Source organism: Onychostruthus taczanowskii, unplaced genomic scaffold (genome assembly GCF_017590055.1).
Source record: "Onychostruthus taczanowskii isolate IOZ18803 unplaced genomic scaffold, ASM1759005v1 scaffold58, whole genome shotgun sequence".
Lineage (NCBI taxonomy): Eukaryota > Metazoa > Chordata > Aves > Passeriformes > Passeridae > Onychostruthus > Onychostruthus taczanowskii.
Window position 1 is genome coordinate 3,899,081 of NW_024503457.1, and position 121,896 is coordinate 4,020,976.

At 41.2% G+C, this 121,896-nt stretch overlaps 3 protein-coding genes across 11 annotated transcripts in view; 2 read left to right on the plus strand and 1 right to left on the minus strand.

The window, feature by feature from the left end:
* Positions 1–9,584, plus strand: part of TFDP1 (transcription factor Dp-1) — a 38,153-nt gene extending 28,569 nt beyond the window's left edge. For 6 of the 7 annotated variants that reach the window (XM_041418162.1, XM_041418160.1, XM_041418157.1 and 3 more), the window contains exons 6-12: positions 632–797; positions 990–1,136; positions 3,167–3,235; positions 4,537–4,688; positions 5,248–5,414; positions 5,979–6,060; positions 8,247–9,584. In XM_041418162.1, coding sequence (XP_041274096.1) covers positions 632–797; positions 990–1,136; positions 3,167–3,235; positions 4,537–4,688; positions 5,248–5,414; positions 5,979–6,060; positions 8,247–8,394 — 931 coding nt within the window. In that variant the 3' untranslated portion in view covers positions 8,395–9,584. The remainder of the gene's footprint in view (positions 1–631; positions 798–989; positions 1,137–3,166; positions 3,236–4,536; positions 4,689–5,247; positions 5,415–5,978; positions 6,061–8,246) is intronic. The other variant, XM_041418163.1, reaches the window with a different exon arrangement.
* A 9,515-nt stretch (positions 9,585–19,099) lies between these two features.
* Positions 19,100–25,312, minus strand: ATP4B (ATPase H+/K+ transporting subunit beta). The gene is made up of 7 exons (XM_041418193.1): positions 25,201–25,312; positions 23,637–23,765; positions 22,361–22,474; positions 21,370–21,569; positions 20,012–20,068; positions 19,415–19,507; positions 19,100–19,258 (listed from the first exon to the last, which is right to left on the minus strand). Exons 1-7 carry the CDS (start codon positions 25,310–25,312, stop codon positions 19,100–19,102), a joined length of 864 nt encoding a protein of 287 aa, XP_041274127.1.
* Positions 25,313–53,136: 27,824 nt separating this feature from the next.
* On the plus strand, positions 53,137–120,131 carry TMEM255B (transmembrane protein 255B). Of its 3 annotated transcripts, XM_041418121.1 has the most exons (10): positions 53,137–53,244; positions 60,135–60,277; positions 64,792–64,832; positions 68,873–68,928; positions 81,994–82,083; positions 103,577–103,657; positions 107,590–107,675; positions 110,411–110,570; positions 116,490–116,633; positions 119,453–120,131. In XM_041418121.1, the coding sequence occupies exons 2-10, from the start codon at positions 60,243–60,245 to the stop codon at positions 119,618–119,620; spliced, it is 861 nt and encodes a 286-aa protein (XP_041274055.1). In that variant the 5' UTR covers positions 53,137–53,244; positions 60,135–60,242; the 3' UTR covers positions 119,621–120,131. The 3 variants fall into 3 exon arrangements, with proteins under 3 accessions (XP_041274055.1, XP_041274053.1, XP_041274054.1); XM_041418119.1 differs by lacking the exon at positions 68,873–68,928 and having other exon boundaries at positions 53,143–53,244; positions 64,770–64,832; XM_041418120.1 differs by lacking the exons at positions 64,792–64,832; positions 68,873–68,928 and having other exon boundaries at positions 53,143–53,244.
* The last annotated feature ends 1,765 nt before the right edge of the window (positions 120,132–121,896 follow it).

Genomic DNA, 121,896 nt, shown 5'->3' on the forward strand with positions numbered 1-121,896 from the left:
TAATGTTCAGTGAGTTCAACCAATACCAGACTTTGTCTGTTCAGTCAGTATCAGTATGACATTGCATAGAAAATGCTCAATCTATGTGCTACTTAAAAATAAAAATTTTAAAAAAGGACAAAAAAGTTCTCTCCTCTGACTCAGTTTTCATGTTTTAGTGTTTATGCCCTTATCTCTTCTTGTCTTGAAGTTTGGAACGTTTTCTTTATTGACTTCTTCAAGTAATATCCCTATTGTTAATTTTGTTGTCTGCTAGTAGAAAAATTTCAGGCCAGGTTGGATAGAGCTTTGGGCAACCTCGCTGAGTTGAAGATACCCTGGCTCAGTGCAGGGGGGTTGGACTGGAAGACCTTTAAAGTTTGCTTCCAACCCAAACTATTCTATGATTTTGTGATTCTACTGAAGCTAGAAAAGTTGGCCAAAGAATAAATTTATGTTGTGTTTCAGCATCAAGATACTAGAATTGTTTATAAATATTGTAAAATGTAAGAGAGAAGGTTGGTAAGGGATAAGAAGCAGAAGAAAAGGGAAGGCTTGGGTTTTTGACAGCAGTGTGCCTGTATTTGAAAAAAAGACATCAAATATTCCAAAGTTTAAATCTTCTTAAAATATATATTATACATATATTTAGGAAGCGGAACAAAAAAGGCGAGAAGAATGGCAAGGGTTTACGTCATTTCTCTATGAAGGTTTGTGAGAAGGTACAAAGAAAAGGAACCACCTCATACAATGAGGTGGCAGACGAGTTGGTTGCAGAATTCACTACCACTGATAATCACATTTCACCAAATGAATCAGTAAGTATATGGGAAGTGAATTACATGTGAACTGAATGGGGGAAGAGAAATTTCTCTTGAGATTTTTCTGTTTTTTCTACTGCTAAATGAAACAGTTCAGATATTAACTGAGTTTACCCATTTGCTGTAATATGTTTATTTTCAAATATTTTTGACACAGGTATATTTTTGATTAATGCACTATGTCTACAGCAGGCTTATGACCAGAAGAATATTAGACGACGTGTCTATGATGCCTTAAATGTCCTTATGGCCATGAACATTATCTCTAAGGAGAAAAAGGAAATCAAATGGATTGGTCTACCTACTAACTCGGCTCAGGAATGTCAGAATTTGGAGGTATATGCATTTGCAACTTCACAATGGCTTTGTGTTTGAGCAAATGTTTACAGCTTTAGTATGTTCTGATACAATATGTGCCTATAATCTTCTGAGATACCAACAGAGAATAGTATGATCCTCTTTGCATCTTTATTTTACTTTTGTGTACTGAACACACACTCTTCAACTTCCAGATTGTTCAAATGTGTCTTTGTTTAATTCTTTTACGTCAAAAATACAGCTTTTAAAAGTACATGTGAAGTGGTTCTGAGTGGAAGGTAGTAAAAAATTTATGTGTATTTGCAACATTGCAGTCGTGGTAGTCAGGAGTTGGGAAGATTTGTTTCCTCCGTAAACAGACAGTAGATCTGTGATGATAGATGTTGCATGTAGGTCAGTACATATAGGCATCTCCATTGCTGCAGATCTTACCTTTTTGTGACAATTCTCTTAAGTGAGTATGTCAGACTTTCTTACTGCATGTCACGGGGAGGAAGTGAAATGCTTTATACTGAAAGAGATTCGTAAGTTCTGACAGGATTTTTGTACTGTCCTGAGATTTGCAGAATGATGAAGTTACTGAGGTTTACTGAAGTAATTTCACTTCATCTGGATGGAATGAGATGTTGTATTTATTCTTAATAAGTGTAAATTCCTTCAGCAGGACAAAAAAAAACCAGTGAGAGGGTGCCCAAGTTAGGGGGAAAGTGGAACAAAAGTGTTTGGCAGCCTTATCTACAAAGGGATAATTCTAATTTTTGTTTGATACTGATAATAGATTTTTCATTTATTTTTTTAAATTAATTGTGTGTCAGTGAGTTTCAGGTGCATGAGAAGTTTCTTATGAAATACCTTTTTTTTGGTTTTGAACATCTTGATATGTTCATATCTGCTGAATATTTTTTTTAAATTGGGAGTGATGATGACCTAGTCATTCCTTATTCACTTTCTCCATCCTGTTCATTGTTGTATAGGAATCTCTGATGTTCTCTCCCATTATTTCCTTCTTCTTTCAGTACAGTTCTAATTTATTCATTTTTCTCTTGTGTAAAGTCTATTCTGTGTCGCTGATGATCCTGATTGCTCTTTCGTATGCTTGTCTTGAAATAGAACCATCAGACCTACAGAAAACAAGATGTAAACATTCTGCTTCATAGAGTAATGTAGTGATAATTCCTGGTTGGTACTCTGTTTCTTGCCTAATAATTTGGAGTTTTGGCTGTCACAGTATAGTGAGCTGATGGATTTTGCAGATACTGCAATTTTCGATCTCTACTGAATGTCATTTTATTTCTAAAGTATGCATGGATTAGATTGTTTCTCACACATACCGCACTATATTTACCAGAAATAATTTAGGTGATGTAATCACAAAATGCTGTAAGACACTTTGAGTTTGCTTTATGATAAACTCTCCTTTTACTACGCAAGGTAACCCAGCATTGCCAGCAGTTTCTGTCACCTTGTCACCAATCAGATTGTCTGTTGTTAGAGTAGCAGTCTGTCAGTTTAATCCCCGTGGGAATCTGCTGGGGAGCTTCTTCCACTAGGAAAGCTGTGCATTTCCTACCTTTTTGTCTCTTGCCTGTTTTGTTATTATTTAGTGCATATTAAATACTGTGAGGTCTTAACCTTGGGCTCCATAGCAGCTTCATGTCTTTAACTGTCTTTGATCGATCTTCTCCAATACCTCCAATATCAATAAACCCTATGTCAAATAGATTATTCTTGTCTATCTTTGCCTCTTTGAGAGAATTCCAGTAACCCTTTAAGGCATAACTTCTGTTTGCAAAGATGTTTTTATTTTCTTCACAGGTTGTTGTATTTTATTCACCAGGGCTCTAATTCTGCTTTTTGTTAGTTTCCAAGGTAGTACTGATGTGTCTTGATAGTTAAGTCTCTAAATTATATGTAGAATCTTAATGATTGATTGCTGTATTTCCTACCTCCAGTTCTCTGCTATTGAAATGATTTTAAAGGGAGAAAATGTTGGCATAAAATGCTGCTTAAAACCAACAAACTGACCAGTCCTTTTTGTCTGTCTTAAGGTGGAGAAACAGAGAAGAATTGAAAGAATAAAGCAAAAACAGTCTCAGCTACAAGAACTCATTCTACAGGTACAGTCAAGGTACTCTTGTCTATAGGGCAAGGTAACTTATATCTGTATTCTTCTTGTTTTATCCCAGTCTGAGGGATGGGGACTTCTAGGAAGACTAGAGGTGAATTTCAGAAGAAGGTGTATGCAGCTTTATTTAACACTGTAGTTTAGCTGGGACCATGCTGTTTGTCATTGCTATTGGGGATGCCATCAACTTTCCATCAGTTATGATGAATTTATTTGGAGTTCCAAGTATGTTTAAACAGGGTTTATGTTGATAGGAGAAGTATTTCATACCATACCCTTTGAATTTTCCAGTTCAGGAACTGAACTAGATACAGATATCTAGAATTTTCTTCTCTGTTAGCATCCATAGATAAAATTATGTGACTGTACAAGTTGTCTGTCATAATGCTCTGCATTGTGCTTCCCTGGAGACTGTCTGCCACTGGTGTGTAAGTGGCTGGACCACTGTGAAACAGTGGCTGAACTCCTTTCCAGGTTTCCCTTACTACACTTGGGGAAGCAAGTCTATTTCCCAAGTCACTGTGCTGCTGGTCCAAGAAATGTATTCTTGGGTAGCTGTGTTGCCTACACAGTAGGAATGAGAATCTCAGGGATGCAGAATGAAAGTACAGACAGCTGTGGGACAGCTGCCTGATTTCTATCAGTCTCTGTGTTGGCTTTGGGTTTTGGTCTTCATTCTTGTTTATTTAATTTGATTTTGTGACCAGAAAAATATTTTTCTTTGTTCAGTAGCTTACTGTATGATTTATAACCTGAGTTTCTATGGTTTTAATTATTCAAATTGCTAGTTTTTAAAATAGGAACATTCCATTGTAAAAAGCAATTTTGGTAAGATGTTAAAGTCACTAATCTTAAATGGGTAATTCAGAAACCTAATACCAGATATTCAAATCCCAAACATTAACTTTTTTTGCATATAATAAATTTCTGTTTTAACATTTTTTTGGAATGCAGCAGCTAGTAGGGAAGAAGAAATGGAGAGGAGATAGGACGCTATGGGAAAATTAATTTTTCCAGTCATTGTTCCATTCTGCCAGGGATCTGTCCAAGGAGCTGTGCTGGTGTAGTTAGTGGAATGTGCTTTTTTGTTTTTCTCAGTAAAGTTTTACTGCATTGCCTTTTTTAATACTGTGATCGGTGACTCTTCTTGCATCTTAACATGCAGGAGTATGGTAAACACTCTGTCCTTTTCTGCATTTACTTGCTGCAGCCATTGCTGGAATCCTTAGGAATTTTGTTAACTTGATTCTAAAAGCTTCATTCATGCTTTGATATTGCTGTTGCTTTTTCTAGCAAATTGCCTTTAAGAACCTCGTCCAGCGAAACCGTCACGCAGAACAGCAGGCAAACAGACCTCCCCCTTCCAATTCTGTCATCCATTTGCCTTTTATCATTGTGAACACCAGCAAAAAGACAGTGATAGACTGCAGTATCTCAAATGACAAGTAAGCTAACAAAGTTTTACATTTGGCCTTTGGTAGAGCTTTGAGTTCATATAAATGGTCATGTAGATTTTTTTTTAAATACAAACTTAATTTACTTGTGCCTTTTGTAAATTGAGAACATGCACTTCAGACAGCTGTTTTATATACTCTTTTAATAAATAGACTAGTTGATTCACATTTCATAACTTATTTAAGACTTGCTATGTAGAGACACTAGGCATCTCTCTTGACATTCTATGTCATACTTAACCAAGCAGTGTTTTCCTTTGTCTTTAACACCATGAAATGCAGCCAGCGGAACTGAAAATGAATTTTGCTTTCAGGACTGCTGTTCTCCACTTCTGGTTCAAAAAGCTGTATTTTTCATCAGCTAAATAAAAACTGAATGTAAGCAGTCATGAGCAAATATATAAATCTTGAAAAATTCGATTGCTTAATGTGATGTGTCGATAACACACTTAACACTGTGTGTAAAGCTTTTGAAATGCTGCAAATTCCTGAAAATTGAAAGGTAGTTAAGGTTACTAAAGTTAATTGAGACATTTTTTTCCCTCTCCAGGTTTGAATATCTATTTAATTTTGACAATACTTTTGAAATTCATGATGATATAGAAGTACTAAAACGAATGGGAATGGCTTGTGGGCTAGAATCTGGAAGCTGTTCAGCAGAGGACCTAAAAATTGCAAGGAGTTTGGTTCCTAAAGCTCTGGAACCATATGTGACAGGTTAGTTACTCCAAAAAGAGTTGATTTTTTTCCTCCTTAATATAGGACTCTAAGAAAAAAACATGAAAATACCTTAAATAGTTGATTTCCACTGGTTTATGGTAAAGATTTCTGTCAAGTTCTCAAATTTGTGTGCTTCTTAGTGTGTCTTAGGGAGCAAATAACATAGTGATTCATAAAGAGTGGAGTGTTGCTCTGCAAAAAATTTTGCATCAAGCCACACAAGTAGATCTTTGCAGTGTGTAATTCTTTTAAGAGAACAGTATTTAATGCTTGATTCACTTGCAAGGGCAAAAGGTAGTAAGTGCAACCATGTGATAAATACTGAAGTCGTCTGTCTTGCTCACTTCAAAACAAATGGGTTTTTAAAATGTATTTTGAAATTTTATTGTTGCTTGCACTAACCTTTTTTTAAATTATGCTGTTTTGGATATAGTACGTAAATGTGTTTTGTTGTTTGGGCTGCAAGACTCCTTTTCTGGACTTTAAAGGATTAAGCATTTCCACTGAATTAGATGGGTGTGTTTGGAGGGATTCCTGAAAAGCATGTTGTTTGCTTTGCAGAAATGGCTCAGGGATCAATCAGCAGTGTATATGTCACATCTTCATCGGGTTCTGCGTCAAACGGCACAAGGTTTTCAGCCAGGTGAGATGAAATTGTCAGTTAGTTTTTAAAATCTGTGGTCATCAAAGAAATTTGGATATTAAATGCTTCATGAAACAAATTCTGTTTTGATTAAATGTGCTATGGATATGTGTTTTAAGTTTATTCTCAGACATCACTTCTATGGTGATTCTTGGCGGTGTCATTAAGGAAATCCTTTCCTGTATAGTGGAAAGGTGTTAGAGAGATGTTATTCTTGAATGTGTTGTTTGTTTGTTTGGGGTTTTTTCTAGTTTAGAGTTTGTGACAAGAAAACAGATACTTCTCTAATGATAGAGTATTGGAAAGATTACTCCTTGTTCATTAGTGTCTAACTTAAAAAAAGATTTTGATCTTTGGGTTTTAAACAGCAATCACAGAAGCTGGTAGCATGATACTGTAACTAGTATTCAACTCTGTTACTCACTACTTTCTTATTACTGTATTAATCAAAAATATGTCCTTCTATGAGCTCCACAAGGTTGTAAAATGTTCAGTGGTTGGATTCTGTGATCTCTGAGGTTTTTTCTAACCTAATTGATTCTATGATCATTGAAACGCTTGACATTCGTAACAAATGCTTGAATTAATTGTGCAAGGGAACTGAAGCTTGAGTGAGAATTCTGCCAAAATATCTTTAGAGGTGCTGAACAGTACCTAAAATCTCTGTTTTCAATAAGTTTCCTTCTGTGGTAATGAGCATGGGGTAGTGAAAAAAACCACCATGTGTTTTTAAGACTGAAATTTGAATAGATCACTGTTAGCCAGAGGCCAGTAGAGAACCAGAGGCTGACTGGGGTTCATTATCTCGGTGAGAGTACAAGAACTTCAACCATTACCATTTCTTAGGAGTTTGGAAAAAGACTGCGACAACTTATATTTAATTATAGGATATATGAATATTCATGACAATAGCAACGAACATTCATGGCAATACAAGTTGTGCTGCCAAGGCAAATGAAGGCTGTACATTTATTTAACAAGGTTGCTAAAGAAAGTTTGCAGAAGTCTGAAGGTGCTGCTACCAATACCTTCATTCCAGTTTCTTTGCCTTACTTGCTAGGATACTTGGGTTATGAAATCCAGTTGTTTTTATCAAAAAGAGAGGGGAACAGATTTTGGGTTTGTACTTTCAAAGTTTACAAAAGCAGAAGAATAATCTCTGTTTTGTTTTGTTTTCTTTGCTTTTGAAACTGCCTTTGCAGATAATTATGGCAGACCTGTTGTAGGTCATCTGACTACAGCTAGACAGATATCTTAGTATCTTGCTGCTGAGTAAGTTTGCAGAGCAGCAGAAATACTTGAAAGTGTCTCACTGGATATGTTTTTCCTGTGAGCTTATAGGGTGTACCCTGGCAGTTTGATTCTGTGTGATAATAGACCATTGAATTGGCTCCATACAGCAACAAGCGCATATGATTGTGTGTGTGCATTAGCTGGATCAGCATCTTAAAAATTACTAGCAAACATATTTTTGAAAGCAATTTTTAAATGATGAATGTCTTTCAAGGGGAGATACTTTTCTACCTTTGATACATACAAGGAAGATATTTTTGTGAATTTAAAAAAAAACCATTTTGTCGTAAATTTGTGGCTAAGTTTAATAGTTTACTAAACTATTTATGAAGTCAAAAATTAAATAGATTGGCAAAGTAACAATTAATAATGGAGGCGGGAATTTTCTGGCTCTGTTAAAACAAAATAGTGCACAGTGAGAAGAAAAAGTTTCAAATTAAAAATACAGTAGATGACAGTTTGCTATGTAGTGTCAAGGAGTTAAGGAAAAGCTATTAATTCCTCAGTTTTCCAGGTCTTTGAATCAAGATTAGTGACTCTGAAAGATATGATTCACTTGCAAGTGTTCAGTACTGCACAAAAGTACTAAAGAGCTTAGCTTTGTAGCCTTAACACTAAATGTACTTTAGAAGAAACTTGAAAGACATATTTATAAAGTGCCTGTGAGAAAGTTTAATCTTTATATTAAAAACTAAAGGAAGAAACCTAATAAGAACCACTTCAAAATTACTTGAGACTGTTTCATCTTTTTGGAGACAGCTTGGACATACACTAAAGACAGTTTATAAAGTGGCTGTGGCAGATTCATTAAAGGAATGGACTAGGTATGGGAGAAATCATGAAGCAATGCCAACTGGCTTTTTTTTGTTTTGTTTTTTTTTTTTTTTTTGCAGTGACTTTTCCAATGGTGGAGATGGGATGTTGGCTACAAGTTCCAATGGATCTCAGTATAGTGGCTCCAGAGTTGAAACACCAGTTTCTTATGTTGGGGATGACGATGATGATGACGATGATTTTAATGAAAATGATGATGACGACTGATGCCCTTTGCTTGTAGACTATTTTTTTGTTAAAATTCAGCAGGCTTCAGGAATAAATTGTTCTAGGGAGAAGTGTCTCAAATTACTTTGCCCCATCCCCCAAGGAGAATATTGGTAAGCAGTTCTGAGTTTAGAAATTGCACCTCTGATAAGCAAACAAGGATTGTTTTATGTAGGATATTTTTAAATGTGGTGTGGATGTGTGTTTTTGATACCAGTGTGTTAATGCAGAGCCTTTATTTACTCTTGTTTTAGGGGTTTTTGGTTTGTTGGTTGTTTTTTGTTTGGGATTTCTTTTTTACTTGAAGGAAAAAGAATTTTGCCCCAAATGTTCTTTCAAAGTTTGCTAAAGAAAATGTAGACACATCATTGAGAAATAAAATACTATCCTTCTGTGGAAAATGAATACACTGAATGGCAATTTATTTGGAGTGTATTTTGATTATGCCACTTTTTGAGGGATAGTGAGCTAATGTAGTAGTGTTTTTTGTTAATCATGCAGTGTCCAAAGAACCAAACAAGAAAGATACGTCCTACTTTTTTACATGTTAAATTCCAGGAATGTTGTTGTGAATTTATTTTCCCTTAAATTATATCTAACATTATGATTCCATCAAGTTTATATACTTTTCACTGTATGTTGGGACATACGAATTACAAAGTTTTTGGCAAATGTTTACTGCCAGTTGGTGCAGCTATATAAAATGTCTTGAAGGTTTGGAATGATTTATTGCTTATGGTAAAATTTGCCTGATTTCTTACAGGCAGTCTTTGGAAACTTTTTATTATATAGTTGTTTACATACTTATAAGTCTATCATATAAAGACATGTACTGAAACAAATGTTTGTATTTGTTTCATAAGCATCTTCCTGTAATCTATTATAAAGTTGAAATTAAATATAGAGAATGTTTTAAGTTTTTTAACTCAAAATTTGTCAATCATTTTTAATAGTTCATTTTTATAAAAGGAATTTCAGGGCAGGTGGTAGTCTTTTTAAATTTATTCACAAACAATTAACTGCACAAATACTGTCAGCTGCCTATTCTAAGACAGTAGTCTTTTTATTGAAACACAAATAAACTTTTCTGTAATATTTTATGAAATATAAAGAGACTATAATTGTTTGACTTGTTTAACCTTGGCACTGTTAGTTTTTATTAATAAAACGCGCATGGGCATTTTTAACAAGCTCTGTGGTTTTTCTAATTCTAGGATTATTTTAGAACATTCCACTTCTCGCCACAAGACCTAGAATTAGCTGTCTTGGGATGCTGCATCTGTGCTACAGAGGGCCCAGAGTTTTTGCTTTGATTTAGTACTTTGCCCTTAGAGCTCTTGATAACTTATGGTGCAAAAGGCAATAACTTACTCGGTATATTCTCTTCTTTCACACCTCCTTGTTTCATCCATGTTGCTCCTCAGCATGACAGGTCCATCTTAGTACTCCCATCTAGCTTCTGTCTAAAATCCCATGCCTAATGTCCTAACTTCTCATTCCATATTCCTCAGTCCTAACTTTGTCATCTAGTCCTATGTCCTCAAAAAAGGTTTTAATCTGCTTTTCATATACTTCCTTTTTAAACCATTTTGTCAGATCACATCCTCTGCTGTCACCTTCAAGAGTGTGCTGAGCTGGCTCAGTCACTGTAGGCTACTCTCACAGTCAGGATTTGATACTTCCACAAAGTCCAGGGAGTCCCTGCAAAGTATTAATAACTGTGCTCACTGTGGTAGGGGCTCCTGGATGCACTGGGAGCCTGGGGTAAATGTGAAGTGTGTTACATTGGTTTTTTTCTTGAAGGGATTATGCATAGACAGATCTGTGTGGGGATATGTGTTATTAACGTAGAACAGCTGATATACACTGAAGGATTTCAAATTGTATCAGACTTTGTAACGTGAGTGAACCAAGCAAATTACTTTGTGGGACTGGGGAAAAATCTGGGGGAGAGGAGGCTAATTGAAGTTTTGCTTCTTAGTGAAGAGGCCATTCTCTGCAGTGCTAATGCTAAACACAAAGTTCTTCTTGTGGGTGACACAGTTGATTCAAATTGTCTTTGATGTTGAATGACCATTCAGTTTGCAGAGGAACTTCGATTATTCCACTTTTCCCTGGCATTCTCTAGTGTATGATCCAAGATTTACCTGCAAAGAGTGAGTAGAGGGATGTTAGGGAAAGAATCTGACAGTTTTCTTTTGGTTCTTATTGGTAGAATAGTCCTCAGATAAGAAAAGGTCACGATGGGAGTGAAAATGTGACAAAACATACATTTTTAAGATGTCACTTTTTTTCTTTCTTTTGCTGTGTGATGAATCTGAAATTAAATTTGATAGTTAAAACATTGGAGTGCTTTTGGGGAAATATTTTTTATTATATTTCTGTTTGAACTCGATGATCTTAAATATTTTCTTCTAAACATTTCTGTGATTCTGTATAACCTTTGTTTTGAGAGAGATTTCTAGTAAAGGCAGCAATCAATGAGAGAAAGTCTATAAACTCTTTATATAGCTGCTTGATTTCGAGCAGTCACTTGGTTACAGTGTTCAGGTGAAAGAGGAGAAAAAAAGAAAGGCAAAAGAGACCAGTGGTGAGGGGCCAGGTTGAGATGAGGAAAGGAAATGTGAAGAAGTAGGTGGAGGGAAGCAGTAAAGAAAGAACAGATAGTAGCAGGGTTATTGCAGAGGAACATAGTAAGAGAAAAAGGTGTAAGTTGGAAAGAATGAGAAAACAAGAGAAGACTAGTCAAAGACTACAAAAAAGAGTAGTAGTAGAAACTTATTTTAGACAAAGAAAGGTAGAGAGTATAAGTATTTAATAATGTCAGGTGTAGCATGAAAAGAACTGGAAAGTGGAAGATAACTTTAAACTGTATGGCTCTAATCTCTGAAAAAAGGGCTTGCACATGTACAGATGGAAAATGAAGATTAAGAGCAGGAACAGAACATAACAGGAAATTGTGACAGGAAGTTGTTGAGGAAATATGTGGGAGAAAACACTATAAGGAGATAAAAACTGAAATTCAGTTTAAGAAAGATTAAATGATGGTAAAGGGAATGAGAATTGTTATAAGGGCTCTGGGATAAAATATGGCAGGAAAGGAAGGTACTTTTAATTCCTTTACTTAGCCAGCACTTTCTTGTGATGTGAAGAAGAGAAAAAGAAGAAGAGTTGCAAAGTGTGTATTTATGCCTCTGAAATGGTCCTGCAGTTAAGTCCTGGGAGCAGTGTGTATCTTTTGCGCTTTCTGAAGTGTTCCTGAGCTGTGAAAGACTGTCTATTTTGGTATGTGTAACAAGTTAAGGATTTTTTTAACTGTTTCACAAATAATCTGCTTTGCTTTTCCCATAAGAATTTGTCTTAACCATAGAGAAGCAGTTACGACTTCAGAAACTGATGGGTTTTGGTTTTTCACTTGAACCTTCCTTCAATGAAAGGTGGCAACTGTTGCAGGGAAAAACATAAATGTAGCAGATGGGGTAGACAGATGCCCATTTATTTATTTGAATTAAAGGATGAATATTTAATGAAAGGATGTACTGTCACAAATCTCCTCATTCCTTAATCAGTGAATACATAGGTTGTAAAATCTTCATATGAATGAGAAATCTGAAAATTGAATGCTGCTTTAATATAGAAAGGGCAAAAGTTAAAAACCTGAAAAACCAAAACCAACCAACATGGTGTAACACCACTGGAATGATCACCAGTACAAAGGACAGTATACTCAGTTTTTCCCAGACAGGTAATTGTTTACTGTAGGGATTTTCTTTCTCTTGTCTGCTTGTGAGAAGTGTGTTGGCCATTTGTCTTTACAACTACATTGAGTTAACAACTTCACCACTTCTCAGCCCTGTCTGCTTCCAGAAACATGAGTCTACTATCACACACACTTTATTGTTGAAGCCTTAATTGTCATCCATTTACCAGGAAAAGCAAAGATGAGCCAGCACATTGAGAGCAGCCTTTTCCTGTAGTTATTTTCTAAATCTAGGATTTAAGGTTATTCCAGGGTTTTTCCTGACCTTTGCTTTTTCCTTGAGCTCCCATGGATTCTGGTGGGTTACTGAAATGTTCAGTGGGCTGGGCCAGCTGCTGTATGAGGAGAGACTGATGGGAGGAGAGCAGCTTGTTCAGCCTGGAGAAGAGGCAGCCTCGGGAGACCTAATGGCAGCCTTGCAGTGCTGCAGGAAAGTTTTTGCAAAGCTGGAGCCAGTGCACAGGGGTGTGTGAGGACAGGATGGACAGACAACACACACGAGCAGAAATGGGAGAGTTTCCAGCTGAATATGAGGAGCAACTTGGGATGGCCAAGCTGTGGAACAGGCTGCCCAGAGAGGTTGTGCTGACTCAATCCTTAGGGTTTTCAAGACCAGGCAGGAGAGAAGCCCTAAGCAATGTAGAGTCTGACCTCATGGCTGAGCATGCTTTGAGCAGAGATTGGACAGGAGACAACCTGAGATGCCTTCCAGCTTGAATTACCTTATGGATCCCATAACAGAGAGGGAAAGAAAAGAAGATGCATGTTAGAAAATATCAGTGTTTGGAACAGACTAGCAAGTGGGTCATCTGGCTTGCCAGACTGGTCAGAAAATGACAGGAAGCTCAGCTCATCTTCAGAAGCTGTCAAAAGGTACCAAACTGATGAAAAAGGTGGTCAAATGTGCAGGTAGAAGTGAAGACTGTCTTCAAGATGAAGCTTCTAAGACTGATGCTGAGAGCAGAATGAGGAAGGGCAACAAGCAGCAATGCATGGGTGTTTGACTTCAAGCATTTGGTTACACTGGAAATTCCTGTCTGGTGTGGTGATGGTTCTCACCTGGCACCATCTGCCTCTCACTCACTTGGGACCTGCTGTCCTCACATTCAGTGAATGTCAGCACTTTGTGAAACAACAGTTGGAGAAAATTGTGATGATTATTGACGCACAGCTTAGCTGTGGTAAAGAATGTTCTGATGTGGAAGAAAATAAAGAAGAGAGGCTGGTGTTAATTGAAAGTCACCCCTGTAATACCATTACAAGTGCTTTTCTTTGTTCTGCCATGACCTTTGGTTAAATTGTTGGATGTTTTCAACATGTTGAAATTCAAACTTAGGCTGAAAATCTTGATTTCCTTTTATCAGGTTGCTGTGTGCACATGGCCCATTGCTATAAATAGTGCAGTTTCATCAGCCCTACCTGGTCAGAGCATCTGCATTGTAGCATGTTAAAAAGACAGCAAGCTTGCGGACTTCAGGCAGATTCCTGTTCTTTATTCATGTAAACTTGAGAGAATTTATTAAAAATAAAGCAGAACATTAAGCACATACTCTTAAAACAGGCAGCTCCAGTAATTCAAGTTGGGCAACTTCTGATGCTGATTTTTAATGAACCTTAGAATAGTTCTTAAAGACTAAAATTGTGCTAGAGTGCCTGTTTTTGAAGTGTGAAAAAGTAGAAAGTGTTAAAGATGTGAGGAAGTCCTGTCCAAATGTGTGTGGTCTAGACAGCTTGAGATCATCCCTGATCATGTATTAGAAAAACTGTTGAAGGAAGCAGCTAGAAGAAAATAAGAAGCATGGAAGATTAATTGTTAATGACAAAGTACAGAATAGGTCATATCAAATGAATATGGGAGGAGATTGCAAATGTTTAGCTGATTAAGGAAATAATGGCTATTCTTCAGCATATTTAAGCCTTTTTAATTTCATTGCATTCTGATTTTAAATATATTTTGCAATATCTCCAGATTGTATGTTAAGGGGTTATTTATTGCAGTATCATTTTTTGTGGCATTATCACTGACTGAACATCTGCAGCAAGTAAGATTGTACTCCTGTTTAACAATTTCTTCAATAACCTGGAAGAAAATGTAAAAATACTCTAAAGTAGTAGTGGTTAGAAAATAAGTAAACAGTGAAGAGGAGAGATTAATGTGAATTGTTTGGCAAGGAGGTTATGTCCAAAAATGTTGTGGTTAAACTCCACATCTCGTGAAGAAAGAATTCAAGTTACACTTACAAGTGTAACTCAAGTTACACAGGAGGAAAGACTATGCTGGAAATGTATGATCCTAAAAATGATCTAGGGCATCAAGGTAGATTATAACTCCACATGTGTCCTACACTGTTTTGTTAGGAACTAGCTAATCTGAATTTGGATGTGTAGGTAAAACTAATAATGGATTGGAAAATGGTGTTAAATCCAGATGCATTCAGTGAGACCAGCAGTGAGCAGCAGCATATTTGTTAGCATCATCATTTCAAAAGGATGTTGGAAAATCAGGAGATACTCAGGAAAAAAGCCCTTCCCTCAATTATATGATTCATAAGGTCAAGATCTATTACTATGAGATTTAAGGAAGTGTTATTTTGTCTTGTTTAATAAAAAGGGGGGAAATGCAGAAATTAGTGGATTTGTGTCAGGTCACACAAAAGATACCATTTCAACAGCCTCATGGCTGAAACAGGTGAAAAAGTGACAAAAGATTTAAGAATTGGAACTTGAAATCAGAGTAATTAAAATGAGTTACCTAGTTGATGATAGTAATAAACTGCTGGAACATATTTTTATTGGAATGATCACATTCCCACACTGCTAGTAGTAGGATTACGTGCAAATATACACAATAATGAATAGTGTTATACCAGCTGTTTCTCCAGAATCCAGTTCTTTCTCAGAGGTGTAGCAGGATCCCAAAAAGGGAATTTTCAGCCCAATTTCTGCTCTTAAAATAATGAGAAGTTCGGTGCATCCATTGTTATCACTCTGGTAAAAAACATTGGAAGAAAAGTGATAAGTCTTCATCGCCATTGAGAAGAGTCTTTCCAATCAAATTGAAGAAAAGGGCACCTTTTCTTTCATGCACATATTTATTTTACTTTAAACAAAATAATCTTGTTGGAGCTTGAGCTTTTGTGCCTGAAAGAAATGAAGCTTGTGAAGGGAGTTCAGGTGCACAGCAGAAAATACTTTCTGCAAGCATTATTGATGTAGCTGTTACTTTACATCCAATTACTGAAAGTAGCACATGGTTAGACAGCTTTATTTGTTGCAGAATCAATTTCTGCTTGACTTTTATTACAGGTAAGAGATTAAAAACAGCTCTGTGAAATGGTGGGAGGAATTCCCAAGTGCAATAGCAATGACATCATATGAGACCATTAAGCAAAGACTCAATTATTAATATCTAGTTCTGAAAGGTAGAGAAGGCTTTGAACTTGCTGTAGTCTCACAGCCGTAGCACAAAGTCCTTTAAGCATCACGGTGCTTGTATTCAGTGTTTTTCTCCACTAATTATTTTAATAACAGACACTAGGATTTTACACTTCAATAATTTACTACTGCCATGAATATTGATAAGAAGGAGGTGTGGAAAGTGCATCTCCAAGCAACTGCTGTGTTTCTGTTCACACTGATCTTTGAGAGTTTTATTTAACACCTTTAGCAGATAGGTCTGGAAACTAAAATTTATTTGATATAAAAATTCATAGTGCTAATGTATTAGTTTCATGGCCTATTTTGCCTTCTCCATGTCTTTTCGCCTGGCTAACCTTGCTGTTCCAGAGGTGGTAGGAAAAAAAATTACTCTGGAAGCCACTGTGTGGTTTCTGTACTGCCTTCCTGGCCCCTGCACTGCTCCAGAGGCATGGACTAAGCACCCATCCCCATCCTAGTTGATCTGCATCTAACTAAACTCAGGAATTTGCATTTGCTTGCAATTCATTCTTAAATCTGCTGCTTCAGTTTCCCATGTAGCCTGATGATGTTTTTTACCCTGTTTATATTGTTTGGTCTAATAAAATACTGCTACTATTGCAGCTGAATTTATGTATAACCTGTGTATATGATTGTATCTACATATACCTAGATACACATATGTATATATTTATATATGTTTTTGAATGCACGTGTATCTCAGGGAATTGGACTCTTGCAGTGAAAGTGCTCAAAAGACTGATAAATGTGTCTGGTTTCAAATTTGAAAACAAAGCTTTTAAATTAATTCCTTAACACACTTTGTGCTAATGTTAGGTCCTGCACAGCAATAATTATTGCTGTGAGTATACAGCTGTTAGTCTGTAACACTTCTCAGTCTCTAACACTAAATTCACTGTGACTGCACAGTAACTGGCAGCTGCTGCTGTACAGCTGGCACTGGTGGCTGAGGTCCTCAGCCTCTGGGTGAAGGTGATGAGGCTGGAGGGCTCTTAGAGAGAGGAAATGTCTCTCTTAATTTCTTCCCTCTCATTGCTGGTGTTTCCTGCTTTTTGGCCTCCTTCTCCTGGATTCAGCTGCTTTTTAGCTTGTTTGGCTTTTGCCAGTCATGCTTGTGCCTTGGGCAGGATGCCCTGCCTATTTTCCTTCCCATGTGCTTATTTTGGTCTGTATCTTGTAACTTCTGTCATTTGTATGCCTCCAAAGTGCAGCTGTGCTCACTAGATGACGTGCTTGTACGTAGTGCTGGGCTGTGCCTGCAGTCATTAGTATTACAAAGTATTTGCATGATGGGCATTCTGCTACTATAGTGTGCTTGCATTTGGGGTTTGGGCAGGCTAATTCTAACTACACTTTTCTACTTCAGCTGCACTAGCCACAAGCCTTGCTCTTTGTTATTATTTCCAGTTTCAGTAGAGAAAGGGAATAATCTCAGATTGCTAGAAGTTCAAGAAACATTTAACTTCAGGATGGCAGTCTTTGTACTTAGAGAACCAGATTTGGTGGATCTTTTTTTGATTTCAGAACAAATCATCGTTTGGTCAACACAGGGACACTTCCCTTTCTCCATTTATCCCGTCACAGGACTTTGTGTGAAGCTGGCCTAGGCTGTTGTTCTGAAGCTGTAGCTTTGCAGGCACACAATCCATAGGGAATTTGTTCAGCATATTCCTGTGCTGTGGCTGTAGGGCTGACTGGAGTGTGACCTTGTGCCACTGCATTGCCCAGCTGAGTGCAGGCTGTAGATGCTAAAAACAGTCAAGCAGAGTCTGCCCTTGTTAGAGCATCAAGGGAAGGGTTCTTGGTTTTCTTGGAAATACTTAAATGTTCTGTTTGTAGACAACATTTAACCCATCTTGAACATGAGTTACTATTGTGTTGTCAAAAGTATTTTATTGTTTTCCATGTCATTTTGGAAAGATGCTCAGGGGGAGACCTGTGTTCCAAAAAGGGCATAAAATTGATTTCCATTGTCTCTCAGAAGAAAGGCAAAGCCACACTGTAAAAATTGAAACAGAAAAGGCCAGGGGGAAAAAAAGTTTTTGCATGAGGAAGCATTATCTTACTGTTTTTGAAATGCAGAATTTTTCTAAGAAAGGCTCAAATACCATTTGTGGCTTTGAAGATGAAATATTCCCCTCCAACTGGATTCTGTCTACAAGCTGGCTGGCTGAATGTTCCTGTGGTACAGGAGGTGATCTGTTACATCTTCCTACTTTCTGAAATGTCCAGGCAGTGAAGGTGTAAAATGATTTCTGCTCTTGAAGGTTTTGGTGGGGTTTTTTTGGGGTGGTTTTTTTTTTTGGTTTGGTTTGGTTTTTTTTGTTTTTGGTTTTTTTTTTTTGTTTTGGGTTTTTTTTTTTTGTTTTGGGTTTTTTTTTTTTGTTTTGGGTTTTTTTTTTTTGTTTTGGGTTTTTTTTTTTTGTTTTGGGTTTTTTTTTTTTGTTTTGGGTTTTTTTTTTTTGTTTTGGGTTTTTTTTTTTTGTTTTGGGTTTTTTTTTTTTTTTGTGTGCAGTGTTTATTTTCTGGCTGGGGCATCCTGGGCTTCAGGTAACATAAACCTACTGTACAGACACAGTAATCCTGTCTCTTTGTATTATATGAGATAAAGTTGGGCTTCTCAAAGTTTAGATTCACTTAAAGATTTAGTGTTATTTCAGCATCTTCCTGATTACTTCAAGTAACCCAAAGTTGATAATTACAATAAGGGGCTATTCTACTGGATAAAACAAATAAAACCATCACAAAACCAACAAACACTAAACAACAACAAAACACCAACCAAACAAAAACCCCACAAATGACAGCCTCTAGTTAAATGAACAGTTTCCTGGATGTAACTGGATATAACAGTCTTACCAGTAATTTTTATTAGGTTATATACATAGAGGTAAGTGATACAGTGAAATCTGTGAGCTAAAGGACAGATTTCAAGTTCACTTCTTTTGCAGTCATTGATTTGTCAGCTAAAAAAATCTGGCTCAGCTGACTATTGAAACAAGCCAATGCATTGGGATACAGATAATTTTAATACATTTTTATGTATCCTATACAAGAGAGATTGAAAATTTAATTACTTGCTAGTATTTTCGAGTATTGATTTCCTTTCAAGCTATCTAATTTCTCAATAACCAAGATTTACTATCTTACATCAATTACTTATTATGGTTTGAAAAGTGACCGAAAATGATTGTTTGAGTCTGTACTTATGTTCTTTGAAGGCACAGCTGAACCCTATGGGGGAAACTTATTTTGTACAATTATTTGCATGAAGGCAGCAGCATCCTGTAGCCTTGAAATATTAAGCTATGTACATTGAGATAATCTTCATCTTTACACACTGAGAGCAGGATCTTGATTTTTAGCTCTATAGGCCATCTTGCAGTATAAAATGTCTCTTTGCACTGTAATTTATACGGGAACCATAGTGAGAAAATAAATATCGATGAGTGTGATAATAGTTAAGTTTACTGTTCATACATTTTCCAGAAGTGTCTCTGTTGCTGCTCAGTCTTCTATTTTCAGTTTAAATTCCACTTTGCCTTCATACGGATCATGAACATTGAAGGTAATTCCAGCTCCAATGATTTTGCAGACTATTCTGAGCTCTACATTCCTTGTAATGTTGAGAAATTTCACAGCTACCAAGGGATTGCTGTAGCTGGGCTAGGATGAGAAATTTAAAAAAATTTAAAAAAAATTAAAATGAAAATACTTAAATTTTACTCTACCAGTTTGAAAATAGCCTCTCCGGTTCTCATAGGATTGCAAAGGCGCTCCATGTGTTTCACCTGACAGAAAGAGAAGTACAGAAGCACCCACCTGGGCCTTTTTCCCGTAGTAGGGGAAGTAGTGCAGGTTGAAGGTGCCATTCACAGGGTAGTAGTCCACGTCCAGCAGGCGAGACTCCTCACCCTGTGTGTACAACCAGAGGAAGAAGCTCTGTGCTGAGGAAATCACTGGCCAGCCCCAGGCAAGAGTTTCGGGGCTGCTAAGTGTGTGTTAAAGCTCAAATTCAGCAGGCTGTTTAGCACCAGTCTTAGTCTTCATATAAAAGTGGGAATCTCCCGCTGTTACTATTGCCAAGAACAGCAGGCAAGTGTCCTCGATAGCAGCTGGGAATTCAGTGAGTTGGAGCTGCTGAGGTGTGACCGGCACTACAGGGAGCTGAAAGCAAACGGCAAATGTTCTCTGCAGCCCGAAAATGCGAATTTTCAGGTGATTTAAAATAAAGCAGACTTGGAGGTTTTTTCCTTAGCATGTCAGCTGTGCAAGAACTGGCACAGAACTGAGAATATTCCAAGTATTTGGGATCTGATTTATAGAGCTGCAAGGGTTTTTTTCTGCTCACTAGTGCACTTGCTTGCTCTCAAAGCTGCAGTGCTTGCCATGTGTGAGACCCAGCCCTCATACCCTTACCACATATGTGCAGTTCACCCTTGGTGCGGTGCCATTGCCAGGGTAAAACTTGATGATCTGAAAAAGAAAACACCTTTGGTCATCTTGGAAATTGTTTTGAGATAAAACTGGGCAATCAATTATTTGAGAGCTGGGCTTCAAAGGATGTTTAATATGTCCCTGTGTAAGACTAGCTCCAACAAATAATCTAATATATGTAGGTGAGAAGCTGTTGTGGCTGGATATTTAGGAAGAAGGACTCAGCTTTACCTGGAATGAGCACTTCTGACAGGCTCGGCCTGGCCAGAGCAAGTAGCACTGCACCTCCTCTGAGTCCAGCTCATTTACCCACCCTGTATACCACCTGCCCTTGCAGCCAGGGTCTCTTAAAGCAGTTAATTGTGTGTCAGCAAAGGAAAAGCTGAATATCCATGCTTTTGATCTTAACTTCTTAGAAAACCTTGGTTTTGGCAGAAATATCCTTGGGTTGGTTCGATGCTACAAAACTAGTGGGGTTGCATCCTGGAGAGTCAAAAGTAAAGGAGGTGAAGCCCCCTGGTCGCTATCCACGTCTTTTCCCTGCTGGGCATGGCACCCAGTCTTGCTAAAGAAGGCATTTCTGGAAAATGCTTGTTTCACCAGCCAGAGTCAGGGTGCAGCTCCCCTCTCGGTTAGGGCTTGCACAGATTTTTGGAAATGCCTAAGGTGCAAGCCATACAAAAAAATACAGTGGTTTTGTGTATCAGAAACTGGAAGGAAACTTGAGCTTTTAAGTTTTTACTGAAATGGAATCAGAAGGCTCAAAATTTCACCCAAAAAGAAATATAAAGTGCTTATGCCTTTGTCTATATCCTGAAAAAAATTAAAGCATTGAAAATTCCCTTTATTCCTCTCCAAAAAATGTGTTGGTAGTTTTCCCTGGGAAAAATATCCACCAGATTTGAATTTTGGTTTTATAGGTTCTTCTAAAGCTTTTCTTTGCCACCTGGAGAAATAAGATATTGTCTCTCTGAAACCACATCAGCTACTGTCACATCCTGGTGTCTCAGCTGAAGGCACAGGGCTGTGTGGTGCTGCAGGAGGAAACTTTTCTGTGCTAGTTTGTGGGATGAGAGCCCTACAGAGGCACAAACTGAACTAAACTAATCTAAGATGTAGAGAGTCAGTTCAGAGATCCCTGCCCTATGTTACTTTTGTAGGAATGGTGAAAAAGCCTGAGGATTTCCCTGGTAACTCGAGTGGTCTGTCAGGGAACAGCGTGGGATTTTTGGTTCCCAGTAGAAAGCAAAGTTTAGAACCCATGGTAGCAGAGACACAGCAGCTCCCCAGCTCAAACTACTCTTAAATTTTTCTGCTCAGCACCTTGAATTTGTACTTACCCTGTTCATTTTTATGATAAAACAGGGTTTTCCTTCTGGATACCCAAAAGTTGGATCTGTGATGCCGGAGCAGTTTTGAAGCATGTCTGAGGTGAATTTGCAGGAAAGTTTCGTTTTATTTGGGCCATCAAAGGTGTCCTGGATGAAGTAGGTATTATTGGTGCAGTTGATGTTCAGATGCTGAGCAGCTGGTGTATATGCTAGATGTGTGAAGGAAGAAAGAAAAAAAAATCCCCTCTGAAGCTTTTCATATGCAAATTGTACATCACAACATCAGGCTGGAGATTCTGTCATGGGAGACTGTACTTCAAGTGAAGTTGAGATTAGACGGAGCAAGGAAAGTTTAAACTGCTTAGGGATTTGGTTCAGTTTTGTTTGGTTTTTTTTTTAATATCCAAGCAAAGCAAAATAAAAGAGATCAAATTAAGAATGGCAGTTTGTCTTGACAGCATCATATGAAGTCAATCTCAAATATAATTTTTTTCTCAATATGTGTGTGAGAAACATGAAGAATTATTATATTAAGGCTCAATAGGAATATAAACATGCTAAGACATGAACAGGCCAATGGAGAACATAACCTACTTTGACTGTATTCTCTGAAGACACCATGCTTTATGGGATATATTATGGCACTTTGATGTTTGTAGCCATAGACAAATTAATTAGATTAATTTAGATGAGACTAATTTTGAAGACCTTTTGTCCTCCCTCTTCCTTCAGATTTTCTATTGGTCTATTTTATTAAGGCTGTTTAGGATTAAACAAAATAAAAGCCCTAAAGCAGAGCCTGGGTTTTAATAGATGTGTTTGATTTATAGATTCATGAGGTGATTTGCTCATTCCTTTCAGAAGATGCGCTTTGCACTCAAAATCTGTGATTTGAGAAGGACAAATGTAAAATGGAAGCACTGACTTAAGGTCCTCAGATGTAATATTGGAAATAAGGTAGCACCTTTGTTCAGTATTATGCAAGAAACTTCATTTTTACCTGTCAGAAAAGTGTGAAGAGTTGTCACTAAACCTTCCCAGGTTTTGTTGTCCGATACGTTGTAATAAATTTGTAGTCCTCTATCCCCATAAACATCCGGCCGTAAGGTTACACCTTCAGGAGGAAGAAAGGGGAAGACAGAGCAGAGGAGAGGTGCCAGGCACAATTTGTTTATTTAAATTGACAGTACCAATTATGCTGCATCAAGACTTATTCTAAGTGTGCAAGATCCTCCAGCCTTTTTGGGGAGGATTTAACCATGTTCAGAAACCACCTCAGCAGTGAGTTGTTCAACCAAAACCCTAAAGCCTGTGCTGCTGCTGAATTATTTTCTTTTCACGTGCTGTTACAAGAACAGCTTTTAAAATCATTCTAGCAATTGCACTGGATTTCCCCAGGACTTCTTAGCAATAGCAGTCACGTTGGGTTAAAGAAACAGATCATACAGCAGCATGAGAAGCAGCTTTTTAAAAATCCACACATAATATCTCACAGGAATTATTTTCCCAGCAAACACCAAACTTGCTAAATACTGGGAGTGGAAACTTCAAAATACAAAAGCATCTGACAGAATAATTTTTAGGGCAATTTTTTCCCCTCCCATTGTGGAAACAAGGCATTGGGGTGTGAAGTTTTAGCAGTATGCATTTATGGTCTCTGATCATCTCCCCTATCTCTTTTCATGTCCCACAAATCTGAATTCCTAATGCCACATCTTCATTTTATTTTTGCTTTCTTGACTACTGGCACAGCACATCCTGCTGGCAAGGTATTCCTTTTCTCCCAGGGACTTCCCATGGTGCTGGCAAGCATGGAAATACCCACCCCAGGCTGCTCACCCCATCGCCTCTACATATTGCTGGGCACTCCAAAGCCCTCTGTGGTGCCTGGGGGTTTGGAGTAGAACCAAAGACTTCCCCAGGGACTGACCCCTGCCCATGGGGAGAGAAGGTGACCTGCTACAGGCAGGCACTGATCATCCCAATAGCAAGATGAAATGAATGTGTATGTGTGTATATATATATTCATTTTTCATATTATATATTCATAAATATATGGATATATAAGTATATCCGTGTATCAATACGTAAATAAATGTGCCAGATTTTTTTTTTTAAGCCTGAAAGTGTTTTCAGGCAGAGGTTAAACTTTGCAAGGATCATCTGGGCAGAATTGAGCTGATGTATTCCACGTTGATCTCCCCTCAGCCCTGGGCTCTGCCAGTGCCTCTCAGCCCAGCCCAGCCCTGAGCAGCTGCCGAGGGACCTGGCAGTACCTGGGGATTTCAGCTGGTCTTGGTAATCCGGCTCGTAGGGATTAATGGTCCTCATTAAAGAATAAATGGAGAGGGCGAACAGCCCGGACATCACCACGTAGAAAGCCAGGTAGTAGAGGCTGATCCACACTGTGGAAAAGAATAAGGGCAGAATTTCAAATCTTGAGCAAGGCTGTGCAGTGCTCTCTGGGCAGCCAGGATGATCCTGGCAGCAGCTGCTGTCTCCTTTCCACCCTTGTCCCCAGGGAAGTTCTCCCTGTAAAGGGACAGGTGCTTTGGAGTATTTTCTCTACACTCAAAAAATATTAATCTAGAAAACAATTGTATAGCTCTACAAGGATTTTTGGAGGAGTTGGTGCTGAGCTCAGATTATTTAAAGCTTAAAGGTTATGTGGAGTCTTGAAGTGATTTCACATATTAAGACCATTTATCTACTTATTACACATGGACTAAGCAACAGAGATGATGAGGTGTTCCTTTGACAAACCCAAGTTGCTCCTTGTGTTACTTGGATGACAGATGACAATACTTCAGGCATGTTGGTTTTAGACCTGTATAATTTCACTGCCTTATACAGCTGAAATCACCAACAGCAAAAAGTGCCATCTTGCTACTTTGTTCTGCTGTGAGATAATACAAGATTAATGTTGTGTTTCTGTCTGTATGTGCATAAAGTGTCTTACGCATGGCTGGTGGTGTATCAGTGTTTGTTTCAGAGGGGTGCTATTAGAAACCTCTGCTTGTAATCATAGGTGCCTTGTAGCACCTTCTTCTCTACCAACTGGAAAGGCTCACATTCCAGCTGCATCATCTGTAAAATTCTGTTTTTAGGAGTAGCCAATAAATTACATGCACAGGCAGGAAAAAATCACCTGGAAACTTGCAGCTACTCCTACAGTCTGTGGGAAGAGTATGGATCTTCCTTACAATGGTCCTGGCTGCCCTTCCCAGAATGTAGATCATAATACAGATCATCATTGTAGACCCAAGTTTGGCTGTGGGAAGGGAGGCTCAGCTGAAACACTCGCTAGTATAAAAAACATGCTGGTATGAAATATCTGCTAGCATGAAATACATGTTGGCATGAAATACATGCTGGTATGAAATACATGCTAGCATGCAGTGTTAAGAAACAAGATCTACTGAGCAGACAATAATTCAGAAAGGAATTTCAGAAAAACAAAACTTGTTTCCAAAGAATTGGACAAACTCACAGATTAAGCAAATTTCTCCATGTACCTGAACCCCCTTTTCATTAACAGTGTCAAAAACACCCTGTAACCATCACCCCTAGCTACTAATAAGTTTCCTGTTAATGTGTTAATTTTTCTCCTTTTGAAATATTTGGTTCAAAACCACTTTGAAGTCATACTTTTGCAGGAACTACATGTTCTAACGCAGAATCAATGTTTCAGTCTACTTGATCCAGCTTATAGAGCTGCCCAAAAAGTGGCTTAGAAGCACATAGAGAACTGCTGGCTTCAACATATCTACATTGTGTCCCCCCACCACAGTTTTTAAGTACACCTGAAGGAGGAGAAGAATCTTGCACGTGAAAACCTACCCCAGTTAATTAAAGACCTTCCCATGAAGAGCTTTGTTTCTGGATTCCAGACAAAACGACGGAAATCTGCCATACGTTCACTGCAGGTCTTCTTCTCATTTAAAGTTGCCATTTTCTCAGAAAAGTTCCCAAAAATGTGTCTTCCCTGGAAACTAAGAAATTCAACCAGCGCCCAGACAGCCAACCAAGAAAAACACTTTGGGTTTTATACCTTCTTTTCCACTGAAGGTCACCGAGATTGCTTCCTGTGCCAATGAAAGCCCCTGCTCACCACTATCAACCTTTATAAAGGGTGTTGATAGCGCTGGCAAGGGAAAGTTTGTTCCTATCAAATGCCCTTCTCCTTTCTCTTGACTGCCTTAGCAGGTCAGCAGAATTACGCATTTTGCCAGGTGCCCGTGGGGTTTGCGATATGCGCTGTGTGATAGCTGTTATCAGGGCAGATAAAGCAATGGAGAACTTGTTTCTCTCTGGGTTTTCTTTTTTTTTCCCTTTTTTTCTGCGTAACCTGCAAGTAGTAGATACAGTTCTCCTACTACAATGTGTAGCCATTTGTTGAGACATAGGGTATTAGAGGGTGGATGGTTACAAAATAAGTAATTACTTGTTAAATATGCAACTTCTTTCGGGAGCTCTTTGCGAGCAGGTGGAAGACAGGAAGGTGGTTGGGATTTACTAAGGGTGAGCCACATCCACCAGTCTGTAAGACAAGTGGACTGGTCAGCAAACATGGAGGCTTTCCAATTCCACATCACCCCGTTTGACCTCAGCAGAGCTGGTGACACAGCAGCCAGGTGGGGAGCTGTGCTTTGGCTTGGAGAGGGCCAGGGGATAGATGGCAACTGGACTACAGCTGGAACCACAGTGCAGTACTCAGCACATGGACATCCAGCTGCAACCAGTATGGAGTGGCATCCCTGAGGGGCCAGTACTGACACTGGGACACAGCCCAGCTCAGAATCACAGAATGGTTTGGGCGGGAAGGGACCATAAAGATTATTTAGTTCCACCCACCTTGCCATGGACAGGGACACTTTCCACTAGTCTTGCTCAGAGATCCATCTGACCTGGCCTCAAACACTCCCACAGCTTCTCTGGGCAATCAGTTTCATTGTCTCACCACCTTCACAGCAAATAATTTCTTCCTAGCATCTGATCTGCATCTGCTCTCCTTCAGCTTAAGGCCATTACCCCTTGTCCCTGAGCATGCAATAGATCTCCCCTGTTTCATATCACAAAAGTCCCTGATGGGTTGTCCTCCCCTCTTCCAAGACACAGACCTGGGAATGCATGCAAAAATATTAATTATGTCTTCAGTGAGATCCAAGTGGCAGCATGAGGGGCTCAGAGGGGACACTGGGCTGTGTGCTGCATGCTGTATATGTGTACAGCCTGCTCCCAAGCCATGTCTCTTTCATGGACTGGTCTCCTCTCCCACCTCCTGTTTTGCAGCAACAAAGACCACGAAGAGAAAAGGGCCATCAAGAGCAGAACCTTCATAAGTACAGGAGTTCTGAGTGTAGAAGTTTCCCATTGGGAACCTGTGTATTTTCCACCACCTTACAAACAAGCTGACTTGGAACTTGGTGAATTGCCAGATGCTTGGCATGGCTGAGCCATGGGCAGCATCCATGTGCAGCTGTGACAAATCTGGGATCCTCCTGGGAAGTTTGTGCATGAGTGAAAATGAATGCTGCCTGCCTGAAGTGGTCTGTCAAGGTAGGATGGAGCTATTGGTATTCCATGGGCTCTGTTGAAGGGCTCCTGCACACTGCAGTAATTTGTCAGGACACTGGTTACTGGCCAGTGGGCAACTCTTCATGGCCGCACAGGAGGGCTGGTCTAAGCTCATTCTTGCTTTATAGTCCATTAGGATTCATCCAGTGCCTCCTTTCCTCCCCTGTCCCTGCAGGGCTGTCCATCAGTGTCCATCCCTGCCACAATGCCCCTGGTCCCATTGCAGTGCCAATCCCTTGACCCAGAGCCTTTTGTTGTGCTTAATGTACCCCGAACTGCTCGGAGAGGGACTAATGTTTGCTTTCCTTGGCTGTTTTTAATGCCTGCACCACTGACCTTGGGCTGGCCACCAAAGGGAAGGACAGCGGAGAGGGAAGGTCACACAGGAGAGGGGGAAGGCTGCTCAGGAGCCTGGAGTGGCACAGGGCTGGAGGTGAGACTTGGCCTGGCTTCCCCCCAGGCATGGTGGTGGGCAGGGCTAGGCAGGATCCATTGCACTTTTTCTCTCTTGCTGACCAAGGCACCAGCAAGACAAAGCCTGGGCCCAAGGAGACCAAGAGGCTCCAAAACAAACCATGGAGGATGTGTTTGCAAGGGTCACACTGCTGTGACCAGAGGTAGCTGAATGATATGTTCAAACAGAGAGGTGAAGCCCCTTCCTCTTTCTGTGGTTTACACAATTAGCAACAAGAGTAATAAGCCTGAAGGCCACTTTTGCAGCACTGTGCCTAAAAGGCTGAGATGTTATCCCTCGGAGATGTTGGCCTGAGCAGACCTGTGTGCTAGCACTCCTTGGCACTCCAGGCCTGGCTTTATCCCAGGCTCCTTATATGCCACACCAGCCTGAGCTGCTCTAAGTTCACCCAGCGCTGACTGGGAACTCGGGGTCAATGTTAATAAAACATTAACTTTGTTTACTCACGATAAGGCACTTACAGATTCCTCCCTCTTGCGGTGGCTGGGCAGGAGGTGCTGGTGGTGGGGAATACCGGGAGAGACAGGTCACTGCCTGCAGCCTCCCTGCCAGCACTGCGGTGGGCTCAGCCTGCAGGGGGATCCGTGGCACTGCCTCCCCAAGCACCATGATTTCAGCCTGTCTCCTGAAGGAGGTGAGCATCCCCTGATGCCTGGGTGATGCTCCTGGGTGTGCATCAGCTGGGAGCAGAGTCCATCCTGGTACAGCAAGATGTGGGGGAGGATCCATGGGCTCCCTCCCTCGTGTACCTGGGGGTTGTACAGTAGGCTAGCACTGGAAGTTCATCTTCCTTCCATGGTAGAAATGAGGTTTATGCCTTTGCCTTTGTCCCAGGTCTGTCTTCCATATTAAAAATTCAGAAGGTGAATGAACATGTCAGGCTTTCTCTGCCTTTCTCATGGAGAGGGCAAAAATTTCTCCTGAAATATTTTTAGTATGTAAGAGAATCCCAGTCCCTCACACAGCATGGCACAGTGAAGGACCATTCTTTGCATACAGCTTTCGATCTAGCTTCAGAGTTTGAGGCGTGATTTTTTTTTTTTTTTGGTGTGCGTGTTGTTTTTTCCTTTGCTGCATTGTGCTTCACTAATAATCCCTCTCATTTGCCTCTCTCCTGTATTTTGCAGTTTGACAGAAGAAAACACACCGGCATTTTTTCAAGCTAGAGAGCACAGTTATTCTGTGTTTGAAATAAAAATGTCTGATCTGCAGCCTGAGCAATTCAGGGAAGCAAAACAGGGAAAACATCTTGGAGATGAACTGAACTGATGCTCCCACTGTTTTCAGCCTCAGAGAAAGCAATAATAGCAAGGAGGGCTATTGGCAATAGTGCTGTGCTGGGTTTATGATAGCACAGCATGGTCAGGCAGTGGAAAAGGCAAAGCAGCCTCTCTTCAGGGCTTGGTTGCTCTCTGCTTTTCTGTCCTGCTCTTGTTTGTCAAGACCCCACCATGAGCCCAGCCATATCCCTCTGCTCACCCTCTGCTTCCTGGCAATCCTAAGGAAATTACTGCTGTGAAAAACTGCTAAACTGACTGCAAAAATAAACCTAGCAAAGCCCAGTGGTGTTTCCTTCAGACATGGTTTAATGCCAAAGCCTGCTGTTTTGGGGCAACTTACCACTCCTTGTGGTGTATTTCAGATGATGGCAAATAACAGGGTCCTTGGGAACATTAAACATCCCATGAAACATTTCCAGCAGTTTGACCTCATCACCTCCCACTGAAGGGGCATCTCTGTCTGCACAGGCTATCACAGGCCATAGAGTTTCAGGTGGTGTTGCAAGAAAATAAGCCTGAATGCCCATCTGCAAAGCTGCACCCTAGCTCTTATTACACTCAAAATTGTGTTTGTGGACAAAAGGGATGCTCATCAAGTAAAGCCAAGAATTTATTGATAACATAAATGAAATTTTAATACTCTAATCATTATTACTCAAAATCTAGCTGCTACAGGAAAGAATAACACATAAAAACCATACACACATTTTCAGCCTCTGAACTTTTTTCTTGATTTTTCTTCCCCTGTCCACTGCTTCTCGGGGTGTTAAGGTGGTGGGGCGTTGTGGGCAGCAGGGACAGTCAGAGGCAGGGACATCCAGAGACATCCCTCAAGTGGCTCAGCCTTCAAGCCTGGACTTCTCCCAGCCTGACCTCACCGTGGCTGCTGTGGCACTGTCACCTTGTGAGATATGGCTCCCCTCCCCTCTTTTGCTCCTTTCTATATGCCTCCCTACTTCAAAGACTGTTGAGATACTGCTTAGCCAAGCTATTAATAATTTAATAACTCTTCAGTCTTACTCCCTAAGCCACTTGCCTTAAACTCTGTTACTGACATTGTCTTTTGAACTCCTCCCAGCTTGTTTGTGGCTTGAGGGTAAAAAGTTGTCCAAAATTGAATGGTGTTCAAGATGTGGCCTCACCAACCTCAAATCCTCTAAAACCCATGGCAATGTGCCTGCTGGCTTAAGTTTACTTTGGGATCTGGCCTAAAGAGAAGAATACTGCTTTGTCATCTGGGTAGCATCATGTCTCAGCATGAGCCACTCAAAATTACATATGGATTTTTAATTTTTTTTTGTGACACAACCCTATTAAGTAGTATTTAGGGGATGTAACCTAGTGTCAGCCAAAGCGGACACTCCCTGACCATGGTGGAGCCTTGCCAGATCCTGGTGAGAAGACAATTGGTTTTTTGGTCATATATTCAGAACCTGGTCCCCAGCAGGCATGAAAAGCTCCTGCCCCGCCCAACACCACAAGGAATCCAACTAAGGTAAGGAAGCCTGGAGCTGTCAGGGTTTCCCTGCACACAGCAGGTTTGCAAAGCCTTTGGCTGTGTTGGTTTGCACCTCCACTCCGCATCAGGCTGTGCAGGGAAAGGTCAGCTCCAAGCAGGTGAGAAATCAATACCAGTGGAAAGCATTGTCTCAAGCTGTGGGTGTTAAAATGCCACTGGGAAAATCTGCTTTTACAGATGCCCCTCTTCATTGAAAATATCCCTCAAATATGCATGGCTGATTCCTCCATTGATGTCAGTCTGATTAATACCATATTTGTTAAGAGATAAATCCCCATAGGCCTTATTTCCACTACAGATAACAATCAAGTTATCAGGTATTTAAATATTTAACAGATTTTTTAAAATACATATTATATACATATATAATTTTGTTTTTTCCAGGCTGATATCAGGAAGCAAGGGCTAGAAAGTGTAGAATTATCTTCCAGTACAATCACAGTGGCCGTTCAGCTGTTAATGAGCTCACTTTAGCACACATCCTTTTACAGTCCTTGTCCCTCTGGAGCTGCTCAGCTGTCCTCCTGGGTTTGTTACAACAAATCAATGCACTTTTTATTGATGGGGCTCCTGTTGCTGCATAAAAAGATATTTGGTTGAACAAAGTATTCTGAGCTATCAAAAAGCATATGGAATGGTGCTATGCCATAAAGGACCCCAAACTCTTTTTTTTTCCCCGAAGACTCAACTCTCACTGCTTCTGACTACAGCAGGGGTGACAGTGGGGCTGTGTGGTGCTGTCCTGCACCCCTACAAGCAGCAGCAGTGGGGTGCTGTCATGGGCAGCCACCACAGCATCCTTGGGGGCTGCCCATGAGGATGGAGAGCAGGGGGATCAGCCCCCAGGGTCGTCCGTGGTGACCTGCATGTCACTGCACAGCTCTAGAGACCGTGGCCAGCCTGACTCTGCACTTCTCCAGAACAGGGGCATTTCTAATGCTAAGGGCCGTTTTTAAATGGTGTCTAAATTATTCAGGAAACAGCAAAAATAATGCATTCAGTCCTCATCCAGGCGCAGAAATATTTCTCTGGTTTCAGTAAATGTTGGTAAGTGGGAAAAGATGATGGAGACTTTTCCTGATAGAGTGACTGTAAGTGCTAAGATCCCCAAGAGTAAAGGAAGTGAGAGAAATTTGAGGACAAGGGCTGAGAACAAGCAGATTTTGGTATCAATTTATCTCTGTGTTGTACCTGCTTGTACAGCCATTAAACCACCAGCCTAAGCTACCCTGTCTTCTGAGAAAATCTTATCTATAGCAACCTGGCATTAAAAAGTACATGGTTAAAGATGAAATAGTTCTACTTTTGGCTACTTAGGTACAGGACTTTAAAAAATGGGTCTTCAGAGAAACAAGGTGTACAGTTTTAATGGAGATACTATTAATTCAAATGTTGTCTGAATTAACATCTCAAAGGAAGGCCAGAAATTAGAAAAATCATATAGAAATTATAGAAAAATTACTATAAAACTGAGTGTTTCACTAAAACAGGTTATGAGCATTTACAATACTTTTATGATTGTTTAGCTGCCATCCTGCTGGGATTGGAACATTTCAGGATATGGCTATGCATTAGAATTTCAGTATCAGTGCATCTTTATATTGATCTGAATGCCTGGGATCAGCATCCATAATGGATGAGGAGGCTTATGAACCCAAGTCACCCTTATGAAACACCACTATTTAGCATTTACTACTGCTATAAGCAGAAATTGTGGAGATACTTGTGAATGCCAGGCCTGGGTCTCAAAATATATACCAGTTGTTATAAAGGACTTGTTCTGTTCCTCAGCTCTAATACTGGCTCAAAGATGTATTCATTGCATTTATAAGTTGCTGTGAATGTGTAGGTAGATTAATTACTTCCTAGAAATAAGTATTAAGATTGGTGGATTTGGCAGGGTACATGGCTTGACAGTGAACCTGCTTCTGATCTGACACCTACAGCATTGCCAGAAAGCCAAACTTGAACCTGAAACCCTCAGCAAAAGAGAGAAAACAACCGATTCTGCCTTTAATCTACCCCAATGGCTTCAAAGACCCTGTTTACACTCATGCCACAGAGTTCAGTAAAAATCCCACTCTCCCCAGCACTCATCCTCCACTCCTGCTGGGTAGGACTCTTCTTGCTGAAGGCGTTCAGTGAAGTGAGAGACACCTGCATAATGGCAGCTCTCAGAAAGAGAGATCACGGAATTGTTCATGGGCATCTTTTAAACAAAGGAGCCTAATTTATCTTTTTAAGTAGTTTATACATACTACAATCAACCAGAGGCACACAGAGATGTGACAGGTTTACATGGGATGGGGAGGATGACACAGACACAGGGAGCATTCATGAGACTCATCAAAAACTTATTTCGGACAGGGTTGTGTTTGATAATTCTAGAAATGGTTTTTCCAGCCCTAAAACACACATGCCCAGAAACAGATTTTATCTAGTATTTTTACTTTCCTCCCTGGCCAGATTTTCATAATGTTCTAAAGTTCAATTCCAATCTCCCTTCTTCAGCTGCGACAACAATAGCATCATTCAGTGCACCAGGCCAACAGAGCTGAGCAGGCTATTCCTTCCCATGGCCCCAGGACAGCAGCACCCTCTTAAGTGGAGGGGACAGGGCAGAAGGGCTCACTGATGATCTTTGATTTCTGTGCCCCTGTAAACAGCTGCTTTTTCTTGACTCAGCAAAGTCACTGTAAATGCCAGTATTGCAAAACGCAGATATCAATACACGAATCATTAGCAGGTGGCTTTGAGGATGGGTAACATGATATGAGACTTTTAGGAAGAGGTCACAGGACCTGACCTGAGGCCGTGGCACTCTTGGGGACACACAGCACTGTGGTTGCCTGCTGGGCTCCAAGGCTGTGTGTGGGATGCAGCTGGGTGCGTGCAAAGGCTGTCAGCTACTCCTGCAAAGGATGGCTGGGGTCTGAAGCTCCACAGTATTTTGCTGCTCCCCTCCAGTCTCCCAGAACTACTGCACCTGAGGCTGTTTCCAAGCCTGCTTATGTCCCAGTGACCCCATTTACCTCAATGCACATAATCAGCACTTTTTCCTGACTTTGGATTATTTCCATAGAGGTGTTTCTGCTGCTGGACTGGGGGAGGCAGTATCTGGCCATTGCTGAGTAGATGGAGAGAAAGTTCCCCTGACCTTTGGGGCAGCAACCTGGCCTGCAGCCCTGACTGGAGCTGTAGGGGCAGTGCTGGGGCTGCAGCATTTCCTCACATGCTTGTCCTTCAGGCAGTGCAGAGCCACAGGGACACGTCCCAGGGACCCCTTGCAGCAAGAGGCACCCTGATTACAATGATCACGTTACACCTATGTGGCCAAAAAAAATTGGGGAAATGTGGGTTATTTCTGATTTCACACATATCCTCAGGAACCCTGAACTCTGGCACTGAGACCTGGATGAAGCTGGTGAGTTTTGAAAGACGAAGGAAATCTTTCAATGCATCGTGAGGATAGCAAAGAATGCAGTTTTGCTGCCTGATGAAGTTGCTTATGCTTTCTCTTCACTTCTCTTTCTGTTGCTCTGTTTCTCTCCTGTATTTCATCTTCTACTTCCTTGCCTCTCCCTGCTGCTTTTACAGCTGCTCAGAGGTCCTGCTGGTCACCAAGTGTTCGCTCCCACCACATATCCCACTGGTCTTTGCCTGCCTCCAGCTGTGCCTTGTGCTGCTGCCAGTGGGATGCTTCTGACAGGGGCAGCTGGCCTTGTTCCTGGACACAGCAACCATCTTCACATCACACGTTGTTGTTCAGTGGGCAATGTTCCCCATAAGCTGCCACCCAAAAGCTCTGCACAGAGGATGTGCCTGTGTTCAGCAAGTGAGAAAATGCTTGCTATGCTAATGATGGAAATTGTTTCTTGTGTAAGTGCCTGAAAAATGTGGGCTCACTGAAACTTTTTCTTATTTAGAAAGCAATCTAAAATAATTTTTGGAAGTATCCAGAATGTTCCTAGTTGAATATCTATTTATACCCCCAACAGTGCACTGCAGGACTCACTTACAGATACCAACACTCATCCAGAGCTGCTGCAACCCCTGGTTATACTGGACAGAAGCAGGTAGCTGTGTGTATACATACACACCAACTGCTAATTCCTGTGTGGTGTCATTCCATTGAAATGCCAAAATCTAGCTGTTTGGATTCTATATTGCTGGAGGTATGGGAGGGGATTATGGAATTAGGCTGACATCACTTCTCTATTTATGTCCACAAGGAATGCATGCACATGTGTCTGCACCTTCCTAAACATTTCTGCAAATACATTTATAAATCGATGTCATTTCAGCCAGACAGACAGGGCAATCAATATTCACTCTCCCTCAGTATCCTGAACAGCATTGATCCCCCTCATACCTGCACAATAGACAATAAAAGCTGAGCATGTGTGGCAGCTGTTAGAAGCTGTCTTTCAAGCTGTGTGCTTTAAGGATGTACATGTGCAATTGCACTGATCTGAAGGATTAAGGGGTAACTTGGTGAATATAGCTGTATATATTTATATATATATATATACATATATACACACATACATATAGTATACCTTCCTCCTAGACAGTGAGAGTGGATGAGATAGCAGGTTGTAACCTACTGTCACATCTGTTACCTGGTATTGTACTTCCAGACCAACAGCATTAGTGAGAAGGTTCAGGGTGAAGAACAGCAGATGGAGAAACTTGTCAGGTAATTTTTTTCAACATGAGAGTCACAGCTGCTGTGGGAAAACCCACCAGAAAATCAGACCTGCTTCTGGACATGAGGGCCTGCCTGTACAGGTGACCTCAGCACAGAGCAGGGAAAAGAAAACAGCTTTCTGGTACTGGTGTGTTTGACCCTGAATTAATAGTCACCTCATAGAAAGCACATGATTAATAGAAAAAAAAAATATCTGTATACTTATTAAAAATTGTACAGTCCTTTTTTTTACAGTGAAGCTGCTTTTACTGCTACATAGGGGACTTTACTGTCTTAAAGCTAGGGAAATTGAATTTCTCTGGAGCTAGGTGTGAAGTACTGAGTATAACATATGCAAAGAAGGTGCTTACACCTTCTTTGGGAACTTTATCCACAGTTTTTCCATTCAGTTGCAGATAGCTTCTGAAACTGTAAGCTGTGAGCTCACTGTCAAAGACTGGGCAGAGTTTCTTGGAGTGTGTTGTACAGCAAGGATGGGGGAACCAGGGTGGCTTTCTCTAGCTTCCAGCAGCAGTGTGAAGCCATATGGAACGGGGAAGGAAGAGCTTTTCAGGGACAGTACTGAAAGCACAGCCTCTCAGCATCCCTCCCTTTTGGCTCTCAGGGTTGATCCTGAGCAGACTTTCCTGTTGCCAAACCAAGCCAATACAATCAGTAAATAATGTCAATATGACTATTTGAGGAGCAACATGAGCAGGGCATATAAGGTGTCACCAGAGCCCGTATGGGGTGCCAAATGAGCTGAACATGATCATATGTCCTTTGGATGCCAGGAGGGGGGCTTGGAGGCTGGGATGAAGGCACAGTCTTCCCAGCACACATACTTTGCATACAAATTACCTTCAGGGTTTTTTTGTACCAATGGTTTGCAGGAAATCTCATAACAGCACAGTGGATTTTTCCCCAGTTCAGGCAGCTGAGCCTTATGGGGATTCTTGATCTAGCACCCCCCAGACAGGGAACTGCTCTGCATCCTGAGACCACTCTTCCAGTAAGAAACAAGAGGGGACCCCTCTGGCCTCATGAAGCCCCACTATGTTCCATGGGGTTGGAAGATCTGGAGCTGGTTGCTCAATCCCTAAGCTCAAGCAGCCACTGCAGGCTGGGCTGGGGGTGAGAGGCAGCATGTCTGGGCATAAGATGTGGACACAAATGACTCCAAGGGATAAGCAGCCAGACAGACACTTTTATCATCTGATGACCCTCTTTTCACCTGGTCTGTGTCTTTCTGAGCCCAGGTGACCTTGGAGCCTACAAACGAAAGGTCTCTGCCAAGGCAGCCCGCAAATTATCTGCATATTGTGTGTATAGGAATTTTTCTACCCTTTGAAGCTTCTGCCTGACAGGATCACTTGCTGCCCTGTGCTGCTTGGATTAGAAGAGACAGCTGGCAACTGTTCCCTGGCTTTCTTTCTGCCATTCATGCTCTTATTGATCTCCCACAAGCCACCCCTCTCATCTTCTCTTCAAACAGAAGAACCCCCCGCTGTTTATTGGTTTCTGGGTTGGAGGCCTTTCAGTACCTTTGATTATCCTCGCTGATGATGCACTGGTGCATCAGAAGCATCTTCACAGCATCTTTTCCAGTTCTGCTGTAGCTTTCCGGATGTGGGGAGAAGCACAGAGTGTCCAGCTTTAGAAACATCTGCCCCTAAAATCAATGTGTCTGCTCACTGCATTATTACTGGTGCCTATTGGTCATGTACAGAGCAGAAAGCAGGATGCATCCAGGAGGGGCAGACAGATATTCAATCCCATTAAATTCCAATAAATAAATGATACATTGCCTAGCAGAGCAATCTGGGCTATCAGATGTCCTTTCATTATAAGGGAGTATAAAGCCTTCTCTCTGCTGGGAGGAGGGCCCCCTGCAAGCAGCACTAACATGTCTGGGAGGTATCACCAGCTGCTGTGTGTCACTTGGCTGGGTTCTGATGGGAAACTTCACCTCACCCTTCCTATACCTCCATAATTTCTCTGGATGAGTTACAATTTTTTCAGGACATTAATGAAATATTGTGACACAAACCAGCATATTTGCTTTCTATTCAGGAAATCACCCATTATGCTACCACTTTTCATCAACATGTGCTCTATGGACTGTGTAGAGAAGAAAAGCCATCCTCTTCTGTATGGTGGGATAAACTGAGAAACACAATCCATGAAAAGAGGGGAAGGAAACTTACTTTTTACTAGATATCTCTTTTCTGGAAGTGCTTGGTTGTCAGCAACTGATTTTTGTAGGGATCAGTGCCAGGGTTGCCTTCTGAGCACTGTCTATGTTGTTCACAGAAGATCAAAACTGATTTTGCAGATAAAAGAAAAATGAGCAGAACTGAACTACTCCAGAACACCCATCTGTTTGTGAGCTGACTGGAAAGCTGGACAGGAAGTTCATCTACGTGCAGACTTGATGTGTCTGTGTGAACGGTCCCTCTGGGTTTTTGAAGCTAACACTGCTTGGACAAGCTGCTCCATGATGAGCCGAGTCAGCAGAGGCTGTTTCCCATGTTTCTCTCCCTGTATAACATCTCTGGTGCTTCCCAGTGTGATTGACCTCTCCTTGAAACCCTTCTGCAGGGAATGCATTTACTCCTCTCCCTTTATTGTCCGGTTGCTTTTTCCCCCAGCTATGTTAACCTTGAGACTGCCAGCCCTCTGTGAAGTCTGATTACGTTTGGCCACTGGGTTCAAGTGTTCTTACAGGGGATTGTTAGGCAGCACAACTGCATAAGTTCTAGCCTCAGGAGAATCAAGCATAAAAATCCCCTGGAGAGAACAAAAAGGGGGAAAATAACCTCATTTAAGAAACCTCCATGCATTCATTGGTTAAAATCAGAGCCTTCCCAAGCAAATTCCACTTAAAGGAGTGGAAGAACATCCCTGCATTGAAGACAGAGTTATCACACCAGGCTAGACCTTCAGATGTTGTATTAACAGATGTGTTATCCAAATACCAGCTAATAATCTGCAAAACAAAAGGGCCTAACAATTATTCATTACATAGAGACTTTTAAAAAACATGTGTTTAGTGCCTCTGATGTCGGTTCTGGAGTGCAAAAGAATGGTAGGCATATCACTTAGTGGGACATCAATTTCAAAGGAGCCAAATCCCTCCCAGGTTTCCACAGGCAAATCGGCTGCATGGAGGAGTTTCATTTGTAGCTGCACATGCAAATCCCTGTACTTTATTTATCTCACCTAACCCAAGCCCACCAGCCCTCAACCCCCGCATAGTTTGGGTGTGCCTGTAGGGGCTGATGTGCCATGTAGTCCTATCCATGAGGGCTCCTCCCAGGGGGATGTCAGGCCTCTTAAAATGCATGGCTTTTCTTTCTCTGTTCAGTCAACGTGAGTCTGCAACCAGGGCCCAAGAGACCAGAGCATTTCCACATGTGAGCTCAGCTTCTCAGTGACTGGCATTCTGGGAGGTAGGTGTCTGTTTTCACCCAGAGAAAAGGGAGGAAGATCTCAGGTTTCTTCTGATACAAGATGAAGACTAATTTTTTCCATGCAGCTGATTCTGGCTTTGAGGCCTTGGAGCCTCTTTCTTCAGTGATGCCCTTTAGAGCATATAATGTATTAAACTAAGGTTTTCTAAAGGAATGAGATATCGCCCCAGATAGTCCTAGAGCTCCTAACTGGCAACCTAAGCAAGCCAGCATTATTTATAAATGAAAGCAAAGTAATTGATAGCAGCAATACAGACTTGGTATTCAGTTTCTCTGTCTGAAGTTTCTGGCATTGCTGTACTCAGCACTGCAACTCAAAGCTGGCTGCCACAGGGTATTTAGTGATCTAATAAGCAATATCAATTTTATTTCCACTGAGTATTTGCTGTCTATTTGTGTAGCATACTGGCAGTACTTAGGGATTTGAGGTATTTTTGCTCCTCTGGAGAAGCCTTGCTCCAGTCTTTCTTGCTTGTTTCCCAACTTCCAGACCAGTTTCTTACACTGCACATGCTTGCCAGTTTTTCCCCTTTCATGATCTATAATATGAATAGAGGGATTTATTATCTCTTTCATTTATTCCTTTACTCAGCTCCAGACTCCAAGTGATGTTCTAATGATTTTCCTGGCAAGAAGAGCTGTCTGTCTCCTAGGATTTTAAAAGAGAAATGTATTTACTTCAATGACGTTAAGGCGATTCCTGTCTGGCTGTGTGGAGAGTTGATGTGAGGGTTTTTAGAAGACACTAACTGCATATATGAAGCATTTCTTAAGAGTGGATTTCATAACCTGTGGCATGCACTTCTTGCACTATGCCAGAACCTCTGGACCACGATTCAAAATCATTGTTTAAAATAACATCTGTGGGCTGGCAGCCACCACTACATTTTGTATTTGCCGTGTTGAGGACAGGCAGGGCAATGATTCCCATCCTGTAGCTCACAGTAACTTTGCTGTTGGGCCTGCCCAGCTGTTTGGAGACTGCCACCACATTAAGGTCATGCTAGCTCAGAAACCTCATCCACTATCACCAGTGCCTGTAGGAACTGCTTCTGCTCTTGGCCAGTGCTGGATTGCAACAAAGTCAGTTTCAGGCAAGAGCAGCACTATGATGGGTGGAGCCACCAAAATCCCCCAAACTATCTGTTGCACTCAAAGACGATAGGAAATAATTCGGGACCTTGAGGCAGGTCAGTTGCAATTACAAAGAAGCAATGCAGAAGATGAAAAGCACGTAAGGGAAGAGATGGAGCATGATCAGAATCAGTTAATAATCAGATAGAAGGTGCAATTAAGAGTGACTGTTCTGTGATGCCAAGTGGAGGAAGGGAGATAATCCAATTCCGGTGGCACTGCCAGAGCACCACAACACTCTGCCTTCCCTTTATTTAGACAGCAGGACAGCACTACCAAACACACATCATCATTATAGAAAGAAGCACTTATTTCTCTTTCATTCACTGTGCAATTAATTAAAAAGTTATCTTTTACTTGCAAAGTCACTGTGAGGTTGGTGTCAATTCATGTCTTGCTGAAAGCACAGTTGCTATTTGAGGAGTTAAAACTGCAGAGCATTTATTACCTGTCTCCCACCTGCCTCTTCCTCAATCATTCCTCTAGCATTCTCCTTCCCTGCCAAAGTCTTGTCCTGGCCTCTTGTCCTTTATGACACTTGGTCCCTCATGTCTGTGCCTGCCCTCACACATTGTTTGTTAAGATTTTCATGTCCCATTTCCTTTCTTTCCATTTGTGTTTCTCTTTGGGTTTAGGCTTTCTAGAGCAGACTCTGGTCCTTTTATCTTCACATGAGAAATCAGTACATGTTGGGTGCTGCATGTGCAGCAAATAAGCAGCAGACTAATTCTATGTGAAAAGAAATTTCCAGAAACAGCTGTCATATATAAATAGATGAAGGTGTAATATTTAGAGTAAAAACCTGGCGTCATTGCTTGGTAGGGGAAATGCAGGATGCTGTGTAGTAGAATAAGAAAATTTTGTCTTATAAATCAATAAGCAGCTTCTAGTTAAAAACTGAAAGCTTCTAGTTAAAAACTTAAAGTCTAAGTAAGAAGTAAAACACGTAACAAAATATTCTAGGAAGGAAATTTTTCATGTTAAATGCTTCATGTTTTTATTTATGTCCACTATAGTTGAAAGGACAATAAAAAGGAAGACACGGATGTCCAAAGCAGAGCTGAATACCCAAATGCACATACATGAAGAAATTGCTCATAATTAAAAGTCTCTGAAGGCTGGGTTAGAATAAGCTTTGCTGCCAACAGGTAATCATAATCTTCCAGACTGATGAAGGCAGTTTTATTAAAATGTATGGAAGTCCTCTAGATTTATAAGGATTCTATAGTAATTAAAAGCATTAAATGTTTATGTTCAGAAAGAACTATATAAATAAATCTGAACATTTTATATTTTTATTTGACTTCTTCCAAAAGCTATTTGCATTATAGCTGGAACCTTGGTCTCGTGTCTTGTTTTATTCCTTTAGTTCATATTTCTTTAATGTAATTTTTCAAATTAAATGGTTTTTTTCCCCATTGAGCTGGAAAGACCTTGTGTTTATGTTAGATAACAAATACATACATGAACAGGTCAGGAATCTGATACACACATAAAATTTAAATTCTAGCTCAAACCATAGTAAACCAGAGGTTTCTCCATGAACTGAAGATCCTGCAAATTCTGCCCAAATTTAATTCAGACATCTGAAAGAGAGGCAGTCCAGGGCGTTTTGTGCAGAGTATATGGAGTTACACCTTCCCCCATGGCATTTCAAATGTTGAGCACACTGAGGAGGGACCATGTAGAGTGGTTTATACCCCCCAATGTAGTTTCAGTTCCAGTCCTTAAGCTGATTCTCCTCACCCCAAAAGACTATGGCATTTGATACTGAGCACTCAAGACCAACTTAAAACAGCCAAAGGAACAGAAGGAATTTGTCTTTGCAGGTTGGATTTTGCAGTCACCCTCTCAGATGTAACACAGAGACATCTCAAACTGGAAGGGACCCATAAGGATCCCCAGCTGCAACTCCCTCCTCCTTGCTGGACTCCCTAAAACCAAGCCATATGACCAAGAAGAGATGTTGCTTGACCTTTGGCAGGCTTGCTGCTCACACTACTGGGGGGTCTGTTCCAGGGCCTGACCACCCTCTCATTGAAGAAACTTTTCCTAATCTGAGCTTCCCTGACAGCCTCACTCCATTTCTTTGTGTCCTATAGTTGACATCAGGAAGAGGAGATCAGCACCTCCTCCTCTGCTGATCCCTTGAGGAAGTTTTGGACTGTGATGAGGTCACCCCTCAGCCTTATCTTCTCCCAGCTGAACAAACCAAGTGACCTCAGCCACTCCTCCTGAGTCTGGCACCCAAGGCCTTTCACCACTCTTGATCACTGTCCTCTGGACATACTCTAATATTTCTCCTCTCTTGTACTACAGATGAATGAAAATGGGGCTGAGTTTCTGCCCAGAGATGCTTGTGCCAGAGACATGTTTCAAAGGCATCCAGGACAGGGAAGCTCTTGTATTTCTGCATCTCACCACAGCCAAGGGTTACTGAGGACCCGAACCAATGTGTGCCTGCTGTTAATGGACAAACCATTGTCCTGTTGCTCTCAGATATCTGCTCATGAGAAGATAAGTCTAAGATTTGAGGAAACAATTGTCCGCAGCTTGCAGAGAGGTTTTCCCATCTGCTGATGTTAAATAAGTTTCACATTAATAATACCATAGTTTATGAGTGACTTCTGTTGGTGTTCCAGCTTAGATGTCTCTGATGCATTCAGGACACCTGCATTCAGTCTGATCCCTGAACACCATCAATACCTCCCTCGTTTTCTTCTGACCTGTGTGAAGTTCTGGTTTCCAAAGCTTTAGGCTTACCTCATTTCATTCTGCTAATCTGAAGTGTGCCAAATTCTGACATCATGTATAAAAGCTCTAGTACAGAGAGAGGGCCAGAATCAAAATTTTGAATTATCCTAAGTGTACTGTCAGAATAGAGAGCCCTTGGAACTTATGCCACTCCCCTGCTGCATGCCATCTTAGCAGGAATTTGGATGCAAAGGAAATGAAAAATAAAAGCAGACTTGGTTTAGGACATAAATGTTCTTGAGTCACTAAAAAGTGACATTGGAAATGTGCATCTTCAACCTATGATCAGGAAGCCCTCCAGGGACAAGGGCCAAGTGAATCAGTAAACTTGGTTATTACTAAAGGAGTTGTGCTGAGAGAAGAATGCCTTTAAGTTGAAAGAACATAAATCTAAATTTAATGGTGAAATGAAGACTCTTTTGAAAATTTTATGAAAGGACAAAGCACTAAGAACCTGTTGCACTTGAAACAAGCTGGTATATATAGACAGCTGTGGTCACATCTACTGACTAATTTGGACCTTTGTGTAAGTATTTAAAATGAAGGCATGTTTGAAATTTGGCTATTCAAATGCAGAAAGCAGCTATTTTAAACTAGGTTCAGTCCCCTTTCTATCTCCTGCAGCCCGACAGATGCAGAGAACCATAAAACTGCACCCTTACCCAAAATCAGAGTTCATTTTTGTAAAGATTGAGGCAATTCAGTTGAACTTGATGATCTTAGTGGTCTTTTTCATCCTAAATGATTCTGTGATTCTAATTCAGGATTACTGCAAGGTTCCATTTTCAAGATTGGCTGGTTTGTTCTTCTTAACTGCTCAATGTCTATCTTCTGTGACCTGTTTGTAATTTTTGTTTGGGTGAGGTTTTGGTTTTCCCAGGTGCTCAAGAAATGCCTACTTTCTCAACAGACACGTAGGTTGATAGGCAAAGAATAGCATAAGGGGTATGTCCAATTGTTATTTGAGTTAGCCTTCAAATTTTTATTTTCCTGGGCAAGGTGCAGAGGCACAGGGGCAGGGGCAGGTATGTTTCTGCAATGCAGGCTGAAACCTTGGGTTTGGGAGCCATCAGGTTATTTTTCATATTAAATTGTATCCTTAGTATTAATTATGGTAACAAATATGTGTGTAGAACTTAGGATCAACTAATGAAGAAAAAGTCAAAGGAAATTCAAAGTTTTACAGTTAAAAGAAATTGTATTTGCTGTGAGGCCAGCTAAGGACTTATGGCTCATGTTTTTTATGAATGCAACAGCACATTTTAATGGGACATGTGAGCATGCCTGTACACATATTTAAATAGAAACAGATATGCCTATATAAAGGATTTATGGCAGTGTGACAGTTTTAGCTTTGTGAAATTACATTTCATTTTTGAAGCCTCATCTGCAGCCTGTCCCACTTATCAGTATCCTCATGGTCTAGTGTGGACACTGTAAACTCCTGACACTTCCAAACTGCTGCTGCCATAGAGGCTGAACAAGCAAAGGCCTCCTATTATCTTGAGCTCTCAGCAAGTGTTCCTTTTCCAAGGACAGATTTTTCACTGACTCCATCTCCACAATGCTTTTCTGCCTGCCCTCACAGCCTTCCCTATCCCTGCCAGCGACTCAGGCAGCAAGGCAATACAGTGTCCTTGCCTTGGAATCACAGCTTGCTACAAAGCCAGGACTGAAGGCTCTGTGCAAATGGAAATGGAGATTCCCACCTTTATAGCTGATCTTCTGGCAGATGGCACAGCCCCTAACACCAAGGTACTACTGCTCATGGAACAGCAGCTATAAATAATCGTCAGGGAAGTCAAAAACTTCCTGGTTAGCTTCCAGACTCTTTTGTGTTCTGGTGCCTCTGTAGTAAGGCAGAGAAAACTGTCCATAGTTTAAGTGTCTTTTCAAAGAAGTGCCTTTTCCTACCCCCACCTGCTATGTATACCATACCCTTTAGGTACTGCTGGGAGATGGTTCATGTTCTGGATGACCCTCCTGGATGCCTCCAGGCCTTTGCTGCAGACCAGTAGCTCAGGCATTTGCCCTGTCATGCTAATAAAAGTTTATGACTTCACTTTAGACTGTCCTTTCCGTACAGATAGTGAAAATAAAAAACTTAGATGATTAGAGGACCCAGTTCTGCACTGAGCTGTGTTCAAGGGGCATTTGTACACTTTACACATCCTCTGAAGCCCACTGGCCACTTGAAGTCAGAAGAATTTGCCACTTAGTTTGAGGGATCTGCTTTCCTCACAGTACAGTAGAGTTGGTGGGGGGGTGTCCATGGAAGTCAAAGGTTGAATTGTAGGGCAGGACATCAAGCAGATGTCTACTAGGTTGCTGAGTTTTCAGTATCTATTTCAATGGCTTCATTGATAACAAAAATACTTTAAAAAATAGCACTTTCAAATGTGACCTGAAAAATATATATATAGGAAATCAAGATGTTACAGTCCTGTGTGATAAGAGATATTCTCTGTTTTATCAATTCAGATTTTCACAGAAGCTGGAAAGATACAGAAATACGTAATAATAAAGACATGCTGCTGTCATGGTATAACAGTTATTTATGAAAACTGGATAATATCTATGTTGGTCTTGGAAAGGGAAAGATATGTGAATGTTAACATAAATAAATATACAGTGTTGTATTCTTCTGAATGTGGCCAGCATATATTTCTAAAAGTTCCTTCCATTATTTGCACAACAAATCAACTAGGAAAAAAAGAAAATATGTTTGAAGATGACTTATAAAAAAAATAGATTTATTGTAACTTTATTTTCCTTATCAACATACACAAAATCTCAATTCACAGGTAAACAATCATGGTCTTGTAGACCCTCAGGAAAAAGGGCCAGAAATCTGTGAATCATCTGTTGCATTTATCCTGGAATCAAGCAGATGCAGTGTCTAAGGGAATCAGCCTGGGAATGATGCCTTGATCAAAGTCTGGGAGGGACCTGTAAGGGACCCTGGAGGTAAACCCATAATGGCTACTTACCACATTAAGTCCCCACTTGTTTGAAGGAACTGTCATGTGAGTGGACAAAGTTAATGAAACATCAGATGTAAACCATCATACATGATCTGTGAGGCAAAAGGAATGCCCCATTTATCATGGAATCTGTTTGCTACAAACAGTCACCTCATCTCCAAATACAAACTGTTTTTTCCTTTAGAAGTCTATGAAATCAAGCAGGAATCTGGGCTCCATTTGCACGTATATGTTCACAGGTACTTCAGTATATCCAGTCCACACAGTTTCACCTCTCACTCTACTTTTTCCCCACGGATATTTTAGTGACTTTTTTTCCATTGACACTGAAAAAAACGTTAGGGAGACTGATTTCCTGCTCTCATTCTACTCCTCTTATGTATCTGCTTTCATACATCCAGAGACAACGAATATCTCTTGTTTTGTACCCAGTGCTGCAGTTTGTGTGCTGAGGAGGAGCAGAACAGCTCACTAACACAAGGCTCTCTTCAGTGGCTGCACGTGGAGAGTCCACAACTCCTCCTACACCACGGCATTTTGTCGCATTTCGAGCTGACCCTCCCACTCCTCTGTGCAGAGCTTTATTCCAGGGCAGCAGAAAGTTCTCCATGGAGGCCAAGCAAGACTGAAGAGCTTTGATTTTGTCCTGCTCCTTCAGGATCACCCTCTTCACCTCTGCACAAAATACATCTGGTGACTTGAGGGCTCCATCTGTGGGGATGCACAGACAGGAAAGGGGTATATTACTGAGGATGCAAGCCTTGCAAACACCAGTCTAACTCTTGGTCATTTTAATCCAGTCTCAACATCTATTGTTGGCTTAGATCTCAGCTTAGAGGGATTTCTCTTGGTTTCTTGTGTGTGGTATCCTGTCCAGTTGAAAATACTGTTTTTGTGGTCTAACCACACAAGACACAGAGACTCTGCTGCTTAAGTGACAGCTCTGTGGTCAAGGGAAGTGTTTATGACTGACACCCAAAGGAAACAAAAAAATAGGGGCAGAAGAAACATAGAACTGATCAGTGCTTCCTAGAATGAGTTTATTTCAATTATTAGCATCAAAATGTGATAATTTCACAGAACACTTCGGACAATGAGATCAAAAGGCATTAGAGGAAGATATGTAACATGTTCCACTTAACCACTCTGAATATGAGGGTCCCAGAGCTGTAAAAAAAAAGGATGGGGGAGGGCCAGGAAAGGAGAACACTATTAAAAAATCTCCAAATACAGTTTTCTGTTATGCTTTTCTCCTTTGTGAAACACTTTGGGCTGCAATGGCTCTACATCTTTTGTCATCTTCTTGTATGTCTAAACATCCATGGCAGCAAGCCATAGTCCCTCTCCTGGCCAGTTAAATCTCCTTGGCAGCAAGTCATTTTCCACCAGCTACTTTTAACTCTTTTTTCTTTATTGGCAACACAGCATTTTACAAAACAAAGTACATGTAAGACTCTGAACTGCTGCTGAAAGTGTCTTAGTCCTGACACTAGAGAATGCATTTTAAAACCTGTCACCTTTTTTAATTTCAACCCTACATCTCCTCTTTATCTCCACAAGCAGCCCATGTCACCATATGCACCATTAATTCTGGTACTTTCAAATCAAGCAGAAGAAATAAACTAGGCTGTAGCCCTTCCTTTGTGGTGCCATAATGAACCAAGCTCAGCATGGGGAAGACAGAGTGCTGACATTTTAAATTTAATGGAAGAATTTCTTTCTCACAGAAGTATCAACAGGGAACAGAGGTTCATCCTCCCCTTTAAATGCAAAGGCAGAGTTCCTCAGGTGGTTTTGAGCCAGCATGGGAACAGTCACAAGTGGGATGGTGTAGAGGTGACTCTTACAGGGCTGAAGGCAGCTGAGCTAAAGCAGTGGCCACTGTAAATCACTGTTCTAGCTGAACAACCCTGGATCTGACACTCAGAACCCTCCTGCTGTTTGCATGTCCTGTGCTGTCTCCAGCTAAAATCCAGTGATTCATCTCATTCACTGCCTTATTATGTCAAGTGACCAGGAATCCTCATCCCCTCACCATCACACAATGTCCTTCAGGAGGACCCAGCCTCCAAGTCAGGTTTTATGGTCTTTCTTCTGCTACACCTTCACATTTTTATTAATTCCTAAACAGAAGCACAATTTTAAGAATTGGCAAGCTGCTTCTCTCATACATGAAAGAAATGCGGCAGTTGTGATATTTTCAATGGATGTAAGCGCTGTAAAAATGCTGAAACGCTGGACTGCAGTAAGAGCCTACCATCTTATTCCCCTCTGAATAGGTAGGTGGTTCCTTAGGACCCTCTGAGAGGGAGAAAGAGACTCACTCAACATTACTGGATGCCTCTTTCCATGGAAACCTCTCCATGGCTGGTAGATTTTCTTCTAGAACAAGCTTCCAAGGCTGACCCACATCTCTCTGCTCACCCTCTGCCTCTTCTCTCTTTTTCCCAGCTGAGCCACTCTACCACGTTCTACAGACTTTACAAGATGTTTCTGATTCAGAGGAAACTGCAGTGCATGTCAGAATATGGCTCTAATTTCATAATTCATTGTCCAGAATTTATGAAGAGTACGGTGAGTTCTTGAAGTTAAAGGAGTACATCAGTAAAACAATTAGGAGATCACTTTGACAAATGTTGTGGTACATTACAGCTCTTGAGGGGTTGTCAGTGTGGAACTTGGCTCTTGAGTCCCCTCATTTTCCATTAAACTTGTAAAACTGCCTGTCAAGGGAAAGGAGAACTTCATAAGCGAGACTTAAAACTCAACCAAGCAAAGCTGCTCAGAATATATGGTGGAAGCAACCTTGCCTGGGTGGGAGAAGTGAGGCGTGAGGAGCTCTTTTTCCTCACTGAGATTGTACTACACATTGTCCTTGACTTGGTGTCACTACAGCAGACATGGATGGAGGGCACCTGGCTAAATAAGGCACCAACTGACATGAGAAAATGTACAGGGTGTCTCGCTTACTTCTGGGCTTCAAAAAACTTAATTTGAAGGGATAGTATAATTCACTATGCTATCAAAGGAATTTTTTAAAGATGCTTTGAGTTAGGAAAAATAATTAATCAAACTTTATGCTAACTATTGGGAAGTATAATTGAAATTATGCCTGTTATAAAAATTTCATTACTACATCTGCATTCCAGATTGATTTATTCTCTTGGTGATGGCATAATTTTGAAATTTAAGAGGCATTTTCCAGAGGAGTTTCCTGATGCATTCCAAAAATTGATGATCTGTTCCTGTTTGGACTGGTTGGACTATGTAGACATTTCTACATTGTTTTCTTCTTCAGTCATGCTTCTGATGGGCTATTGTTGGTACCTTTCAAACACACCTTTATTAACCATATTCGAGAGGTACATATGCAGCTCATATAAACTTAGGCTCTATCAGTATGACAATATTTCAAAAACAGGTACTTCTCTGAAAACCTTTTCTGTACTTCAGTTTTCAGAAATTTGTTGTCTTGATGTGGTTATGAGCTACAGCACAAGAATGGTCTCCAGTACATTATCCACACATTTCATTATCTAGCTTTATTAACATATAAATAACACAATGTCTTTTGGTATCATGTGGCAATTGTTTGCTTGTTGTTTTGTTGGGGTGTTTTAGTAAGGGCCATGTACCTGTCCTCAAGTATATTCTCCTGTGACTTTAAATATACCTGACATTTAACTTGACTTTTATCTTGCTCTTTTCAGTTTGCCTCTTGTTCCCATTGGGGTATCCCATATCTTCACACAGCACACATGGAGCTCCTTGTCACAACATGCTGTGAATGCTGAAAGTTTATAGAATTCAAAAACTGACTGCAAAAATTAGTAGGTGAAAAGTGTACTGAAGGCAATTAAAGAATCTAAACCTGCTTTTGACAAACATATATCTCAAATGAATGTGCCATTCACTTATTTCCTATGCCTCTGAACAATGCTGTAAATAGCTTTACCTTTTCAAGTCCCTTTTAAAGAAGTCAGGCAGTCTTTTAAATCTTGTGCTAATAAACACACCCTGGATTCTGACTGGCACCAGGAAGCAGATTTTTTGAAGAAAATTGCCAGAAATTGTTTTTAATGGCTATATTTTAGTTAAATATTCAGCGGCCATTTATCTCAGCTTCAGGGCTATTTTGTTGTTCCTTTCACTTCCTGCATGATTCCCTTATACTGCACAGCTGAACTAATGCAATGTACTTCTCAAGGGACTGTACCAGTAAATACTATTTATATGTGTGTGTGTGTATATATATATGTGTGTGTGTGTGCGTATATATATACATATATGTATATTTATATATATATATGTATGTATATGTATATATATGTATATTTATATAATATTTATATTTATATTTAGACTGTGTCAATAAATACTATTTATATGAACTAAAGAAATTTATTTGCCTTGCTGTCATGACCCTGTGTGACTGGGCAAGTCAGCTTATTAAACATCCTGAATTTTGCCTCAGCAATGACTGGCTTATCTTTCTGCTGGGCATTCCAATAATGAAAGGAGGAGACAGTTCCCAGACTTTTTGAGGAATAGTAGTAGTCCAAGTACTGTGGTGAGGAGTTAAGTGCCATCTAAGTGCCATTGGGGCCATCTAAGCTGCTTCACTCTGGTAGTCTCTGTGACTGATTTCTGAGCCTGTACCAGACCCTTTACAGAGAAACAGTGTAAATTACAGTAGCACTGAGGAGATGAAGTAAGTAGCTGGACAGTCATACCTGTCAATGGTCCTGGAAGACAGAAGGTGCAGATGCGCTGTCTGATATTGTTCAGTATGGTCACTGATGGCCTTGAATATAAAGTACATTAAATTTGCAGAGGATATAGAGTTGGGAGAAACTGTTGAGTATTTTAGAGAAATTATGCTGGTAGACAGACTTACAATTCAAAATTATTTTGAAAAATAATTGTTTTAATTGTGGAGTGACTTGCACTAGAGCTATTCAAGAACTGTTTGGACACAATCCTGTGCAACGCAGTCTAAAATGATCCTACTTGAGCAGGGAGGTTGGACCAGGCGATCCACTGTGGTCCCTTCCAACCTGTGATTCTGTGAATATTGCCCAGTCATTTTGCATCACCCTTAAAGAAAGATGTGGCCCACAAAGAGTGTGATGACACAGAGCTGGAGGGAAGCAAAGGGCATGTCTGTTAGCCTAGAAAACATGACCTGAAAAGAAAGATCAAACAGATTGATCATGTTCAAAATAAAGAGGAAAATACTTCAGGAACACACAGAATCGAAACTTCACGAGTGACCAATCTCATTTCCAAAGAATGCACTACCATAGTGGTGACTGTAGGAAAAAAGGCAAAAATCCTTCAAACCTGCAGTGTGCCACAGTAAAGCAGGAGAAATCATCAAGGACATGATGGAGGCCTTCAGGCTTAGTGCTAACCAGGCACTTTTTGGGTGAGAATGCCAACATTTTCTTGACAAACATGCCACAAACACACATACCCCATACCTGATGGTGACCCACACTTGCAGCTGTCCTCTCCATGTTAAGAGTTTTCCTCTAAGGACCCTATTAATGCACAGACATCCAGAGAGATTTGCTTCACTGCAATGCTTTTGCCAGAGAAATCACCTTATCCAACCTCTTGGTAGTCTGACATGATCTCACTTTGATGAAGCATAATGTTGCTGAATGCATTTTTCACTTACCTTTAAGAATTTTCTCAGTCAAATTAACAGGGCATGGAGTTGCTGTTCCTCTCCCTCCCTCTGCCTTTTTAGAAGACAGGTTTCCTATTCTCCAGCAGTCTCCAATAACAGTGCTTCAACCCCAACTTTACTGATTTATCAAAAGTGTTGCTCAGGTTTTTACAAGACAGACACCAATTTTTTCAACATTTGGGGTGTGATTTTCCAGGACCTGTCACAAGAAACAGCCTAACTTATGCTAATATGATCTTTTACATTATCTAGCTTACTTTATGCTCTCTGTAAATACTCTCTCACCTTAATTTTTTCTTTTAATTGAAAACTGAGGCAATATTTGGAACAGCCTTAATCTCATCCCTGGCATTTAACCACCACATATCTTGCTTCTTTGAATAATTTCTATTTATGTAGATGAAGAATTCTTTGCTATATGTTAATCCTTTTCTTTGCAATACCTGGTTCAGCTAGATTTTTATCCATTTTTTTTCTCTGATCCCGCATTTTCCAACTCAGCAAAATGTACTTCTCCTGTTTCCTGTTGGTCCATTCATTTTCAGGTAGTTACTTATCCACTAGCTCCACAATTATTCTTGATTTATTCCAACCTCTTTTATGGGATGTAAGTGCTATACATGATTTTACATTTTGGATTTAAAGTAAGGCCATGATTCTTCCATGCTCAAATGCTAGGTCCATGCAGCCTCATCAATCATTTTTCATAGTTTCTTAGTGTTTTCCCTCTGATATCCAGGACTGTAGCATATTCTTGTAGATCTATTCTTGGTTCTTGAGAAATTTGCAGTAAATAATATTAGTCATTCATCAAAGATATATTTTATGATCAAATTAGTTTTTAAAGGATTTATAATATCCTTATATTTTACTGAAAAGAATTATAGAACAGCTTCCCTTTAGGCTGTTGAGTCTGAACAGTGACTGCTGGTAAACAAAAGGTTTATTGCCCATCAGACATGATAATAAATGCTGTGTATGGTCTTTGTTTTGCGTCTGTCTAGGGAATTGCAGTCTTCCCCAACCTTGCTGTTATTTACAGTTGATGAAAACTTCTACTCATAGCCATCCCCAAACCCAAGAGTCTTTACCAGATTTTGGGGCATTTGTATCACTCTTATCGACTACCACTTTCAAACGAATTTGTTATTTGTACCATCACCATCTCTGTTTTCTCAATTATTACTTAATTAATTTCTATTAAAAACTAGTAATTAATAGTACAAATACTACCTCCACCCTATTTTTTTCTCCTTTCTTCTACCTCTTCAGGTTAGAGGAGACAAAGAGAAAAAATTGGACTTGTGTTTGGCCGTAGCTCCTGGCTTACTTATCTTTATACACTACAGGGGTAGTACCTGAGAAAGCTGTCTCCTTTCATCTAACCATTTCCTGGAGAAATCTGCCAAAGACTGAAGACTGTATATACATATACATTTAGAGGTTGGAACAGAAGAAAAACAAGAATGTTAAGTAGACTTGTGCTTTTTGCAAGTGGGAGAACACAACATAAGCAAAGCACTTGGCAGCCTATCAAAAACATTTTTCACAAAAAAAAGAATTATTATGTTCTCTGCTATAGGGAAATCAGACAAAAGGAATAGCGGACACCAAAACAGCACAGTGCCTTTGGCTATTTCCTCTCAGTTGTTGCTAGACTGTTGCAGGCAGACTTCACACAACCCTGCAGTAAGCAGCACTAGAAGCAACAGCTGGCAGTTCCTGGGAAGCAGTAGGACAAGAGTCAGAATAAAAACTGAGACAGTGAGTTTGAGAAATTGATAGACACCATGTGAGAAAAAGAACAGCCCTGTTCTCTTGACTATTGACATCTCTTGACTATTGACATGTCCTATCTTAGCCTACACCTTCCTTAACCTATGTCTCTGAGATGCCAACTTTAGTAATTTACTTCGTATTTCTGATTACCGTTGCATTTTATTTCTGATTTTTTGTATATAAATATATATTTTCAAGTGAAGAAGAAAGCTGAAAGGAAAGTTTGGACAATTCTGATCTCCACCAGGTGTCAAATTGGCCAAGAAGAAATCCAGGAGTGACGCCAAGGCTGAGACACGGGTAGGACGTATAACGAATGAAGCAGCTGACGGCTGGTCCGTGGCTCCCCAGGGCCGGCCCCGGGGGCTGCGGCGAGCGGGGCCGCTCGGGCTGTGCGGGGGTTCCCCCGCGGCGGGGGCAGCGCCGCTCGCCCCGAGCGGGGCCGGGCGGGGAGCCCCGGGAGATGATGGCCCCGCAGCCCGCCGCCGGCGTGTCGGGCCCGCTGGCCGTGCTGGACCCCACAGGTGAGCCCGGCGCCTGCCCCGCCGGCTGCGTGCGCCCCGGGACGCGGCGGGGCTGGACGGCCGGGCTGCCCCGGCGCTTCAGTCGGCGGGACGGGACGGGACGGGACGGGACGGGACGGGACGGGACGGGACGGGACGGGAGGGCGAGGGCTGGGACTGTGCCCCGGCTGTGCCCCGCAGAGCGGCAGTGCAGCGGGGGCTCAGCCCGGGATCGCCGCCGCTCATCCGCTCGCTCGCCGAGGTGTTTAAAAACACCGGCTCTTCTTCAGAGCTTTCAGCTGCGCTGGGCGAATCCCTCTGCTGGAGGTTTAACATTCGGAGGAATAGCTTGGTGCGGGACGCGGAAGGTTAATGTAGGAGCCATCGCGCCGGAGCAGGCGGCGGTGCCCGCGGGTGCGGGGCGGGCTGGGGACAGGGCTTGGGCTCGTTCCCGTCCTCAGGGTTCTCCTCATTGTATGGCTTGTGTTTACAGCGTACGTCCTGAAATACAAACACCTAGGCAAAAGAAAGGTCAAGTATTTCCTTATTCCAGAAGAATTTGTTAAAGTTTAGAAAATACAGAACTTACTGTTGGCAATTACGCTGTGTAGCGTTTGGAAGGATAAGCAGAGACTTTGCTATGCACTCAAGGATCACAACAGCTGTGTGAAAAATGTACCAGATCTTATTTTTGTCTTAAACTTGGAAGAAAAATTATGTTGGTGTTGAAAATGTGGCCGTGGAAGATGTGCTGTAACTTAAAAACATTTTCAGGTAGTCATTGGAAAAGAAGAATCTCTATGCCAGCTTTAAACTAGTGATTAGCTGCTTGTTAAATTATTTATTGGTGAAACAATTGCTGCCAAAACAATGAGGTCATTGTGATACTGCATGGTATGGCTTACTATAGCCCTGCTACATAGTATATCAGGGCTTGTGGGATTGCTTTTTCATTTTATTCAGTATGGATATTTTGTAGTAGAATTGTAAACTGTTTCCCGTGGTCTTGAAGATATAATGCACTTGTAGGAGCTTACTCAACAAATTAATAAAAAAGGTAAGAGATGGGCCTGATAAAAGCTGCTGTCTTGTGGCTTGAAATGAATGCTGTTGCATCTGGTTTAATTAGTTCAGCACTCTGGACAAGTCAAGCATTTAATCAGAAAAGGGAAAGCAATCACCAACAGCAGGTGTGAGCATCTCTTTTAAGCATCTCAATCCGTCACGTTTAATTTTCAGAGGCAATATAGGATTAATTCAATTTCACTGGCATGAAACAATTTTTAAAATACACAAAACTGTAGTTGAGAGAGATATGGCACTGAAGTGAGTGTTGCAGCAATTAAAAATTTATAATCTAGCTCCAAAAGTCTCCTAAAAATTTTCTCAGTAGCAGCAAAACAGCAGATACATTTGGTACTAAGATTTGTCTGTGGTGAATTTCCACTTAAATTATCTTTTTCTGTGCGCTTAATGCCACTCTCGGAAACATGTCACAATTTTAGTAGTATCCATTACATAACAAAAATGCACTTCTTTTTTCCTATTACAAAAGTTTCCTTCTTTTTCTCATAGTAAGATGCAAATAAACATCGGGCTGGGGCATTACTTGCAAAAAGTGTTTCCATTTTGATTACCATAACTAGACCAAAGAAGAAGGTATGGAATTATGTAGTGCTAATATTCAGCAAATGTGATTATAAGCCCAGCTAACCGCTACATCCTACAGTGACTTTTTTCCTCACCAAAAATTATGCCACACTTTTTAACTTTATGATGTCTGAAGATAAATTTTAAAAGAAGTAGTGAAGTTAGCAAAGTATCATTTCTTTGGTCTAAATGTAGACTTTTTTAGTTCAGTTGCAGATCGTATGGAGGTTTTTCAAGGTGGAGAGATGCTGTTTCATTCTATTCTTTCCTTCCCTTGGGCCCTGGACACATTCTGTGCCACAGACATGTTTCATCATTAATTAATTCATTCCCCTTCTAAACTTACTCTTTGCTTTGTTCAAATCCAGACCCTACTATTCATGATTAGACTCACCACTTTGCAATCTCATACATACCCTCCCCACAAAACCATTTATTTTTCCATAGTCTTCCTATAAATTGAATTTAATCCCCACCCATTGCAAACAGAGCATTGTAATACAATTTTGTTTTCTCAGCTGATGAACAGACAGAGTTTTTTTCTTTTGAGTGCAGCAGAGTGTGGTTTTCAGCAGGCACTTTTTCTTTCTGCTCTCTGAAGTGTGATCTCAATTTCCCTCCCCACAGGCCTTTCTCAGTCCCAAGGAGGCAGCAGTCTGGTGTCTCCCTTCCTTCCTGGTGGCATTTTCTCAAAAGTATCAAGCAGATACTTTTCCTGACAGATGTTTAGTGAGCAAAGCAGAGAGTGTTTCTGTGGCTGTTCCTTTTTGTTCGCAGTTTAGGTCTGCGCCAGGCAAAGCACAAGCCTGTCATGTGGAAGTTCTGTTACCTCTCTAATTTATCTGTAGTGCCTATTGCTGCAGTTAATACTGCAAAAAACTCAGTGCCCAAGGCTCAGTCAATACTTCACTGGCCAAAACTGCTGAAGAATATTGCCAATAGATGTTAATAACATATTCACACCCGCTACTGACCCCATGCTAATGCTAATAAGGATAGGAGAAGGTTTCTTCCTACAAGCTTGGTTTTTGGTATGAAATATAAGAATTTAAAATTATAATTAAATTGCATTAAAGTCCTGACTAGGAGTTTAATAATATTCATACCAAATCGTTGCTGAAGAAGTTGAAGGTAATAAATGTCAAAATTATTCTGAGACTTACTTCAGTACTAAAAAAATTGGAAAGCGAATAGCCTCCATTAAGCATTTCCTGCACTCCAGGAACATTGGTGTTGGAAGAAAATTCAGGCTACAAATAATTGACTGCAATGTTTCCTCTGCTCTTAATTTAACTGCTGTTCTTGTGTAAGGCCAGCCTTCAGTCCAAGCCTTGCCACAGAGTGTCAGGGAAGAAAGCTGGGCCAGGCACACAGGCTGAGCTGGAGACAGGGCTTCTGAGTCTGGCATGGGGTTTTGGCTGGCAGGTACGTGAAAAACAGACCCAAATAAACTGCATGGCAACTGCCACAAACAGCACTAAACAAAGGCTTGAAAAATGGTGGGACGCAACATGACTGAAATTGCAAAAGGAAGCCTTTTAATTGTGGGAACCCTTTGCAGCAGTAACTTCTGAAAATATTAAGCTGCTTTGCTATAGGCCTCCCAGTATGCTGGTGGTTTATATGCGTATAATTATACATACTTTGCTAGAGCAAAGATTTTTATTGTTGTGACTAAGGAAAACCAAACAGCCATGATAAAAACAAATTTAGGCTGATTTCTATCCATCTTCTCTGAGCATGTGGAAGTCTTTGAGAATAAGTCCTTGCATGTGCCAGCCTCTTCTCCTGAAAGGGCCTTTCTGTGCTCCTGCACATAAGTCATGTCTCCTAAGGGTGGAGTTCATAGCTGGCAGCATGGTTATTTGTCAGAGTTTCCTAGACTATGAAAAAGGGGACGTACAATTGGATATTTCCCTCTATTTTGAGCTGCCGGTGGTAAAAGATGAATAAATATGAGGGTTGAAGAGTATTGCATTCATAAATTTATTCTAGCATGTGTAAATTTCAATGTCAAAATGTAGTTCATAACAAAAAATGTCCCTACAAATAATGACATCTTTTGCTGTTCTGTCTTACTAAATCCACATCAGATTTATTCCAATTACAAATAAGAGCATGCTTTTCCTAAGACATTTTTCAGCAACTCAGTCAGGGCAATCATATTTATGCCATTCCTTATTTATAATCAGAACTCAGGAGGGAGGGTTGGAACCATAGTTTATTTCCATCCAGTCTTGTCAACCTTTGCCAGTACAGGTGCTACTCTGAGGAAGTTGTGGAGGCTTGGCTCCTCAGGCACTTTTCAGTGGTTTCAAGAAGTCTTGGCTGGGAAGCATGTGCCCCACTGGCTTTGGGAAGGTTTGTGTTCCTGTGTCCCTTTAGAGTATGTCTACATTGCAGCTGCAGCTTCATGTCAGTGGGTATGAGCACACATACCCAACCCACTCTTAGTCTAGCTGTCTTGACTACCATGAAACCATAGAAGAATTCAGGTAGGAAGGTACCTCAGTTGCAATTCCAGCCTCCTGCTCAATGCTGGGTTAACTATGAAGTCAGACCAGGTTGCTTAGTGCTTTTTCTGCTTGAATCTTGAAAACCTCCAAAGTTGGAGTGGGCACAAGTTATTTGGGCAACCTGTTCCAGTGTTTGACTGTCCTAATGTTGATTTTTTTTTTTCCCTTCTTATACCCAGTCTGAAACACTTTTGTATTTCAGTTTGTCTGCTGTCTTTTTGCCTCCTGCTGTGCACGATTATGAAAAGCCTGAGTCTGTTCTCTTGACAACAACTCAAAGGAATTGGAAGACTGCAACTACCCCTGCCAAAAGTCATCTCATCTCCAGGCTGAGCAAGCCCCTTCTTTGCAGTCCTCTCTTGAATTCATTGCAGTTAATTTATGTATTTCCCTATACTGAGGGCCCAAAACCGAGTGCAATATTGTGTCATCTAAAAAGTGCTGAATAGATGGGTGTAGTTGCTCCTCTGATCCCCTAGTGATGCTCCTGTTAGTACAGCCCAGGATTCTGCTGCTAGGGCACACTGCTGGTTCATGATCAGCTCATCATCTACCAATTCCCCAGGTCCTTTCCAGCAGAGCTGCTTTGCAGCCTGGCAGTCCCTTACCTGCATCATTGCAATGTGTTGTTCCTTCCTTTGCTCACAACTTGGCATTATGTTAAAAACCTTGCTAGAATTAAGGCAAAAGACATCCAGTGCTCCTCAAGTCCGGTCTTTTTGCCATAGCCGGCACCTGGGCTGGTCAGACATGACTTGGCTCTGGTAAATCCATCCTGACTGTTGCCAGTCACCTTTTCCTTCTGTGCCCAGAAATGTCTTACAAGAAGACTTACTCCACCTTCTTTGTCCCAGCATCCCAGGAGCCGAGGTGAGGTTGGTTGGTTTATAATCCCCTGAATCTTCATTTTGGCCTTTTTAAAAACAGGTGCAGCATTTGTCTTTCTTCAGTTTTCGGGATTCTTTAATCTCCATGACTTTTCAAAGGTGATAAGGTATGGCAAGGGCATCAGATATTATTTACAATCTGGAAGATACATTGAATGAATCATTTTAATTTGTAGGGATGACAGATGACTTGGGGAGCTGTACATCTGAAATCCAGTTTTCCCTCTTGGCCCTGTGAACTGCCTTCTCTGAAAGAACCATCTTCACTCCACACACTTGGTGAAAAACTGGTTGCTAACAAAGAACCTCTCTGCTTCCATGTGCCCTCCTGGATTAACAGGGAATTGCCAGAGGAAGATGGCAGAGACACAGGCTGGAGGAGAGGTGTTTGGCGAGTCTTAGGAGTTATTTCTTTATCTTTAGCAGGAAAACTTTGTACATGCAGGTGAAAGAGACTTTTGTAAGATGGTATTTGCCTTTAGAAAAGTTGCTTGTATTTCATACTAAAAGACTGGAATAATTTTGACTGGTTGTTCTACTGGAGAAATGTCAGCAAACACAGTTTGTTATTATAAATTCATTTATTTAGTGATTGAAATTATTTGAGTTGGCTTGCAAACATCACTAATCTAGTCTGGATTTTGAACTATAAACATTTAACTGAGTTACGTGACTTTAAAATGGCCACAAAACTCAAGTGACTCATTGCAAATGGCTTCTGCTTTCTTTTTGTCTTTCCTTCATTTCCCCTGCTTTTGGTTCCAGCAGTGCCCCCAGAGCCTGACCCACGCAAGCCTGCCTTCCCCTCTCACCTCCTCCTTGCTGCTGAGGGCTGCTGCCTCCAGGCTTCAGTGCCACATCACACACTCTGCCTTCTCCCGAGGCTGGGCAGTCAGGCAGCTTCCTGAGGCCACGGAGGGAGAGAGACTGCCCCTGCTGTGGCCAGGTTTGCTTTCTCAGGAGCTCCATCCTGCCCAGGTGCAGTGTATGGTACCATGGCATCGCATGACCCACTGTTACAGGATGATCCTGCGCACTCCAAAGTGAGAACACCAAAAATGGGGACCACAGTTTGATTCACTTGGGTGTCTTTTGCTAGTTAGAGTCATGTATTAATGGCTTTTTTAGTCGTACATAAGTCTGTGCTATGGGCTGGGGCCCTGGTGTGAGTAACCTCTGGCTACAGCTCAGATCTGCCACTGGGTGACAAGGTTAAGTGCCTTGGAGCTGGCTGCAAGCTGGAGATGAGTGTGCTGGTTTTCACTTTGGGGTATCTGGACCCAAATCCTAGTGAGACTGAAAGAATTCCACTGAGCAGCCTCTGCTAGAAAAAGTTTATCTCACCTGATAAACTCTGTTACAGCTTTGCTTCAAGGATGCAGATTTCTTACCCCAGTAAACATGAAGAGCACATTCATTTTCATTTTAGCATGCAGACCGCCTGCTAATCTTGTTTAAAATATTCATTTTTATGTTCAGGCCAGGTAAGTCAAATTGGCACTTCACACAGGTAAGAATTTAAAGCCTGCAGGATCTCACTTACCAACGTGAACAACAATTAAAAATGTTACTGAAGATAAGGCATAATTATCATTGTCACTGACTTAGAGTTCAGTTTAATAAAAACTCATCTCATGCCTGTACCCAATGTGTGTGCATTAAGTGATACTCCAGCTAACTCTGCGGGTTTTAATTCCTTCTGTTGTCTGGCAGCAATTTTCCTTAGTGGGAGAACAACAGAGGGTTATCTACAGAGAAGATTAACAAAAGAAAATCTTTCATCATTTTGTATTTGTTCTGCCATGATTGCAATGAAAAGCTCTTTTTTTTTCCTCTCTCCCTACCTCACTCCCTACAGGACAGTTTGCAAAAAGGAAGAAGACTTCCCTTTGGTTCACAGTTGCACTGCTGGTGGTGTCTGTTTTCATACTCACCATAGGTCTGGCAGCTACCACGCGAACAGAAAATGTTACTGTGGGAGGCTACTACCCAGGCATTGTTGTAAGTAAAAAACCCCATTTTAGAATATTAGGTACATCCAAATAAATTATTATCAGCTGTAAATGGGAAGCTCTGATAGAATAAAGAATAAAACATTAGTACCATGTCATTTCACGGGAGAGAGATGCTGCTTTGTTTTGATCTACTTCCCGTGTGTTGTAAGGCAGGGGGTAAATTATTTTTCTGAAGTGCCCCAAAGGGAGGCTGTTAGGGAATGGAAGGAGTTCAAGGCTGCACTGCACTGTGCTGGGCTCAGGCAACTGTGTGAAAACCTGTACTAGACCCCCACAGGTCTCCATTGGAGGTGGGTGTCTGTGTGACTGGACAGTAGCATGGGATGGATTTGAACAACCTTTTAGAAGTTTACTGCTTTGATGGGAGGAAAAGCCACTCCGCTCTTGTGTCTGTGTGCCAGGAATTCTGCTGTGTCCATGGCAGGGAAAGCCCTGCAAAAGGACATGTGGAGACTTCTTCCTAACATCCTTTCTTGCAGGCTTTCTGCCAGTTCTCTTGTACAAGATCCTGTTTACAAAATCCTTAGTGTTGATTTTGCCTTGGGAACAGGCTGCTTAAAAGCCTTTCTGCAGTAGGCACAAGGTTCAAGTTCTGCCTGCTTTGCCCTGTGGTGCCTCTGTGGCTTCTGGGGAGGAGTAACCCTGCCAGCCCCTTGCTGGTTCAACCCCCAGGCCCTTTCTGACCTCAGGAGAAGGGATCAGTTATATCCCAAAGTGTGTAAATGTGTGGAGCAAAAAAAAAAAAAAAAAAAAAAAAGATATCAAATACAAGGAGTATGGGTAGCAAATAGAGAAGGGCTGAGTCAACCAAGGGGAGGTAGAGGCTGCAAGGTGAAGAAAGAAATTCACATATTTAGAGTTAGACACTACTCAGATGTGTCGCTCCACTACTGCCAAAATAAGATACTATAATTTCTTGCTCTCTATGGAATGAAATGCCCAGGGAAGAGGGATATGGATCTTCTGATTCTGTGCATACACCATTAATAATTTGTGAGTTAGAACTGTTCCTCCTAAACAATTCCTCTTACATCTTAGTGTTATGTTGAGAGCAGGACTTTCAGAAAGATAATTTTAGGATTATGATCTATAAGGAGTGGTGTTTTAAAAATAGAGCAAAAAGCAGTTCCAGGAATAAGACTTTAACAGAATGATTTTCTCTTTCATTAACCTCAAATAGATGGATTAATACTGATAAAGGTCTCTTCTTCCAAAATTTGACATAAAATCTTTTCTAAGACCACATTATCTGCATTCATCCCTAGACAAAAGTTTCATTTTTAAACTGCTGTTTTTAATAAGTATAATAAGTAATAAACCCATGGGTACAAAACAGGTTATTTAAGCATGTCATTTCTTGTAGGAATAATGGAATGTCTACTCATTCATCTGAAAAACATCACCTGCTAAAATATTTTTTGAAAATCTTGTTTTCATTAATAAACAGATAGAAAAGCAAGAATTTATTAGAATACTTTGAAAATGAAATGTTTTATTATAATTTTCCTTTGTAACTGCCAATGTAAATGTCATCAAGATATTAAATATCACAAACATTTAGGAAGAATTAAAAGTGCTATGCAAATCTTACATGGTATCTTGGCAAAAGCCTGGTCAGAGGTGTGTGACAGCACTGTTATGTTTCTGCCTCACTGCCAGAAGTGACTGACTCCAGTGCAGCATTGGCAGACTGACTGTCACAGAATCATAGAATGTTCTGGGATGGCAGGGACTTTAAAGGTTGTCTCAACTCCTCTGCCAGGGACAGGGCCATCTTCCACTAGACCAGGTTCTCAAAGTCCCATCCAACCTGGCCTTGTACACTTCCAGGGATGGGGCACTCACAGCTTCTGTGGGCATCCTATTCCTGTTCCACCTCCTTCACAGTAAGGAATTTCTTCCTACCATCTAATCTAAACCCGCCTTCTTTCAGTTTGAAGGCATTATCTCTTGTCTTATGTCTTTATATTTTCTTGGAAGGCACCTCTAGGAATTGGAAGGCAGTAATTGGGTCTCCTCAGAGCCTTCTCTTCTCCAGGCTGAACAACCCAAACTCTCTCATCCTGCCCTCATAAGAGAGGTGCTCCAGCCTCTGATTGTCTTTGTGGCCCTGCTCTATCCTCACTCCTACATGTCCATGTCCATGTCCTTGCTATGCTGGGAGCCCCACTGAAGGCAGCACTCCAGGTGGGATCCCAGCAGAGCAGAGGGGCAGAATCCCCTCTCACCATCACCTCCTTCAGAATGACCTGAACAGCCCTCAAAATGTGCTTCTCTTCTCTGCTGACAGCAGAGGGAGCTTAGAAAGCCAGCATAGCCCTGATCCCAGACTCAGATACCTAAACCAGGGGAGTGAATTTGTCACTACATATTTAACTGCTGGGCTCAGAGAAAAGCAAGAATATGAGGACAGACAGTGTTAATTTAAATTTAAAATAAGGTCTAGTTCTCATAGACTTCAGTAGTAAAATATTAATTTCACAGCTGGTAGATGAGATGAAACCTCCACTGACCTAAGGTAAGCAATTTTGGTCTTAAAAACCATGCAGAATTAATCCTGCCTTGAAGACACCTATGAAGATGAGTAACACTATCCACTGGCAGAGATTTACTTGTTTCTAGAAGTATTTACAGAACAGGTCTTTAGGGTTAGATCCATAGTATGCTTTGGCTTCTGCCAAGTTCCCACTGGCTTCAAGAAGAGCTAAGTGCCTTAATTTCCCTGCATATGTAGTCACTTGTAATTTGTTTTGGAAAAAAATCTTTTTTCTAAATACATCTTTATAGTGCCAGGTATTACCTGAACTTATGCATCCAAAGTAATTGAACATAAAATATTTCTGTGTGTAGATGAGTTAATACAGTTACTCTTTGGAAGGTGTCTGCATTTAGTAGATTACTGCTTGGGTATTTGTTTGGAATTTGCATTTTTGGAATGATCTGCAAAGACAGAGTCCAAACTGCTTCAGCCTTATTTCTTTATAAATATTGTTTATACTTAAATATTTAATGTCACTTCTCTGTGACTACTCTGTATTATTTTTGTTTGGTATTTATATACCCTTTCAACAGGGTCCCCAGCACCATACTGGCCTGGACTCCCAGAACTCCCAAATAACCTGTTGTCTAAAAAGACAAAAAACCAGCTCATATGACCCTAAAACAATCTCAGTAATGCTGTGGCTTTCATTATGATCTCTATGATTCTGCTCCTTCTGATTTAATTGTTATTGTTCTGTGTTTGGTCATTCTTTTTGTTTGCATGGATATTACTCATTTTGTGTTCCCTGCATCAGCCATAAATGAGGCTTTATGGATTTTTCCTGTTGGAATGAAAAATGGGGCTTGGAACCAGATGTCATTTTGATATAGTTATCTTAATTTGCAAAGTTGCTGTCCCCTGAACAGAGTGTCCTTGCTCACCGTTCCAAGTATCTCTGCTATTTAGCTGTCAGCATGGGTGCACTTGCCCACTCTTTCAAAGTCTCTGCTTTTAGTCCTTGCATCTCCCTTTCACATAAATTTCCCAAAGCACTCAAGAACAAATCTCCTTTCCCTGCAGTCGCTTTCTTGAAAGTGAGTGACGGATTCCTCTTGTGATACTGAGTGGCTAAAGTGCTTGCAGGGGATTTGCTTTCTGCTGTGAGCAGCTGTGCGTAACAGCAAGGAATTTACGGGCATTGCTTAAGCCCTTGGCTGGGACATGTAGTCCTTAAAAACTTAATCTGTGCTTGGAGGAGAGGCTCTGAGCTCAGTTCAGAGGAATCATTACAGAGGAGGGCTGGAACTGGGAATCCAAGGAGTTTCTACTGCTCCAAACCTTCATGGGCCCATCATAAGGAGGAGGCTTTTCCTACCATCCCCATGTTGAAGCAACACTGGAACATTAAGGCCAGCTTACTTCAGTGTCCCTCCCTCTCCTCTCTCTCCTGTGGCTGCTGGTGATGCAGCTGACTGTACTGGTCCTTTTAGCATTTTAGCAAGGATTTTCTCTGGCTTGTGTGATAGTGTCTAATCATTAAAATCAAACAGGTAAAACTCTAAGGGTTTGAACTTTGGGGAACACATAAATTTTTTGAGAAAAACTGCCTGCAATTGCCTAAAGCTTTGCAATTTTCAAAAATTATGATGTGTGGACTAAATATAAGTGTTTTTGTCTCCTACTTAGTTTTTTGCTTTACAGTGTGTAAAACTGTACATGACAGTGGTAACAGTAGTCAGGTTATAGATGCGTGTCTATACAGACTTCTGTTTACTGCGTGACAAATTTTGCACTGAACTATGAAAGAGCTGCAGTCCTGTCCATTTCCCATTACATTATATGATTTATGTCCAACAGTAACTTCCACCTTTTCCCTTGACCCACCCCATTTAGCCCACCTGTGTGGTGCATTAGCTCAGATATCGCTGTGTGTGTTGGTATGTTGTCCAGATAAGCTGACCTCATGCATTTCTGTTGGTTTTGTTCTTTGCCTTAGCTTGGCTTTGGATCTTTCCTAGGGATTGTTGGCATCTACCTGGTAGAAAACAGAAGACAAATAGTAAGTAACATTAATTTTAATGTTTGATTAAATTTTAATTTAATTTTTTTTTGTATCAGACTTTATTAAATATGAAAAGCAGAGATTTCCAGTTTACTTAAAACTGCTTCATCTGCCTCAAAATGTTAGTCATTTGTTTCACCACTTCTGAGAAGCTTTAGAGAAGCATGAGTGGGCCAGTAAGTTCCTTTGTACAAGGCAAAACAAAAGCAGCTTACTTTGTTTTACTGAATTTACTTTCCTGCTGGTTTAGTGAGTTGAATTGACCAAGGACAGAATCACTTAAGTGCCAGAGCTTGGCCAGGACCATGTAACTGGGAAAAGGAGGGAAGAGTGCAAAATAGAAGTTTGAGCAGCAACAAGCTACATGATCGGCTCCACCCTAGCAGATAATCTCATCCTGTGCAAGAAGTTTGTCAGGAACACTTTCCTGAAATGATATTTCTTAAATAGGAGAAAAAAACCCAGAGCTCTTGCTGTTAAGATTGCCTGGCTATGTCAGACAGGATCTGAGATACTGTGTGATTTGTATGTAGATTTACCTTGGCTTCCCAAATACTTTGATTTTATTTGTGTGAGGAAGTCATAGAAAGTCTTTGGGGCATCTGAGCAAAGGAAGGTGTAAGAAGGAGGAAGGAATTTGTTGAAATTCTTCACCATTTCCTTCCTCTCTTTGCAAAAAGTAACAATATTGGTTGAATAGCATGGTCCAATGGGCACCTCACAGTAGACTGATTATAGCCAAACATAATGAAATATGATTAATTTCATAATGCAGAGCTTTCTCTGGTATAAATCAAGAGTGGTGTTAAGCTCAGAGGAGGAACTGAAGGATTTAGCTTGCATTTTGCTAATAAGTAACTACTTTACTTACAAATAGTCATAATATCACTCCTTCATAGTATCACTCTTTTTTTGCATTACCTGTAAGTGTCAGTAGTGTATTTGCAAGAATTCCCTTGCTTTTAACTTCTGTTTCTAGCTGGGTTTCACAAAGAAATAAGATTTATAAAGCTGTGATATTTGTCTCTGTCTTTTTCTGTTCCCTATTCCCTTTTTTGAATATGTTGACCAATTTCAGGCAAATTCAGGAGGGAGGTAGAGACTTCAAAGGTGTGAAATTCCATCAAGTTTTATGAAAATTCACAGGTGGGTAGAGGAGAGAATTACGACTTAGTTCCCCCACAGTGGTAAAGGCTGCAATGTCAGCTCACCACTATTTAAAAGTGGAGAATCCAAATGGGACATACCTGTGACACAAAAATCTGCAGTAGCTCAGGTGTCACTGATTTTGCTACTAACAAAACAGGTTAATTAAGAACTATTGCTCCTGGTTTCTACATCAGAGACTAGGATGAACAGCGGGTTCCAAGTTGCAGACTCAATGCTGGGCAGATGAAAATAGCTTTATCTTCCATAGCATTCATACTACCTTAATAACAGGCATAACATTTTAGGGTTGTTTGATTTTTCACTTTTCTTCTAATCTGCCTCGTGGTTTTCTATACCTCTGTCCTTAGCAAAAGTAAAATATCTGAAAAGTCATAAGGTGGGTGAGCAGCAGTTAAAGAAAGTATTCCTTGACATGCTGTGCCATTTACATAAGGACTGAGGAGACAGAAGTGTCCAGTATGCTTGGGATTAGTGCCTGCTTACATTTCCCTTGTAACATGTAGCATGGAACAAGGAAAAGTGCTTTCTGCTTATAGCATTTACAGATGATTTGGCTGTTGGAAGATTTGGTTTCTGGAGAACAGAGTAAGAGAATAACTAGAAAGTTTAATTATGCGTCTTGCCTTGAGAACCATCCACAGAGGGTCTTTTAACACTGTCTTTGCTGAGGCTGAGCTGATGGTTTTAAAAGTTGTGGAAATGAGATGGAAAGGGTTTACAGTGGAAGGCAGTAGTTATTCCCTGGGACATAACTGAGTATATTTAATTAGAAGGGTTTAGGCCAGCTTTAACAAATTTACAACTATCAGTAAGATTGTAAAGATCGGAATTAAGCACAGAAATGTAGAATAAATGTTATATTCCTGTACCTAAAAACTACATACATTGCAGCAGGAAAAAAGGGAGTAGAAAGGAAAAGAAATTGCTTACTCAATTAATTCTATTTTAACTAGACTACGTCTGAGCAGTTTCTGCAGTATAATTTGAGTTTAACCCAGTGTAGCTCTGGCAGTTATCTGGCAGCTGTAATGACTCAATACCTCATTTTTTATTTGTTATTTAAATTGAAAATGAACTCAAAGTCAATTGCACTAGGGAAAAAAGTCTATTTCAAATTGAACATTCTACTTAAATCTATTTCTCTTGTTGTCTTGAAGCTCTATTTCACTGTGACCCATCCATTTTAAGTCCAGATTCTTTCATGGTTGATGAAATGCTAAATGCAACATAAAATATATAATGATTAGCAGAACCAGTGCAGCAAAACCCCAGACCTCAGTAATTGATGAGCGTGGAGTTTGAGAAAGAACAAAAGCACAGTTAGGCAGAGTGGACAATGGTTTGTTCTTAAAACATGGCATTAATAATGTTGCACTTCTTTGACCTCCTTGTTGGCATCCCAGAGCCCACAGTGGGAGTTCAATGTGCTGACCAAGGTATAAGCCTTAATTCAAAGGAACTGCTGCTTGAAGAAGCAGGCTCTGCCTCATTGACTAGCATGATTTCACTTCAGCTGTTAGCATTTGTGCTTGGCTCTGTTATGCAAAGCTTGGCACCAGCAGAACAAAATTTCCTTTTGACTAAAGATTTGCACTGATTTGGGATGTTTCTAACTGGCAAACAGAATGCATTTCAAGCATAATGTGTCGCTGTCTCTTTTTGTCTCTCTTGCACTCTGCGGGGCAGGTTATGGATTGAAAGGTAGTGTATAGCTGGATGTTGTTTCATTCCAAAGGCACACTTAGTCCAGCTGGGTGGGTGAAAAACATGATACTGCTCAAATCAAAAGAATTTGATTGTAAGACATAAAGTGTTCTTGCTTGTTTGCTTGGTTGTCATCTCCTTACAGTACAGTACAAAGTATTTCCAGTTAGGAAGTGAGATGCTGAAATTACATACAGGAGTGGGGAAGGCTGGGTGTGCAGGGGGCTCCTGGCAGCTGAGCTGCGCTGAGAGCAGTGAGTAGTGCTGAGGGAGCGCTGTAAGAGGTTTCTCTCAGAAAATATGTGGAGGTGGCACGAGCTTGCAGCCAGAAATGAATCACTCCCTAAATGTGCAACGTCGATGTGACACCATGCGTGCAGTTTTAGCTAAGCCAATGCATAAACCGAGCAATGGCTCACAGCTTCCACTCACACGTCCCTCCAGTGCCAGCCTCACCCAGCCCTGCTGTTTGCAAGGCTGAAAATGAGCAAACTGAAGCTGTGCTGCCTACAAGAGCCATGGGGAGGTTCAAGGGCAGCATCATAGCTGCCAGGGTTTGAATGTTTGCCTGCAAGAGCCCTCACTGGGGCTGGGGGAGCTACAACAGCAGCACAGCTGTGGCAGAGAGCAGCCAGGAAGGGCATGGGAGGAGGTACAGGAGAAAAAATGACACAGGGAGGATGGGGAGGGGTCGTTGGAGCAGGAGTGACCCCTCATGGGATGGTGAGTAAGCACAAACCTTGGTAATTAGGATGGAAGCAGCTGTGTGCAGCAGGTCTGACACCTGAAGTCATCCACTGCTGAGTCTTCCTCATGTATTCTTCATGCTAAAACATTTAGTTTTCTCACTGACATGTCCAGGATATACTCAGATGTAAACCTAGTGCTCAGCCTGGTCCTTGACTTATTCAGAGAGATGGAGGCAAAGCTTCCAACAGAGCCAAATTTGAAAACATGAGGAAGGTACAGGCATGGAGCTCTGCACACAGACAGAAAAGGCAAAGCTATTTATTCAGGCTTCTCAAGGGATGCTAAGTTTAGCATCCCTTAATATGCTTGCTTCCCAACCTCTGTCAACAAGAGTTAGATTACAAATGAAGTGTCAAAAAGACAATATAGCTGAAGTTGGAGAAACAAAGCAGTAATTTTCTCTTTGTTTTCAGTTGATAGACTTCCCTTACAGTGCAAGCATCCCTGTCCTGCATTGACATTGTGTGAGGTAGGATTTTAATATCATCTCTGATTATTTTCTTAACATTGGACTTTACATCTGTTTCAGAATAGAGGATTTTTTGAAGCAGGTACACGTGTGAGCCAGCTTTCAGAAGGGGCAAACATCTTTCACTTTTTTCAAAACCAATTTATCTTGTAAATTATGCCCATCAGGAAATGCCCACCGGGCATTTTATATAAAGGTGATGGTTATTAATATATACACCCCCTCAAAAATACTGCTAGATATACACCTAATTAGCTCTGTTCAAACATGTTCTGTTTCATTTGCTGTTTGCAAATCAAACATTCTGAAGAAATTAGCTTTAGTGCAGATTTTGATCAAAGATACTAATTACTGATTGATTTCATATCACATATTAGGCTAATTAAAGCAGCTTGTTTTGATAAAGAAAGACCACTGAAATTCTGCAGATCCCCTGAGACTATCTTTGATGTTTCTGTGCAAATAAATGCAAGCAACCTTTACTGTTGCAGGGGAAATGCAGAAAATGTAAAGGTAATCTTTGTAATTACCAAGGTATTATTTCTCTCCTAAACTCAAGTTTCTGACAAAGTTAACAGCACTTTTTTCTTTCAGTGTTGATTTGTATGCTCATATTTCACTCAGTTCAGAGAAAAACAATTAACGCTGAGGTAAAAACTTTAAGAATGGAAGAAATTAGTAATCATCCTTCTCTTGTTTAGCAGCTTTAAAATCATTGAAATGGAAAAGACCTGCTAATACCTCTTCAGGCATAAATGTGTGCTAGGTTTTGTGGTGTGATCTAACTGCACAATTCAGAAACAGACAAGATTTATATAAAGATAATCAGAATAGATTGCCACTGACACTTGAATGAACTCAAGTGGCTCCTCTTTATGAATCTGCATTTTTTCAAAATATAACAGCATCTTATTAGCTGTTAAGTTCAAGCAGCTTATTCTTTGAGAACGTCTTCCTGCTCTCATGGCTAGTTCTTCAAGACTGTAATGAGGTGCTCTTCAGAGGCATCTTGTTCTCTCTCCTTAGGTTCTGGAAGAGACCTTGAAGGGTGGTTTACACTAGATTCTGGAGTTGTAGTTAGCTAAAGTGTGGTAAGAAAAATCCTGTGTTAGGTGACAATTATATTTCTCTTCTATAATACTGAGGATATTACAGAAGATAACATACTATAATTCTGTCTAATTTCGAGTTGAGAGCAGAGCAGCCTATGTATAGATGGCCCATAAGCCTGGTGTAGTCTTGGGTATTAGCTGCCTTATTTTGCGGGAATCAGCTTTGAGACCCCTTTTAACCCTTTTTGGAAGGGATTTGGAATGTGGTTTATCCATGGAAGGTCTGGGAAATCTGTGTTATTCCCTCTAATGCAGGAAAATATTCCACAAAAACAGGAGTAGAAGTGAGATGAATATCTGGAAATGTTTTAAAGGCTAAGTTATTTCAGCTGCAGAGGAGGAGGATAGGTGATATATCGGTGGGTATGAAAGCATCTTCCAAAATGAAGACAAGTAAAATTAAAAGAAGAAAGTTCCATGGGCAAGTAAAATGTAAAGAAGTGGCAAAGTTTTTTTCTAGTAGTATAATATTATGAGAGACATTTTTCTATTGTTAGTGTTAAATAGTCCATGAATAAAGACTAAGTAAAATACTTTGGATTTCTTTATGCAGCTCTTTGACCTTGTGCATTTAATGGGAGGGTTTCCAATTTATAGTAAATGTAAATACCCACTGACACAAAGAGCTCTTTTCTCTTCCCTCCTTTGCTCCTTCCTCTGTCTTGCTGACTCCTTCTGCTGCTCTTCCCTGCCCTAGATAAAAATACTCTCCACTGGTTAAGTGAGTAAAAAGGTTCACAGCCAAGTGAGCATCAGACATAGCACAGTTAACTGGTGGGGCTGCGTGGGTAAGGGCAGAGAGGAATCTGTGGAAGGAGGGAACAAGGCTTGTCCCTTTTGCCAGGAGTAATCTGTTATATCAGCTCACTGTGGCGTGAAACCGTCATCTAAGTGTTGTCAGCGAGTTAAATGCCTCAAGATAGATAGCATAAATTTCCCAACAGTGCTGGAGAATTTTGAAGTTCAAGGACTCAAAAATAGATGCTTTCACTGTGTGAATTACCAAAGGAAGTGTGGGAGGTGTTTCAGCTCTTCCCTGATCTAGTTCCTTATGGACTGGCATTTCATATTACATGCCTATAGGTGTATGCTTTCAGATTTTACCAGCACAGATTTATCAGCTAGACATGCAAATATTTATTTATATGTACATATTTTAATATAGAAATCTACCATGAAATAATAACCATGTAATACGTAACCTGTAATATATGCTCACACATGTACATGTATGTATTTACAGCTGACATGTCCTGGCAAATACCTGTAATAATGACAAAGAAGTCTGTGCCACTGTGCCACTGACATTATGTCTTTATTGTGCAAAATGTTTTTACACTCTTCATAGATGTGTCTGCCAAGTTGTTTCAGCTGGCAAAGCTGTAATGGGTAGCACAGTCAGGTCTGTAGCAATCTTTGTGCTCCATCATCAGGGCTGTGTCTGTCTGACACAGCTGCAGAGATGTCACCAAGTACCTCCACCTGCAGCCCAGCACTGTAGTTCTTCCCTCCCACGCAGCTCTGTGCTGGTCCACTGGTTGTACCAGGCTCAGGTCTTATCCACCTCAGGTTTCTCACCTCATTGGAAGACAGAAATGGAATATTGGTTACAAAGGGGAGAAAGTTTGAATGAGATTCTTTGATTTCTATTTGGAGAGATTCCTTGGCAACCAGAATTACTTTAGTTTGCTTCTGGAAGCTTAAATTCAATAGAAACAGAAAGAAGATGCATATGAATGAAAATACATCTTTCCACCACCAGAGCTTATTTCCAATACTGAAGTCTTTAAAGGCTTGGATCACCATGCTTTTGAGTCAGAGACTGAAGCCACAAAGTCAGTTTAAGTTCTCTGTCTTATTAAATGGCAGTCTTTTGGGATGTGGTTCCTTTCAGATCTTGCTTGGGAACAGCACATGGGAATAGGTGCATAATAGGGCACTTTTTAACTGCCAGTTTGTTTTCTTGTGCTCTTTATGTAATTAAAGTGTTTCTGTCACACAGATGAAAACAAAAGTAAACCTTATGACCCATGAAACGTGTTTGTGGAACAATAAAGATGTCAATTACTCTTCCTAGCAAGCAGGAGCACAGGATAGAAAGTCTCAGTAAGGAATCTAGTTTTTGGTGTGTGCATGGTGAAGAGGGTGAGGTGGGATGTGCCCTGTGAAAAGGACAGGCAATTTCTGGACCTCTTGTTGAAGAATTAGCTCAAATCAAATAGCTGAACATCCCTGATGGACAGATACAATCTTCCAGACCCTACAGGTAGAATTTCACTACAAAAAACCTTGTAATTTATGCATTTCTGTGGAGAGAGTTTGTCTGTGTCTTGAGAAACCAATGAAGTCACTGTATAGGGAAAGAGGATTTGTGAAAACAGGGGCTTTGATGTAAAAACAGTTCTTGCTGCTCAAACAGCTCTGACAGTCTTGATCTATGTAAATTCCACCATTTTTTACCAGGAAGCATAAACTTTTATGACACATAGTATGCTATGTATTTTAGGTTTATCATTCTCATACCACTCAGAACAGCTGTTTAATAGATGAAATGACCTTGTTCCAGCTTAAGCAATAAAAGAGCATTCATAAAAAGAAATATGTGATTAATTCCTATAATGTCAGCACTGTTGAACAGTGAACCTAAATTTGCTTCACTTTTGTTCCCTTTCCTGTAATGCTGTGTTTAGCTTTTTTCTTTTAGAGTGAATTTGATGTCTTTAAATGTATAATAATTTTTAACTGTTCTTATCCAAGTGATTTTATTGATGTTTGCAAAGAGGAATTCTTACCAGTTTGAAATGCCTACTGGACTAAAACTTGATTAAGCTGGCTCCAAAGTCGTTAGCATTTCTCCAGCTGTGAATCCAGATGAATTTTTTTCTCTTTTCTGTGTAAGGGTGGCCAGAGAGTGATACTGTCTGGAAAAGCACACTAGACTGAGCTGCCCTGAGAAGCCCCAGTGCTGCCCTACATAACAATAGGAGTCTGAAACAGAGGAAAGGGGGCTGATCGCACACTCAGCACCTAATTTAATGGGATGGAAGAAAAGTAGAGCAGCTATTTTTAAAAAAATCTCTCTAAAAGGAGTGAAAACACAGGTGGAGCAGAGCATATGCACTGCACCTCCTTGAAGTAGAGAAGTTCAGCCAGTAGGGGGGTTGGATCAATTCAGACTTGGGTCAAAATGCAGCAGTGCTGTCTGAATGAGCTGAGTAAAGCTGAGATGTGCTGCTGCTAGAAGGAAATCAGGAACTGCAGTAATGGTTACTGGGATGATCTGGGGCTCTTAGATGTTGTGGAGGCTTAAAAGAGCACTGATAATAAAGCTAACCCTGCACCAGGAAAAAAAAAATCCTTTTTTGGTTTCCTTCTGTTTCTTGTCTTAGAAAATGTAAAGCAAGTACAGTTCTGTTCCATTTTTTGAAAATTGCTTTAATAATCTGTTGGACTCCAGTGAAGTCTCAGATTCTACCAAAATCCCAGGAGACTTGATAGTGCATCATCAGTGGTGGCATTTTTAACTGAATCAAGACAAGCATTTTACTCATCAGTGAATGAATTATCTTGAATTTAATATGTGTTCATTTGCACATAAATCATATTCATTCTCTGATTGCAATGTAACGGTGACTCCAGTTTCAAATTCTTAAGTGCACAGAAACTGCTTGATATAGGTTTCTGTTCTGTAGATTGGTCATTCTAGTAAAGATTTGCTTTGCTAAAACAATTTGAAATAATTTCCTAGCTATTCTAAGTCTGGTTTTGTAGCTGATATTAGATTATGAGAGAAGAAAGAAAGTATTAATCAGGTAACCTTTCCCAGTAATTTTGTTTCATGTTTTTTTAATGGCTATTGATTTAATTCCTACCAATATAGGAAAATTTGTCTTTATTTCGTATAATGTTTTTCACAGAAACTCTATCTTCATGTGTTCTAGTTAGGAAAAAAGACAAGATGAACTACAGAAAGCGTAAAGCAAATGCATTGGCATAAGTTAAGGTTTAATGCTCAAGACAACATTTCTAGAGGGTGGAAACAACAGAAATACCTAGATCAGGCAACTATTAGAGCTAGCATACAAGGTTTTATTTGGACAGTACCATGTTAAGGCAAAATGTTTCCGTGCTACTTTTCTATTGACAGTTTTGAACTGTGGGCTTTTGTGCTCTAAAGGGAAATAGAAAGCAAAGCTGCCTGAGGGAGCCCTCCTGCCCTGGCTGAGCCCTCCTGCCCTGGCTGAGCCTCCTGCCCTGGCTGAGCCCTCCTGCCCTGGGACCCAGCACAGCCATCCCACAACCCCGGGCCTGTGTCAGTGTGCTCAGATGCTGAATTCCCCCATCTCCATAACAAACTGCCACAGCAAATGGCACAAGGAAAGTTTCCAGCAACTTGAGCAGTCTGTTCATCTGATCAAGTAAAGTAGTTCCTGTCCTAAAGGTGTCTCTGTGTGCCTTTAGGAGCTGGAGTAAGCAGGCTCAGGACCTCTGCTCCCTTTGTTTTCTTACTCAACTGTGCTGCATAAACCTGCTTGGGCTGGGGGAGAGCCAGGATTGCTCAGTCACCCTGTTGCACATTTCCCATCCTTGGATACTTCTGCAGTCCCCTGCCATTCATCATTCAAAATGATGAATTATCTACAAAGGTTGAGCAGCAGTACCACTGCTCACTCTTTTTTCTCTTCCAACGTGCCTGCTTTTTTACTGATGCCTACTGATATGATAAAAATTAACTGTGAGTACCTAAGGTGTAGCAAAAGATGTTGCAAATCCTGCCTTTCACAATTTTGCCCTTCAGGATGTGGGGCAAGGGAAAAAAAGATAAATTTTCCAAACGTAAATGCTACTTTGATTTTGAAAGTGGATTTTGATCTTGGTTTTCTCTTTGGCATAATAATTTATACCTCTCATGTGGTTTCTGTATTCTTTCCCCTTTGTTTTTCTAATTAATTCAACCTTTTTATGCTTGTGAGGTTGCTTAAATTTCTCATGGGACCTTTCTCCTGCCTGAGTTATAACAACATGCCTTTTCATGTTGCTATTTTTCCTAATTATACCTGACACGATACTGGGAAACAACAGACTTCTTCACAGGCAGTAAAACAAAAGTCTCCTTGACCACAAACAACAAAATAACGCCAGTCCTTATGATTTATTCATTACAGCTAAAACCAACTTTTACTTTGATAATCCTTAGGACTGTAAATTACACGGAACAGGTGAAACAATCTATTAGTTGCTGTCAGCACTTCTGCCTCCTTCCCTTCTGCCATGGCTACATGGTGTCACCTTCTCATTTGCACTGAATCTAGTGCTCATCTCTCTCTGCAGTCTACTGATTCAACTCATTTGAGGGAATAAGTAGTTTCTGCCTGTGGAGTGAATTTCACTGGCTTCCTGTGTGTTTGGGTGGGCACAGGAGCTGGGATGAAGGGATGCAGTTGGGACAGAGAGCAGGAGAAAGGGCTGGACAGCAGGGAACCAAAGTAAGGATTGGAGAAGAAGATGCCCTTTGTGCTGGCAGTGAGCAAGCAATCACACAGGCTCAAGTCTATGCCCTGAGGTGCTATTAACAACAGAGGGAGGGAAGGAAATCTGAATCTAAGATCTTTGGTTTTGCTGATAATATTGAACAATGTTATTTGCTGATAATATTGAACACCATAAGACTGGACTTGCTGAATTCAACAGTGATTATACTGTGAAAAGGCCATATTTTTCTAACTTGCTAACTTGGTCACTTGATGGGACTTAATCTAAACATATGACAACACAATCATAGAATCACAGGATGGGTTAGGTTGGGTAGGATCTTCCTAAAAAGAAGATCACCTAGTTCCAGCCCCCCTGCCATGGACAGGCATACCTTCTGCTAGGCCAAGTTGCTCAAACCCCATCCAGCCTTGGGCAGTTCCAGGGATCCTGTGACATCCACAGGTTTTCTGGGCAACCTATTCCAGTGCCTCACCACCTTCACAGTAAGGAATTTCTTCCTAATACCTAATCTATCACCGAGTTCCAGCCCCCCTGCCATGGACAGGCATACCTTCTGCTAGGCCAAGTTGCTCAAACCCCATCCAGCCTTGGGCAGTTCCAGGGATCCTGTGACATCCACAGGTTTTCTGGGCAACCTATTCCAGTGCCTCACCACCTTCACAGTAAGGAATTTCTTCCTAATACCTAATCTAAATTTTCTCTTTTTTAGTTTGAAGCCATTCCCCTTTGTCCTCTCACTACATGCCCCTTATAAAAAGTCCCTCTCCAGGTTTTTTTGTGGAGTTCCTTTAGGAACTAGAATACATAGTTTGGGCAGTCATGTAAGTCTTTCACCATTATGAATCCTTGTCATTGTAACCAGTGCACAGCTATGACTGGAGTTGGCATTAATGAATAACGAACATGATGTAATTCCATCTCCTGTGGTGTGACAACCCTCCAGCAGAGCCTCAATTACAGCCATGCCATTATTTAGGAACCAGCCTATGGAAAAAATATGTTGTCAGGCCATAAATTGTGGAGCATATTACCTGGTGTAATGAGAAACCTCCTAATTATCTCAGTTGTGAAAACTGTAGGAGTCTTGCCTGTGCTTCATTTCCATCACAGCAGCAAAACATTTGTCCCAAGGACAGGAAAAAGAATTGGCTGTTGTGTGAGAAGCAGCCACACAGGAGAGGGCATTCCAAATTAGAGAAAATTAATTCACAATTAAAGTACTTATGTACAGGCCCATTTCACAAGACAGGCAGTGCTTACTTGATAGCAGCATCTGAAATGCAATGCAATGCAATGAGTTTAATTATCTTAATTTTTTGGGCTATTCGTCTATAGACCCGCTGAGGTACCATGGTAACAGATGCAGCTCCTGGCTGAGATTGGTTGCTCCAGCTCCCTGGTTGCACCAGGCTGACAAATCATTCTCTGTTTTGGATTTGTGAAATGAGTTTTTGTAAACTTCTACTCTTACGTCATCATCATCCCCATTGAAAAAGTGCAGCAGATTTATTTAAGACTACAATTCTGATCTTGGGGACATGGGGAAATCAAACCAGTAAAAAGGCCCATGGAATTAAACTGCAATTTGGGAAATGTAATGTAAGGGGCAGCCTACAACAAACTGCCCCATGCATAACTTTTCCAAATACTTGAACCTGTGTGGGAATAAAAAAGGACTTTACAAACCTGTGGCATAACATTTAAACACCCTTTTGCAAAGACTTAACTTTCTAGAGCAAAAAATATTGAATGACAGTGGTTCTCAATTTACATCAATCAGAGCAATTCTGATTCCTTCTCTGCCTAGAAAAGTATCCCAGGGAGGCTTGATGAACAGCACAATGCTTGGAGACATTGGAGGCTGCGCAATGCAGAAGCAGCCATTTAGTATGAGCAAAGCGAGTCTGTTCGATGTAATGCAATTCGCATCCAGTACCGAGGTGGTTTCGAAAACAAAAATCCATGCATTTTTCACTCTCAGATCTACTTGGTCTCGATCTAGAGAATGAAGCATCTCACACAGCATCTGCTGTAGAAATGACTGGCATTATCTGAGAAGTTGTGCTCTTTGGTTGAGGATTGGGAGAGGCTAAATTAGAATCATGATGAAACCAGGGATGTGCCAGAATTGAGAGTCTAACTAGCTCCCAGAAGTATTCCACAGGGATGTTGGAAACAGCCAGAGAGGTGCCAGCCTGTAGCCAGCAGGTGCTTATGATGAGGAGCAATGTGGTTTTCTCTGGGTCTGCTGGCAAATGTTGGCTGCAGGTCTCTGTGTGTCACAGCAGGGACGTGGCACCATCGGAGTGTGACTCAGCACAGAGCGTGCCTGGGGAGCTGAGGTGCAATGTTTGTGTGCAGTGTGTACATGAGAGGCTGGCTGCAGCTGGGCTGGCCACATCAAACTGCCTCATGGGTCTGGCTCTTAACTCCAAAAATGGGAATCCTTGTGGGAGACTTAGCTGCCAACTCCCTGTGCCATCATCAAACTGCCTCATGGGTCTGGTATCTGGCCAGCTCTTAACTCCAAAAATGGGAATCCTTGTGGGAGACTTAGCTGCCAACTCCCTGTGCCAGATGCATTTCTGAATTTCAGCTGGACAAGGGTCTGTGATCAGCATCTCTGGCCACTGTGTGTCCCCTGTTGCCTTCACTAGTCTCACTTGAGCAGGAGGGTGACAGTGCAGGCAGTGGTGTTGTATGCCTGCTGAAGGACAGGAGGTTGTCCAAGACAGGTGAATTCTGAGAAAAAATGTCTTTTCTGAAAGAAAGCAGTATGCAAGAATTTAGCAGTCCAGCCTTTCACTAGTTTTGCTTTTTAGAGCATTTTCATAGTTCTGTGACACAGCTGAAGACAGATTACAGCTCTTCAGTTAATACTGTGTCCAAAAGTCCCTCATTCCATGTGCTGTTTTGTTCTCCCTTTTGCTAAAACCCCTCAGTTAAACAACTGCCTTTTGAATTTGATTGTTAGGCCCATACAGTACAGTTTTCAGTGTTTAATAGCTAGTTTTATGGCTCCCTTGTAAATAATCAAATTATTGTATTCTATACAAGAACCAGGAGTAAACATGTTCTGATGGCAACAACTGTAGAGAAGCCTGGCTGCATACCAATGGAATAGCAAGAACAAAACTGTTTCTTGAATAACTGTTCAAATATATTGCTATAAATAATGAATAGCTGTCCTGACGAAACATAATGCTGTTGAAAATGGAGATAAGATGATGTGATGGATCAGTATTTATTTTCTTTAAAGTGTTATTTCTTTTGCCTGTCAGCAAACATTCTCTGTGTTTAAATGAACTGCATTTCTTCTCTTTCTAGACAGTCCTAGGCTTGTGAACTGGCTGCTCCACCAATCACCTACTACTCATGAAAATTAGCTTTTGAATTTACAACAGCTCTTCATTTAGTTGTCCTGGCAATTTTCAGAAGTAATTCATTTTGTACTTGGTTTTTTTTTATGTTTCTCACATTCTTAATAAGCAATGAGAGATTTGAGAGAGAATATAAATCTGTAATTTTATTTTAAGGATTTTTTTTTGTAGTGCTCTTGTACTATCACTTCTGTTGTCATTCAAATGTATATAAGGCGATTTCAGTCATAAAAAGCTCTCGGTGTCATGTTCTGCCACTTTGGCATCATGATAAATATTACTTCAGTCAAGAAATGAAAATGATTCTAAAGGGACTGCTCATTGAAATAGTTGCTAGTCGTTATGATAAGTACAGCAGGCTCTGGCTGTAAACCTTTGATTTGCACACAATTCCTTGGAGGTGTACATGATCTCCAACATGACTGAGGAGTGCAAAGCCAGCTCTGTAGCTCCTTTCTATACTGTGATTTACTGCACCTTTATATGTGGTCTCCTAGGGCTATATGGTGAAACTGAAAGGCAGCACACTCATTAGGTAATTTAAGCTATCTCAGTGAGTGGAAAATGTTGGTTTGGGGATTGTAGATCATCAATAAATTGTTCATGTGTGAAATGAAAAGCCACCTTGAGGTCAGCTTCCAGTAAATTCATCTTGAGCTCAGGCAATTTGGAAACACCTGGCTTAACCCACTAATTATTTGATTGACCACTATGACTTGAAAAACAAGGTAGAGATATCAGGCAATAATGGCTTCATCAGAACTTTTAAACACTGCTGCTTTTTCAAATAAAGAGATCAGGACCTACAGCAAATGCAGCTGCCACAGGGCAGCACAGCCCACTATTCTGCAGTGATAGGAGTCCAGAGCCTTCTCAATCTGATGAATTGCATGCCAAGATCTTTAGACAACCAGATTCATGAGACATGACCTTCCACCCTGGAGAGCCATGGGATAGCAGAGGTTGAAGGGCGATGCAGCCAACAGTGTTTTTCCTAGGGTTTCAGCAAGAGGGAGCTGGCTGCAGGGGGAATGCAGCAGGTTCCCAAGATCAGCCAGTACCATCAACCTCAGCCACATTTGTGCCCCTTTTCTCCCCATGCGGAGGATTCCAGTTCCACAGCAATCCCTGTGGCAGTGCTGGCTCATCTCTGATTGCATGAGACATGAGCTAAGGCGAGATTAAAGAAGAGTATCAGAAAGCATTGTGATTCTTCTGCTTTTAAGTTGTACTTTTTTGCCAATTCTCCAAGAGCTCTTACCTTCAAGTGGGTGATACTGCTTTGACCTGTGCATCCAAGCTGTGGGTTTATATGGTTGTAGTTTCTTACTTGCCCAATATAAACATTTTTGAGAAAATCACCGATGCTGCATCCCCTGGCAGCACTATTGACATTGTACTGTTCTTAACCTAACGCAAGCTAAAGAGTCAGTTTTTCAAGTGAGTTAGTGATGCCTTAGAAATTTATGAAAATGGCATCTAGGTAATGCAGATTTTATATAGGCAAAAGGATATATGAACTGTATGGATATAATTTTGGTCATCTGTACCTGGGTATTTCAGGAATACGTGTTATGAAGGAGCATTTAATGACTAGTAAATAACGAAAAGGTTCCACATTCTTAACTGAATCCCTTTTCCATGTGCTCTATCAATAAAAGAATGCTGTTCTGTCAGCTTTCAAGAATTTTTAATCTGTTGTTATTGTTAACTATAACTTAATACTGTTGTAAATTAAAATCTACATATAGGATGTTTCAAAGGGTTCCTCTTGTGACTGCCTGAGAATGCCAGAGACATGAGAAGTATACATTACATTACATTAAAAAGCATAGCCAGATGGTGCACATTAGATTCACCTTATACCCTTCAGGAACCCACTCCTTCAAAGAGAGTACAGAGTCCTCAACGTCACAAAATCTTCTAATCTGGGAGAGGAAGGACTGTCAGCATCTCTCCCTCGTCTGATGGCATTGGGGCTAGCAAACGCAGGGGAGTGCCTTGCCAAGTGTACACTTGGTCTTTCAGGGCTTCATCTCACCTGGCTCACAGCGCTGCTCCCTTCAGATGTCACCTCAGGAGAAGCCAGTGTCATCTCAGAAGTGTGTGCCAGCAGCACACTGGCTGGTCCCTGGTGGAGGTGCATTCCACATTCTTTCCAAGTCCTGTTGCTCTCTCCAGAGTGAATTGGGCAGGAAGCTCATGGTGTTTGGGGTTGTTCTAGCCCTGCAGTTGCTGTCAGAGCTGCAGCACAGAGAGCAGGGGCTCAGCATGCCCAACTTGCACAGCCTTTGCCCCAAGCCCTCCATACCACCACTGCTTGTGCCAGAGCTGTGCTCCAGCAGTGCACCATGTGCAGTCCTGTTGAGAGAGAGTTAATGGTGCTTGATGAATGAAGCAGTTTGGGAGGTAGAATGAGGTCTGAAGCTATGGCTAGTAGGTTGATGAAGACATTGTACTGTCTGTGCTGCAGCTGGGACACTCACTGAGCTCTGCTGTGCTCTGCTCTGTCCATTCTGAGACTGAGGGCCAGGCTGGAAACCCCAAGGGTTGGGGCCAAGGCAGCACACCCCAGCCCTTCCACAGGTCCCAGTCCTCTGAATCTCTGATCTTGATGTGGCATAAGCTATTTGGGATGATAAAAGATTTTTGATCATTCACAGGCCAGCTATTAACTTACTACAGATGCCTTTATCTATTGATGTGAAATACTATCATGTAGTAAAGCTCCAAAGATTTATGTAAGCCAACAGGAAGATGACTTTTTACCATGTCCCTATGGAAGTACTGCTGTTTTATTAAGTGAGTTGATTTGGAAGAAATCACCATTGAATTTAACTTTTGCAGCTGACCTAATTTTCTCTTGAAAGATTTAAACTTTTCTAGTAGGCTTGATAGTCTGTCAGCATCAAGAATTTCTGCCTTTTTACTAGTGTATGACTGTCACTCTGACACACTGATCTAAAGTGAATTACAGCAGCAGGAACCATCGTTTCAGAATACTAGAAAAAATAGTGTAATTGTTTTACTTAAAGAATTATACTGAAAGATTGCTCAATCTGTTTTTCTCTTCCCAGCTGGTGGCCTCCATCGTGTTTATCAGCTTTGGTGTTGTAGCAGCCTTCTGTTGTGCAATAGTTGACGGAGTGTTCGCAGCACGGCACATAGTAAGTGCAGCGATTTTGTCATCTTTCAATTTTTATTATTTATGTCATTTCTAGCATGAAGGTATTTTCTTTTGGTGTATGTTCAGCAGTATATTAGGGTTTTTGATAGTTCTTGGTGGAGATTCCAAATAGAAAGGTGATTATAAAATTATGCCATGAAAGGCATGCTAAAAGGTGTATTTGCTTAGAAAAGGAAGACATTTCAACCACTACCAGCATTCGTTTCCTGTTGTACAAAGGCTTTGTGGGCACAGTAAGGATTTGGAATGCACCCAATGATGAGCACCGTCACCTGATGGGATTTGAATATACTAGTTTATATATGTGAGAAATGTGTTGTTTGCTGTTCTATCTTTTGTGATGGAATGCCTAAAAAATCAGTTTAAACCCTAGCTTTTAATTGAGCTTTGATTTCCAAAATCATCAGGAAATAAGTAGTCATATGTGTTAACAGACGTTAGAGGTCAGATGTAGTATGCTAAATAATACAGCAGGATGGTATACGAGCCTTTCTCTGCTATGAAATACCATAAGCCTGCTCATCTTTCTGCTTGTGTTCATTGAGGGGCAGCATAACTCCACTGGCATCAGTGACAACCTGTTGAATTTTTGTTAGCAAATACCTCAGAATAATTAGGCTTTAGATCACCTGGAGCATAAAGTTATAAACTGATTTATATTTTACTGCTACTGAAGAGGGCTTTAAACCAAATGTGGGTTTCAGAGCTTCATATGCATTGCACGAGACAAAAGACATCAATTGGTGTAAACAGCAGAGGTGTGCAATGTGAGCATGGATAAATGCTCTGGATTGTAGTCATGTTTTGTGTTGTACAGACCCTGCATGATGCCACAGTGGCCTGCTTTTTCTTGGATTTACCCTGTAGCAGGTTTGGATGACACCTGGTTTAACTGTCTCTGATTAGCAAAGGCCCAGGGAGCCTTTCCAAGGGACCTGCTTAAAAGAAGAGGGGAGCAAATTCCTATTTAGATTCCCTGCTCCAGAACATTCAAGTGGTAGTGCCCTGGAAAACCACTGACACTTATTGAAATTTTGGACCTGTCCTGGAGAGGCTGAGGCAACTGGGGTCGTTTAGTCTGGAGAAGCAGAGGTTATTTGTAGGAAAGGAGGTTATAGTGAGGTGAAGGTCAGTCTCTTCTACTATGTCCCCCTTGAAAGCTTGAGAATAAATGGCCTTAAGTTGAGCCAGGGGAGGCTCAGATTGGATACTCAGAGAGTAGTTAAGCATTGGAGAAAGTTGCCCAGGAAGATGGCAGAGTCACCATTTCTGGGAGTGTTCAAGAGGCGTCGGGATGTGTGACTTAAGGATATGGTGTAAAGGTGATTTTGGGTTGATGGTTGGACTGTATGATCCTGAGGGTCTCTTCCAACCTTCATGATTCTGTAGTTTCCCAGGAACCTGACTTATTTATGTCCTGCTTTAATGTGATCATTAGGAAGTGTTCAGAAGGCACTTGTGCAGTCTTACACGTTGTAACTGCAGTGCAGCTGTGCAGCCACAGCCCCCCATTGCTGAGGGTGGACACAGCTTCTCTGAGGTGAGGTCCTCTGTCAGGGACAGTGAGTGCTCAGTCTCAAGCACAGACACAGGCATTGCTCCTCACACCTTTCTAGGTGTTTTTAGTAGGAGAACACCAAGGCACAAAGTTCATTGCACACACCCAAGAAAAAGGCATCTTACCATCTGGGGGATGCAGTTCTGTATCTCGTTAAGTGAGTGATTGGGTATGACTGCATCCCCTGTGCAGAGCTGGAGGGTGGAAGGGGCTGGTCACCATCCATCCATTCCCAGGAGTGCTGTACAAGCCAGTAACATGATCCTGCTTCAGTCACATCATGACAGGCTTCATGGAAATCCGTGACCAGTTGTTTACATTTGGGCTTACTTCTGTTTGTCACATCTGTATCTTGCTGTCTCCTTCACCTGTGACAGAGCAAAGAAATATTAAGTGGCACAATTTGTTGGAAAACTAATTTGTATCTCAGCATGACCACACTCACTTCAACCCATTCTCCTCTGTCTAATAAGGAACCTGATAGGATCAGGTGAAGTAAAGTCACATCACCAAGTTTCTCTGACTAATACACCTGGGAAGGTCTGTAGGGATGATAGTGTAAGTGTGCTCCCAATTTAATTTACAACAATGGTGGGGCCTTATCAGAAGAACACGTGCCATGCAGACTACGGTGTCACTGCCATGGAGTTACATCCTCTTTGCATCACAGCTCATTTCCTTCAGAAGAACAGCAACATCACATTCAGTCCACTCTCTACAGGCAGTACCAGCCTTTTTCAGACCTGGGTTATGCTCTTCCCATTTGTGCATAGCCTTTGGGGCATAACTGCTGAAGAGTTGGAGTAAACTGTCCTCCAGCAGGGAAAGGACAAATTCAATGTCAGAGCAGGTGCCTATATTAAAGCGACAGACTTTTTGTGAGAAATGGTAGCTGAAGCCAAGAAGTCTTCAGACTGACTACAAATACAACATCTTTCACATCAATTTGGAATAAAAAATGTGTCCCCCTTTTTATTTTATTTTTAGCTTCATTTGAGCTGGAAAGGATGTGAAGAGGGCAAATCACATAATTGCAGATTTTTCTTAGTATGTGCCTGCAGTGGAATGGAGACAATTAGTGTTGCACATTTTCTCCTGCTTTTATAAAACTGTGAATAGAATAATAAAATAGTTTTCTCTGTTTTATTTCCTTCCCAATGAGGCATGAAATTGACAAAAATTCTTCCTAGAAATGGATGTATTTCAGAAAAGAGATGCTTAAATTATTTAAGACTTACTTTGCTTTATAGAAAACTCTGGATCACACCATTTATAAAATTAAAAACACTGAAGGAAATGTAGCTTGATTTAAAATAGCAGTAGCTTATTTAAGAAATAATGCAGATATATTTCACCTTAAAAAGACAATTAAAAAAAACCCAAAAAAACAACCAAACCAGAATCAAGTGACATAAATCAAAGTTGAAATTCAAGTGCAGTGATGTTATTTCAGAAAAATATCGTGATTAAAGGAATTTATGTGCATTTGTGTTTGCTTGAGACATTTTGTTATTTAGCAGATGAGAGTAGTCCAGTTTTTGTGTTGGAGATCATTCAGCAACATTCTCCCACTGCACAGGGAGATGCCCTGTCCCACCACAGGTACACATTCTCTGCAGTAGCTATGCCCTCCTACTCATGACTGCAAGCCTTGACCATTGCCACATGATCTTCAGCTTTGCAGTTGTGCTCCAGATGAAACCTAAAATAGCCAACAGCAAGAAATCCGGGTATGAAGTGAAGAAATTGCCTTTTCCAACTGAGTTTATTCTGTGATTCTGTGAAGGAAAAGCTGGGTGCTATGGAAGGCAGAGTTGCTAGTCCATTGTGACATCTAAAATGCACACCAAACCAAGCAGTGTTAAGTTGTTCCTCTCCTCTTCTGCAAAGCCACTTCTGTGTAACAGTGATTTAATATAATTTTCAGCTGACCTAGTTTCTTCCTCTTGATAGTGGTGGCTTAAGGAATTAATTAAAATAGAATATGTCATCAGGTGATAAGCCCTAAAATGAACCTGAGAACGAACTTAGCTGAACTAGAGGATACTGAAACACTCCTAGACTCCTGGATTTGGGTCTTCACCCATATGGTTTAAGTGCAGCTTGTGGACTGCTGAAGTATATCAGCTGGGTAATCACCTACTGATGTGGGAGTTTAGAAATTAAACTTGAAATATTGGCTTTCTGTTTATATATAGTAACTCAAAATACTAAGATGGGCATTATGTAAACTCACTTTCTGTGAGGCACAGAGACAAGGCAATGGGAAAATGGAGTCTTTGATCTAGGGGATGCTGATGCAGATTGAGCTCTGGTTGGTGGAACTCCAAAGCTGCTGTATTAAGCAATGTAAAGTTGGCAGCCCTGACCTAGTGAACAAATAGCTACATTATAAACACATTCTGTGTGATGAAGATCTGCTGATTTCTGTGTTAAGAGCAGCTCCCCAGCAGAGATGCAGAAACCCCTGCCCAGCAGTGCCCTGTGTGCTCCCAGCAGTGACATTGTGTGCTCCCAGCAGTGTCCTGTGTGTTCCCAGCAGTGGCATTGTGTGCTCCCAGCAGTGACATTGTGTGCTCCCAGCAGTGACTGTGTGCTCCAGCTGCTCCCAAGTGCAGGGGTGCCGGTGCTGCTGCCCGTGTGCCCTCAGGAGCTGGCAGCCACGTGCGGTGTTGCACGTGCGGTGACCGAGGATGTCAATCCCCTTCCCATCTCTGGAGCTTCTCATGCAGGTTGCCGACACTCGGGCAAGGACAGCAGCAGGGGTGACAGGCAACTTGGCAGGCCACTGCTGCATTTTACTACAGGGGGTTTCATATGCCCATGGCATGTAACACAGGCCACAGTCTTGCACACTACAGACCAGATCCTCTAAAAAGCCATTTGAAAATGTTCTGAGCAAACCTGTTGGCTTTCCCGTTGAAGAAAAAAACAAATAGTTGTATTCCACGTCTAACACAACTCAAAGAATAATTTCTCACTGGAATTGAATTAGGTAGATTCTCTGGAGAACAACACTAAATGCATTTTGTGTTCTCCATGTTGCCACATGAGACAAAATTACACCTAATTACTTTTAATTCCATTTCCATCCTGTATGACTCATTAATGTAATAGCATGGCATAGCATATACCATAAAAAGCATCAAAAGCAGCACATCCAGCAGGTCAGGGGAGGTGATCTGCCCCTCTGCTCTGCTCGGGTGAGACTCCACCTGGAGTGCTGCATCCAGCTGTGGAGTCCTCATCAGCAGAGAAAGGACACGGAGCCCTTGGAGCAAGTCCAGAGAAGGGCCACAAAGATGATCAGAGAGATGGAGCACCATTCTTGTGAAGACTGGCTGAGATAGCTGGGGTTGTTTAGCCTGGAGAGGAGAAGGCTCCATGGAAACCAGACTGGGGCCATCCAGTACCTAAAGGGGCCTATAAGAAAGATAGGGACAAAATTTTTAGCAGGGCCCGTTGTGACAGGACAAGGTTTTAAACTAAAAGAGGCCTGATTTAGGTTAGATATAAGGAACAAGTTTTTTACAACGAGGGTGGTAAAACACTGAAATAGATTGCACAGAGAGGTGGTAGGTGCCCCGTCCCTGCAAACATTCAAGGTCAGGCTGGACTCTGAGCAGCCTGGTCTGACCTGAAGTTGTTCATTGCTATTTGATGGTCTTTAAAGGTCTCTTCCTACCCAAACTATTCTGTGATTCTCTGAAATGCTTTGCAATTGTATTTTTCTTTTTTTTAGCAGAGTGAGTACTAAACATTTTTAACTGAAAACTAGCACTAGTTCAGTAGTGATTTTTATGTTGAGGGTCCACCTAGATAAAATTGTTTCATTGAACTTCCTAAATACAGAGTGCTTAAGTTTGCAACCAGTACATTTTGATGCCAGTGGTCAACTCTCCCACAGTATTAATTCTAGTATTAGACATTGCATCTGACACTGAAACACAGATTGCATTCTTAGAGTACCAGCAATTTACAGGGTGGGATTAATTCTTTTTTAGGAACTTAATTCAAGGGTTGGAACAAAGGAGGATTCTTGCAACCAGCTTAAGTCCATCTGCCAAGAGTTCTCTTTTGTGCTGCAAGACAATCCCATTCACACATCCAAATGCAGTTGACTATACTTTTAATCAAAGGGCAGATAATTTGAAAAAGAATTTTCCTGGAGGGCCTGAAGATCTTGGAGCCTGTTGTACTATCATTTTTGTTCCTGTTACTCAGATGTATTTTCCCTGTGAAGCACATTATATCTCGGGAGTCCCCACTCCTGTGAAAGGTAAATTAATCAGAGGTACATCAGCAAAAGCCTCACAACACAAGTCAGAAAGACATCTAATAGAAGAGAAGGTGCTAACATCACAGAAGTGTTTCAGACCACCCCCACAGGCTATTTTGAAACCAGATCTGAACTAGACATATAATGCCAAGGTGTGTTGGTGTGAGTAAAGTCGTGGGACTGTGTGGAGTTTGGTCTCTGGTTTTTATTTGGCAATATAGGAATAGCCTGTAGGACCACTGCTAGATTATTGATTCCAGCTATGGTATTTCTTGGTGCTTTGACAAAGACCTGATTGACTTGGAAAGAGTTTGGAGAAGAAAAATCTGAAATGTGAAGTGGTAGCTTTTAGAAAAAGTACTCAGAAGTTTGATTAATTTCATTTAACATAGAAAAGGTTGACAGGTAAATTGATCATGGCCTTTCTAAGGGATCTGTGTAGTCAAAGGTTATCTGATAGCAGAGGGCTTTTAGTCTCTCACACAAAAACAAAAGAAATGCAATGAGTTGAAGTCAATGCTGAAGAGATTCAAATCATGGAGCAGACATGGTTTTGACAATAATGAATTATGGAAGCAGCTTTGTCAAGGTTATGGATAATTCTCCATCACTGAAATATCTAAATCCTAAGCTTATGTAATCTTATGAAGCATATCCAGAGGTTATGAACTTGAAGCCTATGTCTTGGAATGAAATTATTTAGGCTTTGTTATTCAGGAGGTCATTCTAGAGAAGGGTCTTCAAGGAAGGCTACTGTGAACTATTTTTACAGTCAGGTAGAAACTTTATTACCTCTTGTAAAACCTGTCTGTGTGGTGCCAGGACTTGTTCTCTGCTGGAAAATGTTTAGGATTTGATAGATCAAAAACACTTGAAAACCATTTTTCAAGATTTCTGATCTAGGTTTGCTGGTCTTCAAATCAATAGAGGAAATGCAGTCTTTAACATGAACATAACTTAAAAATTATCTCTACTAAAACCACTCTTCCTCATGTGCTGGATAACATACAAGAAAAGCCAGTGATGAATACATTCAGTATATTAATATATATATATATGAGTACATGTATATTGCATATATTGGATGTATCCAGGGACTTGTCACCAAAACTGCCATCTTGCTAATTTTTTCTGATCTAGGGCACAGATGCAGGGTTTTTGTACCCACAGATCTGCAATCTGATATTCTTTTGTTTCCAGACAGGTAAGTATTATTTATACAGTCTGAATATACTGACATTACGTAGGAGCTGGTAGTTTGCCAGTTATTTTGCAGTAAGAAAAATAATGGCAACCATTTTTTTTGGAGAACCTCTTATGATTCCCCCTTGAGTTTGCAGAGCCTCTCACGCTGGCAGGGACAAAGCTCCCAGTTTATACAGTGCTTTTTTTTTTTTTTTTTTTTTTTTTTTCCCTGAAATTCCTTTCAGGTTTAGCCAAATTGCAAATTCTTTAAAATCCTTTTTTTTTTTTTTCCTTTCCTGCTGTGACTTGTTCTCCTGAGGGAAAAGGGCTGGTATTGTGCCAACCAAACAGAAATGTCTAAACTATTAGGCAGCACACATACTGTGTTTGGATACCAAAGAGGAATTCACTAGTTGATGAGAAGGGAAAAGAAGGGTTCGAGCTCCTTTCCCATCTGCCCCACTGTAGAACAAATGCCTTCACTGCTGACAAAACCAAGGATTGGTCCAGGATTCCCTGGCCCCCTGACATAAATACTGGTCCGTTGGCTTCCCTCTTTGAGATGTAACAGCCCAAACTGAGATCTCTCACTGATGTCATTGCTTTGGTCATTCAAACTGCAGCAGGGCAGCTTTGGGGGAAGAGTTCTGTGAAGATGCACTAAGACCGTCTTACGACAAGGAGGGAAGACCATCTTACCACAAGGGAGGAAGACTACTCTTTTATTTTAAATTGGGAGATTGTACTGTGGGAAAATGTCAAGGGAATGACCCGCACATTTGAATATTTGAGAGCTAATGGTTAAATGCCACTGCCATTTAATTGCATGATCCTGTTGCACAGAAACCACAATGTCAGTGTACAACTGAGTAGAATTCTTAGTGTATTGGGGTTGTAGCAAATCTGGCATTTCCAATCTCTTTAGCTCTGAAAATTCAATTATTTTCTTTTAGCTTTGCTTCTAGTGTACTTAGATAGGCATGAATTCCATTGAGTATATTGTAAATCAGCTCCAGAAATAAGGAAGTAGGATAGGGAAATTCTACACATTTGACTGATATTAATAATCATATTATTAATGCAAGAAATAATATGAGAAAGTGAGAAGGATTTTATCCAAATTTAAAATTACACTGGTATTTTAGTTCTCACGGATTATAGTTTTTTTGCATTTGTACATAGATACTGGCTTCTGCATCTCTGTGGCTTCTATACCTCCAAAAATCAGGTGAGTTGCAGAGATGGTGTAACTTGTTCAGCGATGCAGAATAGCAGCATGGGTCAGGGGAGATTTATTGTCTACTTCCATCTTTACTTTGTTACTTTGCAAAGCACGGGCTATGATGGAATTTATGCAAAGGGTACAAAGCAAGTTAATTACACTTTAATCCTCAGAAAAGTGGGTGACTGGGGCAAAGAGCTTGCAGTCTGTTCTGAAAAGCATGATCTGCCTCACTCTGATAGGCTGCCAGCAGAAGATAATTTCCTTTATTGTTTCCTATTCTCAGAAATGTTTCTAGACTAACAACAGATGTTTTTTTCCTATGAAAAAAATTCAAAGCTTCTACACAGACATATAGAGGGAGAGAAAGTAACCACCTGCAGACTTCAGATTGCAGCAAAAATACTTCATAGCTTTTCATCATTTCTCAAAGGAAAAACATTGTTTTCAGTTGCCCAGTGCAGAACTAGTGGAGTTAAAAAAATTTAAAAAAAAAGTAAAGGCACTGTTTATTCACTTGGATCTGAAGTACTTAAATTCTACTAGAGTAAAAATTAAGGGTGTTGCAGTATGCTGCAATTTGCCCTAGCAAAAGGTTTTATTTGCTTCACCTTTAAGAAGAAACCACGATTAGTACGAATAATCATATCATGGAGCAGGAATTTCTCTCTGTAGGTGGATGATTATTCAATTGCATATAATGCAATGGAAAGTCCATGGAAAGTCCATGGAAAGTCCATGGAAAGTATGTTCCCAGGTATTCAACAAAGTTTTGATTTATGATTATTTATGGCTCTGTCAAGAGCTTATTAAAATGTGTTGCATCACTGCTGCTAGATTATGGAACTTCACACTTGTAATATATTTATTTAGTCTTTTATGATGAATTCAAAAAAGGTAACATACTTAAGAATTTTTTTTTTACCTAATCTTCCTGGAGTTTTCTTGTATGGCTCAGTGCAGTTCTCTCCACATTCATCAGTATATCCAGTAACTTCTTTGCCTCTGGAGCACTGAGCACCATGTATTTCAACATTTCTAAGATCTTCTGAGGTGCATGTGAGCTTCAAAATGGCAAGCCAGTGGAGATGGAGAAAAGCTAATTGTGCCTGAGCAGTCCAGGCATTCATGAACCATTTCACTAATTGTTTAGACTATTTTACTTTTAAAACTCCTGTATTTTCATTTCTTTTGAGGTTTCTCTCATGGGCTTTTTTCTCTCTTACATTTTGGGTCCCAGTCCTGCAGTTCCTCCCATTTGGATGAGGTCTGTCAGCCTGGCTGACATGTCAGGGGGGGTCTCCCTGTTGCAGGGATGATAGGGAGCTTTCATGGCAAATTGCTGGGCACAAACACCTGCTTTCTGGCTGTTTTCTGCTCAATACCTGACATAAAAGTGTCATGCATAAAGTTGTTATTACATTAATTAAATTATAATAGGGATATATTGTGCCATGCCCTGAAAATTAAAACCAACACCGCAATGTTTATTAAGCCTCCAGCGTTTTATTTGTAGATGTAGATATTCAATATATTTATATATTGCTCAATTAGGTGTATTTAGTGCAGCCTCTCTTCCTTCCCTTTGCTATAAAATAAATCCAAAAGAGCATTATAAATTAAACCCCTGTACATTTCAGTCAGCAGGATATTCAGTATTTCAGATGTCTAAAGGCTAATGTCTTCCAAAATGACACTTCTTGCAGTAGTATACTTAGAGATTTATATGAGATTAGTGTAGTTGGTTAAAGCATGGTGCTCATAATGCCAAGGTTGCAGGTTTGATACCTGTGTGGGATCATTCCATTCACTTAAGTGTTGGACTTGGTGATCCTTGTGGGTACCTTCCAACACAGAATACTCCGTGGTTCAGTGATTTCTTACATATTCTGATAGCATTAAGGCAATAGGAAGGAGATGGAGCAGTTTTTCATGTATTTGAGTCACATTACCAGAAACAGAATCAACAGTTCTTGCATTCTTGTGGAAACGTTAATTACTCACACAGCACAACATCATTACAATCAAGACAGAGCAATCAGTTCATATAACAAACCCTATAATCAAAGTAATGTAATCAATGTCAGTAATCAACTATAATAAGCAATTAAATACCTAACTGCATCAAGCAATAACTAAAATGACAGCCTTGAATAGTATCAGCTAATTGCATCATTAGAAACTTGTGTAAAAGCCAGTGGTAAGTCTAAGTTTTTAACTACACAACACAGCTATGGCAGGTGGTATGAGAAGGTCTATAGCCTCATCCTGAGACATTGGCCAGCAAGACTTGACTAAAGAAAAGCAGACCCATTCCTGAGCCAGGCTTGGATTTGCTGGGTTAAGGCAGGAGTAGGCTTCCTCACTGGAGCCTTGGGTGGCCTTATCCCCAGAGCAGCCCCCAAGCAGGCACACACCGTGTCACTCATCGTGACAGCATCTCTGCACACACGTCTTTCCTTCCTGCCACCACCTAAGCCTGCTCAGCTGAAGGCATTACAGCCACTGAACCTCCTTGGGAATGTGCAGGGGAGTCAGCTCCCATTTCTTTTTCCTGTTCCACTGCACTCCATCCGCTTGTGAGGGCTGACAGGCCTTTCCTCCCACCTTCGTGCCAAGGAGAGTGTGGCCAAAAGTCAATGAGAGAAAATCACCTGTTTGAAGAGGTCTTAACCTCTCGTAATAGATCTGTATCCATCTGAGAACACACCTGTCAGTCCACATCAGGAAGTATTCTCTCTGTGCCCATTGTCCAACAATGGGGCAGCTCCAGCATCTGGAGGCTTTTCATTTGACTGTAGCTGTACTACAAGAGCACAAACCTCACCAAAATAAAGAGCAAGACTAAGGCTACCACTACAAAGTATAAATTAAAAAAAAAAAATCTGTGAGGAAATATAAAGTGAGACACAAGCATATATGTGTTTTTCAGCCATGACAGTTTACAGGTATTCTGAATATTTACTGATTTGAAAGACCTGAAATGAGTATGTGCTGCTACCAGATATTAAGAGAAGAGGATTTGGTACGATCCAGTCTTTCAGATTAAATAGAAATTCTAAAAAGAACCTCTGGAAACGTGAAGTAAATCTGGTTTGTGAGAGTAAAGTTTTAAGCCCCACCAGCTGCTTTTCCTATTTTCAGCACTGAAGTTGGGTCGTTTCAGCATAGCAGACAAAATAGGCAGGGTCTCTAGGCTGGAGTGCAGCATTTCTGGAAGAAGATTAGCTCTTAAATTCATGCAAGGCAGATGTAGAAGCGCAAGAAGGGCAAGTGCTGTCTGCAGTGGCATTGCTCTCATGGCGTGACCTCGCCCAAAGAATGTAACCAGATACCCTGGCGGCTGCCTCTGAAGTGCTTAAACAACACTGGATGTATTATTTGCACCAGGGGATCACTAAAGTGCAGTAGTTACAGAAGCAGTATGGCACGGACAGAAGCATGTCTCTGTCTCAGTCTGCCTCGCTTTGAAGCGTTTGAAATATGTGTAGAAACTGAATTAACACATACTAGCTATGTCTGCAGCTTAGGTAAAAAGAACACTTGGAAACCTAATTCTAGGCCTTAAAGTTTTTTAATATACTTTCCTGATTTTTGGATAAATTTTGAAAAAAATACCCAGAAATTTGATAAGATTCTGTTCCTGATGGTCCATTGCAGCCCTTGGTAGTAGCATGGCCTTGGGGCTGGGCTGCTGCACTCAAACAGGACTGTGGGAATCCAGAAATGGCTCACTTTTTTTTTAGCACTCATGCTTCCAAATCCCACCCAGCATGCCCTGTGCACACCCTGACAGCCTAGGACTTCCCTTGTCCATAGTCAACGTGATGGTAGCAAGAGTGCAAAACATCAGCAAAAGTAGGGAACAATCACTGGTATCACAGAAGAGGAAAACGGCTGAAATGAAGAAATGGAAAGGCCTGGAGGCCCACTTGATGAAGTGAAACTGAACTGACACATTTGGATTCAAAAGCTGATTATGACCTTGCTGGCTATGTTAATAATTCCAGAAAACTGCCTTATTGCGTGGTCAAAAGGTGAAATAGGAAGGGATTATCATAGAATGGTAGAATGATTTAGGTTGGAAAAGATCTTTAAGATGATCAAGTTCAATGTAAACTTAATATTGCCAAATCCAGTAGTACATTTCATTTTCTGACCATAACTGTACTTTTCCAACTTCCTTAATTAAAAAAAAAATAAATTGTTTGTTTGTTTTTGTTTTACAATTTCTGTCTTTCAATCATCTCTCCATTATGTCCATAATTTTATTTTCTAGCACCTGGACTTCCTTTCAGGGTCACAGTGGTTTTTAAACCTGAGGTTTTATAGCAACCACAGCATTCCAGATATCTGCCAGCCAAATGCCAGCCAATTTATTTTGTGGGTTGAATTTCTTTGAGAATAAGAGAGGTGGAGATGCAATGGCAGCCTCTTTAGAATCCCTGGCACTGACTGTAAGATCACATCCTGGAAGAGGGCAGGAGCTGATGCCTGGCACTTCCATAAGAGCTGTCCCAGATATTGAAGGGAGGGAAAAGAAGCCCTCTGAGCCCCATGGTGGTGGTGGGCAGCCACTGGCCTGTCCAAGGAGGCAACATTTCCTGTGGGAGCAAATGATCTGTCCTGCCCAGAGGCTCCTGGCACACAGTGAGCAATGACCCCTCTCTTCCTCTGTCCAGCTGCTGTCTGAAATAGAGAAGTTTGAAAATAATGGTATTAGTTACAGAAATAAGTTTTAATGAGGCATGTGAGGAATACTATGTTAATGACTATATGTAAACAAATAGTTTACCAAACAAACTGTATGTAACTATATGTATACAAAAATTTCATATCTCAGGAATTTTGAGTAAGGAATTCTGTTGGACTACCAGGTAGTTAAAGATTTTTTTTACTACACAAGAGAAGATCTTTAGGAAACTAGCAGTTTTAAAATTGTTATTTTAATTAGTTTGTTTTCTGGCAGTTGTGGGTTCAATAATTGGAAATATGGACTTGGAGATTTTAGGGGGTATTGTTTCTTATTTTTCCGTATAACAGTGAAATTCTGCAAGATAAATTGTTCTCTGAAAGCCATTTCTGCTTCAAAAATTACAAACTGAAAACTGAATTGCAGGTTTATCTGCCAGTAAATAAAAGCCCAAAACACTTTTGAAAAAAACCCACCCTTGTTTCTGATTCTAGAGGGGTGTGATCATGTGCTCTATGTGGGAGTCACAAGGCTGGGGAGCAAACTAAGCTATAAAATGTTTTGTTCTTCAATGCTGATGCCCCCAAACTGCAGTGTTGATGATACTGGCCTTGGACTCAGAAGTTCCTAATATCAAACTCACCAGAGCTAATATGGAAACTGTTCATAATTTTTTTTTAAATTGACATATTTCATTTGTTTGTGATTGAAAGCAATTATTAATTAATATTATTATTAATCCTGTGAATGCCTAGGATTTTCTAGCAGTCTTCCTCAGGAGAAACCCTTCTCATTGGGAATGCTGTTGAAAAAGATGGAGAAATAGCCCTTGGTCAGAGAGAGACAGGAATTACAAAAGACCTGTAGCATTTCCTCTCATTGTTTGTACAGGGTAGGATCCAACCAACTTTAGCTTGGGCCCCCAGACAGTGATCCAGTCTGCCTGCTTTCCCAGGCTCCTAATGTGCTGGCCCCTTCTTTTAGGAGCTTCTTTATCTTTGGTCTGAAAGCTCTCAGGTTTGTATGCTCCCGTGTGCCGTGTGCTGTCAGCCAGTGTGGGGCAGACACAGATACCTGTGCTCCATCTAGCCCTCCAGAGAAGCATCAAAGCTAATTACTAATAACTTCTATTTGCTCATATTTGCATGCCTGTTTTGAGGAAGTTAGCAGAGAGTGTGATCTTGAAGGGAATGATAATCTCCAGAACACCCAGCTGTTGGCACAAGGCTGAGCTGGCACTGAAGGGTAATGTTTCAGTTTGTTTTTAGGATTAAACTTGAAAAATCTTGGCAGCTATCCCTCTCCTATTCATTGCTAGCTTTGCTGTAGATGAAAACAACCGAAAACAGAGAATTAAAACTTGACGCTAGTGAGACACTGAAAACATTATTCTGGTTTTGGACCCCTCAATTTTATCTGTATTCATCTCTTTCATGTGACCAGGATGGTTCCTTGCTCCCCAGGCCATCTGGCATGGTGAAGCCCACGTCCTCACTCTCAAAGTCTCTTGGAATATAAATGGCAATGTCCAAATTACTTGCTGGGAATGGTTCTTGGCCCATACTAATTTACAAACCATGCCCAGAAAATATTTTGGAAGAGTGATAGTTTGCCCAGGCCAAAGCCATCACCAGCAAGCACAGTTCTAATAATTTAATGGGCTTGATGCTCGAGTTTCAGCCTTGGGAACATTCCCTGGCACTGATCAATCTACACCTCTCTTGATGCAGCTATGGCAGCTAAAAATAAATAAATACTGTAATTGGAAAAAAAGAGCCCTCACTGTATGATTATTTCAATAAATTATTTGCCCTGTTTTGCAAAATATGGCATACATTTCAGTCAATACAGTTTAAGCTATATCTCCATTTTCTGAAAGTAAGCTTACACATAAGGAAGATGGAATTTTCCCTATGTTATCCAAAATATATCTGTTCTCCAAGGAAACAAAAACTGGCATAGAAAAAGCTTCTTTCCATACCTCAGCCTAGAGCCCTTCAACCTCCCCACAGGCATTTTATCAAATCCACCACAGACACTGTTAAAAGAATACTTTTCTTACACAAAAAATGTACTGCAATGCTCCTACCATCAAAGAGAATGTGGGGTTTCTGTTGTGTGCTCTTAAAATAAAGCAATCATCCAAATCAAAACCCTCTATATAAAACAAATCTTCTCTTCCTTGGCACAACGCTTGTCCGTCTGTCACTCTCGGGTTTTAATATACATACTAGAAAACTATTGAAATTAAAAATTCAAGAAGAGGAAACTAGTTTGCCTTGTAGGGTTCAAGGCTGAGCAGTTCTGATTTGTCCGAAATTAAAGGGAAGTACTGGGTATCCTGGGTTTTGGGGTTTTTTTGACACATCTGAAAATTTTCTAAACTTAGCTTGGATGGCGTTCTGACTGTACCTGCTCAGTATACACAAACACACTCAAATGTAGTTAGCTAAGAAACAATCTTTTCCAGTGCTCAGAAGGATTGAATAAAACCTGCCCATTTTCCTTTTGCATCAATAAATAAACAAGCCCAACAACTACATTTTTGTAGAGAATTCTTCCTTTCTTTATCAGCCTACATATTTTGTCCTCTGTGTGTATCAGCAGAGCTTTAACCAGCAGAAATTTCCCATCTGCCCATTTCCACTTAAAGGGACTTACTCAAAGAGGCAGAGAAAGGGAATGCATTATTTATTATATATTAATATTCCACATTAGTGGGAGGTATTGCATGGCTCTGTCTCAATAATAGTGGTTGAGGAAGTTCTTGGTATCAAATGATACTAAATTAAAAAGAATATTGTTGCTACATACTTTAGAGTTACTCTTAATAGATGAAATGTATATGTACATACACACACATATATAGTATTTAAAAGTAGCTGTCTCAACCACTATTGCTATGAGCAGTAGAATCAAGAAGAATCAAGGACTGGTAGTTGTATGCTATATTCATGCACAGTCTGTTGTGAGCAATGTGAAGTATTTTAAGACCAGTCTGTCAGGAAAACTTTTATAGCTTTAAAGTATGTCTCATTTGCCTTTGGTGAGAGACATGCCTATAAAGTCCAGTGGGTGCTTATGTGGTGTTACATACTGTTGGATAACTTTTAAGCACTTTTTAATATCTGTGTGGTGCCTTATTCATGTAAACACCTTAGCAGACAGACAGACTACAGCACAGAAAAATGGAAGCTTTTACCAATGCAACCTTTTGGCATCTCCAGGGTGCCTTTACTTAAAAGCTGTGTGCTTTAGGTGTTAAATTCTGTAGGTGTCTGGACAAGGCCAATGTTATCTAATCTTTGTTATTTTTGTACACTTGATCATCACTCATTTATTTCATTGCACATGGGGGTGCATTTAGAGAATGTACTGAATGCAGAAGACTGGCTGTACTAGTGCAGCAGGCTTGCTGTTCAAAATTAGGTGCATGAAGGAAGGTGTTCGTTTGCCGTGATTGTGCAAGCAAATGTAATAACTGTATTCACTGTGGTTGCTTCCAAGTCACAGCTCTGACCCTTTGCTGCACAGCAATGTCAAGCCATAATAGCTGGTATGGATTAATCAATCACCTGTTTCCTCAGAGAACAGTGTTGCCTTCAGTCACAAGCACACTTGGGTGAAAAGTGTGCTTGTCTTCTCCATTGAAAACCAAACCAATAAAAGGACCAATTTATTTTTTAAGAGGAAGAAAGTGTAAGAGGTAGAAAAACTGTGTAAGCCAAGAGATCAGGGTCAAAAGTGAGGATCTTTCTGTACTTGATGGAGGGAGACTAGACAGCTCTCTCACTGCCTTTAAGAATATACAGAGGTTTCTGAGGGGAGTATCTTAGCATTCAGAGTCAGACTCAGCCTCATAGTGTGATGTGGTGGTGTCACTCAGCAGCAACCTGTAGTAAGATGTGAATGACCCAAAGGTAAGGCCAGGGAGCATGTCTCCAGGTGCTAAACTCATAACCTATGATACTTTGAGAGAACTTATTAGTCTGCTCATAGCCTGACATAGACTCTGACTCTCTTCACAGAATCAGAGTTGCTGAGACTGGGCAGAACCTCTGGAGATTTCTAATCCAACCACCTGTGCTTAGAGCAGTGTCAGCTAGCACAGATGGCTCAGAACTGTGTCCAGTTTGAGTATCTCCAAGGATGGAGACTCCACAACCACTCTGGGAAACTCGTTCCAGTGTTTAATCAACCACAGAATAAAAAAAGGTTTCTTCCTATGTTTAAATGGAATTTCCCATATTTCAGTTTGTGCCCACTGCATCTTGTCATTTTTCTGGACATTACTGAGAGAAATGTGGCTCCATCTTCTTCATTTCCCCATCAAGTATTGATCTATATTGATAAGGTAAATGGGAATCTTCTCTTCTCTAGGCTGAACAGTCCCAACTCTGCTTCTCTTGTGACAGATACTCCAGTCTGTTAATTCACAGACCATGTCTGTGGTCTCTATCATACTGGGGAGCCCAGCACTTTACCCAGTATTCCAGATGTGTCTCACCAGTGTTAAGAGGAGGGATCACCTTCCTGAGCCTGCTGGTGGTGCTCTTTGTAATGCAGTCATGAATACTGCTGGCTTTTCTTGCCACAAGGACACATTGCCAGCTCATGTTTAACTTGCTACCCACCAGGACCCTCTGTAAGGCTGCTTTCCAGACAGTCAGGCCCCATTCTTTTCTGGTGCATGCGATTATTCCTCTCCACGTGCAGGATTTGACATTTTCCTGTACTGTACTTGTTGAGGTTCCTGTGGGTCATTTCTCCAACCCAGGTCTCTCTGAATAATGACACTGTCCTGTGGTGTTTCAGCCACTCATCCCAGTTTTGTATCATCTGCCAGCTAGCAGAGGCTGCGCTCTACCCATCACCCAGTTCAGTAATTGAGATCCTACACAATATTGTCCTAGCACTGACCCCAGGGGTAGACAACTATCAAGTCACCTCCAGCTGGACTTCATGTCACTGCTCCCAGCACAGTGACCTCAGCAGTTCTGCCAGCTTTCAGTCCACCTCACTCTCCAGTTAATTAGCCCTTATTTCATCAGCTTGTTTGTGAGAATGAGAGACTGCCAGAGGGATTAGTGAAGATAAAGATCCAGAAGCAGGTGAGCAAGAAGCTCTAGTCATCCACCAAGCTAGTCACATTCTTGTAGAAGGTCAACAGGTGGGTCAGATGTGACTCTCCCTTTGTAAATCCATGCTGACTACTCCAAATTGCCTTCATGTCCTTGAGATGTTTGGAAATAGTTTCCAAGATTATTTGTTCCATCCCTTCCCATCAGGGTGTAGTTCCCTTGATTGTCTTTCTTGTCATCCTTGAAGACAGGATGTATCTCCAGTCTCCTTAAAGGTTCTCTAAACTGATCCCCCTTTAGCAAGGGTAATTCTTTCTTATGCCATTTTTTTTCCACAGGACTCCACTGTGGACCAAGGCAAAGAAGGCACTGAATACTTTGATCTTTACCATGTCTTTGTACTATGTTGTCTGCCTTATTCAGTAATGTGTGCACATTTTCCTGATTTCCCTTTTGCTGCTAATACACCCAATAGAAGCCCTTCTTCCTGTCCTTTGCAACCCTTGCTGGACAGAATTCCAAGAGAGCTTTGGCTTTCTTATACCCCATCCGTGCATTCTCATATAATTTTTCTATTTTCCTCCCTGGTGATTTCCTCTTTATTGCACTTCTTGTAGACTTCCTTTTCATGTCTGAGATACATCTGGAACTCCTTGTTTGTCCACACAAGCCTCATGCTGCCTTTGCTTGATTTCCTGTTAGATAGTGACCTATTGAGCACAGTTCAAATGTTAACATTTTTTGCTTTCAGTGAACAGGTGAGGACTTCTAATTCTCATTTTGCAGGAGATGAACCTTGAGTATCAACCCACTTTCCTGGGCCTCATTGCTTTCCAGGACAGTATCCCATAGGATTCTTCCAAACATATCACTGAATAAGCCAAAGTCTCCTTTCTTCAAGTCCAGAGTGGGAATTGTGCTTCATCCTCTCCAGATTTCATAACATTAGGGAAAAGGCTGCCCTTGACCTTCACATCCCTGAGCAATCTTTCCTTGTTTGTAACTATGAAGTCCAGCAGAGCTCCTCTCCTTGTCAGCTCCTTGTTCTGGCAGAGGAACTGCAATTCTCTTAGACCTCCCAACCAGATTTGTCCCTGGAAGTCGTGGCTAAAGGCTAATGCTTTCCCAGGACTGTGGAAGAATGTTGACCTAGTTCAAGACATGGCATGCTGTTCGTGTGGTATTTGCTTTTCCTCTAGAGAAGAAGAGTTACTGAAGCTTTTTTCCTTACACTTGTGTAGTATAAATAAATATTTTTGGATGCAGGAAGCTAACCTTTCTTTAACCCTAGAGAGTTGGTGTCCAAACTTGCTTAAGTTCGCTGGAGTAATCAGAAAGACAAACAAGCTGATGGAGGAGCTTTTTTCATTGATCTCTCTGCATTCCTGCCTAGCTCTGCATTTTAACTAATTATGTATTTTGGATCAGCAGATTTATACAGTTCACACTTCATTATCCAACAAGCAAAGAATACTCTGCTTGTGAGCTGAAGTAGTGCAGATCTTTATGCAAAATCTGGGTTATTCCTGGATGGATTTTAAAGCTTTAAAATGCAGTGTAAGTTAATCAGTGAAGATTTCTGCTAACAACTGAAATAGTCCTTTGCTTGTATGTTGGCATGGAAAGAGGGGATGGCAGATAGTGGGTTTGCATCTTCTGTCTTGGATCTGGTCTGACTGACTTACCGAGGATCAATGAGCACCTGAGTGCTTCCACAGAATCACAGAATCACTAGGTTGGAAGAGACCTTCAAGATCATCAGTCCAACCCATGCCCTAACAGCCCAGCTAAACCATGGCACTGAGTGCCACATCCAATCTTTTTTTAAACACATCCAAGGATGGTGACTCCACCACCTTCTTGGACAGACCATTCCAGTACTTTATCACTTTTTCAATAAAACACTTTTTCCTAATATCCAACCTATATTTCCCTTGGTGCAGCTTAAGGTTGTGTTGTCTTGTTCTGTCAGCTGCTGTCTGGAGAAAGAGACCAACCCCCACCTGAGCACAGCCACCTTTCAGGAAGCTGTAGATAAGGTCACCCCTGAGTCTCCTTTTCTCCAGGATAAACACCCCCAGCTCCCTCAGTCGTTCCTCACAGGGTTTGTGTTCCCAGCCCCTCTCCAGCCTCACTGCCCTCCTCTGGATGTGCTCAAGCAAGGTCCTTCCCAAACTGGACACAGCACTCAAAGTGTGGCCTCAGCAGTGCCCAGTACAAGGGAAGGGTGACCTCCCTGCTCCTGCTGGCCACACTGTTCCTGACACAGGCCAGGATGCCATTGGCCTTCTTGGCCCCCAGGGCACACTGCTGGCTCATGTTCAGCTGCTGTCACCAGCACCCCCAGGTCCCTTTCTGCCTGGGCACTGTCCAGCCACACCGTCCCCAGCCTGTAACGCTGCAGGGGGTTATTGTGGCCAAAATGCAGGACTCGGCACTGGGACTTGTTAAACTTCATCTTATTGGACTCTGCCCATCCATCCAAACATTCCTGGTCTCTCTGCAGAGCCCTCCTACCTTCCAACAGACTGACACACTCCCAGCTCTTCACATCTTTGAAGACACAGACCAGGACTAGATAAGTGATGGATAGTTGAAAAAGTTTGGGTTTTTTTTCAAACATAAGTAATTCCGACCCTGCTTTGGGATAGATATTGGATCACGGAGGACTCAAGTTATCAAATCCTCCCAAAACAAATATGGTCTAGTCCTGAAACTGGCTGAGGTATGCACCCTCCAGGCTTCAAAGTGGCTGTTTGCCAAGGTCAGAAGCACACATTTTCCATCTGGCTGAGGATATTTCATTTTGTTCTTCCTTTATATCAGTTTGTGGGAACTGTTACAAGCAAAATATGAAATATGAACAGTGAATGCATCTTTTACAATAGCGTAAATGGAAAATAAGGCAAAACCAAACAATGCTTTCCCTTTATGCCTCAATTTCTTCATTATTCTTTTTTTTACTTCTGGGGTTTGAGGTGTGTGTTATAAGTGGATTACTCAAATTATTGTCTATTTTACTTTGTTTTCATGGACATTGTTGAAATTCTTCAAAAAGAAAGTCCCATATCTTGAAAACAACCTGCAAAATTAATCTTGGATCTTAGGTAAGAAACTGTTACAGAAAAAAGAATGACTGGACCATTGTCCGAGCAGTACTATTTGACGTTGAGTGTGGTTAAATGACGTCAAGCGGTTAAATGCCAGAGGTGATGTCTTTTAGAGAAAAATAGATGATACTCACATAGCTTAGTGGTGGAGTGAGGATGGAAAATGTAACCCTGAGGAGAGCCATTCCAAAAAGAAAGTCAACACAGGGGGTGTGGGCCTTTTACCCAAGTGACTGCAATTGCTTCAGCTCCACAGAGCTGTAAGCATCTGCATGGGGACATGGGACATAATGCCTTCCACTTCCTCCAAACCAACCACTTTTTTGGCTGTTTTTCTCTTTACAGGAACCCAGACCTCTGTATAACAAAAGATGCCAGTTTTATTCAAGTGGAATAGGATTCCTATATGATGCCTACCAGACTGAGGTAAACAAATTCACCTCATCATGTGTTCATTTCTGCTGTGCTGGAGAGGAGCAAGGGAGATGTTTGAGAGCATGTTCATGCATGTAGATCATGGGTAGATAGAAATGTCATTGTTTTTCTCCCACAAGTGACTCCCTGCTTGTCCAAGCTTCTGATGATTTAAAATCACCAGTCAGTGCAGTTTTGAGCAATCATCAGTGTTTGTATCCAGTACTTTACTCTGGGGTTGGAACGATTCCTAGTCCATCCATGCTGTAAAATAACTGTCTGGAATGTGTTTGTCAAATTGGCATCTTCTTCTAAGAAGGCTTTTGTAGACTCCAAGTGGAATAGGAAATATCTAAATTAATCCATTTGTATCATCCAGAAGACTTCAAATCTCTGTATTTATCCAGCGTAGGTCAAAAACATTTATATTTGAATGCAGCATTTTTATTATCTCAATGACATTAACATGGTCAGGAAAGTGCCCATATCCAAATGGCCTGCTTCCTGAGAAGTCCAGATTTAGTTTCTTTTCCTATTTTATTATTGTGGTAAACTGGTGGGAGTGAATAGAAAAGTGAAATGGAGAACAGCTAAACAGTGGTATAACTTTTAGTTTTTCATCACCATTCCTGCCATGGCTAGCAAAAGTTGTATGGGGAATGGTACCACTAATATTTCTAGAAAGCTTAGCAAAGTATGCTACCAGGTTAAGCAGCTCCTTAAGTCTTGCTGCTAGGGCATTCTGCTGTTGATTCCAGAAAATGCATGGCAAAAATATTTCACTGATCTCATGTAAAAGACCGGCCCAGACAAAGTTCTTAAGTGTGACAGCATCCTTTCCTGTAAGATTTACTCCTTCCTCTTCTAAAGTGTGCATGCACACTCAGACTCAGATGTGGCCTGAGAAATGCTTCTGATTCCTGTAATGAGAATGTGGTTGGTGCCCCACTGACCACAATTCCTTGCAGGTGACCCCAGCTTCAGGCTTCTGGCCAGATGGTTTTCCACAGCTCTGCTGGTTCTGGGAATGTCTAAACTTGGGCCACCCAGAGCTCCTTCCTCTATTCTGGAAAAAAACCAAACCCTGTATCTTTTAGAAGCGTAGGTAGTTTCTAATAACATTCTTGTCTGGTTGTTCACTGATTTAGAGTCAGTGCATACTAATTCAGAGTTAAGAATTCATAGCATTTATACTTAGCTTTTGCTTTTCCAGAAGTTGCCAGGTAGTGAGCAGGGGGCATGCTCTGCATGCCAAGCAAACATTGCTTGGAAAGCAGATTGTTTACTGACTGCAAGTTTCCTTTTGATTGACATCTCTCACCTGTAAATCATCTCTAGCTCATTTGGTCTGCCTGTTTCAGTTCTCTTTGCTCAAAGCAGAAAGAATTTGATTTACTGGCAATTACCATTACAAGAGAACATATCTTCAGTTGGTGTTGAGGAGAGAATAAATCACAAACAAATGTCCAGGACATGAAAAAGCTGTGTGTCTGGTCACTGAAATGAAATAATAGGTCTTGACATGCAGAACACCCACAAACGGCCTGTTTCCACCACCCTTGCTCACACCACACACTAATTTGTTTATTTTGGTTTATTCACTGCTCTCCTAAAAAGGAGTGTCTTGTGCTATGCATGTTTTAAAAATGCAGTGATAAAAATAGATAACTACAGTAATTTCCTTGGCCAATAATATGTGTCTGATAGTGTAGAAGCAGCCAAAAACATGTTTAAGGTCATGCTGATCTCCCTGTTTTGTACTTCTAGCCTTCTCCATTAAAACAGGCAGACTGGCTTTATTATTGCTTGGAGAGAGAAAACTACTTTTATTTCCTATCAGAAGTGGTCCCCAAACCGTGCATCAGAACAAACCACTTCTTTGCAGCCCATTCCATCTTATAAAGCCCTCCTATCCCAATCATGCATGTGTAATGGGAAAAGGGTGTTTTAACTCTGTGGGTCCTGGGCCATTTTCACTGCATACAGGAGGTCAAAACCAAAGTCTGAAGATCCACTGAATGCAAAAGTATAGGGCATCCCACAAAATGGCTGAGGGATTTGCTCCAGGCTGTGCTACAGGATTGGTTTTCAACCTGCTTTGAGAAGTAGCCATGTGGGATGGTTCAGTCACTGCCTTGACTAAGCTATCAGTGTCAGTAAGTGCTCCTCTTCTGCAGAGCAATGCTGGTGAAACAAGGTCCTGTCTCAGGGTGAGATGTCCTTGTGACAAGTGGGATGTGTCTGTATCAAACTGTGAGCTGCATGTCCAGATGGCAGCCTAGACTGAGACTGTCCTGTTATAACCTACCATTTTGGGATAGAAGAGCTGATTTGTATGAGACACTAACCACAGGTACAGCCTTGTCCTGAGCAGCAAAGCAATCCCAAGGAATCATTTAAATCTTCTTCTGACATTAGTTTTGTCACCCATCTTCCACTGCTTGATCAAGTCCTGCTAAGGACAAATGTGGCAAGTTGGGGACCAGTTGTGAGATGAACTTGCTCTGTTGCTGAGTGTGTGTGCTTAAGGCTTTCCTTTTTTTCTGGGAACAAGCATGTGAGGAGTACAGGCTTATCAACTGTGGCAGTTTTCATACTAAAAGGATACACAGATCCAGGACTTAAGAAATGAGAAACATCTAGTTTAACATCTCTTGTGGACACTATTCCATAGAGTAACACATTCGTGGCTAAGCCAGAGCTGTCTGATAAACTTGTCAAAAGCAGGCATGTATTCCTATGCATGCTCCTTCTACTTTTTCATTGTGAGGAGTTTTCCATTCAATAATATATTTTAATTGCATTTTGTGAATAAAATAGTTCTCAGTGGTCACAGAGATTTTTTTCCTATCAAATAAAAGCTGCAGAAAGAATGTATTTTCTGACTGCTAGCTTTTAAAACCTGACAGCTCTCCAGGATTTCAAAGTCAATAAGCTAAAACTCTCAGGGAAAAAAAACCCCAAAAACAAAAACCCAAAACCTTATATATAAAGTATTTAAATTGGTCTGTAGTGCCAAATAGAAGTGATTAATGCTTACCATACTTAAGGAGTCACTAAAATGATTTTGTGTCTGGATGGAGAGTGGCTTATGTGTGCCTGCCTTTATTGTTCTAACACCTGTCCATCCCTGCAATTCCTCCTCACATAAATAAACCTTTCCAGTTTTGACTTTGAGAGCCTGCAATAAATGGGACTTATTTGCTGGAGTGCTTGGATCTTTTCTGAATTATTCTGTTTGTGGGCTTGAAGATTATTCTTGCTGTTGTCCATAATTACTTCCTTCTTCAGGAGGGTTTCACTGAAAGGGGAGAGCTCCCATTTATTGGAAGCTGTTCAGATAAATTGGCACCCTTGCCATTCCCCCACTATAACAGAGTGGTTCTCTTATCCACTCCAGTGTTTGCTGTAGTGTATCTCTCCAGACCCACAGTCAGCTTGTCACAGCTGTAGAGATCTGAGTCTTCTGGCTGCACACTCTGAGTCTCAGCAGAATAGCACCAGGCAATGCAACAAAGTGCTTGAAAACTTTGGCAGCCCTGGCTGCAGGCTGGTCCTGGGAGCCCTGGGCTCCACAGTGAAAATTGCCTCAGACTTGCTCTTGTGAGCTGAGGGATTGCCTTCTGGCTTCCAGTCATGAATTTTGGAATCCCAGGATCTTTCTGCACAACTGGTAATACAACTTGACAATGCCATAGTAGCTGGTTGTTGTTTTTTGGGGTTTTTTTGGGTTTTGTTTTTTTTGGTTTTTGGGGTTTTTTGGGTTTTTTTGGGGTTTTTTGGGTTTTTTTGGGGTTTTTTGGGTTTTTTTGGGGTTTTTTGGGTTTTTTTGGGGTTTTTTTTTGTTTGGTTTGGTTTGGTTTTTTTTTGTGGTCAGTACAGTAGGATGATTCACACAACCCTGAAACATTGAGCATAAAAGTAAGTTTCTGCTTTTTTGGCAGGTTACATGTCATACCTTAAACAGCAAGTGCCAGCTGAAAGTGAAGAGTAACACATGCTATTGCTGTGATCTGTACAACTGTGAGAAGTAAGTACCTGTGTGCATTCTGTGGCCTCTGAAAAATTCTTGGTTGGTTGTCCTTACTTGTAACTGGTAGGGCCTGAAGAAGTAACACAGGGAGCTTGTGTGCTGAGAAATCCAGTTCCTCTGCAACTGAAGTCCTGATGCCAGCACAAAGTATGTCAGGAGTTGTTCATTAGTGTTGATATTATTTCAGTTTCTTTTTCTTTGAATATGCCCATAATTTTTTTGCCGTGTGATCAAAGCTGATCACTCAGTTACATCCCTGTTCAGATATACTGTTGGTCTGGCAATGCATTTTTACCATTAGATTTACTGAATCTTCTGCTTGGCTCACCCTTAGCACATGTCACTGTCATAAAATAACAGAATGGTTTGGGTTGGAAGGGACCTTCAAGACCATCTGGTTCCAACTTCCCTGCCATGGGCTGGGATCCCTTCCACTGGAGCAGGCTCCTCAGAGCCTCATCCAATCTGGCCTTGAACACTTCCACTAATGGGACATCCACAACTTCTCTGTGCAATCTGTTCCACTGTCTCACCACCCTCACTCTGAGAAATTTCTTCCTAATATCTAAATCTTCCCTCGTTTTGTTTCAAACCATTCTCCCTCGTCTTATCTCTACCTGCCCTTGTATATCATTTTGCCATGCACTGTGGTGCAATCTCTGCAACTCTACAGTTCAGCCACAGTCACTTTTCTTTCTTTCTTCCTTCCTACACCTATTTTATTTTGGTTTTACCTCCTCTTCACATGCTAGCAGCCCTGAATAACCCCAGTCCTCTGTAGGACTTGGCTTGTATGATGCCAGACACAAATATTTTAGGTGTAGGGAAACAAGGTGGGAACAATCGAGCTTCTACACAAGGCTTCTGCATGAAAAAGCTTTTAGCCAGGTGATATCCCAGCTAGAGAAGTAAAAGAACATTTGGGGCTAGAGGGAAGTGATTTATGCAGATGGGAGACACAAAGTGAATGAAGGTCTATGAAATTGATTAAAATCCTATGTAGAGTCTTGGGAAAGGTAGAGACTGCTGAACTTTGGTACCCTTTTTTGTGACAGACAGATGATGGAACATTGTATTTGCAATGCAGTATGTGAGAATGCTTCCTTCTGTAGTACACAGCTAATGCCTGCACATTAACACTGAACCAAACAGCCCAACTCAACACAGAAAAGAACAGGGCAGTTGAAGGGTGAAAGTATCTGGAGTTGTCAAAAAAAGTGACTGAAACAGTTGCTTAAAGTATAAAGTAACCACAAGGAGAGATCAGGCATATTTCCCTTTCAGATGGAGATCCTCAGTGCCATTTTTCTAAGACATTGAGTTTGTTTGAAACACTTGGGACTGTTCACTGCTGTGATGTTATCCAATGATATATTAAATGTGTGTGTTCACTGCTGTGATGTTATCCAACGATATATTAAATGTGTGTGTTCTGCTATTGTCAACATTCTACAGTGGACAGCAAGATCTTATGGCACTGGCATGGACAAATTCAGGGTAAATAAGCAGTCATGCTGCTCTGGAGACTTGGCAATTCCAGTTCCCAGACTGGCTAGAGAGAAGTAGGAGGAGGCACAGGCCCACACAGTGATTTGTTATCAGCCATAGAATAGACTATGAAGGTAGGATTGTAAATCCAATTTCCTCAGCCTCGTGGCAGCTGAAGCTGTAGGTTTATTAGTTAAGATGGGCTCATGGCAGGGCCCAGGTGATCTCAACAGTAGTGGTTCTTCAGTGCCAGAACCATGAACTGAAGCCATTGACTGGATATTTCCAGAAGTTACTGTGCCTGGCTTGGTTCTTCCCAGAAATGTTGTGGACTGCTCTGCAGAGCTTTCCCTAACCACACATGCACATGCTGGCCCATGCACTGGGGATGGGGGAACAGAAGAGTGAACACAAACTGCCCACTTCTGGTTTCCACCATAATCTGATGGCAATTTGGCAATTTCCTAACAGTGGAAAAACAGGCTTGGCATTTAAAAAATCTTTCCAATTCAAATAGCTGCCCTAGGAGCTCATTAGTGGGCTGAAATTAGGGCAGGTACTGGAAAGAACTGCAGGAACCTGTGGTTTCAAATTTTGCAGTAGGATATTTCTGGCTTTTGGCAAGACAGTGAGGTGTAACTTCACCACATGCCTGATTTACAATAACCAATGTGGTGTAGAAATATGAACAAAGATTTCTGGATAGTACAAACCCGAGTGTAAAGACATCTTTATACTGTACTGTGCTATATTAATTTGGAACCACAGACACCATAAACAAATGTAGCTAGCTGGCAATATCTCTCTTCCTGTAGCTGAATAAATGCTTAAGCAGCTTGCCTTCCCCAATTTTTGAGATGCCAGCAGATTTCTAGGTGAGCTGGAGAAAAAGCAAAGCTAAGCAAGCTTTATCTGGTAGCTAAATGGAAAGGGCAGCCTCCATATACCAAGATTATGCCTCTCTTTAGAGACACTGAACAAAAAATAAAGGGTCCATGCTGGTAACCATCACCACTCTGCCAAACTAGGGTTGGTGTTAGTTGGATTACCTTTGATACTGGCCTTAGCAGAGCCAGTTTTTCAGCAGGGCTTTCTCCAGTTCTTCTGAGCAGTTTTTGGTGGGAGCATGGGTGTAGTACTTTGCCAAAGAGAAAAGCCAGCAGGAAGGAGTCAGATCCTGTAGTGCTCTGTGTTGTGTGTGAAACCATTCCCACTGCAGTGACATTGTGTGCATTCTCTTTCAGTTCAGACCAGTCCTCCAGCTACTATGAATTCCTTGGTGTGAGCAGCTGTCAGGATGTGCTCCACCTGTACAGACTGTTGTGGTCCTCCACAGTCCTCAACATCATCGGCTTGTTCCTGGGGATTATCACAGCAGCCATTCTCGGGGCATTTAAAGACATGGTAAGGCTCACAATCTTTTGCCTTATATGAGGGCTTTCTGCTTGTTGGCATTATCAAATCAGTTAAGACCAAGGAAGTATAAATGTACAAAGGAGATGCTTTAAATGTGTTTCCTGGATATTGTGGGAGTCTGGAATGTTATGAGCCACCGCAGAAGGTACCAAGAGTATAACCCAGGTTCTTGTTAATAGCTCCCTTGGAGCAGATTAGAATGAAACAACACTAAATGTCACTGCTTTTAAATAAACAATGTAGAGTTTGTTACAGACCAGTTTGGTAGCAAAGAAAAACAGCTATGGAGCCATTTTGGTGGTTATGATATTGTAATACAAGATTAAAACATTGCAATATGAAACTGCAACCACATGACAAGGAGAAAGGAAGAGAGAGCGTGAGAGAGAGCAGGGACAGGAGTGTGAGGATCTCACCACCCACAAGAGACAAGACCTGGTTGCTGCACAGTCTTGGTCAAAGTGATGATCACTGACCACATCTGTCTGGTGGTGGAGAGAAATCCCCAGAACATAGCATCTAGTGGGCCTATATTCACTCTGGTTCAGGGGGGAATGCCCAGGTACCTCCCACTAGGCGGAGAGCTTAACATAATAATGTAAATTATGGGGTGCTTTGGGAATCCTTGACACCTTCTAAGACAGCACAGCTGCCCATCCTAGCAGCAGTTGAGTCAGTTATGTCCCATCTGCAGAGATAAAGATGCTGAGGTCACAGGCAAAAGTCCTGAATTCCCTGGTACTTTCCCCGGGGGGAGGAGGGGGACCCCCACAACCCAGTGGTTTGTGCTAGAGAGCACAAATTAGCATGACAGTGGGAACAATCCATCTCCACAGGATCCAGCTCCTATCTTTGTGCCCATCATTCACCCTGTGTCTTATCAGATCAGAGGTTTAGCCATTACACACCCAAAAGTTCACCTCCTGCAGCTCAGCTGAGCCCCTTGGGGTCTCAACAAATGGGGGAATGTTTTGAGTCATCGATTCAGCCTCTCTCATGGATTTATACCTTTAGCCAAAGCTGTTGCCAGCTGTTCAAAGCTAAGTGGGTCAAGCCGGTCAAATACATGAATGGAAGAAAAATACCACAACAGTGTGAACAAATGCTGGCAATTCCCTTAGTGGCATATTTTTTTCCCTTCTAATTCATCCCTGATGTGAGTGGCCACTAATGTGTGGGGCAGCATGGAGTTTGAGGATGCTAGTTTGTAGCTAACATGTAAAAGTCAAGTCCTAAGTGTGACTGCTCAGCCTTGTGTAGTTCTTTTCCCTAAGAATGGGGATGAATTCTGAAATACCAGTTAAATTTTTATTTAAACAGTTGTGTGCTCGGGACACTTCAACATCCTCTTTTGTTTCAGTAAGAAAAGCCACCTTCTAACTACTCCCTGTGCCACACCACCGTGTTGTGTTGATGTGCATCACAGCATTCAGAAGAGACTGTGTGGGGGGAGTAAAGCCCACTCATTCGGCTGGATTTACGACACGTTAAAGGGTGAAGTTGCTGTTCCTGGGATCATCACTGTCAGTGGCCCTGTTTGCTAAAGCAATGCCCAAAGACCAGGCCAGGGGCTCATGATTTGCTAGGCTCTCAGGAGAGCAGCAGAGCTAAATGGGCAGAGGCATGGAGATGGAGTTGAAATGCAGCAACCAAAGGGAGGTGTGATAGCAGCACGGGGCATCTTAGATCCATGATGTGTCTGGTCACTGTTGCAGAGAAGAAAATGGAAAGATGGGTAAGATGAAAAAAAAAGAGAAAGAGAGCAGGAAAGAGAAGGCAAGAGAGCTGAGATGTACATCAGGACAGGAGGGGGAGCAGACTGGCAGGAAGGGGCTGCTCAGAACTTGCACCCAGTTGGAGCCAAAGACCCATTCAGACTCGAGGCCATCAGGTCTGACAGCTTTGACCACCCAGCATTCCTTAGGAAGCATGCCCAGGAATATCTACAATGTATTGGGTGTTTAAAACCATGTTTAAAGTAGAGCAGGACTATATGAATTGTTTGAAATTCACCTTTGTTAAGAGTTGCAATGTTTCTTGGAAATATTCCTCTGTCCAGCATGTAAGAAATGTGCAGCTGAGCTCTCCTTTATGCAGGGGACTCCTGCAAGGAATTGGTAACAGATTGCAGCCAGCTACTGAAGAGTTGCAGCTGCCCAAAGGGAGTAGAAGCAGTTTTCCCATCTTAATTCATCCCCTCCCTGTGAGAGGAGGAGAAGGGGAACAGAAACAACCATGAAATGAGGGGAAGAGCAGCTTGCATGTGGAGTGAAGGCAGCACTCATCTACAGCAAGTTTTTGGGAGAGCACTGCAGCTTAGTACCACTAAATGTTTTCTCCTGCTTAGCAGATGGGTGTGAGTGCAGCTGTGGGAAGCATGCAGAGAGCCAGCCTGAGTGCACCTAACCTGTCTTGCTCAAACCTAAGCTTACTTGAGATTTGGACTGATGCTTTGATACAGCTCTGTGCTTTGCAGGGCCATCACTGCACTGCTCGTGAGGAACATCAAGCCAAGGAGATGTTCCTGGGAGAACTGCAGTCTCCATGATCCTGCACATTCCCTTGCTGAGAGGCAGAGCCTGGGTCGTGGTCTGGGTCCTCTGACTGGGTGGCATAAAACTATGGAGGGAAATCACAGCAGCAGTGGATGTGCAGCTTGACCCCAGGCTTAGCTGGAGTGAGTCTGTCAGGGCTCCAGCTAAAAACCTCATCTGAATAAGCTGTTCAATGTCTCCACTGAGTGTGAGCAGGAAAAGGATGTCATAGTTCAAGGGAAAGATGAGTTTGTGTCAGTCACCTCAGCTGTGCTTGTGAAAGTCTTACTAAAGCAGCAATCCAAAATGCAATGACCGCTCCTTGCTCCTGCCTGTGCTTTCTCAGGGTTCTTTTGAGTTAGTACCAGAAATAATTTGCTAATCTGCTGCTCCCTTTCCTTACAAAAGGAGTAACTCTTGGGGGAAGACAGGGGCCAAGAAAACATCAAGTAGAAGAGGAAAGGAAAGGGGCATGGGACCGAAATAAAAAGAGAAAAGAAAAAAAACCCTTTAAAGTATGTGAGAGAACTATTTACTTTGCTTTAAGATGTCACCTTCTCACATAAATGGTCACTGGCATTTTGCAGGGAGAACTGCAAAGCCCCCTGAAATGCCTCACAGCATTGCTTTGGGATTGACTTCCAGAAAACACAAGGCCAGGCTGACTAGTCAAACAAAAAACATCATGTTTATCTCTGGGGAATGCTGGCAGCCAAACCACGTTACAAAGAGGAGAGTTTGCAAAACAGTGCCCTTTCCTTTAAACCCATCATATTTCCTGGACAGGAAAAAAAAGTGTTGTTTTGGTTATTTCGGCTATTTTTCCTTGTGACAAATTCCCTGCAGACCCTGGCACACTCCCCTGATCGCCTTTTAAGATCTACAGCATGCTTGGGTATAGGACATGGAGGCAGTTACCTTAAAGTCACCTCTAACAAAAAAACCTGATCAAGATATTACATCAAGAGATGTAGTTGAGGTACCCAAAATGATAACATAATGTGATTATTTCTTACAGAAGTTGCAGGTAAAGAATTACATAGAAAATTACATAGAAAATTTCACTTGCTGATGAGGAGTTAATCTAGAAGCTCCCTTCCCTGTCCTGGTGTTCATTTGATGACTTCTGGATGTTTTTCTGACACACCTTGCCAAGGAATCTGCCTGCCCTAAGTTTAGGGCTGCATTAATCTGAACTACTGATAGTCCTGAGGGGAGAATGGGGGGGGCAGGAAGGGGATGCCTTTTAAAATTTGTTAATTAGTCTCCTTCTTGCAGTCCTTAAAGGAATCTGAACAGATTAAATAGCATTGCTTTATCCCCTCTACTCTTCCTTCACCCTGCTCGAAAAAGGAAAGCAAAATGAGCCCCTAATTACTGAGCTACTTGCCATGGGTTTGTGTCTTAGCACTCATGCAGCTACAGGTGATGTGAAAAGAAGCTGGAACTCAGACATAAATGCTTTGGCAGGTCTATGTGAGGCCAGTGAGCTGGCGCTGTTAGTACTCCCTGGCTAGTTCATAGCTCCTTATCTCTTTGACTTGGGTGTTGATGCAGTTTAGAATGTCTCAACCCACCCCTGTATTTTAGGTGAGTAATTTAACACAGAGTTACTGGAATACTTGATAAAAGCATCCAACCAGCTTCAGGAACCACAAATTGTTGCTGGCCGTGGGCTGAGACCAGATAGAATGATAATAAGGTGCTTGGAATTAGTAGGTGTGGTGTGGATGACTCCCCAAATTTGTCTTCTAGGGCTGTTGAGATGTTCATCCTTAGCAATTAGAGAGCATTGCTCTGTGGGGGGATGGAATGTGAGAGGACTGAGAGAGGTTCTTAAGAGAAGAAGCCAAAGGGGGTCACACAGCAACATCCAAAGAGACCCACACCAGAAATTTGGTGACAGATGCAGAACAGGCATCTATATTTCACATCTGTGGGTAAAGTTTCTTGACTCATTTATGTCAGAGGGATCTGATTTTGTCCCTCCTCTGAGGGAGGAAGGGCGCACTGTGCACTGGCCCCAAACTTTGGGTCTGAAGCAAGCAGGTTACCTGCTCCTCCCTGCTCCTGAGGCAGTGTCTTTTCATCTCTCCCCACCTTACCCACCCAGCAGGGCAGGTAGAAAGGTGAGTACCTTGCAGATGAGAGTGTTTTGAGGAGGGTGCCTTGAAGATAAGAGACTTGCCTTCTCCCATGAAATAAGCTCTCTGTTTTGATCCCAGCCTTTCTCCATGCCAGCTCCTGAAATGCCAGATTTCCCCAGGAAACTAAAGCCTAGATTTTTCAGTAACCTTATGTGGTACATGAGTGACCTAGATGATGTTTTCCATGTACAAACACAATTAATATACTTCTTTCTCAATCACAGAGAGATCTCACAGTGTCTCCAGAGGGTGCAATAGTTTATATCTCTCACTGATAAATTTGAAAGGAAGTGAAAAAAAAAAAAAATCCTGGCTGCTGCTTTCAGCATTTGTCTGGCAACTACCATATTTTATTATTTCAGTGAAAATTCCATGCTCTCATGTGGAGGCATCTGCTAACAAAAACAAAGGAAATAAAAGAAACCACTGGATTTATCTCATTAAAATATTTCACAGAGCTCTGTTGCTCTGCTGTCCTTCACAAATTGTTATAGAGCATAGGGCACAGGGTTTTAGGTTTTAACACAAACCCTCTTTCACATTCAGGTTTTGATCTTTCTTCCTGACCAAGATTTTTTAGCTGGTTTAATGTGAGCTGTTACTTCTTCATTCAAACTTCATTTTGCCTTGTAATTAAAAGACATGCCAATAAAGCCATGAGAGAAGGATTTTCTGCAGTAGGAATGAGGTAAGCACATTGTGAGTGATGCTGGAGAGCCAGCAGTGAACTCCATTTCCCAAGTGAGAGTGACCTGTGAAAGAGGAGCAGCTGGTCTGGAAAGGGAGATCTAGGTAAATCTGTGTAGGAAAGCAGAGAAAAAAGGCTTGAGGGCATCAGATTGTTGCTATTGGAAGGAGCCTGCAGCAAATGGTGAAGGACTTGGTGTTTGGTGCTGGATGAATAAGAAGAGGCAGCCAAGGCTGTACACTGTGCAGTTCAGGGTGTCTTGGATCTGGAGTCCTGCCAGCACTTCTGTAACTGTTGCTAGGGAAGCACCAGCAGCCTTTTTCCAAGGGAAGAAGATTAAAATAGCTGTGTATTTTTACTCAGAAAATTCATTCCGGATACACCCTCCTCTCATTCTGTCTGCTGGTTTTTTGTACTACTGGTATTGTGTTGGAAAATAGAAAGTTGTTAAAATGTCTTGTTGCTTGTGTTAGGAGCAGCTCCTGCTCCAGCCCCCTCTACACTGGACTGATAAATTGTTGTCTTGTGTGCTCAACAGGTACCTCTGTCCCAAATTGCCTTCAGTGCTGCACCTCCTCCTCAGATCCTGTACAATCCTGCCCAGCAGATCCTGACCTACGCTGGGTTCTGTCCCTCTGCAGCAACGATTTCTACCTATCCGTCCTACCCACTGCCTCTTCAGGTACAGTACGGGCACACACCTTCTCACGCCATCCGAAAAGCATTGGCTGCTACTCAGTACAAACTCTGCAGAGGCAGGTCCTCTGCACAGGATCCCAGCTCCCAGGTTTGCCTGTGGGATGACTTAGTCTGTGCCTAGTTTTCTGGTCTCTTCTCAGACCTCAGGATCTCTCTGGCTGTCCTTTGGACTCTCACCTGCTGATGAGGTTAGCGTAGCCAAGAGGAGAGAGAGAAGGAGGTAGAAACACATGAAATTAAGCTGAAAAGATTCATGTGAGTACTCATGAGGATCCATAGTGACTGTTCAGTACTGTGTCCACTGAGAAACAGAAATACATTGCATTTACCCCAAATTCTTATCTGCACTCCAAAATAAACACTGTTATTTTATTAGATTTCTACTTTTTCAAGTAATAAGTGTGTTCATTTATCTTCCTTCACTTTCACAACATTCAAAGGCAGACACCACCAGCTGTCCCCAAGGCAGGAGATGTTAGTAAGAAACACTGGAATCCACTGGGATGGTTACTAAGAAACAATGGGAAAACTTAACTCTATTCCTGGGGAAAAAAGTCAAAGCAAGCCACCTCCCTGTATGTATGAACTCATTATGTTGCAGTTTGGAGAGAAGTAATTTCTGCATCAGTGTATGAATTTTAAAAAATCATAATAAACTTATTCAGAGGTGCAAATTGTGAATGACGGAAGCAGGAATGATTAGGAACAGCCAGAAGCTTAACTGTCATCTGCTTCCATTGCTTGGGAGCTGTGGGCTGAATCCATGGAGCTGGCGGTCCGAGGTCTTCATGTTCCATCTCAGAGCTTCAAGCTGCTGGATTCAGACCCTCACAAGCCCTGCTCAGATGGTTGTAGTCCTTAATCCCAGTCTGGGTCTGGGTTTCATCTGGCTGAACACAGGGGCTGTTGGCATGTAGGGATCTAGTACTGCCTGATAATGAGATCAAGTAGCCACCTGTCCCCTGCTGCTACTGTGAGAGGGTCCAGGTTCAGGTCCCATTGTCCCCAGGTCGCACAAAGAGACATATGGGATATCCCATGGCATCCCAAAAGGGCTGTACACTTAGATGTGGGAAACTGAATTTAAGTTTTAGCAGTCCACAGAGCAGAAGACCTTGACTGAGCTCATCTACCCTTTAGACTCACCTGTGAATTATCTCAGCTTAAGCATATATGACATTCATTCCTGGTCCTGAATCCAGTATCTCACTGAATAAATGCTTGCCATAGAGGCAAAGTCTATAAAATAAATCTATAAATATAAATATAAAACAATCTCTAAATAAAATGACAAAAAGAAATGGTGATAGCAGGAATGCATTTTAAAAGGATGCAACCAGCATTTATTTTGTTTACTGTGACATGTGCCAACAAAATAATACATCCCTTAATGGTACAGTTCAGCCACAACTAGTCTTGGTAACAGGCCAGCCAGCTAGGCAGGTAATGGTCCTGATTAGCTGGGCAGGGACTGGTGGTGATGACAGCAGTTATGGGTTTTGCCAGTTATTCCTGCTAAAGAACTCACGGCAAAAACAATTCCAGGCAAACAGATGGAAGCAATGGTTGCAGGTTGAAAGGGGAGGGAAGCAACAACTCTGAAATAAATAAAACCCAAGCCAACCCAGAACCACAACACCTAATTTTGGAGGTGATGTATCTAGCAGGTCTGTCAGTGTACCTGCACTGCCTCAGAGAGTTAAAGGGCATAAACGAGCCTTCCCATTGGGATGTCCCCATTCTCACTCACTAAGTCACTGGGGTACAAATGCAGGACAACATTCTCCTTGCCAGGAGGGTTTGACCCAGGGCAGCAGCCCTTGCTCACATGGAGCCCCATGGAGGAAGCAAACACCTTGGTATGGGGTCTGCCAGCCCTGGACAGCTCTGAGATGCCATTGTCCAAGGGCCTTCCCTGGCCCTGGCCTTCTAGATTGTGGCTATTAATTTTTTTAGCAGCAGGGAACATCACTTGCCCAGATTTTTAATTTTCCTTGAAAAAAGATCCATGATTACTTTATCTTGTTTTTAAATTTCAGGCACTTTAAGTTCACTTAAAAGTCTGAACCTGAGGGGAGCTGAGCCCAAGTCTTCAGCTGAAGGCCGTAGACTGGCGCATGCTGACATATGAGAGAAGGAATAAAATCCTCACCCTCTTGAAATCAGTGACAAAACTTGATTTAAAGCAGTAGTAGGATTTTATCCAGAATATTATTCCCTGCATGCATTCTTGTTTTAACGAACCCTGCTTGTTCCTGAAAATGGGCCACTTCCCAAGCTCTTTATTTATCGTGCCTTTTTCAGGCAGATCCCCATCATAGCTGACTGCCAAAGAGGGAGACACGTGTCCACCTGTAAAATTTTCTCTTAAGAGGGATCTGCATTTGACAAATAATTATGCAAGTATTATAACTGAGATTAATTACATCTGAGGTAATTGAAATTTCACAGTGAGGCCTGGAAAGGAGCAGCTACACATAACCTAATCAGTCAGTCAGGTGCTGTGTCTCACCCAGGAAGCCAAGCATCTTTTCCTGCAGAAATTCCTGTTCTGCTGTATTGCCTAGCTGTCTGCACAATGTCTATTAAAAATGACTTGGGTTACAGATGGAATCTCTTGTTTCACTAGACACCATCATTGCTACACATAAGCAGGTGCTTTAGAACTGAAGTTAATGTTGTGCTGCAATGCATGAGAAATTTAATTGTGGGGCTTATTATGTAACACATGGCAAACAACACAAATCTGCAATGGGGTTGTAATCCTCTACTGAAGAAGTTATTTTTCCTTGTCTGATACAGCCTGCCAGCAATTTTCCAGGAACATCATCTACTGACATTTCCTTATCAGAAGAAACTCAGCCTCCATCTCAGTCCAGCTCCAGCTATGGTCTTCCCCCGAATGCTCCAGCCCTCTACACACCAACTTACTGCTTGCCTGGAGAAAAGCCTCCACCATATGCACCATAGAACAAAGAAATTATTTTAGTAGCTGGTAGGCTTTTATTTTGTTTTAAAGAAACCTCTGGAAACTGTGCTGTGCAGGCACTAGACTTCCCAAAGGAGCCCAGCACAGAGTGTTACTGCCACTCTGCTTTTACCCACATCTCCCTGTGAGCAGGGCAGAGCCCTGGAGCTGTGAGGGCAGGCACGCCACCACTCAGTGTGCCTGCAGTCAGGTGTGGCAGAACTTTCTGGCTACTGTAAGCTTGAGATGTTTCCCTCCCAGTCCACTGCAGAATAGATTTTCTTCAAGAGGAAAAATTAAGAAAACACTCCAGATATGTGTTCTGCTTTCATGAACCAGTATTGAGGGGTTTTAGCCTGTGTTGTCTGAGTGGGTAGCTGGGAGCTCCCAGAGTCAATAATTTTGGGTAGCAAGAGTTTGTTTGCTTGTAGTGTTTAATAACTCTTCTGGTGAAAGTGTTGTACCAATAAAGTGTGGCAATTATTTTACAATAAAGTTCACTGTGTATATTTATACTATCCTAAGGCTGTGTATATTTGGAAGGAAAGGAAAACAAAAGAACAGAGGAAGAAGTACATTACCAAATAGTTTCCCTTTTCAAGTTTCAGATAGAAAGGCTAATTCTATTTGGACTGTTTTAGCTGAACTTTGTGCCAGTCTAGTCTTCACAGTAAAATGTCATGTTAATGCACTAAAAATACCATTTCCAGGCGTGTATTTTAGGCTACACTTTAGTGTTCAAATTAATTCCTTTCTAGTCAAAAGGGCACCCCCAACAAAACCATTTTAGGTTAAATGCCTCTTACTTATTTTTAAGTTAATCCAAGACCTAATGCAGTTATTTCACAATGACTGAAACAGAGTGAATGAAAGGATGAAAGGAATGAAAGGGCCCAATTCCTTTTTTAATGAATTTATTATCCCCAAAGGCTAAGCAACAATACCTTTGGCAGTGCCACTGACAGGAAAAAAGCCATGTCCCTGTTGTCTGCACCCTACCTCCTCACCGTGTACCACATTAGCTGGGATTCCTTTGGCACACACCTGCTGTATTTTGGGACAGGGGTACTTACAAACAGCATGAAAACTCATCTAAATGCTGCATCCCTTTTCTGCATTTTACTCCTGCAGGAAGGGTGTTGGTGCTGCTTGCTCCATAGATCTTACAGTCTAGACAGCAATGAAGCTCTAGAAATTTCCTGAAATGCCAAAGAGTAAAACAGGGAACGGAAGGTATTTCTTATTAACATTTTAAGCAGCTGCTCTGTATTATGAAGATATTGAAAAAAACTAAATAAACAAAACCAGCTTACTTGACGGTTTCCTTTGAAAGGAAGAGACACCATCAGACCTGCTTGAAATGGAAAAAAGAGTGATCACCCTTTTGCAACTTGTAAAAAATATCAGTTAATTCATGTGTTTTACCTCTATGTATAAAAAGCAGATCCAGTACTGATATACATAAGAAGAGATTAATTTATATGGACCATAAAAGCTACCTTTTGTTCAATTAAGGTTTTTCTGAGATGCAAAGTTTTAGGCCAGTGATGAGGTGCCTTATGTGTATTGTTGACAAGATGAGTATATGAACCTGGCTGAGAAAAACACAAGTCTGAAAAGAGACCATTTGTTTTGTTTAAAACATTAATTTAATGCATCCCAAATGCTTAGTTCGTGTGCAAATACATGCTGTGAAAAGCACAGTCACTCTGACTATGAAATAAGCGAAGCTACACATTTACTTCTTTTACCTGCTATGAATACTGCCAGGGGAACCACCAGGGTCCATTCTGAGCACTCAAAGTCCAGAACAGACTTGATCCCTTTGGGTTGAACACCTAGACTAACTGAACAAGGATGAAGTCAATGTTTCTCTTGGGTTGAAGCAAGTGACTGAGAAGGAACGAAGGAATGCTTATTGCAGCTACCTCTTCTTCCAAACCTTTCTCCAGTATGGTACTGCAGTAAGGTATTAAAAAAATTCATCTTTACACTCTGCTCCCCCTTGTCCCCCTACCTCTTCTGTCATTCTCCAGACTGAGAAATGCAGAGTTTCTCTTCTAAACCACATTTAGAGTCAGAGTGCATTGTGGTCTATGCAAAATATCTACACATACATGCACACATATGCAAAGTTTGGGAGCAATTTCTGCTGTGAATTAGAGAATTAAATGCTCTTGTACACGTGACATTTAGTATGAAACTGCAGAGTACCATAACATACCACAGGATTCATGTTTCCAGGACCCAAAATAATTCTGGCCACATAAATAGTGGC

Excerpts from the sequence above, each read along its gene's own strand:
- ATP4B (XM_041418193.1), bottom strand. The coding sequence starts at position 25,312 with ATGGCAACTTTAAATGAGAAGAAGACCTGCAGTGAACGTATGGCAGAT. Across the intron at positions 23,766-25,200 it reads AAGGTCTTTAATTAACTGGG|TGTGGATCAGCCTCTACTAC; the intron begins GTAGGTTTTCAC and ends TCTTTTCCACAG. Across the intron at positions 21,570-22,360 it reads TCTTCACACTTTTCTGACAG|CATATACACCAGCTGCTCAG; the intron begins GTAAAAATGAAG and ends TCACACATCTAG.
- TMEM255B (XM_041418119.1), top strand. The coding sequence starts at position 53,184 with ATGATGGCCCCGCAGCCCGCCGCCGGCGTGTCGGGCCCGCTGGCCGTG. Across the intron at positions 60,278-64,769 it reads GCTACTACCCAGGCATTGTT|CTTGGCTTTGGATCTTTCCT; the intron begins GTAAGTAAAAAA and ends TCTTTGCCTTAG. Across the intron at positions 110,571-116,489 it reads TCGGGGCATTTAAAGACATG|GTACCTCTGTCCCAAATTGC; the intron begins GTAAGGCTCACA and ends TGTGCTCAACAG.